This window comes from Trachurus trachurus (genome assembly GCF_905171665.1).
Source record: "Trachurus trachurus genome assembly, chromosome: 23".
NCBI lineage: Eukaryota > Metazoa > Chordata > Actinopteri > Carangiformes > Carangidae > Trachurus > Trachurus trachurus.
The window spans coordinates 17,498,435-17,618,563 of NC_139912.1; the positions used below are offsets into that span (position 1 = coordinate 17,498,435).

The 120,129-nt window shown below is 43.6% G+C and overlaps 3 protein-coding genes across 7 annotated transcripts; 1 reads left to right on the top strand and 2 right to left on the bottom strand.

The window, feature by feature from the left end:
• Positions 1-27,611: 27,611 nt before the first annotated feature.
• On the top strand, positions 27,612-38,850 carry slc38a2 (solute carrier family 38 member 2). Its single transcript, XM_083999804.1, has 16 exons — positions 27,612-27,913; positions 29,130-29,255; positions 29,344-29,425; positions 29,524-29,639; positions 31,225-31,298; positions 31,389-31,481; positions 31,800-31,875; positions 33,568-33,650; positions 33,881-33,939; positions 34,527-34,691; positions 34,786-34,865; positions 35,012-35,112; positions 36,186-36,310; positions 36,404-36,548; positions 36,653-36,750; positions 36,844-38,850. Exons 2-16 carry the CDS (start codon positions 29,131-29,133, stop codon positions 36,961-36,963), a joined length of 1,542 nt encoding a protein of 513 aa, XP_083855930.1. The 5' UTR covers positions 27,612-27,913; position 29,130; the 3' UTR covers positions 36,964-38,850.
• Positions 38,851-45,422: 6,572 nt separating this feature from the next.
• scaf11 (SR-related CTD-associated factor 11) lies at positions 45,423-62,238 on the bottom strand. The gene is made up of 15 exons (XM_083999865.1): positions 62,073-62,238; positions 57,590-57,636; positions 57,361-57,506; positions 56,508-56,591; positions 55,719-55,798; positions 54,863-54,933; positions 54,552-54,589; positions 54,377-54,450; positions 53,557-53,682; positions 52,622-52,722; positions 49,203-51,476; positions 47,626-47,948; positions 47,356-47,526; positions 46,392-46,511; positions 45,423-46,267 (listed from the first exon to the last, which is right to left on the bottom strand). The coding sequence occupies exons 2-15, from the start codon at positions 57,606-57,608 to the stop codon at positions 46,172-46,174; spliced, it is 3,723 nt and encodes a 1,240-aa protein (XP_083855991.1). The 5' UTR covers positions 57,609-57,636; positions 62,073-62,238; the 3' UTR covers positions 45,423-46,171.
• A 1,969-nt stretch (positions 62,239-64,207) lies between these two features.
• Positions 64,208-109,820, bottom strand: arid2 (AT-rich interactive domain 2). Of its 5 annotated transcripts, none has more exons than XM_083999765.1 (21): positions 109,367-109,820; positions 109,150-109,243; positions 108,088-108,185; positions 96,293-96,426; positions 91,468-91,686; positions 90,620-90,687; positions 89,818-89,887; positions 88,560-88,810; positions 84,913-85,009; positions 84,592-84,801; positions 84,085-84,249; positions 80,292-80,370; positions 80,039-80,173; positions 78,057-78,274; positions 73,297-75,722; positions 69,676-69,830; positions 69,446-69,584; positions 69,262-69,344; positions 68,315-68,438; positions 67,265-67,356; positions 64,208-65,886 (listed from the first exon to the last, which is right to left on the bottom strand). In XM_083999765.1, the coding sequence occupies exons 1-21, from the start codon at positions 109,456-109,458 to the stop codon at positions 65,775-65,777; spliced, it is 5,061 nt and encodes a 1,686-aa protein (XP_083855891.1). In that variant the 5' UTR covers positions 109,459-109,820; the 3' UTR covers positions 64,208-65,774. The 5 variants fall into 5 exon arrangements, with proteins under 5 accessions (XP_083855891.1, XP_083855890.1, XP_083855892.1 ...); XM_083999764.1 differs by having other exon boundaries at positions 89,812-89,887; XM_083999766.1 differs by lacking the exons at positions 108,088-108,185; positions 109,367-109,820 and having other exon boundaries at positions 89,812-89,887; positions 109,150-109,173.
• Between the last annotated feature and the right edge of the window lie 10,309 nt (positions 109,821-120,129).

Consider the following 120,129-nt stretch of genomic DNA (forward strand, 5'->3'; position numbering starts at 1 on the left):
TTTGCAAGGCAATGCAGATTCACCTGTCACCAACAATTTGCACCAGGCCCTCCTCTGGGTTTGCCAAGGATTTCCAATGTCTTGTGCATGTGGTTCCATGGTGTAATGGTTAGCTCTCTGGACTTTGAATCCAGTGATCCGAGTTCGTGTCTCGGTGGAACCTAACATGATCTGGATTTGTGTATAAGGCATCCCCACAACTAAGGTCCACCTGACAAATGAGGGTATCTGATTGCTATTTGATAGACAAAATCAGGTGCTTTCAACACCACCCAACCATCCAATTCTAAGGACAAGCTTGAAGGGATGGAGCTCTCCTTTGCATGGCGGATTATGAGACAAGAAGACCACAGTCAGGATGAGTAACCATGTACCGGTTACAGTGGTGACCAGCACTGGGGCCTCACGTGAGAATGTTCTGGCTTAGTTTCTGTTTACCATCCTTATGGCAGTCTTTAAATACAACTCTAAATTAGAGCTGGGCATTAAGGCAAAAAATGTGATCACTTCATCCAAGGTTGTCACATAGACCAAGACTAACTGGGGAACAACTTGCTAATCAATAGTTGGGTTTCACACCACTGTATATAACTTGTAGGAAAATATACCTTGATAAAAAAGCATCTTGTGGAATTGTCTACCTTCCTATCATCTCCACAGTGTCAGGAACTTGTGTGCAGCTATTTCTCATGTAACTCACCTTGTGACTTGTTTGCAAAACTGACTTGTCAATAAGTAGCAAAACCCATTCCCTTTCTCTTTCTTCTTGTTATCCAGGAGCAGGCTTTGCAAGGCAATGCAGATTCACCTGTCACCAACAATTTGCACCAGGCCCTCCTCTGGGTTTGCCAAGGATTTCCAATGTCTTGTGCATGTGGTTCCATGGTGTAATGGTTAGCACTCTGGACTTTGAATCCAGTGATCCGAGTTCGAGTCTCGGTGGAACCTAACATGATCTGGATTTGTGTATAAGGCATCCCCACAACTAAGGTCCACCTGACAAATGAGGGTATCTGATTGCTATTTGATAGACAAAATCAGGTGCTTTCAACACCACCCAACCATCCAATTCTAAGGACAAGTTTGAAGGGATAGTGATGGAGCTCTCCTTTGCATGGCGGATAATGAGACAAGAAGACCACAGTCAGGATGAGTAACCATGTACCGGTTACAGTGGTGACCAGCACTGGGGCCTCACATGAGAATGTTCTGGCTTAGTTTCTGTTTACCATCCTTATGGCAGTCTTTAAATACAACTCTAAATTACAGCTGGGCGTTGAGGCAAAAAATGTGATCACTTCATCCAAGGTTGTCACATAGACCAAGACTAACTGGGGAACAACTTGCCAATCGATAGTTGGGTTTCACTCCACTGTATATAACTTGTAAGAAAATATACCTTGAACTTGTGTGCCGCTATTTCTTATGTAACTCACCTTGTGACTTGTTTGCAAAACTGACCTGTCAATAAGTAGCAAAACCCTTTCCCTTTCTTCTTGTTGTCCAGGAGCAGGCTTTGCAAGGCAATGCAGATTCACCTGTCACCAACAAGGCCCTCCTCTGGGTTTGCCAAGGATTTCCAATGTCTTGTACATGTGGTTCCATGGTGTAATGGTTAGCACTCTGGACTTTGAATCCAGTGATCCGAGTTCGAGTCTCGGTGGAACCTAACATAATGTGGATTTATGTATAGGGCATCCCCTCACCTAAGGTCAACCTGACAAAAGAGACTATCTGATTGGATAGACAAAATCAGGTGCATTTAACACCACCCAGCCCTCCCATTTTAAAGACAAGTTTGAAGGGATGGTGATGGAGCTCTCCTTTGCATGGCAGTTTGCGGATTATGTGACAAGAAGACCACAGTCAGGGTGAGTAACCATCTCTCGCTATAGTAGTGACAAGCACTGGGGCCTTGCATGAGAATCTTCTGCCTTAGTTTCTGTTTACCATCCTTATGGCAGTCTTTAAATACAACTCTAAATTAGAGCTGGGCATTAAGGCAAAAAATGTGATCACTTCATCCAAGGTTGTCACATAGACCAAGACTAACTGGGGAACAACTTGCTAATCAATAGTTGGGTTTCACACCACTGTATATAACTTGTAGGAAAATATACCTTGATAAAAAAGCATCCTGTGGAATTGTCTACCTTCCTATCATCTCCACAGTGTCAGGAACTTGTGTGCAGCTATTTCTCATGTAACTCACCTTGTGACTTGTTTGCAAAACTGACTTGTCAATAAGTATCAAAACCCATTCCCTTTCTCTTTCTTCTTGTTATCCAGGAGCAGGCTTTGCAAGGCAATGCAGATTCACCTGTCACCAACAATTTGCACAAGGCCCTCCTCTGGGTTTGACAAGGATTTCCAATCTCTTGTACTTGTGGTTCCATGGTGTAATGGTTAGCACTCTGGACTTTGAATCCAGTGATCCGAGTTCGAGTCTCGGTGGAACCTAACATGATCTGGATTTGTGTATAGGGCATCCCCACAACTAAGGTCCACCTGACAAAAGAGGGTATCTGATTGCTATTTGATAGACAAAATCAGGTGCTTTCAACACCACCCAACCATCCAATTCTAAGGACAAGCTTGAAGGGATAGTGATGGAGCTCTCCTTTGCATGGCGGATAATGAGACAAGAAGACCACAGTCAGGATGAGTAACCATGTACCTGTTACAGTGGTGACCAGCACTGGGGCCTCGCATGAGAATGTTCTGGCTTAGTTTCTGTTTACCATCCTTATGGCAGTCTTTAAAGCAGATATCAGCTTCACGGCCGTTTCGGCTAATGCTGCGTTCAAGGCAGGCTTTTGAAACCGTAAGTTACAGCTTCAAGTCACAACTACGACTTGGTAGCGTTCCAGGTAACCCGTAGCTCGTGTTTTTACCATCCTGTTGTCTGTGAAAGTTCCCTATAACGGCCACTCGTAACTTCCGACCCGTGAACTCGTACCAGATCGAACTGGTATGACTTCACAGGAAGGAAAAACACAAAGTACGAGTTTCTTTGAACGCACCATGAGTTAGCAGCCCCCGCCCTTGTCAGGCATCAATTGGTCCTCGTGCTACGTCACCACATTCACGCGCATCTCTTGGCTGCACACACAGCCCTTCATGCCGTTCTCTCTCCTCATTGGATAACACTTGTATCCCACAAGGAAAATTTTCTCCTCGGGTTACAGCAGAGCAGAGTGACGGAGAGACTCGTGTTTAGGCTGAAATACTTCATGTAAGTGATTGCTGACGGAAAATAGGACTATTTAGGACTTATATTAACAAAAACATTCCACTGATATCTGCTTTAAATACAACTCTAAATTACAGCTGGGCGTTGAGGCAAAAAATGTGATCACTTCATCCAAGGTTGTCACATAGACCAAGACTAACTGGGGAACAACTTGCCAATCGATAGTTGGGTTTCACTCCACTGTATATAACTTGTAAGAAAATATACCTTGAACTTGTGTGCCGCTATTTCTTATGTAACTCACCTTGTGACTTGTTTGCAAAACTGACTTGTCAATAAGTAGCAAAACCCTTTCCCTTTCTTCTTGTTGTCCAGGAGCAGGCTTTGCAAGGCAATGCAGATTCACCTGTCACCAACAAGGCCCTCCTCTGGGTTTGACAAGGATTTCCAATATCTTGTGCATGTGGTTCCATGGTGTAATGGTTAGCACTCTGGACTTTGAATCCAGTGATCCGAGTTCGAGTCTCGGTGGAACCTAACATGATCTGGATTTGTGTATAGGGCATCCCCACAACTAAGGTCCACCTGACAAAAGAGGGTATCTGATTGCTATTTGATAGACAAAATCAGGTGCTTTCAACACCACCCAACCATCCAATTCTAAGGACAAGCTTGAAGGGATAGTGATGGAGCTCTCCTTTGCATGGCGGATAATGAGACAAGAAGACCACAGTCAGGATGAGTAACCATGTACCTGTTACAGTGGTGACCAGCACTGGGGCCTCGCATGAGAATGTTCTGGCTTAGTTTCTGTTTACCATCCTTATGGCAGTCTTTAAATACAACTCTAAATTACAGCTGGGCGTTGAGGCAAAAAATGTGATCACTTCATCCAAGGTTGTCACATAGACCAAGACTAACTGGGGAACAACTTGCCAATCGATAGTTGGGTTTCACTCCACTGTATATTGATTGATTGATTGATTGATATCTTTATTTCGATCATGTAAACGACAGTGTAAAAAAAAAAAAAAAAAAAAAGATAAAATAATAATTTAATAAGTGAACAGAAAAATGTATACACAACATCTCATAAGCAACGCAGTTTACATGAGCGAAAAGGAGTAGGAAGAAGTATAAACTTATCTAATCCTACCCCTATAATTTTAACTATATGTTCTAATTAAACATTTTACACATTACACATTTTAATCCAAATAGTAAGTAATCAAACACCTTGTGTGAATTATTCAATGTACCTCTGGAGAATCATTTCTTTATGTCTCTTTTTAAACATGATTACACTCGAAATGTTTTTGATTTCAGTACTCATATTATTCCACAGTTTTACTCCACAAATGGTGATACAGAAACTTTTCTTTGTTGTGCGAGCTCTGCACAACAAAGAAAAGTTTCTGTATCACCATTTGTGGAGTAAATCCACAAACTTGTAAGAAAATATACCTTGAACTTGTGTGCCGCTATTTCTTATGTAACTCACCTTGTGACTTGTTTGCAAAACTGACTTGTCAATAAGTAGCAAAACCCTTTCCCTTTCTTCTTGTTGTCCAGGAGCAGGCTTTGCAAGGCAATGCAGATTCACCTGTCACCAACAAGGCCCTCCTCTGGGTTTGACAAGGATTTCCAATGTCTTGTACTTGTGGTTCCATGGTGTAATGGTTAGCACTCTGGACTTTGAATCCAGTGATCCGAGTTCGAGTCTCGGTGGAACCTACCATAATCTGGATTTATGTATAGGGCATCCCCACAACTGAAGTCCACCTAACAAAATAGGATATCTGATTGGTACTACATAGACAAAATTAGGTGCTTTTAACACCACCCAACCATCCAATTCTAAGGACAAGTTTGAAGGGATAGTGATGGAGCTCTCCTTTGCATGGCGGGTTGCGGATTATGTGACAAGAAGACCACAGTCAGGATGAGTAACCATGTCCCGGTTACAGTGGTGACCAGCACTGGGGCCTCACATGAGAATGTTCTAGCTTAGTTCCTGTTTACCATCCTTATGGCAGTCTTTAAATACAATCTAAATAAGAGCTGAGAGTTAAGGCAAAAAATGTGATCACTTCATCCAAGGTTGTCACATAGACCAAGACTAACTGGGGAACAACTTGCTAGTCGATAGTTGGGTTTCACTCCACTGTATATACCATGTAAGAAAATATACCTTGACAAAAAGCATCTTGTGGAATTGTCTACCTTCTTCTCATCTCCACAGTGTCAGGAACTTGTGTGCAGCTATTTCTCATGTAACTCACCTCATGACTTGTTTGCAAAACTGACTTGTCAATAAGTAGCAAAACCCATTCCCTTTCTACTCGGTGGAACCTGACATAACAAGGATTTCCAATTCCTTTTACATGTGGTTCCATGGTGTAATGGTTAGCACTCTGGACTTTGAATCCAGTGATCCGAGTTCAAGTCTCGGTGGAACCTAACATGATGTGGATTTATATATAGGCATCCTCTCAACTGAGGTCCACCTGACAAAAGAGGGTATCTGATTGCTATTTGGTGGACACACCCTCCAATTCTAAGGACAAGTTTGCAGGGATAGTGATGGAGCTCTCCTTTGCATGGCAGTTTGCGGATTATGAGACAAGAAGACCACAGTCAAGATGAGGACCTCTGCTGTTCCTCTCTCATTAGCCTAGTGTTGCACTTTGTATAAGAGAGTTCAACATGTGAAGATCTAACCTCCATCTGAGCGCCTATCAGATTAGCTGTATAGTTATGGCAGTGTGTGTGTTTTATAACAGCAAGAAAAGTAAAAAAAAAAAAAAAAAAAACATTGTCATCATCCTTTCAATCGTTAGAGGATTGCGTTGACGATCGGCACACGCCCAGTCATAGACACAGATCTTATCAGTTAACTGTTAGTTAACGAGTCTCGGATATCGGTCAGTAAAAAAATTCAAAATGTGCATCTCTATTCCCTGCACTCAGTATGGACCTGCGCCAGGTTCTGAAACGTGCTCCCATTAAGCTGGCCTGCTCTCCCTGCCTTTCCTCCCCCCTGAAGCTGCCTTCATCAACTCTTGTTAACATTTCCATGTTTTGCATATTCTATGCTATAAAACTGTTTTCTTGTCTGTATACAACATCTATTGCACGTCTGCCCGTCCCGGGTGAGGGATCCCTCCTCTGTTGCTCACCCTGAGGTTTCTCCAATTTTTCCCTGTTAAAAGGGTTTTCTATGGAGTTTTTCCTCAGTGGATGTGATGGTCTAAGGGCAGAGGGTGTTGTTATGATGCCATGTAAAGCCCTTTGAGACAAACTGTTTGTAAAAATGGGCTATGAGAATCTTCCAATTGACGTGTTTACATGACGCATTTTTATTCTGATCAGCCTTTATTCCGAATATCTCTGTCCATGTAAACATACCGAGTGTATTCTTGCTTGGATTAGCCAACTGCTCACGTGAGGACTATGTTTTCAGGTGAATTGAACACCATGCACCTCTCACATTCTTCAGGACATTTTTGAAAGGATTGGAAGGGAGCTCTCCTTCACGTGTTGGTTTGTGGATTATGTGACAAGATGATCACAGTCAGGCTGGTAAGCCAGAGGCCTATACTACAAAGCAGGATTTGAGTTTAGCGAGGTAACATCAGCGGTGACGTCTCTCAGTCCCAGTCCCAGTCCCAGTCCCAGAGCTGAACAGCCAGGTACCGGAGAGAGAGGTGAAGAGTGAAGCCGGGTAACTGGAAGATACCCTGGATATGTTGAACCTGCTTTGTAGTATAGGCCCCAGGTCTCAGGTGCAGTGGCAACATGGAGAAGAGGTCTACAGATATCCTGATTCCATCATGACCAAGACTGGCCGCAATGTCATTCAGCATTACATCACAGTTTTAAGTGGTTCCATGGTGTAATGCTTAGCACTCTAGGCTCTGAATCCAGTGATCCAAGTTCAAAACTTGGTGAGACCTGACTATGTCCTGATGTACAGGTATAAGAGCTGGTTGATTATGAAGATAGTGTTCATACAGTGCTTGTATGCAAAGTTTAGGCTACTTCTTAATAAGTATTAATTAATATCCATCCCATTTCCACCTCTTGTCCAGGGACAGCTTCTTGTGTGACCTGGCATTTACCTGTCACCAAGTCCTCCTAGGATTTTGTCAGTGGTCTTTATTGTGGTTCCATGGTGTAATGGTGAGCACTCTGGACTTTGAATCCAGCGATCCGAGTTCAAATCTCGGTGGAACCTATATCAAAGGTCTGCAAACAGGGGTCTAAAGGAAGATGAATCCAGAGATAACCAGACAAGTGTGGAAGGCAATTCTGAATTCATCTCAGTCAACCTTGTTTGATTGCACTGCTGTCTCAGCTGTTCTTTTCAATCTATGATCTGTTTTTTCAGACTTGTCTTGAGTTAACCCTTTGATGCACAACATGGGTCTAAAGTGACACGAGTGAGTTTTTTTGTGCTATATCTTTGCGAAAAATGTATTTCATCATATAGAATTCCAGGTATTCCTCAATTAACTTGTTTTTGATCATAATACATCCTTATTTTATTTTTTACTTTTTCACTTTTTTAATAAAAACACATTTTGTATCACTACCCCTCTAATGCGCAACATGGGTCTAAAATGACCCACATTCATTTCCAATGTGATTTCATGCTGAGTGATAGTTTCTTTGCTGTAACTTTTGAAATCTATCTATTTTATGATTGAATGTTCCAAGTATTATTTAATATATTGTTTTTTATTAGTGGGGTCATTATTTCCATTTTTCATTTCTTACTTGTGAACAAAAATGAACAAAAATGTCTCAGTGAGTGGACCAGTTGAAAAAACAAGTATAGCAAGAAAACTTTAATTTTAGCATTCCCTCACTATCTATACCAACAACAGACCATTGTTTCCTTGATTACAATAATGACTAGTCATTACTTGTCCTTTTTCCCCATTAATAGCTCTGTTGACATATTCTACTGTGGTCAACAGCTAGCCATAGTTTATTCTATCTGAGTAGGCTATTTCAATGTTATAGGCTATCTTTGAAATCACTGCACAGTATTTATCATTTTCTTCAGTAAATATTATTTTTTAAGCACATATAATCATATTTACTTGTTTTACAATTATTCCAATTTACCTAAAGAAACATTTGATGACTCATTAAAGATAACTGTGCATAATTGATAAGGTTTTAGTTACCTTGAATAAGTAGCTACATTACTTGTCATAAAGGGAAATACCTTAATATTAGCAAGTTAGCTAACTGTTAACATGATGACATGTTCTAGCTGGTGACAACAATAGAATAATATTCTATTGTAGACACCAGCTAGAACATGTCAACAGCTACCTAGCTAGCTAGCTGGTGACATGTTCTACTGTAGTTAACTAATACAGTAGAATGTAGAAATGTCAACTGCTAGCTAGCTAACTGGTCCACTCTCTGAGACTTTTTGTCTATTTGTTCATAAAATAAGAGAGTAAAAATGGAAATAACACCCTGTACTAATTAAAAACAAGATATTCAAATGATACTTGGAGGATTCAATCATAAAATATATTGATTTTAAAAGATACCACAAAGAAACACTCACCCAGCATGAATTCACATGGAAAATGAATGCGGGTCATTTTAGACCCATGTTGCGCATTAGAGGGGGTGTGCATATGGTGTGCATCAAAGGGTTAAAATCTTTATCTTGGTTCGCTCTTTTGCGATCTAATTATATAAGTGTCACAGCCATTTCTGACAAGTGCTGCTTGGGTTTCTTTGAATGAGGCTAGTTTCCTGTTGCAATTTGCAAGTTATTTGTCATCTGTTTTTAATGCTAAAATGTAAAATACAGTTAGTGCATGATGGTGCATTCTGCATTCCACAAGCAGCAGCAATTCCTGAAGACCAGAAGAGCTCAGAAGGGTTAAAATGCTTGACCAAAAGTTAATCTTTCATTAAAATACCATTCTCTTGAATCTGACTTATTCTGTAAATGCGGTTATGTATACAAAGGAATGCCTAAACCTGTGAGCTTCTGCGTATTGGCAGCATTTTTACCTAGAGGCCTGTTTGGGTGCAAACAGTGGAGTTCTGTGCACTTTTTAAAATGTGCAGAGTGGGTTATTATTCTCACAAAATCAAGTGATAAAAATGGTAAAATATCTTCTACTTATGCTGTTGTTTCAGCCCAGAGGCTGCAGGAGGGTAATTCCACTAAAATGAAGTGATTTATTCTAATCTTTCAGGAGACACCGACAACACCTAACAGCACCAAATTTGTTTCTCAGGGAAAAGTAGAGTCTGTTTTTATTCTGACTAACTTTATAAAATCGATTTATGTAATCATTTTCATCAAGGTCCCAAGCCCATGTTATGCAACAGCAAGGTAGTTTAAGTAATACAGTACAGATGAAGGTAACAGGGAGAATATTTAGAGTTGAGTTAAGATCATATCTCACACATGATTAAGACAAGCAAAGTAAATAATCTTTTGGTTCAGTCAATAAAGGGATACGTAAATCAATGGGGGACAAATTTGTCTCGTGTTACATCTCTCTGTATGACTGAAGATTACATAAAAATATACAGACCACAGGCTTTACAGTGAATGCAGCCACGTGACTGTTGGTGCTTTAGGCTCTTTGTCTACACACTGAGGGGAAGTTAACAACAGGTTGGATTGTTAAGCTGCAGAATGATGCATGTATGGATTTACATGCCCTTACTTATCACTATAAGGCAGGATGAAAGAAACATGCATTCTTTAAGGTCCAAGGTAAATGTCCATGTGTAGTGTGATTATAAAGCAGCTCTTGGTTCTATATCAGCCTCAGTCCACAGAGAAATACACACAGCCTATATTCAGAAACTACTAAAACCAGCTGTCAGGACTTCCTGTCACTTTGTGATGTCAGAACAAAGCAGTCACTGCAATAATCCACATCCAAGCCTGGACCCACCATCCAACTTTGCAGGATGTGTTTTCTCTGATACAAATTTTCCACCAAAATCAGTACATAGCTTGTTTCTTAAACAGGTCAGTTCTCTATTAAAAACCACTGCAACACAAGTTTACATTTCTGTTCTCACTGATGACATAACTGCAGGGAACAATGTCATTACACAAATTACATAGCACACATGTGAATTGCTTTGATTAATGATTCTGTCATTTTAAAACTTATCTCTGGCCATTTCAACAGGAAAAGTGACATTTAGTAAATTCACCCATGTGAAACCACATCAATACCAATCAGAGCTGGAGCCAGTAAATATCCGTGTCTACTGCAGAGTGATCTGTTAATGCCAATTGAACAATTTTCTCTTGCAGACAAAACGCCGATGTTGACAAATCTTATGGGTTTTTGTGGTTTGTGTGTTTTACCTAAAATCTTCTATATTTTTACTGGATCACACAGAAAACAGAGGCTTGGAGCCTCCTCTCCTCTGATTGGTTCACTGAACCTGAGAGAGGAGATGTAAAACTACACTGACATAGGTTGCTCTTAAAACCATAAATATATCTTCCTATGAATCAACTCATCAAGTAAAAACATGAAACATTAGTGAAACATTATTATGCAAATAAGTCCAGAGTCTGGATTACAAAAAAATTGACACAACATTAATAGAAATTGAAATGACTGTTTGATTTTCAATTACATTTATGGTGATTTATGGTTCATCCTACAACATAATATGACAATAGATCCTAAAAGTCACTAAAACAGAAATTAAAAACCCAATAATCACTTTGTCCCATAGTTTTCATAATAAATATCACTTATAATAAAACATTTGTGTCTATAAGATCTCAAATTAATGGGGTGGTGCGTGGCGCAATGGTTAAGGCAGCCGCCCCATGTAGAGGCTACAGTCCTCAATGCAGGCGTGCCCGGTTCGAATCCCGCGTCGGCCAGACAGATTCCCCCTCTTTGCCTCCCCCTTTCCTGTCTATCTCACTATGTGCTATCAAATATTTTTTTTAAAAAGGCAAAAACGCCAAAAGATATACTTAAAAAAAAAAAAAAGATCTCTAATTACAGTAATATGTCAATTGTATTTTTTTTGTTGGTGGAGTGGGGATCATGAGTCCTCTTTGTTTTCACCCACCTACCTAACGCGTTGCACTGCAGGATTTATAGCAGAAGGAAGTGGTGTATGAAAACTGAGTACACTTTACTATACACTATATATATAGTGTACACATTTTCCACTCAGGATTAGATATAGAAGATATTCAGCTCTTCTGATTGAAAACAATTGATTCAATGTAGGTCTTTCTCCTGCTTTGACAGTACAATCCCAAATATGACTGCTTCGGTCAACCTGGGGCATGGTGCATTTAGTCAAATCTGCATCAAAGAACAACATGTTTTGCGGGGTACCTCAAGTCAGCAGATAGACTTCAGTACTAAAAAAACAAACAATAAGAGATCTGATGTGCAACCAAACACAGAACCCTGATGAATAGTGAATCAGTCCGTGGTTCACAAAAACAAAGTTTTCACCCACTGGTTTGTATAGAGAGGTGAAGCAGGTACTTCAGGTTTTGATGGCCTTGTGTTAGATTCCCTGTCCTGTGTGTTACATAACTGTGCCACACTCTGCAGAGCTCCTCAGCAACACAGCTCTACTATCTCACTGAGGAACTGTCTCAGCAGTCTGGCCTACTGCCTCCCTTATACGCTCTTAAATGTTTCACGGCCAAACAAGAGAGAGCAAAACTATGAGGAAACCACCAACGGATCGGTGTATTATTTTCACACCATGCAGGTGCAAAAGATGTTATCCTCATTGTTCTGGTAACCGATATGTGATCTAACCTGGCATACAAGTCTGGTGAGATCTGTGTTGCTAGTGTTGGTAAAGGTGCAGTCTATTTAATTTCCCCCCATGCCATAACAAGGCAAGGCAAATCTATTTGTGTAGCCCATTTTTACAAATTTCTCTCGAAGGGTTTTACACAGCATCGTAACAACATCCTCTGCCCTTAGACCCTCACATCCACTGAGGAAAAACTGCAAGAAAACCCTTAACAGAGAAAAAAAACAGGAGAAACCTCACAGTGAGCGACAGTCATGATTTGACAGTATTCAGCTCTGCATTGTCACACTGAGACAGCATTTATATAAATCCCCTCCAGTGTGTAGTGAGACGAGTTTCCTATACTCCTAAGGGTTTTAAATACTATTAACAAATGTATTAGTAAATACCTTTTATTTATGTATCTATATTCTTAAACATATTTGGCAGTCATTTCACTTTGCATTTAAAACATTGCATTCTCCAATATTTCTGCTGCTGCGAAAAGATACAAATTTAATCAATACATTAGGCTTTATTGGCTTATTGCTTTTCTTTCTTTCTTTCTTTCTTTCTTTCTTTCTTTCTTTCTTTCTTTCTTTCTTTCTATAGTTATCTGTGATTGTGTAGAAATGCATCATGTGTTTTAATATTCAGAATGTTAACAATAAAGTTCCATTTCCTTAAAGAATAGTGGGTTATGTATGTGAATGTGTGTGTGCATGTAGCTGTGTGGCTGTGGGTGCGTCTGGCGTGGCCTCATTAGAGAAAGAGTCGCCGGTCGGTTTGAGGCTGCTCCGATCGGTCACATGGGTGTCAGATGAGGGTTACAGAGAGTCAGTGGCACTGAATGCAGAATCTCTGTGCGTTCACACCTGAATAAAACCAGGTCAGATCAGATGAGAAATGATGGATGAAAACTCAAGAGCATTGTGGTAACTGCACCACTCAGACTTATGTATCATAATTACTCGTGTTTTCTCAGAAATCAGCCACTAAGCCCCATTTGTCACAGTGTGATGTTACGGCTACATCTCCTTTTCTTTGTTATTAGCCATTAGCAATGCCATGCCAACTGTGTTTGTGTGGTTTTGTTCACTGTGGGAAGTCAAATAGCAGAAATGTGCATCAGAGCGACCAAGATGAAAAGAAAGTCACGGACAGCAACATTTAAGCCTTTGTTTGGTACCAGAGCCTGTAATTGCAGGTCATTATTTTATCTGTATGCTAATGACTTTACTCAGGCTTAGAAGTGTTTTAAGAAGCATCTGATGTGGTGGAAGTAGTATGATGTTTGTTGTGGGAATAGTTATGTGCATTCTCTTAATGAACTGGGCTTTAGAGAATCACTCCCACCTCCCAGACAGATTCTTTGTTTTTCACCCCCCAGTAGAAAGTGGGGAATTCCATCCATGGAGCCACAGCTCTGAGTGAACTTGTTCCAGACTCCGTCCTCAAATTCAGAACTGATCTTTAGCATCAAAAACATTACATAACACAACTTCAGTGACGGTTAAGTCAACATGGAGGAGCACTGGTTAGCGTCCACACTAGAAATCAATCAGTCATATGTACTGTCACACTGCACTGTTAAATACCTGCACTCATAGTAACTCACATCCACAACAAAGTGTGTTCACTCAGCACAGTTAGAAAGTCATTTCCAAGAATAGCTGTGCTGCACTGTTAGATCTGGGCCATGAAACACACACTGAAGATTCTGTTGCGTAAGCGCGGCTACGTGTCAAGACATCAATGATCTTTTTAAATCAAATCGAAATCACTTAATTTTTCCGTGAGGAACTTCGTTGCAGAGACGGTCCGTGCAGGTGCAGAGACACAACACAATGACAACAACTTCAACAGCACATCACATGACAGTCGCAACATAAACACTCATATGTTCACACAGCAGACAGGCGCAACAAGCACAGCACAACAAGTAAGTAACAACAAGTAAGCCTTCTAATGAATACTGCATAAAAAGTTAAAAACAAGTTAAAATTTAATAAAGTTTTGTAATCAGCTGTTAAGGACAAAGCGCGCTTATGTGAGTGATCTGTATTTGCATCCTGATGGTAAAAGACTGTAGTGACTGTGCAGTGTGTGCGTGTGTGTGTGGTGTCTGTTGCAGACTCAGTGCTTTTCCTCTTGACTTGTGTATTGTTGATGTTGATAAGTTATTCTTGTATCTGGTCCACAACTTTATTGCGGATTTTGATTTTGTTCAGACTGTTAGAGTGGGAGATGCACACGCTTGTCATGTTTTTGCAGTTTTTGTCTCCTTTGGTGCTGAAACATTTCACAGTGTAACTTTGAAATAAGACTTGATACACAAGCTGAAGCTGGGATGGGAGGTGGCTAGCTTATGTCAGGATCATGATAATAAACGACTTTTCATGCAACCTTTATGAAAGTTTATCTAGAGTTGTTGCATGCCTATGTCGTTTCCCTGGGTCAGTGTAATACTACTGTCTTCATCTTGACCTCAGATAAAAATATAAATAACATATTTGATTTATAATGGGTTTTTAGACTGAGCTCATGTGAAAATAAAACTGTCAAAACTGTCTTTTTAAAGACATATTATGACAATTACAGTGTTGAGCCACTAACTGTATACAATAATACTAATGATCATAGAAAAGTAGAAGTTCAAAAAGCAAAAAAGCTACTAAACAATTATGTTCCATGAGCATGATGGGAAATAATCTAAAAGGAATCTAGTCTTGTAAATAATGACCCGGAGAGATCCACACTCTACACAATTCTATAGTGTGATCATAAAATAACTGAGACTTATGACATAATTGACTTTAGATGTGAGAGAATGTCACAAAATAATTATTAGACTAATAATAAATACAATTTTAAAGAGAACAGTGTCACCAAAGCTCCACCGGTAACATCGCAAGTGTCATTTCCTCCATTTCTGAATCTTATCGCTGGTGCAACACCTTCTGTCAAGTTATTTTAGGCGTTTGTTTTTTTCTCACCATGCTCAATTCTTACACCAAGATGTCATCTTGAAACCTCTTCCCTCTAACTCAGACACTTGACTGTTTTGATGTGAAACTGTTCAGTGAGCGTTTTCAAATGTGGCCTTTCACTTCGACATCTCAGCTCTTCATTTCATCAGATACTTTTCATTATTGCATCAGTTTTCTTTCCAGGGCTCTGGTGTTTATGTTATTTATCATGAGTGGACTCTGTGATACATTCATTGTGCTCGTAGTGATAGGAGGTCGCTCATACAGGCCAGCAGAATTTAAGAATGACATAAATGGACAACATGTAGTCACATGGAGATTCTTGATGTAACAACAACACTGACTTACGGTAGATGACACTTGCGTCTCAAAGCTACACCCCTTCCTGGCATCAGGACCCTGTGTACGTCCTCACTTTCTGCTGCAGACAGGAAACTGTCAGCGCGAAAGTATTTCATTCAGCTTCCTGTGTTGTTGGCACACTCAAACCCGATCAGGAACTCAGAGGTTATCGTGAAAGGACTGGGCTTTGTTTTTTATCTATCTAGAGTAGGGGAATAACTTCAAAATCAGGTTCCTTTTTCTTTTTTGTCTCTCCTACAATGATCTATGTGAACCAACATTTATGAAGTTCTCATTACCCCCGCTTTATCTGTAAAGACCCCCCCCCCCCCCCCAGCTCATACGGCACAATCGTGTTTTCACAAAACACACATGCATGACCATTCAGGTACACAGTGAATGCATGAGCTGGTGTAACCAGGAAGTAGAATGTCTAATCTTGTCTACCCTGCACAGGATGAAATGCAAAAGACACTTTGAATGAGGATTAGAGCAGTTGCAGTATTGACATGTTGAATTAAACTGAGCAGTCAGTAACACATGTAATTCATTATCCATGGTGAGTCCCAGCCGAGAAGTTGTATGCCACATCGTTCTCTCTGTTTTTATACAGATACGCATCATTTTAATGATAATTATCATTATTATATTATTATTATTTTATAATAGCTGTACATAAAACAGTAAAGGTTTTTGTTTTGTTTTATTACTACATTACTGTTAGAGTAAACCTTACATGAATTTTAACTTTTACAGTTTATGAGTGGGGAGCAGCGACCTATTATGTGATTAGACATTTTGCAGCAGGCCTTCCACTTCCCCATGGGCTGTCCTGACAGCTTTGGTGTGAATCAGCTTCTCTAGCGATGCTGGCATATTGGCTTCCCTGTCACTGCCTATCTATCAACCAGATGTGAGTCAAATTAAATAACTATAATTATTAATACATGCTATATCAGCCTGCTGGCGAACAACAAACTGTGAAAGAGCTCCCTGAGTGACACCTCTGAAGCCTCTCCTTCCTCTGTGGCTGTCTGAGTCCTGACCCAGGCTGTTTAACCTCAGTGATTCCTCTGTGACTAATGGAGACATTTCGTTGGGACATGTGCAGTTGGCTTTGTAGCCTATAAATGATCTCTCACGTTTTCCTGCCATTTGTGTTGATTTCCCCGTTCTTTTCCATACTTCTGCGATTGTTTTTTTTTTCTTATTTGCCCCCGAACTTGTCTGGGTAGCGCCAAGAGATCCGCATTCTCGTAGCAACAGCAACACAGCAACATAACGGTGTCTCATTGGTCAATGAGAAGCTCATTTCACACAGGCAGAGTCAGCAACGGCAGTCAAAACTGCACTGTTTTTATTCAAATAAAAATTGTGTCCCTTATCAGTTCAATAAGGGACACGTCTTTTAGTTTTGAAATACGGGACGATTTTGTATTTTAAGGCACGGTTGGCAACCCAAGTGGTGGTCCAAGTAAGTGGGGCTTGATGACTGCTCTGTTGTGACATCACAAAGTCACAGAAATCCTGACGGCTCATTTCAAGGCTCAGTTTCTGAATACAGTCTGTATGCATTTATCTGTGGACTGAGGCTTTGATACTTTCACATTATTACTATAGAACCTAGAGCTGCCACCTATATGGACTTTTAATATTCAACCACTGACTTTGTTTTTGCTGTATTGTTTATATTTACCATAAGTAGTATGCCTGAAAACGACTATACTACATATTTAATCTACACTATAAGCATTCATATTACTATTGTATTATTCATTTCATACAAAAACATAAGCGACATCAGACAGAGATGTAGGTTACATCCTGACATGAATGTGAGCAGTCAGCTAAAACATTAGTAATGATAAGGCCTGCAGGCTAAATGAAAGCTAATGACAGTCACGAGTCCGTCAGTGGGACAGTGAGTGTGTGTGTCTGGCTTTGTGTCTACTGCTGCTGAATAAACTAATGTCAGTGCAACAGATTCTTTTCAGTAACGAGTCTCATTCTGGAGAGAAGTTGTATATTGTGTGTTTCATTGTGTGAGTGTGTGTATGTGTGTGTAGATATCCTCCTAATCCTCTCAGTCGCTGCAGCCCCACTAATACCAGTGCCCTAACTTTACCCTGCGCTGTGAACTGATTTACCTCTACATGCCCTTTTCTCATTTTTTTTCTCTCTCTCCCTGCTGTTAGTGTGAGGCGTTCGGGCTCGAATCATGTTTGAAGAGCTACACTATCACACACAAATACACAAACACACATGTCTTGGCCCACAAAGCTAAACAGCTGGAGCTTTGTGAGTAGTGAAATTGAGATAAGCAACTTCACAGTTTAACCTCATTGTCAGGTCAGAAGCACTCATAAGATGCTGAAGTAGAAAGCCAAGTCCCAGTTATGAGCTAAACTCAAAAAACACTAATGTATTGTGTTGCATTACCTACAAAGCAATAAAAATGCAGCATCACTTGAAACACATTAAAGAAGGGAAACAGCAAAAAAGTTTTCACAATTTGCCTGTGAGCTAAAAGCAAAAGAATGCTAAATGCAACATAGCAGAATGGAAATAACTGAAGCATGTAACTTCAAAATGCACACTGGTGACATAAAAGTAGGGCATTTTGCATGTTTTCTAGAGGGTTATTGCAAGTCAAGAAATCCAGTGTGACCTCTAACACATTTCTCTATCTGTGTGTTTCATTCTTTGCCTCTCGTTGTGAGATAGCGACCATCCCACAGCAGCCCGGGCCAGGCAGCCGAGGTGGACGGGGAGTCAGTGGGTTCACAGGGCTGACCGAGGTCCATCCCGGGTGGAAAGTTTTTGGAGTGGGAGACGAGCGGCCTGCCCTCCCCTCCGGGGCCCCTAAGGCTAACGTGATCCCCCCATTTGTGCTCCTGTCATAAAGAATGCGCCCGCTAAACCACTTTCCCACCACTAAGAGGATTACAAAGGTAATGCTGCCGAATCAAGAGATGCTCCGGCACATCTAGACATTGGAAAGCTGAATTTAATAACTCATGTAGAAAGCTGGGGTGAGATTTTATCCTGTGGATAAAAACTGGGAACCCTATTCGGATGTTTGGCGTGGAGCTGCGGGCTACAGATGTATCCTGGAGTTAATTTAAAGGAAGTGAGGGAAACGTTTTTCCTGAAATTTCCGGGTTTTTGAGATTGGTCTTTGCTTTCTTAACCTTTAGTAGAAGAGAAAAGATGTGATCCCTCACTGGCCTCCCACTCTGAATGTTAGCATCAGTTGCTGTCCACTCACCAGAGGAAATGTTGTGAGTGCAGCACCAAACAGCATGCTAACCAGCTAGCCCCGGTGAATCTTCTCACTTTCTGCTAGCGACTACTTGTAGCCTCCAATCTGCCACGAAGATGTAGCGCTGATCAGAAACAACATCCAGGTTTTGTAGTTTCTATTCTCTTAAACCTATGTCCGTTACTTTCAATTTTTGTCCATTTATCATTTCTCTCGTTCTGTGGTGCATTTTTTGATTAAGCAGAAACATTTTTCATTGACCAGCAAATGGCCCGTTTTAGCATTCCAGAAATCTGTCCACGAATCTTTCTTGGTACTCGGAGTTTCAGAGGCGGCAATCTCTAATTTTAGTCTGTTGGGTTGTGATTTCCACTAAGTACAGCCCAGGAACCATCAGGGTGGAGTTGTCACGGAGTATATCATTGGGCAATGTCCTTTAAGTTCTTCTTCATTGCTTTCTGTTGATAGAAATTGAAAATAATATTCTTAATTATGTTTTAAAACAAAAAAAACGGTGTGTTTTTATTAGTTTAGAATAACCCTTTCATATCTACAGCAGGGGCAGGTTCTCGTCATGGCCTCAGGGTGCTGGGCTCCAGGTTCCAGTCCTGAATGGACAAACTAAACACTGGCTTTTGACAGAACCAGGTCCACTGTGGTTCCCCTACGTGTTTAGAAACGGAGGGTGAGGGGACAGGCTTTCACTTGTTTACAACCTGTAGCCTCACCGCTGGATGTCAATAATAACATACTGGTCCTTTAAAACACATAAAATACACACTAAAAGGTTTGTGATTTGATTGTACACAATTTGAATGTTTGGTAAGTTATTTAGGAAAAAAAAAAAAACTAACGTGAAGCACCAGTTTTATTAAATTAAGTTACATACAACCAGAGATAAAAGATATGGTGATAAAAGTTTTGGTATGTTGTATAATGACTGAAGATACAGACTTTTCTTTCTCTCTAATGTGCTTCACACTTTAATTTGATATTGAAGCTAGCATCGGGATGGGTTTGGCATGGGAACCTCTACAGACAATTAAACAGTCATTTAAGGCCAATAACCAAGCTGTGAAGAGACCCCAGTGATGGTTGTTGGGTCCTCTGAGTTTTCCCACTGTGTTAGGAGGTCGTGTTTAGCTAAGGAGTGTTTACGTAGTGACCTTGATCCCGTCACAGGCCTCACGTCCGATCAGGATCAACTATGCCTCTGTGTGTGTGCGTGTGTGCATGTGTGTGTGTGTGTGTGTGTGTGTGTGTGTGTGTGTGTGTGTGTGAGCGACATGACAAGGTTTCCAAAAGATAACTCATTTCCTCTTTGGCGACATGTTTGCTTTTCAGTCTGATGGCCACTAGCCTCCTTTGTATCGCCAAAGTCAAATGGCGGCTGCATTCACGCACCCACTGCCCATTTAAAAAGAGTACAACTGCACATGAGTATGTGCAAACACATGAACACAAAGCTGCTTCTGTTTTATTTAGAGTGAATTCTAAGGTATTAATCCTCATTTCTTTTCCTAGTTGCACATCCTGACTATAACAAATTCTCCCTCTAACTTTACCCCATACTTTTCTCTCATAGTGGAAACAAAGCAGTTACCTCTGACACATTTGACCCCTGCAGATCTTTGCATTAACTTTTTGTTCACACCTGGAGCCAGTGGAGAGAAACCCGACGACCTCTGTTTTCCTAATAAAGCATGTACAATCATGAGATCCCCCTCCAGGGAAAGAAAAGACAAAGCTGTCCGTCTATATTGTAATAAAGATCCTCCTAAGAGGTCAACTGTTCCAAGAACGCGCACAGTGGGGACCGGGTGAGTAAGTTTGAGGAGCAAGAAAATCCCTGGTCTAAAGTCATGGAAAATGAAAAGTTAATAGGTGTGTGGGCTGGGGAAGGGGAAGGGGAGGGTGTGGTGTTAGTGATCTGGCCTGGATGGACACAGGAGGGGAGCAGGGGTTTGGTGGGAGACTGGCACAGTTACATATGATGTACTGAGAGCTTTTCATTCAGTCCGTGGGCAGTGGGTTTACATAAGAGATGGACAGGTTACGATGAGGTACGGCAAACGCTTGCAGTCCAATCATCTCCCAACTCTGGCTCCTTATTCACTGTGCAGATGTAAGAGCATTCTCAGATTGCATTTATAGAAACCCATTTCAACCTGGAAGAAAAACTTGTGAAAACCTAAATTTGGTATTTTGAGTCAAGACTTGTTGACGTCATACACACAGAAATATGGCAGGCATGTTTGATTAATGATGATAAACTTTTGATTAATGGTGCAAATTCACTGATTGCATCATTGTTTGTTTCAGTCTGCAGGGAACACAAACACTGGAAACAGCAACAAAGTGTTGTTTTAAAATGAATACAGCACGTCTTCTGTTATAGCATCCACAAGCTGACCTAGAAACATGAGCACACAAGAGGCCATGAAGTCAGAGGAACTCCTTCAGACGAGAAATGAAAGCGTCAGAGTTGCATGTGAATGCAGCATTGTTCTTACCAGGAAGTAAATCAATTTTCTTTCTTTCCTCCTTTAAAATCTAACAAAACAGATCATCATGTGTCACTGAGACTTAATCAGATCAGATTAAATAAATACTCTTGAAATAAATACTCTTGTCTCTTTCCACTGAATAGCTGGCATGTCTTATTGGCTCCAGTCATGAGGAACCTCCAACAATGACACCAGGCATCTGACTTTCATTATGAATTTACTGCTTGTTTCCTGGAGGGTGGTTTATTGCTTCATTTCACAAGGTGCTGTATTATTATTATTAACATTAAATCAAATGACACAAACTATATATTTTTCAGTATGTCATAGCTGATTGGCTCTCAGTGGACGACCAGTAGGCCAATGTGTGCACTTCAAGCGTCCATCACACTCACTCTGTTAATGACAGGTGTTTTAAAGTTACTGAGCCACAGGGCAGAACAGCCCAGGTCACTGAGGAGTTCATGTTGAGTTGCTTCATATAAATGACTCAAATCCTTCGTTTAATTACACAACACAATTACACACATTTACACTCAAAGCTGCATCTGGTGTCAGCAGTTTGCATGTTTGTGCCCAGATCTACAATATATCTAATGTTGTTGTGGTTGAGACCGGTTGATCAAGCTTGGTGTGGACCTGACCTTCTTTGAGGAGGAAATCAACTTGTATTTTTTGTTATGTCTAAAATTTGGGTCCAGACTCCAGATTACTCTCACCTAAACTCCTCCAAACAACCTGTGGATAATATGTGATATGTCCATAATATATCAAACATATAAATGACCCAGTTATAATAATAATGATAACTGTTCATGATCAATAACAAATAATAAGTCCATTCGCTGCATGTGGCTGCGGTATTAGGATTGTATGAGACGTTGCAGTTTATATAAAGCGCTCACATAGTTTTGGAACCCACTGTATATGACACATACATACAAACAGGCTTTGGACATACTTAACATGCATGTAACATGTGTCTACCATATAACCCACATAACATATTTGTATTGGCTGGACATATGTCAGTAAATTAAATTGGCCCCACCTATATTTTTTAAAAACGTGTTTTTATTTTATAGCTAAATTTGTGTATAGAAATTCAACGAAGACACGTTTTTATGCATGTTGCTGGTATTTGTCTTTCTAAACTTCCTGTTTCTCTTGAAAACTCTCAGATGTCCTTCATGATCATTTGACAGGAAGTCTGTTATTTATGGTAGTTCCCCTGTAGATGACAACCATCCACCACTACAACATCCTGACATCTACTCTTCAAAGTATTCCCTGCATCGTGTGTGTACAAACAAAGTCCACACAAACACACACCCGTGCACTGCACACACACACCTATAAAAGTTTGCTGAGTGGCATTGTTGTGGGTTTGCGGCTCAATTCTGCATCATAAAGCACAGAGGCCGTGTGCAATCACTCAGATCCAGACTCTGTTACAGTGGGAGCCTTGTTTCGGAGAATTGGCTCTCAGTGTACTTGTGAGCCGCCACACAACAAAGTCAGCATTATTCACAACAGCAGCAGCAGCTGGAGTTGTGTTAGCAGTATTAGTAGCAGGGGTCGCTCTAATAGAAACAGCACAGTTGTAATAATGGAAAGACTTAAAGGACTGTAATTATAGTTGGCCTGCGTGGTGGGAGGAGTAGTTTCTGTGTGAGCTAGCTGTGTTTAGCTTTCATTCACTTCACTCTCTTCACCTCTGGACCTGCTCCTGTTGACCCGTCTGACCACACCCTCTGGTCTAGCCACGGACTGCTCCATCCACCCCCTCACACCAGTGCACACACAGATCCACACCAGCACATGTCCAGTACCTCTGTGTGTGCATGGGGGGGTGTTGGGGCACCAGTGGCCAGACCGCGTCCTCTCCCGCACCTCTTGCCCCCGCTCCAGTTTCCTGATCCGTCTTAGATCTGCCGGTTCGAGCGTAAGCCCCAAACAAAGGCTTGTACACAGAAACACACACACACACAAATGTACTGGTGTGTGACTGCAGGCAGCAGAATGCACAAAGTGTGTATATGTGACACAGACACTATGAGGAACAGCGAGAGAGAAAATCAACACAAGTGGCCTTCACTCATGAGGGTGTCGCCTGCTGAATTATTCATTTCTTCAAATCCAGTGTGTGGATCTCTGTGTGTGGATCTGAGTGTGTGGATCAGTGTGTGTGGATCAGAGTGTGTGGATCAGAGTGTGTGGATCAGTGTGTGTGGATCTGAGTGTGTGGATCTCTGTGTCTGGATCTGTTTTTGTGTCTGTGAATATAAAGTGTTTCTTTGTTTTCAGCAGCTGAATCCTAAGACTTTAAATGTAAAAAATCTTATCAGGGTCTGAAACCTTGCCCAATCAGATCAAGTTATTTCATCTAGTTTAAAGTTTTGTTGCATCTTTACAGAACAGAGAAAAGCAAAGTGTTCCCTGCGTCACAACTCAGTGATTAATTAACTCTTGCAATAAGAGAAAAGCAGATTGCCCTGCTGTTTTCTATGTCTTCCTCAGTTCAAGGGGAGAAATACACTGCCAACTAAAAACAAAGGCTGCTAATGATAATGCATCTGTATTGGTCTGTTTATATTTCCAAACTTCCCCTCATCGAGGCCAAAACAACTGCGGGTCAGTTCAGGTAGTGAGGACACACTGTTGCATAACAAAGAGGAAAGAATCTGAAGAAGCGTCATATATTCCTAATAGGACATCATGAGCTACATTACATTTACCACTCTGCTGAGTCAGCGTTGATCATCCTTGTTCTCCATCTGACCCCTGACCCCCACTGATTTCTCCATATAGATGAGTGCAGCCGGCATAGATCAGCAAATACTGGCAGTAATAGTACTGAGTAATAGTGGGAGTAGCATTAGTAATAGTCCTAGTGTTAGTAATGTGGAGAATGTAATAGTTGTGGTGGGTTTACTACTTATACACAGCCTATAGTAGAAGCAGTTGTCATACAAGCAGTAGTAGAACATGTACACACATGATAATAGTGGGTACAATTAATAGTAGTGCAGGGAGTTGTGGTACCTCACCTGTAAGTAATACTTGCAGGTGAGGTACTGGTAGTGAGATACGCAGTGGTAAAATGCAAGTGGCAGAATTATTTAAGTGTGAGTGTTTTATCGTCATAGTGAAAGTACTAGCTCTAAAATAAAATAAAATGAAGCACTAGGCAAGGCGAGGCAATTTTATTTATATAGCCCATTTTTACAACAGTTTGTCTCAAAGGGCTTTACATATCTGCCCTTAGACCCTCACATCCACTGAGGAAAAACACCTAAAAAAAACAGGAGAAACCTCAGGTGAGCAACAGAGGAGGGATCCCTCACCCAGGATGGGCAGACGGGACATAGATGTTGCAGACAAGAAAACAGTTTATAACACAGAATATGCAAAACATGGAAACATTAACAAGAGCTGATAAAGGCAGCTTCTGGTGGGAGGAAAGGCAGGGAGAGCAGGCCAGTTTAATGGGAGGACTGAATGGCACACTGGTTCACTGGTTCATGGGAAGGGAGGGCAGATCGGTTTAACAACAGTGGAAAGGGGGGAAGAGGGCGATGCAGGTGTCGGTTGGTGCAGAGAGATGGAGCTCCGGTGGAGTGCGAGACACCAAGGCCAAACTACAAAGTGCACTAGTAGAATATGTACATACACAGCAACTAGCAGTAGAACTGGTAGTACATAGAGTAGTAGTTAATTGATAGTTATAGTACAAGTACCAGAACTGTTTTTAGTGGTAGGAGGAGTTATAGATAGATAGATAGATAGATAGATAGATAGATAGATAGATAGATAGATAGATAGATAGATAGATAGATAGATAGATAGATAGATAGATAGATAGATAGATAGATAGATAGATAGATAGATAGATAGATAGATAGATAGATGGATAGATAGATAAATAGAGTTGTAGTTGCAACAACTGTAGTAACTGCAGTATGTACTTGTACTACTTGCTGTAGTGTTAATGGTTTAAGTATAAATGGCATTAGGAGGAGGAGGAGGAGTATTAGAACAAGTGGCATCTGTGGTATTACCAGCATTAGCAATATAGCATTAGAGTAGTAGTAGCAATGTAAAGCTGGTAGATGTGTAGTATTATCAATAGTAGTGTAGTAACACTGAGTGCAGGTGTGGTAATGTTAATCATTGGTGAGTAGTAGTACTAATAGTAATGAGTTGTACCAGTCGGGTGTGTTCTGTCTCTCAGGTGTGTGACGTCACAGCTCCTAGTTAACACGCCGCTCAGCTCTCAGTACAACAGCTATTAATAATAAACCAGTGAGCAGAGCTGTGGAGGGTTTTACTCCCCCCCCCACACACACACACATACACACACTGAAACACACCTGACCCACAGAGATGAGCCAACAGTGTGAATGAGGATCAGGACGTCCACTGTCACATGAGGGCGTTTGTGTGTAATCTCCTTCAGACAGGGAGGTCTGCTTTGAAGCTGCTCTCACAGCCTGATCTGGACTGACAGGCGTCCAGGCCACTCTGAGTCCACTTTCTCAGGCAGACCTACATCTTCTGTTTAAAAGACACAGAAATGCTTCTGGGAAAATGGAAACAAATACACATGACTGAAAGATGTGGAACGCAGCCACAGAGGATATTCCAGAAGCCGCTCTGCAGCAGCAGCCACAAGGCCGAGAAATATAATCAATAGCCTATGTATATTCACACACTGAGTCAGCTGCTAACACCTCTACACCTACAACAGCTCAGGGTGGAGGAAGAATGGATGTTAAGCTCTTTAATAAAAGAAAAACTGGGCAAGACATTCTCACGTATTTCAAAGATGAAGTCGTGAACAAAGACATTACTTTTCATGTCTGTTTATTTGATTAACGGGAAATTCCACATTCTCAAGAAGACATGGGCACACTCCAAACTAAACCAAACGGTCACTTTCAGCAGGAAGTGAAACACTGTGGTACTACTAAAAAAGGACATGAGAAGAAGAAGACAAATGATCACTTTCAATTATTTGTTTTGAATCAACAATGCTTTATCTTTTTTGTATTCTTTTACTTTAATTTCTACTTTATTTATGCCCCTGCAGAGCACAGTTGTTATAGTTCAATAAAGTAACAAGAAAAATAATATAAATAGAAATAACATACTGGTAAAAGTAATAAAGTAAATAAATAAATGGTTAAAAAGTTCAAAATAATTAGAAATATTGAACTTGTGCTGCTCCCTGTGGTTTGCTCGTAAACACTGACTCTTCAGTTCAACTCTGTGCAATTTATTGTGTTTAATAAATAAATCAAATACGTCTAGTGATTCACTGTCTGGGTGATGTGACTTGAGCTGAATTACATGGACTGTAATGGTATATGTCCCTACACATGTAATTTAAAGGAATAACTTAATTCTAACAAATATGTAAAAAAAAATCATATTCAATATACAAGGGGTCATGGAGGTATTGATTTAGAACATCTTCTAATTTTAGGAGTTAAGGGTGTATGATGAGTTACTGTTATGATCTCATAGAGTATAGGCTATAGCAGTATTTATTTTCATTACATCATTTACTGTGATTGATGAGGGAAAATGATGATACAGTCACATAATTGCACATTTAGCTGCTTCATGGTGGGAAACCGAATTTACCAACAACCTTGCAATCAAAGATTTCCAGTTCAACTGAAAATGTCTCCAAATAAGACATTTATTTAATTTATTTAATGTATTTGTTTAATGATGCAAACGTGGAAATCATCTTTTGTGATATTACTACCACAATAAAATATAGCCTATACAGTATCTATGACTCATATTTTGAAAACGCACATCACATCCGCTATTCCAGTGGAAAATAACCACAACAGTCGAGTGAAATGAAGTGGACCTCCACAGCCAGTCAAAACACTCAGAGCTGGTGGGGATTAACCAGACCGCGCATGCGCAACTATCCCAAAAATGCCGCTCCCTCCCCGGCGTGGCGCTCCAACCCCCTGTCAACACAGCACAGCCGCCGAAAAGAGCAAGAAATAAATGACTGATAAATAATAATAGAAAACGACCGGCTGCTTTTCAGACACTGGTCCGCTCAGACAGTGACCTGCCGCGGCCACAAGTAGGCACCACCACCCACCGCGGCTCCGCTCCGAGGCGAGCGGTGCCCCGAGGTGTGAGGAGCGGCTGCACCCGCATCCGCCGCGCTGTCACTCGGCTTCACACCTCCGAGCCTCAGCCGCTCATAGACGGAGCACAACGGGCGCTCTGACTGCACACGACCCCCCTGTGACCGAGCCCCTCCGGTACGATGTTCCGCTGGGTTCCCGTGGTTCTCCCGTCTCTGGGTCAACGCTGTGTTTGTACACAAACCCACGTCTCCGCTGTGCGTAAAGGAGAAAAAAAGAGAAAAGAAAAGTGAGGCCACTCCCTTTCCTCCCCCCCCCCGCTCCATCGCTGAGCGGGCTGATGCAATGCTCATCTTTATAAAGGCAGAGTCCCTCCCCTCCTCCAGCAGAACAGCTTCTTGTTTGCGAGCGCGCCGCATCTCTGGGAATTTTTCTGTAATCACTGACTAAATCTAAATTGTTCGCTTTTACGCGTCGGACGGTTTCATTCTAACACCGTCTGTGTTTATTGTTCCAACTGTGTTGTGACTCAACCTTGTCTGTTGCCAGGCGTTTTCCTCTTCTCCTCTCATTTTTATTCATCTTCTTCTACCTACAAACGTTCTCAAGGATCAGAAGGTTTTTGTGAGGAAATCGTCCGGACTTTTCCTGTGTCTTTTTTCTCCACCGATCGGATTTTACAGGCCTCCTGCCACAGCCAGGTAAGACTGCCGGCATCTTCATCATAAAGCTACTGTCAGACAGTCACACTCCCGGATGAAGGCGGCGCGGCCTCTGAAAAGAGCAGCCAGCTTCCTTATTGTAGATGTTGAGACACGTTTTCATTTTCTGGGTTATTGGTTCTCTTTGGAATCTCCTCAGACAGAGAGGGTCTGTGTCTGGTCTGGTTTCTTGTCTGAATCTCACCTCTTTAAGAGAAGATGTGTCACCGGGTCATTTGGGCTAATTAGTGTGTATTAAACACGTTTCCTGCCATGTCAGGAGCTAGAATCTGTGTAGAAAAGCTGGAGATGTTGTGTGTGAGAGGCCTGAGGCGGCATCTTTACCAGGTCAGTCCCGGTCCAGATAAATAAATAATGAAGCTGGTGACAGTGATGCTGCAGTGCTGGACTCAGGTCTGGAGCTGGCACAGGACTGTCACCGCCTCACTCATCATCACACACTAATTGGAGGAATAGGGAGGAATGTTAAAGTGTTTATTACATGTGTGTGTGTGCTTTTGTGTGCCAGTGTTGAAATCCTGTAATCATAGGGAGTATGAATCAGAGCGCTCCCAAGGAGCCTCTGCGCAAAATGGAGAGCCATGCCCATAAAGGAACAGCACGTGCCATTGTTTCCATCGGAGCCGGTCATGGAAATAATGTCATTAACCGGATCCAGCGCTGCGTCCTTCTGTTTCACTGTTTATCCACATGCGCGCACTTCACTGCCAGGACATTATTATTATTATTTAAGTATTAAACTGTCATATTTATCAGATCTAATGAAGTTGTGTCTTCATGTCATGCTGCTTCATTGAAAAAGCTGAAAGGTGTTGAAACAGCGGGGAAAAGACGCTGTCACTGCGCCTTTTTATTCCGCTTTGTTTTAATGAGTTGTTGGGAGAAATGTGCGCAAAATGTGCTGCGGCTTTTTTGTCATACAGCGGGGCTGAGGAGATGTCGGGTGGACGCGGTTTCTGGTATTTTTCCACTGCCGGTGCGTCACCCCCCACACTCCCCCCTCCTCCTTCCGAAGTAGTCACATGACCGGCGGAGGCGCGCCTGCTCACTATAATATTGATTATTCTAAGGGGACGTGAACGCGCGCAGCTAGAAAAGAATAGAGCTGGGCGGGTGGACGTGGCGCAGGGAGCAGGAATGCTTTAAATGAAGTATTAAATAAATGATGATTATTTTCTGCTTTTGAAATTTACAGTATGAAACAACCTGCTGCCAAAACTGAGATGCACAACTTGAGTGTGTCTCATGAAGAGGACAACAGCAGCTCCAACAGCACTGAGTACACTTTCCAGGATTTTACGAAGAAGGTCCCACTGGACAGGTGAATACACAGTACTGATATGCTAAAAAAAAAAAAAAATCCCTCTTTGCTTTAGTGTTTCTAAACCCTCTCCTCTCTCCTCCTGAAGCCAATGCTCTGACATTGACGCAGAGAGTCAGAAGTTCCTCCCAGAGCACAACCTGGGGAAGAAGAAGTATGAGACTGAATATGTAAGAGCTGCTCTCCTCCTACACTGTTTCCTCTTTTAAACACTCTGTCATTTTGCTCACTTTCCTCAACTCTTTCTTTTTTTTTATTCCCTCCACAGCACCAGGGCAATGCTTCCTTTGGCATGTCCGTCTTCAACCTGGGCAACGCCATCATGGGCAGTGGCATCCTGGGTCTGTCCTACGCTATGGCCAACACTGGCATTGCCCTCTTTGTGTAAGTTGTCATTATATATTTCTAAATTATGCAGGACCTGAGAGGTGGGGGGTTATTACTGGGTAGAAAAACATTACATTCATTTCCATTATCAAAAAAAGGAAGGTGTTGAATGATAATGCAACTGCAGTGGGTTTATAGCGCAGGACTTGCTGCTGTTTCATAATCCAGCTCCTGCACAGGCAGGTGTGGTTTTGTCTGTTGCATCAAGGTCGCGGGTCATGATGTACCGTCGCTTCGCAGGGCAGATTTTCCCGCCAACACTGTGTGTGTGTGTGAGTTCTGCAGCCGTGCAACCCTGAGCTTTAGATTAGACGCTGGGGTCGAAAGTTTATAATTGGTCGTCAGCACAGTTGAAGTACTCTCTATCATGTTTACTGAAGATAAAACAGCAGAGAGTGGGAAAAAAGGAAAGTTTACTTCAGGGCAAATGATGAGTTTTCTTTCACCCTGTCAATACTTAGGCTGTTTGCTTGGTCACAAACAGGAAGCACTAGTAACGTGAAGATGCCAAGTGTTAACCACCATACAGGAAGCACCTCACAACACTGATCCCCAAACAGCTTAGTGTTAGTCTGACGTCTAACCTGCAGCAGCCAGGAAAGCCCCTTTCTTAAAGGAAAAGCAGTATTTGTCTTGCAAGAGATTGCAGAACAGGAGTGTCTGTACTCTGTTACAAGCTCTATGACGCTCCAAGTGCCACCAAAAGGCACATTCGCACACAGTCGCATGTCAGTTTGCAAACACGGGGAGCGGCCGGAGGAGCAGCTTAGCCCAGTTAATCCTGCTGCATTTGGGCCAGAGTTACGTAAACAGAGAGCCAGCGTACGCTCGCAGGAGATCATGAATGGAGGGGAGCTCACGGCTTCACTGTCAGCCAGCAGCCAACCAATCAGAGCCCTACATCAGCAGGAAGCGGGGGATTACAAGAAAAAAAAAAGCAAATAGCTACTACACTGCTGAAGTAGCTGGAAGCGTTCCTAGCTGCTCTTATCGCCGATTAATGGATGATAGCTGTGTGTTTGCATTTAGAAACACTGTCTGCCGTTTAGATAACAGCACACACCCCTTTCTCCTAAAAGGTCGTCCAAAGCACATATTTACTGAGTTGCGGCGTATAAGGTGATAAGATGGGAACAATGATGATGTCAGTGGCAGGTTGAAGCAGCTGGAGGGTCACGTGCAGAAAAGAATCGCTGCGTCGGGTCTCAAATAGCCAAGGGATTAATTTTCACCTGGACTATTAATATCCCGGGGGCGCACAGTGCTGGCTCTGCAGCCTCCCAAGGGTGCTAAGAGGATCCCACATAGGGAAACCTTTTGTCCTCTGGGACCATGCTGATGCTGCTCATGACTAACATGACCTGTAGTCTGATGCTGCCTTCAGGGCCCTTGTAGATCAGGCTGTCAAAGTAAGAGAGAAGGAAGCAGACACAAGGAACTTCACATGATTGTTTAGTATACAGGCAGGACAATATGTTTGTGTTTGAATTGTTTAACGGGAGCGCAGCAGCAAAACCTGTTTGTCAATGATTTTTATTTCCTCATAGATTCACAAAAATGTCTTCCTCTCCTCTGTTTACAGGATTCTCCTCGTGTCCGTCGCCATCTTCTCCTTGTACTCTGTCCACTTGCTGCTCAAGACGGCCAATGAAGGAGGTGAGTCTGTCAGACAGACCTCAGTGGCTTCGTCTTTGATGTTTTGTTATTTTTTTCTCCCATGCTAATTCTTCATTTCCTCTTCAAAAGGCGCCCTGGTGTACGAGCAGCTGGGTTACAAAGCCTTCGGTTTGCCAGGAAAACTCGCCGCTTCCTTCTCCATCACCATGCAGAACATTGGAGGTGAGATCACAGTGTTGTGTAACTATAAGTGAACTACTTCTCTATATTTATCTGCACTATGTATTAAAACCCAGAGGAGAAGGGGGAAGAAAACAGAAAAATAGACTTCTTGGCCGACAAAACCAACTTGCGTTTCAGGAATGTCGAGTAACTTCCCGTACAAACTTGAGTCATTCCATCAGCATGTGCCAAATCTTTTTTTCTTTCCATGGAATCAAGACATCACTGTGTTTGTTGTGGAGTTCCTTACATGGACACGACTTGGCCTCTTTCACAGGAAAATGTACTGACTGCAGTTTTTTTTTTTTATCTTCACAGCCATGTCAAGCTACCTCTATATTGTCAAGTACGAGCTTCCCATCGTCATCCGGGCTTTTCTGGGAACCAGCAATGGGTGAGTATCCACATACTATATGATGACCCTCATCTGAAAGTCAATATTAAAGTTTATTTCCTGTGATTTATTTGAAGAATATATAGATAGAAGATAGAATCTCCTGTCTGATTGGTTGGATTTTTTCTGAGCAATACAGTGAAAATAGGATTAAGGTTTCAGATAAAACCAAATCCTGTAAGGTTTGATGGTGGCTCCAGGTGGGAGGGGCTTGGTGACTACTTTGTTGTGACATCACAATGTTACAGAAGTCCTGATGGCTGGTTTTAAGCCTCGGTTTCTGGATACAGTCTGTGTGTATTTATCTGTAGACCGAGGTTGTGATACTTTCACAGTATTAATATAGAACCTAGAGCTGCTTTATAGTCAGAGAACACATGGACATCTAACTGTATACCGTATGAGACTTTTAACTTTACTTTTAGTGCTGCAGCATCAATGCAGAAAATATACATTAAAAAACACACACGTCGCTGTCACTGAAAAACCGACCTGCTCAGCACTGATGTCTCATCATCTTTTCCCCACACGGCTGAACACTGACTGAAATATCGGAACCAAATTAAAATGTATGATCCTGCAGTCAGAGTTCAGAACTCTCCAGCCACTCAAAGCTAATTTCCAAGAAAGTGAAGGGCAGATCTGCCAGATCGGCCTCCAGCCAAAGAGCAATTGATTCAGTTTTGGTGGTGATTCAGCTTCTGACCATTAAAGCATTTCGTTAAGCAGCTTTGCAGCACTAACTGTTCACCCAAAGTCAACACAGATGGGTTTACATATCCCAAAAAAGACCTGTTTGCAGAGTCAGGACCCCAAATATTTCCTAACCGTGTGAAAAGGAGATGTTGACTCTTCTGGTACAAAAAAAGATTTTGCAACAAGAATTTTTAGACGAGGTGTGAAAGTAGCGTGAACACACAGGCAAGGCAGAGGCACTCGAGCTGAAGTGGCACATTGAGCAAAATGGCTGCCGGTTGTTATTCAAGTGCCGTGTGTCAGGGAAGGGGACGCGGCGTCTTTGTCCTTCTGATGTATCAGAGGAGCGATGAAGGGCGGGGAGGGGAGGGGAGTCTGGGTGCTTCAGAGGGACGGACAGTGCTCAGTCTCTTCACGTGGCCTTTCAAAGAGCCCTTTTAGAGGAGGCAACCGGTGCCGCATCGAGATAGAGCGCGCGGGGATGAGCTCACCGCGGCCCTGGCTTCAAGTTTCAAAAATTGATGGGGTTCTCGCAGTCAGAGCCGCTTTGTTGCGTCTATTTTTGTGAGATGTGCATTCATCCTGCGCAGGGCCGGCGTATGTCAGCTGACATGCAGATGGAGCAGCGGCTGAGAGCTTTGATCAGCCGCAGGGAGCCAGCAACCGTCTTGACAGGGGAGGGGATAAAACGCACAGAGATGCCAGTTTTAGAGCCAATTACTTTACCGTTGGTCATAAATGATGCACATCTGGAAAAGACAGATGAATCAGCTGCAGTATAAGGTTGTAAATACTGTCAGTGAAGGTCTGTTCAAACAGTCACATCCGTGTGATGTTCCCAAGAGATGAAGAAATTATATAACAGCATTTTTCTGACACATAAACTGAACTTGACGTCATTACACTGTAGACGGGTTGAGATGCGTTCAGGTGCGCAGAAGCTTGGCTAAATAATGAATGACTCACAGTAACATGTTGTGTTTTCCTGTGTTGCAGGGAGTGGTATACTAACGGTGACTACCTGGTGCTGATGGTGACGCTCGCCATCATCCTGCCCCTCTCCCTTCTCAGGAACCTGGGTAAGCAGTGTGTGTGTGTGTGCGTGTGTGTGTGTGTGTGTGTGTGTGCGCGCTGTGAAGTCACATGCCTTTCTAAACCGGGTCAGTGACGTGTGATCATGTGTGCCACACTTCAAAAAAGGTCTAAAAATGTTCACAGCTGGAAGTGAAGTGATAAAAGACAAAATACCACAGCTTCAAGTGGAAGACCCGGCTCATGTTTGTGTTTTGCCTCCCCCCTCCCTCTACAGGTTACCTTGGTTACACCAGTGGTCTTTCCCTTCTCTGCATGGTGTTTTTTCTGATTGTGGTGAGTAAAACCCAGCAGTTAGACACACACACATACACACACACACACACACACATAGACGTGTCCTCTTTGAAGCAGCCACATGAGTCTGAGTCAGACGGAACATTTCAGGTTTTCCATAACATCAACACGCAAAAGAAAGATCCAAGTGTGTGGGAATACAATGAGCTATTGTCATTAAACACAGACATGCAACAAAATAGGAACAGTGTTACTGAAATTTGGCTGCAACTTTGGCTTTGGTATCTTTTAAAGGAGCTATTTGTAAGGTTGCCACAGCTTCTCAGCTAACGTTTGTATTAACAGCTATTGGTCAGAGGTGATAGGAATAGAGGCAAATGAAGTGTTAACACTGTTGGTGCCTTCCTCTTCTGGTCGATAAAAGAAGGTTTGCAACTTTTGCACAAAAAAAAGCTCCTTTAAAAATTGAATTTGAGATCCTGACAGTTTTTCACCTGATGTCTGCCAGCGGTCCGGCTTCAGTGGGGGGTTTTCATCATCAGACAGATTTACAGAGCTTCTAAATTTAAGCTCACAATGTTTTGCTAATAAAATCTCACTTAAAAACCCGTCTGCCTGTCCTCCAGGTGATCATCAAGAAGTTTGAGATCGGTTGCCCTCTGCCTGAAGAGCTCACTGGTCTGAATGAAAGCCTGAAGGTGCTGAACATGAGTCTGTCCCACCCCAACACCACCGCCGTGGACTACAGCGAGGACGCCTGCACGCCCAAATACTTTGTCTACAACTCACAGGTGAAGTTCTTTGTATGCGAGCACCTAGAGGATTTACGTTTATTATGCTGCTTCTGTTTATTAATGTTTGGCTGTTGATGTTTCCTCCCTCCAGACGGTCTACGCTGTTCCCATCCTGACCTTCGCCTTCGTGTGCCACCCGGCCATCCTGCCCATGTACGAGGAGCTTAAAGAGTGAGTGCTTTTGTTTCATCGTGTTCACCCAAACCACCGAGCACCAGCTGCTTCCTTATCAGCATTTTAAAAACTCAGCATGTCCTCTCTGAGGTTACAGCGTCCTTGTGTCTAAATGAAACATACCTTTACTCTCTCCAAAACAGCCGCTCCCGCAAAAAGATGCAGGGTGTTGCCAACGTGTCCTTCCTGGCCATGTTCATCATGTATCTGATGGCAGCTCTCTTCGGATACCTGACCTTCAACAGTAAGTTTGGAGAGGAAAAACACATTTTATCTATGTAGGGCAATATGTGAAGAGAGGTAGAATTAGTTATAGATGACTAGAAAGCAATAAGGGGTTAATCCTCCCCAGCATTATGTGGGTTCATAAGCAGTCAATGCCCCTGTGTAATGTTCCTAAATACAGATCAATCACCCAGGAAGTCTCCAGGTCCAAATTAAATACAGAGAAACCCCTCTAGGACAAAATGCTGAGGCCTGTTATGTAAGGCCTGTGAAAAAACCCACCTGTCGCAGTGGACCAGTCCGCAGCATGTTTGTGTTCCTGTTTATTGGCAGGGACATCAGAGCAAGACAGTGTAAAGTTCCAGGAACAGCAAACCAGTTATACAAGAGCACGATAGCGAGCAGGGAACTTCCTCAAACAGGAGTGACAGGGCAAAACCTGATGATGGTGCCTAAATACGGAGGTTGGGAAATCAATGTGAAAGTTGTGGCAGTGTAGTTGGGAGGTGTTTTCGCCTGTAGGACAACACAGATTGTACCAGCCGGGTTGAGCCGGTCCTAGGAGAGCGTGGATGTGGAAAATATTGTGATGTTAAATGGAGAAAATAGATGTGCACGTGGCATGGTTACTTCACATGTCAATCAGCAGTGAAAAACACATATCAATACACTGTAGATAGCCACAGCGAAGCTAAAGCTAATGCTATAGCATGCTGATGTTTACAGTAACATGTAACATGTTTGCATGCTAATTCTGATTATTTTATGTTTTGAAAACAGACAGTAAAAAAAAGCGTCTTGGATCATTTTTTCAATGATCTTTGCTTAAAGGCTAATTTTTGTGACATCACAACGTTACATAAGTCCTAACAGCTGGTTTTAAGACTCAGTATCTGAATACAGGTTGTGTGTGTTTCTCTGTGGACTGAGGCTTTGATACTATATACAGTATAATATAGAACCTAGAGCTGCTTTATAATCACATTATACATCTACTTCTACCTTTATACTATGGGACCTTTAATGTGTTTCTTCTGTACTGTTTGTGTACGTATGTCGGCTCTAACATGTCTCTTTTGTTGTTAAACCCAGTTCACGTGGAGCCTGAGCTGCTGCACACCTACTCCAAGATCTACCAGTTCGATGTGCTCCTGCTGATCGTCCGTCTGGCTGTGCTGACCGCCGTCACACTCACCGTCCCCGTGGTGCTCTTCCCTGTGAGTGTCAAAGACGTTGATCTCACACCTCAGAAGATCAGTTGATTAAGTGACTCGGGTCTGACCTGACAACCTCCTTTTCTGTCTTTGTAGATCCGTACCTCCATCAACCAGCACTTGTCCTCCTCCAAGGAATTCAGCTGGATCCGCCACACCGCCATCACCGTGGTGCTGCTGGCTAGTACCAACGCCCTGGTCATCTTTGTCCCCACCATTAGGGACATCTTTGGCTTCATCGGTGAGTGCCTATGTCTGTAAATGAGCATGATGAGGCCTTCAAAATTAAAGCAATACAAAAATACAAAATGTTGTACTAAATGAGGAATTTCTTTCTGCTCCCAGGTGCCTCTGCTGCTGCCATGCTCATCTTCATCCTGCCCTCGGCTTTCTACCTTAAACTGGTCAAGAAGGAGTCCATGAAGTCTGTGCAGAAGATCGGGGTAAGGACTCAGTTCTTAGAACCACCTGTAGGACTAGTAGTTGCTCTGGTTGAACATGTTAGCTAATCGCAAACCTGTTTCCCCCCCCCCCAGGCCACCGCCTTCCTCCTGTGCGGCCTCGTGGTCATGATCGGCAGCATGACGCTCATCATCATGGACTGGGTCCACAGGGCAACAGCCGTTTCAGTCGCACCGAACAACAACGGACACTAAAGCTCGGCCTCTCCCGCTGCAGCCGGAGGAGGGAGAGCAGACGCTTCCAGCACTGGACTGCTAACGACCACGCAAACCAACCAAGATCGAAAAACCTATTGTAAAAGAAGAAAAACACAAGAACTCACTTGATGCTCGGCTTTGACTTTCTGAGCAACAGACCATTGCCATTCCAAGAGAATGTATTCAAACTTTGTACAGTTTGCTGTTATAGGCCACAAAGATGGTGTTTTACTTGCTTTCTTCTCTTTTTATTGTAGTTTTTTTTTTCATTGTCGATTTTTGCTCGTTTTTACTCTTTAATGTTTTGTTTTTTTTGCGTGTAATTATTGGTACAGCTGAAAACAAATATTTGAAGGTGCCTCATAACAGAGATGACATAGTCTTAGAGTTCAAAATGCAGCTTACACTCAGGTTGCGTTGTCGTTGTTGCGTGCGTGAGTGTGGCTGTGACCTCAGAAAGGTTTTGCGAAATCTCACCCAAAAGGTCGACACGAGGCAACAGACTTGAACGTTTCTCCTCCTCAAGGACATTTAAGTTCCTTCCAACATTTGTTTTATTTTGTTTTATTTTTTCCTTTTTTACTTTGCCAAAAATGTATTTGTAAAGCATCTTTGTATATTGAAAGCACTTACTGTTTAGCACACTTGTGGAAAAAAAAACAAAAACAAAAACAGATTTGTCAGTTTTGACAGGCGAGGCCAACCACACCGCCTACTCAGTATTCCTACCAAGGCTTTGTGACCTTGCTTATAGTGTCAGCTTTCCTTGTAAAACATAGTGTAAGTGAACAGAACCTGCCTTCTCCAACCTGACACTGGGAGCTGCGGAGTACCTCGAAGGAGAGACTCTAATGAAACTGTATTAATTCTTTAAAAACCTGCTGAAGATCTTGTTGGAAAAGCGTGCGCGGCGATACAACACTACTGCTTTGAGACCTGGAGGCCGCTGAGCCTTCGGTTCCACCTCCCCATTCAGGGACGGGGGGAAACTGAAAATTTTTTTCTTTATGGGAGAATACTTTGAATTTGACCACATGCAGTGGTTGTAATGTTAAACCTGTTAAACTTGCAAAAAAAGAAAAACAAACAAAAAAAAACGACTAAAAACCTTAGAAGCCGGGTGTGCTCTTGAACGCCACCGCCGAAGCGAACATGTCAGCTAGCTGAGGGACGCCTCCGTCAGAACAGTACGAGTGTTTTTAGGTACGGCTGCACAGTTTCCTGCTTTTACGAAACGTTTCACAACAAAGAACTTGAAAGATCGACGTGGACTCGTGTGTCCCGTCGAGCCGTGAGCCTGTCATCCGACGGTGCACTGTGCTTCCAACACTAACGTAACATGTCACCAAACTGTTATTGTCCAACATCTATTTATGGAAAAAAAACGTGAAATCAATGTAATTTAATCTATTTTACTATATTTATATAATATTGTATGTATATATATGTATATATATCTACTGAGTTCAACTGTATATACGCTTTGTTTTGTTTTAACTTTTTTTTTTCTTTCTTTTTTTAAAACAATATTGAATTGAAACTGTAAAACAACAATGAAAAAGCCCTAAGCTGGTGAATCTGTGATACTGAATTTCCTCTGATACGCCACAGCCTCTCCGTTAAGACTGACTGAATTACCCTGAACTGTCCTCCTGTGTTGATTCTGTGAAAACTGTTACATGTGGAAGCTGCAGAGAAAGCGGCAGCAGCCTCACTTCCCTGGTTTTGGCCCCGTGATCGGCAAAATGTTATTCATGCACGTCTTGGTTAGAGAGTATGTCAGCCATCTCTGGACCTCAGGAGCAAAGAGGGCTTTGCCCACCAGTGTTACACTCTTGTTTCAATGAAACACCATGTATATCCTGTAATTAATGTCTGATTAAAATCAAAGATAATCTACAGCCTGGTCTGTCGTTGTTCTGTGTGTCCTGTGTCAGACTCTCCCTGTCTGTGTAGGTGGTTCCTGGGGACAGTCTGAGAACCACATAGGGGAGACCGGGGATGGTTGTAACACTTTTTGTCTCAGCTCCTATAACTTGCAGAGTGTTCATGGTAAGGCTCTCAAATTTTGACACAGAGTACCCTCATTTGTCCTCTACAAATAGCAGTGCCTTAAACTTCTCAAAATATATCACAGAATTCACTATTTGATGTCAAATGCAAGGAGTGCCACTGTTACAACCTACACCACTACCGGGGTCGGTTGCAAAACAACCTGGGGGGTAAACTGTAACAGAGAGATTGAAAACTAAAAACTTAGACCACACCACATGCATGCATCTCTGGAAGTTGATTGTGCATGTTCCAATACTAAAACATCTTCCTATGGTTCAGTATGAATAAAAAGAACTCATCACTGACGGTTAAATGAAGAACAATGTCAGTGGTGTGGATCCTAACATTAGAAAGCTTCTTAAAGAACATCTTCTGATAATACCGATGAATGGTGAACATGTATGAATGGAAACCTTCAGCAGGAGGTTGGAAACAGTTCGTGAAATTCCAGGGAAGATGGTTGACACTTACGGTAATAAAACAACAAAGATAAAAGGTGTTACAACCATCCCCACCCCTGTCACTCACAGTTTGACTACCTGTAGCAGCATGGTGGTTTGAAATAAACATCAATGAAATCAATGACTCATATTTTACCTGAGAACCTGCTCTTTCATACAAGTTACCTCATTTAAACTTGAACAGTATCGATACTAATCAAAATATAGACTTGGTCCAAAATATTAGTTTCTGACCTTCACATGCAATGTCAGGGAGTGAGTGGGTACACATGATACTTACATAACTCTATGTTATCCTTTATTGCTGTTACAACCATCCCAGGTCTCCCCTGGATTTCGACCAGGTTCTGATGTCTGGTCAGGTGTTGTCAGGGTCCTCGTCATACGGGAGAGGAATATTAGGCTACTGTAGATTTGTAGATTTTAATTAAGATTTAAAGAACATGAACTTAAGTTTTTGAAAGAAAATGCTTTTCAGTTTCAATAGAAGAAAGAAAAAGCTTATTTCTTTTGCTCTTATTTCTTTTGATCAGGTTTAACAGCTTCACATTCAACATTCTCTCTCTCTCTTTCTCTGTGTATTACCATAATTAAACGTATACATTAGTGCAATAACCCATGGAAGACACAGCAGCCGCAGCAGCTGATGGGAGCCCCTCTACGTCTGTGTTAGTGAGGAGAAAGTGTGTGTCTCTCCCCAGTGGACACACAGGAGACTCACACACACACTGGGGAGAGTGGTTTTGTCCAAAGGGAAAATGATAACAATGTCCTGAATAAAGCTCCACCTCAATTAAAAACCCATGATTAGAGGGAGAAGAGGGAGAAAGGGATGGGGGTCAGGCTGCGGCCCATTATATTCTATTGTTCTTATGTTAATATGATGTGATGGCTATTATTATGATACTGATACTGCCTATGGCTACACAAAACTTTTCTTTATTATCATGTTATTAGACACTCATCTTCTTATTGTCATTAATATCATTATCACCATTACTGTATATGACACAGAGTACCCTCATTTGTCCTCTACAAATAGCAATGCCTTAAACTTCTCAAAGTATATCACAGAATTCACTATTTGATGTCAAATGCAAGGAGTGCCACTGTTACAACCTACCCCACTACCGGGGTAGGTTGTAACACAATCTGGGGTAAATTGTAACAGAGAGATTGAAAACTAAAAACTGAGACCACACCAAAAAAACATGCATCTATGTAAGTTTATTGTGCATGTTCCAATACTAAAACATCTTCCTATGGTTCAGTATGAACAAAAAGAACTCATCACTGACGGTTAAATGAAGAACAATGTCAGTGGTGTGGATCCTAACATTAGAAAGCTTCTTAAAGAACATCTTCTGATAAGACCGATGAATGGTGAACATGTATGAATGGAAACCTTCAGCAGGAGGTTGGAAACAGTTCGTGAAATTCCAGGGAAGATGGTTGACACTTACGGTAATAAAACAACAAAGATAAAAGGTGTTACAACCATCCCCACCCCTGTCACTCACAGTTTGACTACCTGTAGCAGCATGGTGGTTTGAAATAAACATCAATGAAATCAATGACTCATATTTTACCTGAGAACCTGCTCTTTCATACAAGTTACCTCATTTAAACTTGAACAGTATCGATACTAATCAAAATATAGACTTGGTCCAAAATATTAGTTTCTGACCTTCACATGCAATGTCAGGGAGTGAGTGGGTACACATGATACTTACATAAGTCTATGTTCTCCTTTATTGCTGTTACAACCATCCCGGGTCTCCCCTGGACTTCGACCAGGTTCTGATGTCTGGTCAGGTGTTGTCAGGGTCCTCGTCATACGGGAGAAGAATATTACTGTAGATTTTAAATAAGATTTAAAGAACATGAACTTAAGTTTTTGAAAGAAAATGCTTTTCAGTTTCAATAGAAGAAAGAAAAACATTTTTTGCTCTTATTTGTTTTGATCAGGTTTAACAGCTTCTCTCTCTCTTTCTCTGTGTATTACCATAATTAAACGTATACATTAGTGCAATAACCCATGGGAGACACAGCAGCCACAGCAGCTGATGGGAGCCCCTCTACGTCGGTGTTAGTGTTAGTGAGGAGAAAGTGTGTGTCTCTCCCCAGTGGACACACAGGAGAGTCACACACACACTGGGGAGAGTGGAGAGTGGTTTTGTCCAAAGAAAAAATGATAACAATGTCCTGAATAAAGATCCACCTCAATTAAAAACCCATGATTAGAGGGAGAAGAGGGAGAAAGGGAGGCCTGGGAGGTCAGGCTGGGGCCCAATATATTCTATTGTTCTGATGTTAATATGATGTGATGGCTATTATTATGATACTGATAGTGCCTATGGCTACACAAAACTTTTGTTTATTATCATGTTATTAGACACTCATCTTCTTATTGCCATTAATATCATTATCACCATTACTGTATATGACTCACTCTCATTAGAATATCCTATCATGTACAAACACACACTCACATAGACACTCAACATAATTCAATCTACCCTCCTTAACACTTCTTCTGTTTTGTCACATCAAGTGCAACTTAAAGTTCAATGTCTCCTGTCATTTTGCAGCATTAGTACAGATATATGATATCACAATCATAAAGATGAACCAAAACCTGATGCTGATGTGTCTTTGTCTGTTGTCAGCTTCTGTTTGTGTAAATGTGGTTTTTCAGACATGACTTTCAAACGACTCACACAGACTAAGCGTCCGTTGAGGTGGATTCAGATTCATATTCTCACACGCTCCTCCCTGTGTGTGTGTGTGTGTGTGTGTGTGTGTGTGTGTGTGTGTGTGTGTGTGTGTGTGTGTGTGTGTAGTCAAGATTTATGCCACAACTACATAACCACACTGTCAGATGTGTGGGGCTGTAATTACAGTCAACCAGGCCTGACTGGAGCGCCTCCATCTGGGATGAGTCACTTCTCTCTTGACAACACTGCCCCCCAGTGGTCCCCAGAGGACACAACAAGGCTGGGACAGGCTGGCATGTCCTCTGCCCAGAGTACAAGCTCTCTGGCCATCATGGAGGAGATACAGAGTGCCCGGGCACTGACTTATCATTTTTACCACTCATTTGTGCCATCGTCCATCAGCTCTAACCCAGTATTCAACCTCCTGCTTTTGATTAACCTTTTATTTGTTGTTTTTTTCTGGACTGTCATATGTATTGATTCAGTTTTGTTTTTATTACTGCTTATCATTTCTGTCTGTTTTGTCCTTAGTTTCTACTGACCCTTTGATTAATGCTCATATGTTTTTATTTATTTATTGTAGAGACAATGTATGCAGCTCCAATGAGCCCCAGACAAAATCCCCCTACAAGGACAATACAAGTATATTTAATCTAATCTAAAAGATGATCATATGATGTTGGTATGGCTGCAGAAAATAGTGACAGCTGTGATTTCCCAGAATCCAGTGTGATTCATTCCTATGACTCATTTCGGCTGAGTGTGAGGATGGACTGATTGGATTTTGGGGCTCAGAGATTAGGGTGGTATGACCTAAAAGAAAATGTGGAAATGCCATATAAAACTGAAGGATGTTTTTTTGTTTTCACTTGGATTTGAGGATGCACTGATTTGTTTTTGGTGGTGGAAGGTCAAAGGTCTGTGTGACCTTACAAAACACATCTTTTGCCATCACTTCAGACTTCACACAGCAACTGCCACAAAACCTCTCATAAAGATAAACAGGGATGTGGTGCCCGAGCAAGTCCCATGTTGGCACGTGCCTCAAGTGCTGATCGCCGGTTCGACTACTGACTTTCCTGTCTCTTTACACCAGGGGTGTCAAACATACGGCCCGCAGGCCAAAACCGGCCCACCAGAGGGTCCACTCCGGCCCGTGGGATTAATTTGCCAAGTGTGAAAATTACATAGAAGAGGCATAATATTTTGGAATTGCACATATTCTTCTTGAGAAATTGCAGGTTGTTTAAAATGTTTTGTAAAAGGACCGTTCATTAAATGTAAACATCTTAATAATGTACTTCTTTGCACTAAAACAAAGGGAAGGTTTAGAGTTCTTGTTATGCTATCATTTTACTGGCTCGGCCCACTGGAGATCAAATTATGATGTATGTGGCCCATGAACTAAAATGAGTTTGACACACCTGCTTTACACGGTCCTATCAAATAAGAGTAAATGACGCCCAAAAAATACCCAGCGATGTGGTGTGAGACGAGTGTGAGCGGAGGAGACGGACCACCACCAGGAGGAGGTGATGTCGTCTTTTCACTTGGACAGTCCCAGTGAGAGGGAGAGGGGACAGACATGCAGACATGAACCTGGACCAGGTGTTGCTGTGGTCCACCAGGTGAGACACAGGCTGTCCCCGCACCGAGGACGGCAAGAACAACATGGCTGTGTTCTATTTGTGGGTTCACCTTCGCAGCTTACTGACGTCAACAGAAATTAGCTTCTATAAAGAAAATGTCACACAACACAACCCTCCTGCAGCTGCAGCCGTTCACCTGTGTGTTGAAGTTGTGTTTGTACTGGGTGACCTGTAGAGGACCTGCTGTTTTGGGATTAATACACCTGTCTGGAGCTGAATCTGGAACCACTGTGAGACCTGTTCTTTCACTTACGGCTAAAACACAGCAGATACTGTGATGCAAGTAATCAAAAAAGTTACTGTTTCCCCTGTTATAACACTGTTATCCTTACAGACAATAAAATGCACAGTTACCCGACTCAAAAAGTCCCATCACAAAATAATACACCCATTAAAGTGTGCGTTATTTTTTCCCCCCAGTCCATCTACTAGTTGGAAAAAAATCTGTTTATCTGGAACTAACTGACTCACTCAGTATCCCTCCACACAGGCAGGCTCAACGAGTTGGTTAGTTCCAGATAAACAGGAGGTTAGGGTTATGGTCAGAGGGTTAGGGGGATGATGATGTGATTACTGTTCCTGGTATTTAGTTACTTTTTGGGAAAAGTAGTAACTATAACATTACTTTTTTTAAAGGGATAGTTCAACATTTTGGCAAATAGGCCTATCACCTACCTACCTACCTAATGGTTCATTACCTTTAATTATTGGTGCAAGCTGCTCAAAGACCACAATGGAGGTGAACGGTACAGGACAGGTCGCCTATCCTCATCAAATACACAATCCAACTCCAAAACACTCTGGTGGACAGGTTGTGACCTGCACATTCACCACGCTATGAAATAATTATGCAAATACATAGCCGGAACTACATTCCAGACACGGCTGCTGAGTGGAGTGAGTTCAAAAGCTCAAGTAGTTCCGTATTTGCTTCATGTGTCGTAATGTTACATAATTATACTTTATTATTTCATAGCGTGGTGAATGTGCAGGTCACAACTTGTCCACCAGAGTGTTTTGGAGTTGGATTGTGTATTTGATGAAGGACAGGGGACCTGTACCATTTACCTCCATTGGGTTCACTGAGCAGCTCACATCTCTGCCCCGCAGATCTCAAAAGATGATGCACCGATAATTAACGGTAATGAACCTACTCCTTTCACTATAGGGATTATGGAAATAGCACAAATGTTAGACTACCCCTTTAAAGTAACTTGCCCAACACTGCTGTGATGCAACTCAGATATGTCATTTGGAATCTGTTGGGTCTTGTACCAAACAAACATGTTCCTTCATGTCTGGAGAACATGATTGGTTGGCTGCTGTGTGATGTGAGGACTGTACTTGACCATACTGTGATTTCAACAGTGCAGCTCTGTTCACCCTCCTGGTAGCTGGTTCCTGGGACGGTGTCAGGACTGGACCTGATGGGACAGCAGGCAGAGAGACAGACAGAGCTTGGACACACACAGACTCGAGACCAGAGCACGATGGAGACGGCGAGGAGGAGGGCGAGCGTCTCCAGCCGTCCTCTCCTGGGACAAACACACCGAGGAACATCAGGAAGCAGCTAATTTATTTCACTACTCTCTGGATTCTTTGCACAGTTCATGTTCACGCGTTGACATTTATTACACATTCAGGCAGGGTGTGAGGTCAGTGTCACCTGATCAGCTCCCCTCCCCCTCCCCCCAGGGACGTGCATCTTACATTACACACTCACTGCTGATTGGCTGTCCCACTTTAGCATCTCTTAAGCCAATCAGGGCCCTGATAACAATCACACTCATCAGATTCCAGCAAGTCACTGGGCCACAGATTAATAAAGGCAATGCACTGTATCTTTAAACTAAGCTTTCCTCTGAAACGTCGGGAGAATATTTTAAAAAGGAACATTGACAATATTCAGTTAATAAGCGATACGGTCAGGATGCCAGGGAGGAGAAGTCCGTCGTACCAGCCGGCACCCGGGGAGGGGGCGCTCCGCTGAGGTCGTTCACTGTGTCGACCATCGACCGCCCCCACCCCCGACCCCCACGCTACCCTGCGCTGCTTACAGTAGTTCCCAAGCCTCGTGAGCTATGCAAAATAAAGGGCTCTTGCATTACAATTTCTGATTGGGTCATTCTTTTTCTAACAAAATATGAAAATCTATAGAAAAAAATCTTCATCGTTCAATAAAAGGTACAGATATCAAAAAAAAGAAAAGTGTCGGCTCTCCGTCGTCTCTGTTGGGAGGCCAAGATTCCAGCTTGAGGAAATTGCACTTGAGCAGCTGAATGGGTCAGCGAGGGCGTTGCCACGCCAGCAGCAGGGCAGAGGTTCATTTCTTGCGGGCGTGCTTGTATTTGTCCACGTAGGCCTTCACCAGGTTGGCCACCTTGCTGGAGTTCACCTCGCCGCTCTTGCTGTGACACACCTGAGGACAAACACAACAGGTTTAACACACACTGACAGAATCATACAGGACGTATCAGAACGACCAGAGGCCTGTTCTACAGAGCCAGTTCAGCTCCCGCTGCCTCCACGTGACGTGTGTTTACCTTCTCTACTGCTTTGCGGACGATCTCCTTGTACTCCTCCTTGGTGATTTCCTTCTTTTGGTAAAAAGGTTTGATGGCTGTCTTCACTTCATTTACAGCTTTTTCTTGGATTTGTTGTTTCTGCAGCAGGACAAGGGGGACATGTTAAAAAAACACACACACTGAACAGTCTTGAATGAATGAATGTTCATTGCGAACAATCTTGTCTACAATAAAATAATACAAATAAAAGTATCATAAAATCATAGTATACACCCAAGTTCGAAAAAGGACTAGGAAGAAGTATACACTTAAATTCCTACCCCTATTTAAAGGTTATTGTTACAACTTTTTTATTAAAACAATTCATAAAAGAAAAAAAAAACATCCACAGATCGTCTAGGGGTGCAGAATTAAAGTATTTATTTTACTGAAAAAAAAGTATAGTGTAGAAATAATTGTTTTATAAATTTTGACGGGTCCGAAATATGTAAATATTTACATTGGCAATGATCTCTGCACCAACAGCATTAGTACGATGATGTCACGTGACTCGGAGCTCAGGGCTGGCAGATCGTGCTGTCATTAGCATTGCTAACTAACGGTCAGCTGGTACTGTCAACACCGGAGCTGCTGCTCGTTAAATACGGTTAGCGTTAGCTTAGCTTAGCATTAGCTACTAGCCACTCCCTATAGGCATACCTGGCAACCAGTGCAATTGAAGGTTGGAGCGAGAGCAGGCGAGTGCGAGTGAGACACCTATTGGCATTATTGGGAGGAATTAAAGTTGTAGCTAACACCTTTAACCCATCATGGTTTATACATTATATATACACAAAACTAGTATATAAAAAATAAATAAACAATACAAATCATTTATTATAAATTATATAAGGTGTAATGTGTTTCAATATATATGCACAAATATCCATATGTAAGTTTATAGTCTGACTGAAGTCTACCCACAACTGCAGCTCAGACTCACCTTCTCCTTCTTGGAGCTGTCAGGTTGTGCCTTGTTGTAACTGGGCTGAGTTGTGGAGGATGGCAGCACCTGGCTGGGCGCTGGCTGTCCCTGGGTCGCCATGGCAACACCAGCTTTGGTAGGTGTGGGGAGCAGGCCGGGTTTCCCGTAACCCACCAGGGTACTCGCCATCTAGGTCAGAGCAGGAAGTGAGAGTGTTGTTGATGCAGAGAGACACAAGAGGACGCGGAGCAGACGCCCGGTCCCGTCCACGTTCCTGTTTCACCGTACCTGACTCATGTGACCGTCGGGCTGAGCTGCCGCCGTCTGGCTGCCTTGCTGCATGGGCGGGGGCGGCGGGGGAGGCGGGGGGAGGCCCTGCGCGCCGACAGCGGGCACCTGAAGCAGCGGCACGGCAGGGTGGAGGTGCACGGGGACCTGAGGGGGCATGGCGTAGGGAGCGGCGGGCTGCAGGCTGACGGGCAGAGCGCCGCGCGGGCCCTGCAGCGGGTAGTGATGGTGAAGAACGTTCAGCTGAGGAGGAATCGCGTTCATCACGGGCACTGGAGCGTTGCCCGGCACCGCCTGGGGGGCAGGCTCACTTTTCAAGGGATCTGGAGAGGAAAGAAAACTAAATCAAGACACCATCAGGAAGAATGTGTCCTACTGTATGAGACCGAAAACTACTGGACATTTATATTTTACATCAACATACAGATACTTAATGATTTTTTAGGGTGTAAAGAGTCAAGTCAAACCACCTCTATTAAAACAACCGAGACTTTCAAAGCAACAAATGAACGTCAGAGAGAATGAACTTTTCTATTTCCATCTTACATAACACTTAAAGGTTCATTCCTCCTTAGCTGAGGGACCTGCTCACAGGTGATGCACAGACTCTGTTCAAAGAGGAGACATCTACAGCAGTGGGAGGTAATACTAGAATATAATATAAATACAATATAAATACAGCATAAAACTGAAGAGTGATCGTTGATTAAGGACCTGGAAGAGTCCAGCTTCAAAGAGCAGAGACAGATGAAACACCAACTGACAGCTGATATACAGTGGCTCTGTTGATGTTTGTGCGCATGCGTGAGATTTTCTGCGAGATGTTATTTCGTGTTTACATCCATGGTTTACAACGATGAACAAACATCTTGCGGCAACAGAACCACTGGGAGCTACTACTACAACAAAGCTAAAAACGGAGATCAAATGAATTTTTTCCGAACAACTTTTTCATGTGGCGGCTTCAGGACAGACGAGCAGTACGGAGGTATTTGGAAGTTTCGTAGTGTGTGTGTTTTGGACGATTCAAAAGTGAACTCTATCCGCCGCCATTATATGATAATCTGTTGCCAGCCGGACCCCCACTGAAACTCCAAAAATGTTTTGATGACTGAAGTTCTCTCAACACTTCCTTGGTGAAATTATTGATTTTGGGTGAAGTGTCCCTTTAACAGGTTAGAGTGGACACAGTGACACCACAATTTAATGTGTCACCTGTGTTCCACAAATACAGAGAAAAGATCTTTGCCATCACAGCAACAACATCATATACACATTCCACTGGATTTGTCTGAAAGAATATAGATTTTTTTTTTTTTATTGTAGCAGCTGCATCAGGAGACAGGGATGTCTTCTGTCAAAAATAATTAAAAATTAATGAATGAAGAACTGACACAAGCTGGACAAATGCAAACTCTATGCAGACAGACAGTGCTGCAGCAGAGATGCTGCTGGTGTGACTGTCCACAGCTGCAGCCACAAGGCGTGCACCACTTTAAATGATTTAAGCTTTCCTGTGAGTATGACTCAGATAAAAAGAAAAGTGAGGAGACGTTAAGGAGAAGAGCAGCACTGACCTGCTGCTGCTGCTGCCGCCGGCTGCTCCTCCTCCTGTCGGTTCCAGCCTCCTGGTCCTCTCTCCCTCTTGGAGTAGTAGTCCTGAACGTCGGCGGGCAGCGTCCTCCTGACGGCCCAGCTGGATGCCGACGACCATCCCGACCGGTCCAGCATGGAGTCGCCGGAGTCCGACTCTTTCCTGCGCCCGCCGCCCCGGTTCTCGTTGAAGCGGCTGTACGCGTCGTTCCCTGAATTGTTGCCTGTACCTGAGAAGTTGTTTCTGGGCTGCCAGCGGCTCTCGCCCGTTTCCTCCTGTTGATTGTAAAAGCTGCGGTTGCTGCCGCCGCCCCGGCCCGCCCCCCTGCCGCGGTCGAACCCTCCCCGGCCCCCGCGGCCCCGCGCCTCCCCCCAGCGAGAGCCGCCGGCGTAGCTGAACTCCCGGGTCTTGCTCTCGGTGTCGCTGCGAGTCTTTTCCGTGACCCAGTCCGGGTTCTCCGACCAGGCCTGGCGCTCGGGGGAGCCTTCGGTGGGCACGCCGTTTTCAGAGCGGCCGCTGCCTCCAAACCTCCGTCCCTCTCCACCGGAGGCGCTGCCCTGCCCCGACTTCCACCCTCCCCTGCGCTCCTTCCTTTGAGGAGACTGCTCTCTGGACGCCGACCAGTCGGGGCTGGCCCCCCGCCGGTGGGACCGCGTTCTGGATCGAGACCTGGACCGAGAGCGGGACCTAGACCTGGAGCGACTCCTCGATCGCCGTCTCCTCCTCTCGCGACTGCGGTCCCTCCTAGAATAGTCTCTCTCGCCGTCCCGGTCGCGGTCTCGATCTCCGCGGTCTCGCTCTCTGCTGCGGGCTCTGGTGGAATGGCTGGAGGGCGGGCTGCCGTCACGATCTCTGGAGCGGGAGCGCGAGCGCCGGGACGACTCCCTCTTGGACGCCTCCCTCTTGGGGGACCAGGTGGAGGTTGGGGAGTGGAAGCGGGAGCGCCGCTGCCTGCTGTTCTTCCTCTCCTGGCTCTTCTCCCTCTCCCGTTGGTCGTTGCAGCTCTCGTCCTTGGCGCCTTCGGAGGGAGCGGCTTCGTCGGCGGGCGGGTCATCGTTCTCCTTCGGTAGGTCCAGGATGGGGTCGTCGCCGTGCTCGCTCATGGGCGAGCTGCAGTCCATGGGGACCACGCTGATGTCGTCCTTGGATGGAGCGTCGTCCTTGGTTGCTTCTCCAGGACTGTCCCCTGCTGAAGGTTCCTCTGACCCTGCTGGTTCTCCATCAGTGTCCTCGGAAGCTTTCGTCTCCAGCTCGGCTCCGTTGTCCTGTGTCTCTGCGGCAGAGGGGGAACCGGGGAGCGTGGGGCTCTCGTACGACTCGGCCTTGGCTTCTTCACTGTTGGCTTCGTTTGAATCGGGGCAGAGCTCCATTTCATCGTCTTGATCTTTTTGCTCGTCACAGTTTGGAGACATCAGGTCTTCCAGCAGAGCATTGTGGGAGTCGGAGGGCGATGGATAAGAACATCTTTCGCTTCCAGAGTTCTTGTCTTCAGGGGACGGGGGGCTGGCCGGCTCCCCCTCCTCCTCTTCCTCCTCCTCCTCCTCGTCCTCCTCTCTTTTGCTCTGGTCCTCCTCAGAGCAAGAACCAGGACTGTTGGGAGCATGGTCTGAGGGGCAGGACATGTCCTCGTCTCCCTCCTCTGGTTTCTCTTCCAGTTGCTCTTCATTGGTTTGTTCCTGAGCCTCATCGCTGTCCCGGTCCGCATCGTTGCTAGGAGACCCTGCACCTCCGTGCTCATCTTCAGAGTTGAACCCGTCCCGGTCGTGGTCTGCACCGAGGCTGTCTTCAGCGTCGGACTGCTGCTGCTCCGACATGTTTGCTTCCTGCTCTTTCTCACTTTTCTCCTCTTCCTCTTCCTTCTCCGTGTTGTCCCCTGCTTCGCCGTCTTCCTCCTCCTCCTCGCTGGCTGCCGGGCTGCTGACGAACTCGGGGGAGCGTTTCTTTCTTGTCGCGGCTTTCCGTTTGCCGCTGGCCTTGCGGTTCGTTACCTGCTTGCCCTTCCTCTTGGCTGGTGCCTGAGAACCCTTGGCCGGTTTGGCGGACTGGTTGGTGGACGAGTCGGAGTCCGACGAGCTGGACTGGGGCAGTGACGGGGGATCCGACGCAGGAGTCTCTTCCTGGGTTTTGCTGTTGCGTCCCGAGCGTCTGGTCGGTAGAGACTCCGCCTCTTTGGTGGGAGCTTTGGAGGTGGAGGCTCGGCTGTTTCTCTTCTCACCTCCTTTGGGACATGTGATGGCGCAGACGACGCCCTCGAACACTGTTGGAGCAAGAACCCAACGTCTTTACTGACAGAGTCAATTACTGGTTTAAAATCAACATATTAGCAGCACTTTCTGACCATTTTGGACACTTTGACATCTACATCTGAAAGATCTGCTCAGCTCTGACCTTACTCTCTCTCTCATTGGGTGGCATTATACAGTATAAACATTCAGCTCCAGAACTTCCACAGGTCTATAGTTTCAGTCATTTTTGTGGTCAGGCAGTTGAAAACCAATTAAACTCCTCAAATACCAAAAGCAGAACCAATAAGGTTGGATCTCATTTATGTATAATCACCCTAGTCTGTGAATACTTATGGGGTGAACAGTGAGGTGGTGTTAAACTATAAATATCTAGGCCGGTGCATATTCTCATTTGCCCAGGTCATAGTATTTCAAAGGAGGTTAAATCGAAAGCAACTGGACTTAGTTATTTGTCTAGGAAGACGTTTCACCTCTCATCCAAGAGGCTTCATAAAGATATAAATATCTAGGTGTATACACAGACACACTCTACAAAAAAGGTTTCTTAAGGAAGCTGCAGATGTTTGATCAGTCTGTGGTGACAAGTGTGTTGTTCTATGCTGCAGTCCGCTGGGGAGGCAGCACCAGACACATGGATGCAAGGCAACTGGACAAACTAGTTAGAACAGCTGGCTCTGTGATTGGAGCCAGAGGCCGTTCTGAACAACTGAGATCATCCACTTGTTAACACCTTGATGGACCAAGAACATCAGCAGTGGTGGACGACTGCTCTCTATTCTCTTCGCTGCAGGACGGAGAGATATAAAAGATCCTCCTTTCCTGCAGCCATCAGGCTTTTTAATTCTTCCACAAATGGTAGATGAGCTGCCAGACGAGTGAATTTCCCTTTGGGGATTAATAAAGTCATTCTTATCTTATTAATAATGTTGACCAGTGTTCTGCAGATTTTCCTCCTGTGGTGCAGACCTATAGCAACATGTCTATTGAGACTATTTAAACCTCTGCTTTGCTCAAACACATTTGTCAGGTGTGAAAGCCCTTTAGCAATCTGAATATGACCATAACTACCAAATCTTTCCAATGATATCTACCTAAGAAAGTTAACTTTCATGTGATCTAATGATCCACAACGATATGTAATCGTCGTGTGACTCACCAAAATGTCCGGAGCCAAACAGTGGACTGGAGGTGAAGGGGGATGAGCGGAGGTCGAAGGGAAACGGGCTGTGGTTCCAACTGGCAGGATGGAAACTCTGCCTGTTCAACAGAGGGAGAGAGGCTTCACATCAGAGACTGGACTGGTAATACAAACCTACTGCTGCTTTCCTTTCCACTATTGTATCCTCATCACTGCACGGCTGTAGCTGTCCTGTGTGACCCAAATTGAAAACTGGACCACTGACCCAAACATGTGCATCTAGGAGATTTTAAATCACGGCGATGTGTAAATTGGTACAATCCCATAGTCTGGGGTTGTGACCTCTGGAGACAGTGACACAGACACCCCATGGTGAGCAGTGGTGAATACAACATGGATAATTAGCATTACTGACCTTCGACAGCAGCTGTTGTTCACTTCTATTCTACATTTTAAGCAGCCAATCAGTTGCTTCCTGTTTCCACCAGCACGCCCAGTGTCTGAACGGATAGTGTGGACGGAGATTATTTCTTGTAGTGAACTAAAAAAGGTGTGTCTGTACAGAGGGCATCGCCATTTTAACATGAAAGCGTATGAGTGTGTACCTCTCTGTGATTTCAGTTCACCCCAGCTCCTGTGCACTGGCATAATTTAATCGGTCATAGACTACTTCAGTTAGTGCATTTAAATCTGGTCAGTTGACTACTCAAAATCTATATCCCTAGCCTGCATTGGTGCAACTCAGATTAGATGGGAATTTAAAAAAAAAAAGACACAAAAGAGAGAAGAGGAAAAGAAAAATGTCAACGGCTTGAGATGCATGAGATTCAGCTTCAGAGGGAGCATGAGTCACAAACTGAGGGTGAGGAGTTTAAAGACGTGGGCATTCAGGTGCAGCGAGGGTCTAATGAGAGATGCTATCACACTGAGCTAATGAGATGGGATTTCATTACCTTGAGGTGCCATCAGCGGGGATGGGAGCAGCAGGAGAAAGCCACGGACAGTGTTGAGCCTGCGGTTTACACTGTTTGAAACCAGTGTCGTATGGTATGTCCTCTGTCGCCCAGACCGGCTCTGCACTGCAACAAGACCGCAACAATACAACAGTTAGGATAGAGCGCTGTTCTAGTCACTAAGACCCATTAACACACACGCATTCATTCAGCGCTAGTAGCTGGCTTGCTCGGTGTGTAGGTGTTCACACCTAGAGGATATCAGGGTTCGGTAGCTTTTAGGAGCTGGGGATCGAACCACCGACCTTCTGGATACTGGACAACCCACAGCCATACACAGGATAATGAAAGAACCTTCCAGACTTCCACCCAGCATCACTTTAGTTAAAAAAAAATACTGTCCAATGGTAAAACAGGATCTACAAAAACACACATGGCCGGTGTAGGGATAGTTAAAGAAATTATGTGTGATGATGCAGCTTTTAACACTGTGGCCTCTCTGCAAGAAGGTTCTGGGTTCGATTCCTGGGTGGAGTTTACATGAGGGACGTTTCCACTAAGGAAGTTGCTGGTAAAAATGTAGGAGACAGGAACTTCACAGGAGCGTCCTCTAACTGTCTCTGTATATCTACAGACTGTGTACAGCCATCCTCGCCCTATGCAAGGCCTGGCTTCACTGCCCTGCATGGATAAGTAGTATATAGACAATGGATGGATGTGTAATGAACAGACCACTGGAAACAAAGTGGTATTCTTGGCAGAAAAGCTCAACAGTGTACTTTACATCATGGGATAAGTGAGTGAGGGCAGTGTGACTTACATGTCCTGTGTTGATGTGGTTGTTAATGAGACACAGGGGGACAGTGACCAGGTGCAGCACTCTGTTCCTCTCACCTGGATGAAACACATCAAACATCAACAACTCAACAACGCTCAAGAACTTTACGTCACGAGCATGAGAGGATAAAAAAACAACAGGTGGAAAGAGTACACACCTTTTTCCTGCTCAGAGAGGAGGGGTCCTCATCGTTACCTGGAAGACATTCACACACCCTTAGATCTCATGGACAACATGTGAGAGTTCACTCCAAGGCTAAAGTAACTGACTCAGACAATATTATGCCATTATAAATACATAATTCCTCTTTTTTTTTGAAAATCATACATAACTAAATTGGTCAAGATGCTTCACTTTCATAAAAAAGAAAATACATCATGTAATGGTAATAAAAGATAACGAAACAGTCAAAATGACAGACAGTGATGGAGTGTAACACGGTTCTGGAAGGTAAAGAGGAGAACGTACATTTCCTCACGAGTCCTTTTGTTTTGGCGTCTGGCGTTCTCTCCACCTTCTGCCGTCTCAGTCTTTTATTTCTGAAAAGAAAATCAATAAATATATATGGTGCTGGTTTCATTTCAAAATAAACCTATCATTCTAAATTTAACTGGATTTTTAAGACTTTAATACTGGATTGCTTCAGTATCATTGTGGTTGACTACATTTTCCTTCAGTATCTGTTCCATTTGAGCGTCTTGTCAGACTTCTGTCCTTGTCCCAGTTTACATGCAACAGGGAAAATCAAACAACTGACGGTGTCCTACTCAAGCGACGATATGCATCGTTTCAGCGGGTTAATACGGCCCCCTGTCCTGTTGACTTTTCTGTCACCAAGTAAAAAACTGAATATAAACAACTTAATGAGCTTAATAAATTCTCAACTACAGTCCCCAACCAGACCTGCCAGTCTGGGCCGAGTTCAGGCTGAGAACAGGATACAAATGACGATCCACAGGCTTCCTTTCTCTCTCTCTCTTTTTTAATAATAAAACACATCCTCTCGCTGGTCACATTGTGTGAAATGCACTGAATCGGCGCCGGCTTCTCTGCTCCACTCTGTGCCGTCTCTACTGTTGTGGAGCATGCGCACATGCATTGTCCAGTTTCGTATACATGCTGAAGAAAACTGATTTCCAATCGCATTGTCTGGGTGTCTTAATCGGAGTTGGAGGACTCTGATATTAGTTATAGTTAGTTATAGTAGTTATTATATTAGTCAGACTAACGGGTTTACATGCACTTCATTTGTCCAGTTATAGTCGGATTAAGGCAATAATATGGGTTTTTCAAGTGTCATGTAAACGTACTGACTGACACTCACTTGAGACAGCTCTTTTGTCCAGGCGTTCTACAGCAGCAGCTCTCAGCTTCAGGTTGACTCACTTGCTTCCTCACCGGAACCTTTAAAACAACAATGACACAAACATGTTATTAATGTAAAGCTGGCACTAGTTAGTGATCAGTGATCAGCAGCGTGTGCTCAGCTGGCAGCTGACCTGACCACGGCACACGGACACAATGTAAACAAACACTGGAGTTCCAAAGTCAAGAACAGACTGTGATGTAACTCATGTGTACTGCACCCTATCCACAGCAGGTAACATTAAATTGACAGTGTTCAACGTTGTTCTCTGTGTTAGTTAATGACTCTGCATGAAGATGAATAATTCTGTTGGATTCACATTCATTCATTCTGTGTGAATTTGTTCTGCTGGTTAGAGTTGTCTGCAGGTGACAGACCACAGCGCCAACAGAACACTTACAACATACCATCTCCATTGTACTGCGACCACAGATAATGAGTTGGCCATTGAAGTTCAAAGGGACACTTTTTCTTCTAATCCGCACCTGCTCTCTCACCATCTGTTGCGACTGAGTTGTATCTGACCTCTCTCTGGTTTCCATGTTTTTTTGGAAAAGAAGTTTCTGTGTCTCTGTGACTCGTTTGCTAAATGGATCGCAGGGAGTTGCCTGCCTGCGACTGAGGCGGTGAAGGAAACACAGACTCTGAAAACAAACAGCCTGCAGACCGGTCCGTGCCGTGGGAACACACAAGAACATTTTTCCTGCTTTACAGAGCAGCTTATTTCAGAGGAGTTGGATGACTGACCTGCACACAGCTCAGATTCCCATCCCATCTGTAAACATTAGTGAAAGGTCTTCTGTCCACTGGGCAGGAAGGAGCCATCTGTAACTTCAAAGTAAAGTACAGACATTGTCGTCATTATCATATATTAAACATATATTATATCAAAAGGTGAGGATTTAAAAACAAAACACCAACAACAATTACATTTATGATTTTGGGCTGTAAAGAAATTAAATTAACTTGACTCAATGAGCTGATACCTGCCTTTGTTTAATACAGATGCTGACTCATTCAGTTACATTTAAGACCTTTTTAATACCACTTTAAACTAAATTTAAGACCAAAGCTGCGATGGAGATACAGAGCAAGAGTCAAAATATACTCTTTGCATTGAAAGGCATTGATGTCAGTTCAAAATGAACAGAAAGGTAAAATGATAATAATCCCTTGAGTTCAAGAACATTTTTCAAATTTGTTTACCGATGTGAAAAAAGAACAAAAATATCATTGTCAGAATTCAGAAAATATCAGTCAGGTAATGAACCTACTGCTATGACTATAGGGATTGTGGTGCCAAAAATGTTGAACTATCCCTTTAAGACCAAACTAATCTAATTTAATGTAATACCCTTTAAAGGTCTTTTTTATTAGTAAATTTAGACTTTTTAAGGACCTGCAGTCACCCTGCCATTGTTAGAGGAATAACAATGTGAGAGTCATGTGTTCATACTGACAGTGTATTCCACTGTAGTTAAAACAAAATCAAACCATTTCAATCTCTGTTGTTCCATTCAACGACACCACACCAACTCACTGCTGCTGTGCGGCTACTTAAATAGGAGTGAACAGTTAATGCAGCGACCCTGAGCGTTACCTCTGCCCATGTCAGGAGGCATCTGAGGCAGAAGACGTGACAGCAGCTGTCGGGCATGGCGAGCTCGTCAGTGGCCAGGACGCCCAGACAGATAGGACACCTCTCCGCCTCCTCAGAGTCCGCCCCATCAGGTGGGCCCTGGCCGCCTAAAGACACGGGAGAGGACACGGTGAGTGGTCACGATCACAGAGATTTTCGGGGTTCAGCATCCGACTACAACTCTACTCACCACTTCCAGCTCCAGTCATGTCCGGCCCTGGCCTGTCCCGATCACCTCTACAACACACAGAGAGGAAACTCAGTTTGTTGACAGACAGCGTGCAGCTGATGAGGCAGAGCAGGTTATGTATTTTCTTTCAGGTTGGGTTTCCAGTGGTTGGCAACATTTACACATCCCCACTACTGATGTGCAATGTGGCTGTCCAGGTTGGGTGAGGTAAGATTATCCAATCAGAAACAAGGTGTCTCTGTTAATAATGTGCGTGTTTATCTCATCCATGGCTCAGATGGTCAGCCACTCCCTCCTCAAAAAGCCTCCACTAATTATTTAACTAGAAATATCGCATCACGTTTGCATGCAGGTTGCATGTCTGGTACAGCCTACACACACACTTCAAAGACTGAGTCACAAAACTAATTAATTTCATGACTGTTAAAAGTTCAAGTATAAAACTTCCAAGACACAGCAAAATAAAAAACACATATCAAATGCAGACAAATAGTCACTGTGAAGACTGGGATCTAGTTTCCATGATAGAATTCAGTGTTTCCCATACATTCATTTATTTGTGGCGGCCCGCTACAAATACATTTTTCGGCTTTTGGCTCCACCAACGCAATATCATTCTGTTCATTCATCTCCGCATAGCGCTCTTTCTCCATTATTGCCGTTCACACACATACACAGAGAAGCGTGCATGCATGACAGCAGTGCGCGGTAAAAGCAGAACTCATACGGTCTGATCGTACAACTTCCAGTATAAGTGGACACGGTCATAGCTACTAAAGATGACAAGGCACATTGTGAATCTGTGTCTGACTTTTTTATTTTGCTAGATTAACATCTAAACACCCCACAAACTGGATGGTATCAGTCTACCACTGTTTCCCTCCAAAATCAGCTACATGACAATAGTATTACTATAATCAACCAACCAATAGAGCGCCGAAGCGGAAGCAGGAAGTGACGTCGCCATGGGACCTCAATTCAAAAAAGTCTCCATGTGAAGTGTTTTATTTCGTGATCCGATTGAATTGTGTCATGAGAAAAATATATGACCATAAAACATCACGTTTCATGCCAAAAAATCAGCAGTTTATCGTAAAACGGCAACGGAAGAATGTATTTTGTGTGAAGACTGCTCTACGGACTACAGACCTGGTGTCCCACAAAAAATACGTCACCAACTGACACGGGAAAGGGCGGCATGTGGTGTGTGACGTCACCTACGCGACCTGTAGTCTTTCTGGTTACGGATTCTTCGGAATTTTATTTTACAATAGTTTTACAACAAACTGCTGATTTCTCGGCATGAAACGCGATGTTTTAAACAGGCAGAGGTCATATTTTTTTCTCATGGCACAATTCAATCGGATCACGAAATAAAAATTTGACTCCCGTTCACTTACATGGACACTTTTTCCGAATTGAGGACCCATGGAGACGTTACTTCCTGCTTCCGCTTCGGCACAGGATACAGTTGATGTACGCACTCTCTTACTATCCTCATGCAAATGAATGAGACGTGCAATGACACAACATTTTATCGCTATACGCCGACTTGTATCACTATGATTCGGTTGTTTCTCCATACATCAACCTTGATGTACCCGGGTGTATTAGATCCATGTTGCATAGTGAGACCTGTATTAACTCACATGACTGATGAAATCTCCGACTGAGGAAGCTGTGACTGGACAGTGTGGCAGAGGAGAAGGAGAGGTGATTGGACTGGCTGCCAACAGTCAATAGATGTCTGGATGATACTGATGAACTGTCCAACTCCCACATCCACAGTTTCCAGTACAAATAACTTTCAGCCTCATAAAAAAGCAGTGGAGTCTTTGTGCTACTGCCCCACCTGTATGTCTGCTGTGAGCTGGCCAGCACAGACAGCCCCTGGCCTGGCTCTATTTCACAAAGACTCAGATTTCAGATAGCAGCCGAGTCCTTGACTAAACTTAAGACATACTGTGCTACATTGGATTCTGGGTAAATTATGGCTTTTTTCCCAAATTGGCTCAGCAAAGAACGTTCATCTGTTCATCTGGTTTTACCCAAGTTGGAAATGTTCTTTTATCAGTCACAAGAGTGTAACAAGAAGAAAGATGTAATTTAGAAAAATAAATCTCTGCCGTCTTAAAGACTCTTTCCTATCTCATTGCTCTCTCTACAATAATGTTTGTTTTTTTCTTTTCTTCTGCTTTTTGCTTTGAAGTAATTCATCTTTATTTTTTTTGCATTACTAATCTATTCATAAAATGATGATTGGACAAACAGTGCAGATACAGATCTCCACCATATCTTTATGAAACCAGCTCCCTGTGTGTCGGTCGGTCTGTGTGGGTGGGACACGTCTCAGCTCACATCAATCTGAAGAGTGGTACACAGAGAGCATAGGACAACGATCAAGATGACTGAAGTCAGCCAACATAACAGGCTGCCCTGGTAGCTCCTCCCGCTAAGTCCTTTCTGCAGTGTCACAGGTTCCAATCCACCCCCACGCTCTTCCTGTCACTCTTAGCTATCAAACAAACTCCCGCATTGAACACCTACAAGAGCAGAAGGCTGAAACAGTCTCTGTTCACGTGTGCTGAGGTTCAAGTCCTGTGTCAACAACCTACACATCCTGGAAAATATAGTGCTGACAAAGACACCAAGTAGACACCAGAAAAACGACGATTGTTCAGCATGTTACACACATTAATTACCTGCTCACAATGACAACTGCTCTGTGTTGGGGAATGAATGAATGAATGAATGAATGAATGAATGAATGAATGTGAACAATCACACAGCAGTCTTCTCCATTTCAGAACAGAAACCAGGTGAATTGTCTGGATAATAGCTGCCAGTCCTTCATCATCATCATCACTCTCACAAAGTGAATCAGAATGAGCCAAAAAAAAAAAAAGTTGTGAATTGAATGCCTCCTATTAACCCTGTAATCATCACCATGATTTTTCTATGCCTTCTTGCATTAATAGTAAGTAAACAGCATCAGGCTGACTTCAGGTTGGTGGTGACTGTTTTATTGATGTAATAAGACTGTATGAGCTGAGTCACTGTTTGACATAAAAACAAACATGTTTTTAAATGTAGTGGTATAACAGTGTAGTAATCACAGATTAACAACTACACTGTTTTCTACCGTGAATGATGCAGTGCCTCTTCTCATTATAGAAGCAGTGAGGAATCTGATTTTACTTCCAAGATGAAAACCTGAAGAAAACTACAGCATCACTTAAATTAGACGAAGCTGCAGTTCAGAAATACCAAACACTGATTTCTCATGATTGATTCTCTTTCATACTATAACAATATGACTGTTCACAGGCTATTTGGCCTCATCAAAGTATGGGCCTGTTGTGAGGAGGAGCCCACACCATTTGATCATAGCTAATAAATGATTAAGCTGAAAAATCAGAAAGAGATCACGTCAGCTGTAATGTAAATTATTGTTAACTGCAGTTCATTTCTAACGTCAAATGTACTTGTAGTCTGACTCAAATCATAAGGACATCAGTGGCCTAAAAACCAATACATTGATAACAGTCCTGATCAGGTGAAGTCGGAGGACTGGTCTGTGATCAGCTGTGATTTTTAGGCTTTAAGCTGAGTGTGGACAGTTGTGATTGACCCTGAGTCACGGTGAACAAACAGAGCTCCAGCAGGCCATCACACCTCTCCAGCTGGCTGACAATGAGCAGGAATCCTTGGCCCGGGGGCTGAGACTTAAATCCCCTTGCTGGCTGATCCAGAGCCAGCGTTCGCTTCGTCCGCACACTTTAGATTATGATCATCTTAAAATTAGTCAAAGTGAAACCTACTCGACAGACTCAGACCACAGCCTCCGGGAAGTGGGGGCTCCTGGGTCTCATTTCTGAACACTTAAAATAAACCAAGTCAACACGGGCCGATAGTCTGCAGCCTAGTTCGCCAACTGTCAGTTTAACTGTGTTATTCGCTGCCTGTTTAACTCCGCCGGCTAACTTGTTAGCTTCAAAATCCCAATCAAACTACAGCACAGCCTTCGACTGAATCCTCCTTATGTTAACTTATAACGAACCAGACTGTTGTTGTCAGCAGAGAGCAGCTGAGTTGGCAGCTTCATACTTGCTGCTGTTTTGGGCAAGCACGGCCTGGTTCCTGGAGACACTAAATTAGCAACTTGATCACCCATTGCCAACGCGACGGCGACACCATGGTTGTTGTTGGTTAGCCACACGGCTACCGCTAGCTAAAAACACAGCTACCTGAGAGCTAGCTGGCTGTTGTTAGCACAGCCGCAAACAAGGCTAAATTCTATCTAATATTAGCCACGATGATTGCACTGAAGGTCACAAGTTAGCTAGCTAGCTTGCCAGCTAGCAGCGGCGAGTTTAGCTGGGAGCTAGCAGGCTAGCTGCTCCGAACAACAGCACCTGCCTACGTCGCTTTTACTGTGCTAGCAGTTAGCTCCGGTTAGCTAGCTTCGAGTGTCGTTACTTACCTTCAAGCGCGGCTGCGGCTCGTTTGCACCTCTCGGAGCGTGTGTACGGTTCGGACGCCTGCTATGAAACGCTGATAAGTGTGTGTGTGTGGGCAGTGTTTTTGGCTAGGAGCGGAGCGGAGCGTTCACAAAGTCTCAGCCACATGTCTGTCGCTCTGACTGAGAGCGGCTGCAGGTGGCGACACCCACCGGCGCCGCCGAGCACCGCAGCAGGCACTACGGATTTCTCCATCTGCTGCGGCTTCCACTCAGGGAACAGCAACAGGTGGTGGAGCAGTCACACACCTCCACTAGTAGTCCCGTGGATGTAACTGACACGCTTTGCTTGTTGTTTCCTGTATTCGTTTGATTTATTTGCCAGATAATGCAAACAGTTTATAGTGGGTAAACAAGAAGTGCACATTCCTGTTTGTTTTGATTGGCTGCTGTAGCACCACATTGACCACTGAGCTAGAGAGGAGAGAAACAAGCTAACACCAGAGACAAATCAGATTATTCCCTGAGCAGAGGTCCAATATTAAAGAGTTTTCTGAAATTAGTTCTTTTCTGAATGTGTTTCAAGTCCTACATACTAACTATCAAAATAGATAGATAGATAGATAGATAGATAGATAGATAGATAGATAGATAGATAGATAGATAGATAGATAGATAGATAGATAGATAGATAGATAGATAGATAGATAATTGTCATTCACACCCTGAAACATGAACGAGATGCAGGACTCAGGTAGGCTACTATAGTAGTAGCCTACCTTCTTCTCTGGAGGAGGGTCTGGCGAGCCAGACTAGTACTATAGTAACAAAATAAGCAATAAATAATAACTAACATACTAAAATAGAATAAGTCTATATAAGTAATTTGTGAATAAAAATATATTAGATTCATCTGTGCTAAGTGTAAGTTGAGTAGTGTGGCAGTGTGGAGCAGTTCAACAGTGTCACCTTTGCCTGGATGCAGCGTGGCCTCCTGCCAAAGGGAAGAAGGACTGTGTATTGAATATTAAACACACTGACATCTGTTCACAGGTCTCCTTTAGCAGAGAATGCAGGAGCCATCATGAGTCCAATACAACCAGGATCTTCTGCTGGTGGTCCCCAGTCTTCAGGGCCAGATGTAGCTCAACAGCTGCTGGATGAATTGAAGCCCCAAATGATAAAGATGGAATCTTATTTAAGTCTCTTATATCTATATCAATGTATTAATGAATTTCCCTTTGATGACCAATAAACTAATTCTTATTCCTATACCAAAGTGCATGTTGTTTCTCCATTAGTTTTAGCTTCTGATCCTCTACTGTAGCTAGCTGTACAATCCAACTATACATCCATTCATTTTAGCCATTCTAAAAATGTGCATTAGGCTTCGTTGAGGAATCTATTTCAACCATTTAACATTAGCTGCTAACTATTTATCCATTTGCCTAGCAATTTATCTATAGCAGTAACTTTTCCTTTTAGTAACGTACAGTTGTTTCAGCTCTTTATCCCTGATGTGAACCAGTGCTGTAGCCTGATTCTCCAGTAGGGTACTACTAGCTATTGGTTATTTGTCTATTTCTTTGGAGTTATGTTTTAACTGTTTCTGTATCATTTCCAGTCAGCACAAAGAGGAGCCATTTATTTTCACTGTGAATTCCATCCATAAGCAACACAAGGACAGAGTGTGAGTGTTGTATGTGTGATCCAGACTCTGACCTGTTGAACAGATGACAGGCTTTGGTTAGTCTGAATAACTCTACATCAGAAAAAGTTTCAATAGAATGAATAAATCAAATTGAAATAAAGTTGTTTTTAATGTATGAAATGCGTTTCAGCAATAAGCTTCTAACACTTTCAGTGGTAAACCATCTGAAAGTAAAAACCTTAGACAGGTTTGTGGTCTAATTTGTCTCAGTTCTCCACTGTGTTCTCTTGTTACTACATGCTGTGGGCTCTCAATCACACCACAAGTAGCTCAGCATGTTCATTTACTTCACTCAAATCCTATGTATGTTATGTCAGACACATAGGGGTTTTGATTAGGTGTTAAAGGTGCAGAGTGTCAGGGACATGGGAGAAATAAAAAAAGAAACAAGCGTAGAACCAAAGCAAAATGTTCAGTGTTTTATTTAAAAACTATAAACAGTCACCAAAGTAAATAAAGCCAATCTCTAACAGACTGTTAGGTCTATGTATAGTCACACATCCTACTGACACCGCAGAAATGAGGATGGTTGGGTCGCCCCGGTCAGATGCTAATACGACAGGCAGTCATAAATGTTACACAACACACGGTAGAGAGGACAGTCTGAGGACGTGAGCCGGAATGTGGCATGGTATTAAGAATGAAAAAATAGTACAATAAAACTCCACACTATATTAAGATAGAAAAAAGTAGTGAAGAAAATATCATACCTGCACGTAAAGCAAAGAACACAGGAGAAAACCTGTATAAAAACTCCATGTATTTAAACCAATTTACAAATACAAAAGAATTTTGGTACGCGCACTGTGCCCGTACAATGACAAAACGCTTACAGTGGATATATGTTACTTGTGTGTGTGCGTGTTGAGGGGAGGGTGTGTGAGGGAAGAGGAAGGAGAGAGAATACCTTCAATATTTTTTTTTTCTTCTACAAAATGACATGAGATATATTATTCCATACTCTTTCAGCCAGCAAAATGAGTTCTACAAGGTATTATAATACAAAAAATGTCACAGTTCCACAAAAAACTGTTTTCCCCTCCCTAAGCTTTACAGCATCAGTACCTTTGCAGAATTATTTACAGGTTTTTAAGTACATTCATCCACTGCTGAGTATAGAATCACATTAGATACAAGTGACCAGGGATCATAAAAAAGCCAAAAAGAAAAAAAAAACAAACAAAACAAAAAAAAACATACTACTTTATTCAATCCTACCAAAGTAATGCTTCTATTACTCCACAGAGCAAGTTCTCCAGTGGCTGCATCGGCATGAAAGAGGATCTTCTTTATATATATTCACAACATATTTACAAGATTCTTTTTCATTAATTGTAATGGTATTCATTTCAATAATAAATAAGTGAAAATATATTGACTCAAGTAAGAAAACCAAGCTACCAAGTTTCTAAAGAAAAAAAAAAAAAAAAAATTCTCTGCGCCAGTTGCCAGCTGAGTCCCCCCCCACCCCACCCTCCACCTGACCCCTGTGGGGCTGCCTCCAGGAGCCCCGCCCCCCCCCCTCCCGTACTCTTCAGTCGACGGCCGCCCGCTCCGACGCACACGTCAGTTCATGGGACGAACAGAGAAATAAAAATAACAAAAGAACTGAAACTAAATGTGCTCGTGTTTGGGGTTTCGTCGGTGGAGTCCCTCGGGGAAGCAGTCGTAAAGAGCTCCCCCTGGTGGGCAGCTGGTGGAAGACCCCATGGCAGTTTTTTTTTGTGTGTGTGTGAGAAGAGTGTGTGTGTAGATGGAGGGGGGTGGGGGCATTTTGGAACACAGGTTGGCAAGGAAGGAGGTGAGGGATGAGAGAGTCGGGGGAGTGGCAGGCGCGGCGGAAGGAGGGCCTCCGTTGCGGTGGTTTCCCGCCCTCTGCTCCTCCGTCCGTCCCCCCTCCGTGGACCCGCTACGGCTCACTGGTGGCTTCTTCCTCTCCCCCCCAGGAGAGGGATGGGAGGCGGGGTGGGGGCCGTGAGTGAGGGGGGGGGTTTGTAGAGGTTGTCCTTTTGGCGTTAAGCCTGGAGCGAGCGCGTCAGTTCATAAAGGCATTTGGCGAGCGTGGTGGAGACCTCCATGTTACTTAGCGCGAGAACAGAGAGGTGCGTCTCATGCCTCTTTACCAACCTGAGACGAAAGCAGACACACAGCTGAGTCAGACCAACACTGTAACACAACTAACTCATTACTCATCACATTAACAGTTCACAATCAGATGAACACAGTAGGGATGTCACCATTACAGATTCTCTTGGTACGATTATTGTCAGAGAAATAATCACCATATTACAATTATCATGATTATTATGTATTGTGGATGTGCACGGTTACCCGGGTACTGAATTATTACCCGGTTAACCTAGGACTCTGTCTGACGGACTGACGGACAGAGCGCATTTATGAGTGATTCTATTTTTATTAAAGTAATCGGTTACTCGAGTAAGATCAGGTTAAGTTACTCAGTTAGAAAATTACTCTTAATGTCCATCCCTATTATGCATTAATTCATTTCACAACACTATGAATGTGTGAAATCGAATACAGTCAAAATATACCTATTTTACTAATTATATAGACAAAATATTTGAAGTACTATTGATATAGGACCAAATGTTAATCCCCCAGGGGAAATGTTTGAAACATTTAAGTCAGTTATTGTCATCTAAACCAAATGACTAAAGAAGTTTATGACTACATTATCTATCTGCAGCCATTGCATACTGACACTGACACAGTGTGAGGTTGATCACTTTTCTGTTTCAAAACTCTTATGGTCCCCCTACCTGTGGAATGTGTTTGTCAATATGTTCTTCATTGTCATAGTTGCCTTTTTGTGTTTGTCTACATTATTATGTGTAATGTGTACTGTTATTGAACTGTTTTTATGTTTATGGGACTCCGGACGGAAATGAGCATCTTGCTATAATCCAGTACATTTACATGTTTTGTCCATAAATGTGCACTGTCCCATTCAAATAAACAAATAAAAGTAAAAGTAAAGTTTCTCAAACTGCCAAACTAATCATCAAAAAGGCTTTTGAGACATGTTCATTTTTTCCGCATCCGTATACTGTTTAACTTTTCAACTTTAACTTGTTGTACTGAAGGCCGAAACCGGTCAGACCACTACACAATTAAATTTGATACTTGATACTTTTTGCAGCATGTTTTACAGGCTGACGAGCCCTCGTCCATTTCATACGTTTGTTTGGAGGGAATCAGTTTCCTCTGCCAAACTTAACCACTCAGACATGTCTCTGTTCTGCAACTCGCAACGGAACGAAAACAAAGTTACACACGCGGTTGTTGTGTAACTTTGTTTTCGTTCCGTGCAGGTTGCCTGTATGGTTCTGACATCATCTTTTTTGGAAACTGACAGTATTGAGGAATCTTTACAATTAGTTAATGGTGGTGTTTAATAGCGCAGTTAGTTGTGAAAACCAGTAATGGTGACATCCCAACAACACAGTTTTTCATGTGTCGATCCTCTCAGCAGGACACTTACGTGCGACCACAGTCAGAGTGCTTGGCGATGTTCTTTAACGTTAAGGCAGCAGTTAGTCGTATGTGTTTAGTCACTGGTCCCTCTTTCTCATCCTGGACAGGGAACAGACACATTGAAGGGTTCAGTGTTGGTTCAGCAGGTTTGAACAGACACACACACACACACACACAAACACAAACAAGACAAACACTTCTCTAATGGTTTTCTAGCTGTCATTTAAACTTCACACCCTTTTCTCCTACAAGTGTTAGTATCCATCATGTACAATGACATAGAAAATAACAGGTGAAACACTGCATATTACGTGTGTTTTCCCACATTTATTTCCGATGGTTTTCAGAACAGATGAGGAGGTCAGAGTGAGAGCGAGGTGCTGTCGGCTGAGATTGTAACCGCAGCCCGGCTGGGGGGCAGAAGTTGCTCTCTCAGTTGCTTTGCTATAGGAGGTGGGTATCGGTGAGAACCACATGGTCTTAACTGGTCTCACCTTCTTAACCTCCAAACACAGACTCACCACACTGGTCATGGAAGCCCATTTCCATCATTTGATGAAAAGAAAAAGATATTATAACAGAAATGGATTTGCCTCTTTATTCTCATAAGCAGTTTTTAAAGACGCCTTGGTGGGGAGGGACTTTTTGCAGATATTGATTGACATCTGTCAATCATGTGGGGACTGTAAATGAGATCTTATTTAAATTGGATGTAGAAATTCATATGAAAATATTCAATGTTTATATTCAGATACATGAACATATAACATGTGGATACAGGGTTAAAGGTGGGAAAATACATTTCTCATTTGATGGGGTTTCCAATTATCTAATGCAGATTCCAACATAATGAAGCTGGATGTCTCCTGCTACATTCCCAGCCGGTCCTGACCTGTGACTGAACCAGAGCTGGAGGAAACTGTGGGATTTACAAGATTCAGAGCAGCTTATGTTCACCTCAACCAACCAAGAGCTTAGTAAGTCACACAGACACGTGTGTGTGTGAGTTTTGAGGGAGTGGAGGTAGAAGCGTGGCCTGGGGCTCTGTCCTACTCACAGTGAAGTCCCTGAAGACCAGGTTTCGAGAGCCTCTTCGTAGAGCCATGAGAGCTGCGCTCGGATGATTGACGATTGCTTTCGGTGCTCGTGGTGCCGGAGTGCTGCCAGCCACTGGCGGAGTCCTTTACAACACACACACACACATTTAGTGTCATTTATCTCAAACATAACTACCACAATAACACAGTAAACCTGAAACTCAGTTGCTGGAGTTACTAAAAAGGGAAATTTCCTTTTACCTAACCTAAGTACATGTGTTCCACACCGACTCACTGCAGCGTCATCAGTCAGAGCTGAGGTCACCACAACAAAAGACAGATGAATCATGGGAAGCTCAGCCATGAGACTGTGACTAGGGCATGTGAAAGTTCTGCAGTCTTGTTTTTTAATCATCGGAGAAATAAAACTGAGGTCAAGTCTTTTATTTCAGGTCTGGTGAAGCTCAGCCATACTCTGATGTCCTCCCACCTCCCTGTGCCCCCGTCTCAGTCAGAAATCAATCCACCTCCCACAGTCCTGTTCAGATGCTGCAGCCTCTAGTCTCCACCCCGGCTGCCTGTTTATCTTGGAAAACATTCTAACATTCTTCCACTGACTGTTATACCAGGCCGTGACCCCTCCTTCCCTCTGTCTGTGAGCTTTGACCCCCCCCGCCCCCACCACGAGCCAGAATGCAGTCTGACATCCTCATCCTGACACACGCCTGCAACCACCTGAGATCAGACTCATTTACATTTAAATTGTCATTTGGATGTTTTATGTTTGGTGCATAAATAAGGCGTTAATATCATTATTCAAGTCTTATGTGCAGGAAAGTCACTTCGAAAACCTTCAGGGAAATTATCATTTAGTTTCAAGTGCAGAGGCAGGTGTGAGGAACAGTTTCAAGCATCAATCATGAATCAAAAAGAGCTGCACTGTGGTTAATTAGAGAGGAGTACGTACTGGGAAGAAGTCTGATTGGGACTTTGTGCCTGCTCCTCTAATTTGAGTCCAGCCAGCAAAGCCTCTCGAGAACAGTGCTTATCCTGGGGAAACAGAGGGTGGAGGTTTGACAGGTGAGTGAAGGCAGCGGTAAACTGGTAGGATGAATGAATGTTGCGGTGACGGTTGGGGGCGGGGGCCTCACCTGTAGATGCGTGATGAAGGACAGTCTCTGCCGGGGGAAGGGTTCACAGCCCTCCCACTGACACTGGCCTGTGTACGCGTCCTTCCCGCCGTGCTTCGTCGCTGCGTGGTAGAACACCTGCGACGGCGTTTCGAACCACCTGAGGAACAAAAACAGGGAACAAATGAGAAGAGGAAAAATCTCCACGGCGAGTTTCGTTACGAACGAGAGGCGGCGCCGCGCCAACGCACCGCTTGCAGGACTGCCACAGACACTTGAAGTTCTGCCCCGCTTTCCTGCTCTGCTCCGGCGGCGCGGCCGAGGTCTGCTGTGCTGGGAGGTGAGGGTTGTGGTGTCCCGCTGGGGCAGGCTGGGGCGCGGGGGGCGGGGACGGGGTTACGGTCGGCTAGATAGACAGAAAGGCAAATGTTAATAAACACTGCATATTACTCAGAGACGGAGGTACGAGGTGTTTTCCCACATTTATTTCCGATGGTTTCCAGAACACATGAGGAGGTCAGAGTGAGAGCGAGGTGCTGTCGGCTGAGATCGTAACCGCAGCCCGGCTGGGGGGCAGAAGTTGCTCTCTCAGTTGCTTTGCTATAGGAGGTGGGTATCGGTGAGAACCACATGGTCTTAACTGGTCTCACCTTCTTAACCTCCAAACACAGACTCACCACACTGGTTATGGAAGCCCATTTCCATCATTGGATGAAAAGAAAAAGATATTATAACTCAAAATTTTGAGATACTAACTCAAAATAATGAGATAAATTAAAATTACGATACAGTATCTCATCATTCATCTCATAATTCTGGCTTAGAATAATGAAATAATAATTATGAGATACTGACTTAGTATTTGAGTTCTTTTGATTTGATTTTCCATCAAGTGGTAGAAATGGGCTTCCATAGTACGTCTGTTAGTGTGGTTGTGTATTGTTTTAACTGAAGTTCTTTGCGGCTCCTCCTGGCTCTCAGAAGTGAAGGGGTGGGGGGGGGGTTTACAGGGGAAATGAGACTCTTCACATCCAGCAGCTGATTTTAAGTTGTGAAAAATGTCAACTCATCCCCAGAGACAGTTTGTTTCCCCCCCAAGGCCGTTAGCACACTAAACGCAAATAAGCACTTGACTACAGTTCTAGTGCTGCACACAACTAAAATTCCCCCATATCACATTTCCCAAATCAAAGTGCTGTTCACCTCACACCGAGATATGCTAATATGCAAGCCAATACCAATGTGTTACTGTACGATACAGTTACACAACTTCATATTCTAGTGTTCGGTACAGGTTTGAGATCATTTATCTGATTTTATTAAAAGAGTCTGTTTTGCAGCCATGAGGCAGAGTTGCTCACATTGTTGTCAACAGCTCACACACTGATAGTAGAAACTTTCCAGCTCACTTTCTGTTACACAACAGACTTTGCATTACGATACAGAATCATCTGGATCCTTTCCCACATTCACATCACACGCTGTTTGTCACATGTGTTATCAGCTACGTGGTTCACATAGAGTGTGTCAGAACATGCATGTTGTGTAGCATCACCAGCCTCACTAGTGACAATAACAGTCACAGCTTCAACAAGCTATTTCAGATTAATACATGTTTCTACCCATCCTGCTCACACTGCAATAAATACACTGTTTATCTTCACACACTCTCTCACACACACACACTAACTGCTAGGCTTGGGCGGTATCCAAATTTTGATACCGTCAAACTTCCTCCACATTTTACCACGGTATACGGTATTACCGTGACTAATTAAAAATTATGACATTGGCTTGTGTCTTCACCAATCAGAAACTGAATACTAGGGCTAAGCAGACCAAAATCACATTGGTCGATTGGTCCAGGAAAAAAAAAAACATTTGGAGCCCTGTCTTGTCAAAATTAAGTCAAAATCAATATGACCGAACTGTATATGAAAGGCTATAGGGCTTTTATTTTGAAGGGCCAGATACAGGAAGTCATGACACGCACTCGCTGTCAGTTTTTTTTTTTTTTTTTTTTTACACGGCACGGCAGGTCCGGTCCCTTTTTTTTTTTTTTTTCTTGTCAAGAGCGACTTTTTCCGATGTTGTTCCTGATGTCTCTGTTCTGGAGAAGTATCACTGGTGTTTTCAACGATTAGCGGGACCCGTCCCACAGGCCCACCGGCGGTCTGTCTCACAGTGTCACGGAGCAGAGACATGATAGTCCCCGCTGCAGTCAGAGTCCCGCACCGCTCCACGCCGCGGACCCCCCACCCCACCCGCCGCAGCTCAGTCACTCACGCTCATCTACTGTGTTTATTGGTGAAATAACAGGCATAACGGTAAAACCTGACCGACTTTTTGAAACTAATCAAGTTAATAAACTGTGTGCAGAGCGATCTGGCTGTGTGATGTGTGTGAGTGAGAGTGACTATGAGGAACGTGTCCGACGGGGGAGCGGACAGTGGAGGGGGGGGGGGGGGGGTTTAAAAGTAGGCTAAAACATATTAAACTAACTTAAAATTCAACCACACATAAGTGCTACTGGACATATAATAAAGTTTAGACATTAAATTACTTTTATTTAATCCTTATCTCCTGTATAAGTGCATTGCATTTTTTCATGACGGTATTGAAACTGATACCGTTGCTATTTTTAAATACCTGCAGTATACGGTATTACCGTAATACCGCCCAAGCCTACTAACTGCACAATAGCTGTCACAGTGACACTTAAAGACTGAGCCTGTGGTCTGACAGTGATTTTGCTTATATGAGGCACATTACGTCCCAGACTTGTAATACTTGACTGTTTATTGTGTAATCAAACACAGGAACACCATTAGAAGTGTCTGACCACCAGTGACAGTGCAGAGTGATGTTCTGATGAGTTCTACCAGCAGGTACACAGGACATGCATACATCCCATAAACATGGGCTGTGCTGCTCTGGTGTGCTCTTATGTATTACAGTGTCCTGTGGAGAATGAGTGGTTGTCAATGTGAAGACAGAGTGAGACGCTTTAATGATGAAGCCAGGAGCTGTTTCTGCTCTCCGAGTCTAAAGGGGAAAACCAGCTAGATGATCTTTGTGTGTGGCAGGCTTTACAGCTTCAACATCAATGTTTAATTTTATTAGAACAGCTTAATTTCTCTGAGTTTAGATGTGTTACGTAGCACTCAAACTAGTAACCACATGTTTTGCTGTCAGTGCTCCCAGCATGTGTAGCAGACTGAAGGGTTTCCACTGCAGGAACCGCCCCCTGAAGGACCCTCTCCTCTGGGTGGGGCTTGAGGTTTACTCTGTGCTGATTGGTCATACTCAAAGCAGAATGTGAAACCAAGAGAAAGCCCCAAAATGAGCGGCATTTTTAAAACTCAGTGTTATTTAAAAAGTGTCCACAGAAAAAGGGAATAAGTCAGTAAAAGATGTTCAGTGGACAGACAACTACGCAAACGCGCGGTTATGCGACCAGTATTATTAGACCAGTATTAGAAAGCATCTATACTGCATGGAAAACAACGAGCGAGAAAAACAAACGATTGTGCAATGATAGAAACTGTTGCAACGGTCACATCGCCTCAAGAGTCCTGTGTGTCCTGCTCTGCAGTGGAGACAACGGCCAAGTGAGAGGACGTGTCCTGTGAAGTTCCATTCCCCCTCTCTTCACCGTGACCTCCTGCAGTGGAAACGCAGCTATAATGTGTTCTGGTGGAAATCAAGCTGTGTGTGAAACTGGGAGCCCAGGTAGTAAGTGACAAATGAGACACACATGACATGGCAATACTAATCCCCACCCTCTGCTGAACGTGTGACAGACATGCAGCACATACTTGGTGACAGACCTGACATCAGACCTGACATCAGGCCTCACCACGGCAACTCACCGTAGAGCCAGCTGCCTCTGTGGGGGAGCAGTTCCTCTGCTGAGTGGCGTTCTCTATTGCTACTTTGGCTACTGTGCTTGGGTCAGTTCCTGCCGGCACCGCCACCATGGTGGCGCTGCTGCCGGCGTTGTTGGGGTCGCTGATGGTGATGATCCGCACCCCCACTTTGTTGGGGATCCCCGAGGGCGCCGCCGCCGTGCCGCGCTCCTCGCTCTCGGCCGGCCTCTTGAGGCCTCGAGCCTCGGAGGCCACCCCGTTGGCCGGGGAGGCGGCCAGACTCTGGGAGGTAACAGTGACGGTGGGGGGGAGGGAGGAGTTGGGGAGCAGTTGCTGCCGTAGCGCAGCGTGGCCGTGGCCCGGCCCCAAAGGTCCATTAGTTAATTCCGAGGGAAGCCTGTTGCCTGCTGCCTGGGGTCCGTTGGCCAGCCGCTCGGCCTGCTGGGCTTTGGCAGTGTCCTGCTGGGGGGGAGGGGGGCTGGGGAGAGGGGGGTCTGAGCTGCGGCTCTTTTCAGAGGGGCCCACCTCCCCGTTTCCCAAGTACTGTTTGGAAGCAATGTGATTTGGAATGTTTTTGTTAAAGTTGCCACCACCGTCACCCCGGTCAAAGTCACACACTCCGTTGACCAAAGTCTTTTTGGGGTCGGGGTTTCCCTCCAGGGGGGGGTTCAGGCCCGGGGAGAGGGCCTGCTTCCCATTAGCAGGGTGGCTCTCCGTGGCCGGGCCGTTGAGCGCCCCCTGGCTGTTCCCTGAGTGGTATGGAGGTAGATTAGACTCCATGCACTTCCGACCGTTGAGCAGCTTGGCGCCCGCCGCCACGTCGCCGTTACTGGTTTTGCCGTTGGAGGAGTCTCCTTCCGCCAGAGACGAGTTCTCCATCACCTCGATCTTCCTCTCGTGGATGTGCAGCCCTGTGGCGTCCTTAGCCTCCTCCTCCTTTTGACAAATGATCTTGTCTCCTCTGAGGGGAGCTGGCAGTGGTGGTGGCGGCGGCGGCGGTGGTGGAGGGGCCGCTGGGGCGTGGTGGGGCACCGTCCCGGTAGAGAATGGCGGAGGGGGAGCGACCGGAGCCACGGCGCCCTGGCTCACGGCGGCCACGGCGGCGGAGGTGGTGAAGCCGGTGTTGGGCACCACGGTGAACGTGACCTGACCGGCCGCCGTGGGGCCCTGGATGATGGTGGCCGCCCCGGCGCCGCTCGTAGAGATGAGCTGACCCGGCAGCAGCTGCACCGTCTGCAGGCCCGGAGCCCCCGCGGCGGGGAGCTGGCCCGGGACCAGCTGGACATTGAGCTGCTGAGGCTGAGGAGAGGGGTTCTGTGTGCTGTAGCCCGCCTGGTAGATGACCTGTGGACTCGGGGCTATCGTGCTGTTGGGAGGGGGCACCTGCGGGGCGGGGAGGATGAGCTTGCCCCCCGGCGTAGAAGGCCCTCGCTTTGGAAGCAGTAGCTGTTTGATCAAGCTGGACTCGGTGGAGGTAGGCTGAGGTGGGGGGGTCTGGGAGATAATTTGGAGCGGCGGCTGATGCTGCTGCTGATGTTGGTGCCGTTTGATGGACAGTGCATGGCTGACAGTTTGATTGGGCTGGAGCTGGGTGTTGGAGTGGGAGGCGGGGGGCGGGCAGGGGCTGGAAGCGGCGGCGGGCTGCCCGGCTATCTGGATAGTCTGGGCGCCCGAGAGGGCCGAGGGGTTGGCGAGAACGATCTGGTGGATGGCGGGGGAATAGGCGGGGTTCTGCTGGGGGTTGGGGCTGACTATTACTACGCTCTGCTGCTGAGGCTGCTGGTTGGGGGGGGCTATCGTGGCTGCTGGTCCACCTGACTGGTTTGGCGCTGGTTTGGGGGCGATGTTCTGAAACGCCACGCGCGAGCCCGTCACGCCCGTGATGCTCAACGCCTGGCCGCCTCCCACTTGGATGGAGGAGGATGGCGCCGATGTCACGGCGACACAGTGAGACTCCTGGGGGGCTCCACCCTGAGGTCCGGGCAGGGGAGGGGTCTGAGGCAGGGGAGGGTGCTGTGTGATGGGGGGGCACACGCCCTGCACCCTGGCGGTGAGGATGTGGCCCTGCGGTACCTGCTGGAATAGCGTCACCGGCGTCCCAGTGGGGAGCATGGGGGAGTGCTGCTGCTGCTGGGGCGCGGGTGCAGCAGTGGGGTTCTGGGGGCTGTGGTTCTGGGTGACCGACGCCGACGTGGGGATCTGGACCACCAGACCGGGTCGGATCGGCTGCTGCTGCACGGCTGCCAGAGGGTTGGGTAACTGCAGAGGCACCTGTGGGGGCACCGGGTGACGAGAAACAGTCGGGTAGTTTGCATGGGGAGGTTCCTGTGCAGTCAAGGCCATGGATGGGGCGACACCACCGGTGCTGAGGCTGGGGCCAGTGGCCCGGACAAACTGGGGTCCATGAATGGGATGCCCGGGAGGTAAGCCTGGTCAAACACAGACACATACAGAAAACTGTTTAATTATGGGAAGCTTACTGACTTGCTTTTATTATGGATCCCAATTAGCACTTGACCAATGGCGTGGCTATTCTCACTGGGGTCCAGTACACACCCCTCACACAATATGAAATGGGCACAATAGGCAAGGCAAGGCAATTTTATTTGTATAGCCCGTTTTTACAAACAGTTTGTCGTTTACCTACAAAGTTCTAAGATACATCACACAGGAAAATATTAAGAAAACACAATTTTCATTTCATAAAGAAAAATAAAAAGGGTGTTTCATATCATTCTTATATGATTTGTCATACACAAACCAATCCCAGTTCATTAAATATTACAAAATACTGTTTTAACAGCTTTTTAAACTGGCTTGAATAATATAACCTGGTTATGCATTCCACCTTTCAATTGCTCTCTCTCTCTCACATACATAGAGTTTATGTAGTTTTCCCTTTAGGTAGTGAAAACCTTCCCTCTATTGCATGTCTTGTGTGATACTCAGGGTGAGCAACAGAAGTAAATAATCTTTCATGTGTATATCTTAATAGCTACCAACACACTGGGATGATGTAATGTTATAGTTCCAATTTCTAATCGCAGGTTTGCAGGTGTCGCAAACATCAGTTAATGTGTGACTTGTAAGAACGAACGACCAAAGCTGCTTCCTGTTCATTGTGATGATGTAAATGGGTGGTTGTGTGTCAATAGAGCTTGAAGATTAACAGAAGAAGCCAACAGCATGCAGCAGTCTTCACTAGTGATACAGCCTGTATAATAGGGGATCATCCCATATGGAATACAATGTGTCATTTTATTAATAGACCACGTCTAGGTGCAATACAAGTAGATTAGACACTTTATCCGTCAGTATGTTTACATGACTGTTGAAAAAAACGAATTATGACCTAAATCCGACTTTAACTGGACAACTGAAGTGCATGTAAACGCGTTGGTCGGACTGACACTGGACAATGCATGTGCGCATGCTTCACAACAGTAGAGACGGCACAAAATGTAACATAGAAACCGTCCGGGGAAAAAAAGTGCCTTGGCTGATGCATCAGTGCATTTCCCACAGTGCAACCAGTGAGAATATGTGTTTTATAACAAAACAAAAGGGCTGACCCCCCAAAAAATCGAAGCTTCGATCATGAAGTCTGTGATCGTTTTTTGTTTTTTTTTCCCTTTTTGACACCGGTTCTCATCAGCAATTGTTACATTGAAATGAGTAGGCTATTGGCATCCTGGAAACCTGCCTGATAAGTTTTGGAGACATGCAGTGTCTGTTTGCCATCATTCATTATGTCTGACTTTGCCACGACCCGGCTGCTGTTCACACAGAGCCCTTCTCCACTTCGGCCTTCAAAGTTACACCCAACTTCATCTGCGCTCTGTCATTGGCTGGAGAAAACACACCGACTCCGCCCAAAAACATCCCAACTACAACAAAACATTTAAATACAAATAAATAATTACATAAATAAATATATGAATTCATCTATATATTTTAGTTTTTTACCTTTAAATCAGCATTATGCTTCTTTTTTGTTCTCAGAATGTGGCAGCTGTCGTTGACGTCACACACACACTGTACCGATGGAATTAGGCTGAAGATTTCCTCCTGCACCACTGACTCTTAATTAAGGAGGTCCTTTCTGTTTAATTCAGACCCCCCCTCCCTCTTCATGAGGCCTAACCAGGTCAAACATGATCAACTCTGCTGCTCTGCTCCAAACAACCAATGTAGTTTTTGAAAAACACTGTCTAAATCACAGTTTCTCCAAAACAACAGAACACACACAGAGTCGTGGACAGCCTGGCTCCTGCTCAGAGTTAGTAAATATAACATAACACAGCCGAGTGTCCTCTGTGCTCACTTTCATGATAAGTGATACTGCTTAGCTGTTTCCCTTTCAACTCCTCTAGTAAGCTTCTCCAACTAACTTGAGCGCCTTTGATCATTTTCTCAATGTGTTTGCCTTTGTAATTAGTTCAGCCATCTTGGTCTCAGCGGCACCAGCTCTGCTCTGTCAGCCTGCCAGCATCCTTCTCCACAGTATCGCTTTCCTCAAATGCCTTTTTCTTTTCCACGGCGCTGCAGCTCCTGACGTTTGGCCCATGTCTGTCTGATTAACTAAATGCATCGTGTGTCGAGTGTTGGAAACGGAGCCAGCAGAGACCAGGAGTCAGCATCTTGTGACTGAACAAAGCGCGGTGCGTGATGCAGCTCCCGTTTATTTTTAGTCCCGTGTGTGTGTGTGTGACTTTTTAACAGTGCTGAGGATGAAGAACAGAGGCTTGAGTGATCAGCTCTACCTGGAGGCGGGGCCTGAGGGTCTCCAGGTGCTTCATGCCGCGCTGCTGGAGGTGGAGGAGCTGCTGCTGCCGGGCTGCTCTGCTGCTGCTGCTGCTGGTAGTACAGCTGGATGGGCAGGGGGATCGACCGTCGCTTCAGTCCCACCAGAAAGATCTGCGCCTGGCCGTTGGCCTTGTGCTCCTCTTGCCGCCGCATCGTGTGGTTGGGGAACACAGTCCTGTGGTGACAAGGGGGGGGGGGGGGGGGGACTGGTGAGTGCTGCAACATTTACTGATCTGCTGTCAGTTTGTAATGTTCCTCAAATATGTACAATGATAAGACATGCAATGACCACCTATAGTCCAAAAGCCATGTGAAAAACAAGGACATTATTTTTTTAACTAATATTATTTATTTTACTGGAAACAGTTTAAAGCTCATAAGCATTAATATTTTGTTGTCACCTGAAGTATAGTGCAGTGTTATGTTGCATCATGCAGTATTTGTTCTAACGGTATGAATTTCATTTGTGTACATTTTAGTCATTAAAATTAAAAACACACTCTTTTTGGTAGTAAAAGAAGAGTAAAAGGTAAAAAGACAAAAAAATTATCAAAAATTAAAACGGAATTGACGGAATTTGGGAATAAATAAAACAGATCTTATAGAGTCCTACTGCAGATCCCTGTGAGGGACCTGTGAATATGTGCAGGATGTGGTAGAGCATCATCGGGCTTTTTATTAGTTCCTGTAGGAAGCAGGGTTGTGCTGATGGACCATCACATCAGCGATGATCAATCTCTGATGTCTTTACAGATATGAAGACAACACTTGACTTCTTCAGCCGTTAACACAGTAAGTTACTATCTGTAGTGAAAATTTGATATTAAATTCTATTTGCCTGCCACAGTATTACATAGAACTATGACTGCAACACGCATGTTTACACACTCCTATCAGCTGACTGTAACGAGGCGCTGTGTTGTGTGTAATGTAACGTACTGCGCCACCGGAGCACAGTAACAACTCAACACGATTTAACACCTACTGTTCATATGGTTTAGAAAAACAAGATTTTTTCCGATTCACATCGATCTTCATTTGAATATATAGATATCAATGCATAAAATCCTTAGATCGAATATACGCCATTTCCTGGTGGTTAGTCAGGCGCGTAACAGGACCAGATCACAGAAAAGAACTCACGCTGTAGTTTACATTTTGTTGTGTCCAATCACTGATGAAATGTACACATTGATTGCAGTCCTTCAATTATTACTTCTGGAGTGGGTCATGATGAATACATGCATTAATGTAACACCATTTGGGTCCATTTTTAATGTAAACATTAATACTTTCCATAATGAAGCAGGTGAGAGTTTGCAGAAAAATCTTTTTCCTAACCAAGTAAAACTACTGTAGTATTAAAACTGGAATCTCTCTAAATGAATCAATGTCAAATGGAATCAGATCCAGCCCTTATTATAAACACTTGAAGACCTGAACATCACTGGGATGTAAACTCCATCCTTCAGGTGTGGAATGGGAGAGACACACACACAGATAAACAAGAGGGAAATTGAGCTGCTAGCTGCCTGCAGTGCATGCTGGGAAATCACATCTGTAGTGTTTTCGAAACAGTGTAGCTGCTGTGTTTCTAATCTAGAGGCCCGGTGCTGGGCAGGTGGCAGGTCACAGCAGGAAGCGGGGCTGATGAGTAGCAGGTTCACATCACGGCCAATCAGAGCCAGAGATGGTAAATACCCAATGTCTCCTAGGACCAATTTGACCTAAGTGTGAACATTGATTGGACCATCTTCCTTTGAGGACCACAGTCAGGTGTTAGTGGGTCTTCACAGGTGTAACACTTGTCTTGCTCAAGGATCAGTCATTATTGAAACTCTACACAGCTACGTTGTGTTAGATGGAGGTTGACGGCTGGAGAGCAAACTGAGAAATAGCTTCGGTTTGTTCTGTGTGCGGGTGAGGAGAGGGGACTGACCGCAGACATTTGAGGAAGCCGGTAGAGTTCAAGATGTTGCTGCGTCCCATTTTGCTGCAGGTGGCCAGGTACTCAGAGTACATCTCCGATCGAGACACCGAGCCCTCGGCGTTGGTCTCAAAGTGTGCGTTTAACCTGTTGGAGAAGCCGAGCGCACAGAGGTTATTAAAAACAAGAAGAGATGGAAAATGCTAAACCTGCTCTCTCACAAAGACATCTCCACTAGAGATGTCTGGGAGTTCATTCATCTTACCACTGCAGCGTGAATTTCTCCCCATCGAGTTCAACGATACCAGGCGGCGGTTGAGCGGGTTGAACTGGAACCCTCGTTACTACGGAGACAAAGAGGGAAAGAAATGCTTGAGTTTTGTTAAGTGAGCTCCTCTGTGCCACTGATTCCATGTTGACGGATCACGCTGCTGGTGTATTGATTGAATAGGTGTCAGCTCTGCAGTGCTCCCCAGGCCGTCCACTAGATGTCACAACACTAATAAGTTTGCATTAGTGGCCACAGACAGCACTGGGAGGACACTTCCAAGTTTAGGTAGGGGGGGGGGTTATGTCCCACCAGGGGTCGGCTGCTCATTCTCACACACTTAAGGTGCTGTGGGAAATGTGGGGATTTGTTTTGTTTTCTTATTCACAGGTAGAGGACACACACAAGAGCCCAGACACTGCAACACACGACAGGTGTGAGTCTATTTTGTGGTCTCACCCTCAGCTGCTGCTGCTGATGTAACTTGTTCATGTTTTTATTTTACTTTAACATGATATTGTGTTTCAAAAAACTAAAGATTTAAAGCAGATATCAGCTTCACGGCCGTTTCGGCTAATGCTGCGTTCAAGGCAGGCTTTTGAAACCGTAAGTTACAGCTTCAAGTCACAACTACGACTTGGTAGCGTTCCAGGTAACCCGTAGCTCGTGTTTTTACCATCCAGTTGTCTGTGAAAGTTCCCTATAACGGCCACTCGTAACTTCCGACCCGTGAACTCGTACCAGATCGAACTGGTATGACTTCACAGGAAGGAAAAACACAAAGTACGAGTTTCTTTGAACGCACCATGAGTTAGCAGCCCCCGCCCTTGTCAGGCATCAATTGGTCCTCGTGCTACGTCACCACATTCACGCGCATCCCTTGGCTGCACACACAGCCCTTCATGCCGTTCTCTCTCCTCATTGGATAACACTTGTATCCCACAAGGAAAATTTTCTCCTCGGGTTACAGCAGAGCAGAGTGACGGAGAGACTCGTGTTTAGGCTGAAATACTTCATGTAAGTGATTGCTGACGGAAAATAGGACTATTTAGGACTTATATTAACAAAAACATTCCACTGATATCTGCTTTAAATTAAAATTCATGTTCTATCACATACAGGACTAGGGATGTCACAATTACTTGTTTTCACAATTAATCGCGGTATTAAACGCCACAATAAATTAATTGTAAAGATTCCTAAATACCACCACTTTCCAAAAAAGATTATGTCTGAGCCATATTGGCAGATGTGCACCAAAGTAAAGGTAAATGCACAGATACTGGTCCATTTATGTAACATTGAATTGGGTTGGGGGGAATTTAAATGCTAGAGTGTCATTTGTAATTGAAAAAAAAAAATTACTTATAGAAGACAATGACTTTAATATTTTAAAAACTTCCCCTGGGGGATTAATAATTGGTCATATTTTAATAGATACATAAAATATTTTTGTAAATATTGAGCAATGTCATTATATTTTGACTATATTTGATTTTACACATTAATAGTGCATTAATGCAATAATGCATAATAACTGTGATAATCGTAATACCGTGATTATTTCTCTGACAACAATCGTACCAAGAAAATCTATAATCGTGACATCCCTATACAGGACTGAAGCGTGTGTGTTACTGAGCCATGCAGCTGCTTCAGACCAGGTGGTAAAAAGTCAAAATGAATTACCGACGGTTGCAAAAACAAAAAGGGTGAAAATATTAAATCCAGTCAAACACAACAGGCCTGTGAATGGGTTTTAGTGTGGGAGACAGTGCAGCCATGCTGGACCATCATGTGGTTCAACTACCAGTGAAGTGATACAGTCCTTGGTCTATTGTCACTTTGTCAGCAGCAGCAGCAAAAAAATAAATAAACTACAGCTAGTTCAAAACAGAGCAGCCAGACTGGCCCTTAAATGCCACACACACACACACACACACACACACACACACACACACACACACACACACACACACACACACACACACACACACACACACACACACACACACACACACACACACACACACACACACACACACACACACACACACACACACACACACACACACACACACACACACACACACACACACACACACACACACACACTAAACCATCCTGTTTCTCAGGAAGGGCTCAACTAATGAGGATCCATAAAACAATAAACTACAGGTGAGTTTATCAGTTGTAAGCTACAATACAGAGACAGAGACCAAAACAGAGCGTTTGTTGCTGTGTGTTGCGCTGATTTGAGATCAGCCAGGAGAAAGGGCAGCTGGGTTGACTGGGGTGAAGCTGCTTGGTGATGTGTTCACTTGACACTGTTAAAAGGCTGGTGTGTCTAACGACTTACAGTGGATGGCAGTGTTGATACCATGATTCACAGCAGCCTCAGTGGATTCACTGATGCGTGCTGCCTTGTTTATACCCACTGCATTTCATTTAGATAGAAACACCATGGAAACAAGGTTTGATTCATGCATGTTTTAAAATATAGTATGTAGAGATGCTGTTTAAACCCCTTTGACCTCCAGGTTACATGTGTGCTCCTGTCAAAGTGTACAGTATGTTCAACACATACAGTAGATAGTTCAGCAGGTTTTTCCTGGTTACTTTACAGAAACTTTCCTGTCAATGTTTGTGCCATACAGTCTTCATGACAAGTCTGCTTTTGTGTGATATTCTGTTTTGCTGCTCTGTGTGTATGTGTAGACTTTGTTTATTGGTTTCTTCAATGTAGAGCAATGCACCAACACTTCTGTAGTAAACAAAGAGAATCAGAAGTTGTCAGGTGCCATCGCGGCAATTTAAGGTGTACGACGTGCAGGATGAGTCAAAGCTGACACGTGTGTCATGTAAACACTGATTCTGATCTGATTCGGCTCAATCGAAAACAAATTCTGATTAAGCGGGGTGGTTTTTGCCGATCTTTATTCTCAACCGCGTCCATGTAAACACTAATTCCGAAAATGACTTTCGGCTCAGCTGCAGGTGAGTGAAAGATTTTTTTTTTTTTTTTTTTTTAAAGCAGCAGACGTCCGTCATGGGGACTGAGCTGCATAACTGGCTCATACTGTGAGTCCTCCAGTAACTTTATGCTGTGAAATGTGACTGAAAGCAGAGTGGAAGTCTGCAGGTGTCGACACGCCTCCATGAGGTGACCACATGAGGAATAACTAACCGATAGTATTAAATCAGTAAAAGTTATTGTTATAAGTTATTTTTATAAGTTATTGTTATTGGTCAAACAGTTGGGAAACGGATGGGAAAAATTGAGCCACTTCCATGTTTGTTGATTTGTTTACAGCACAGGAGGAAGTATACAGCTTCTCTTCCTGCGGTTGTTTTAGGGAAATTAGACAACTCTGCACATGTCAAAATGCTGCTATTCTGAATAAAGCTTGGTGCATGTATAGTATACGCACGTCATGATTGGATTATTTGGATTTTGAACCCATATAAACAGTGGATTCAGATTTTCCAATCCCTCAAGTTTCTGATGAAGACATTTTGCTCATGTAAACACAGCTAGTGACACTGAACATCTGATCTTTGTTTTCACGTCTAAACTAGAGCTACAGGGCAAGAGAGACAGGAGAGATGTGCAGCAGAGGGTCGACAGGTTGGAATCGAACATGGGCCTTATTGGCATGTGCTACAAGGTGAGCCAGCTTCATTCTTGTGAGGGCAGAACAAAAAAAATCAAGGAGCAGAGGTTGGACAGATGCAGTGGGTGGACACTGGACACACACACACGCACACAAACACACTCTCACACACTCACCAGGTGCTGGTGTTCCCTGCACAGCTGCAGGAACCTGCTCCACCAGCTGCGGTCGAACCTCGGCCGCCTGGTCGGCGCTGGCCTGATGCTCGATCAACCGCACCGCCGTCAGGGCGTCGGGTCCAAATGTGTGAAGGTCGACTGATACTAATCGCACTAACAGGTCTGAGCAGAGAGAGGAGGAAACACACACAGGAATCAGCACACACACAAACACACACACAGGGATATTTCATCCATTCAGCAGGGAATTCAAACCAGAGGAAACTATCATTAAAGATTTCAAGGTTGAAGGAAATACACTGTCATCTGAGGCAGTTACTCATGAATGGAAAGACTAGCGTGATACAAGTTGGCAGATGGACAAGTTACCAAACTCCACTGAGTCCATGTGACATCAGGTTTCAAGCTCTGGATTCACTTATCAGTCAAAACGAAGGGGAATGAATCAAGATAAAAGGAAAAGTCAATTCCCATGATCCTTAGTGGTTCTGAAGGCGCTGGTACCTATGCTGTGGTCCACAGAGGAGATCTTGGTGCAGGGGATCTCTCCCAGCTGGGCCAGCAGGTAGAGCACCTCCAAGGAGGCCATGAGGAGCATGAGGTCCGGCAGGGTGAGGAGCATCATCACCTCCCTGTACGAGTCCTGATCCACGTACTCGCAGATCAGCACGCCGTTGTCCTCCACCTTACTGAGGTTGCCCAGGATCTCCATGGCTGAAGACACACACACACACACACATTCATCATGAGACGCTTCGTACACAACCAAACCCATCAGATATTCATCGCCCTCGCTCCAGAGTTGGTCTCCGCGGCAACACTCACCTCTCATTTTGAGGAACCTGTCCCTGGACATCAAGCATTTGGTGATGGTGTGAAAGATCAGATGAGTCGTCCGAAAGTCCACGGGATCCAGCTGGAGCTGCAACGAGACACAACATCCATCAGACCCACTGACACAGCAGACAAGTCCACCTAATCCATTACATCCACAAGAAGAATTCGTTGACGTGAAATTTTAGCACCGACACGTCGTATTTATAAAACTCTGCTGTATGATCTCAGTCTACTGTTAAATAATTCAACACTATGTCGTTCTTTCGACCTTAAAATAATGTTTCCCATTGAAGTGGTAGAAAAAGGGTTAATAGGATGAATGGTGCTGACCACTGCCCGAAATCGTCCCCAAATATATTCTGAACCGTGCCGAAGTGACTGTATGTCATCCCAAAAAAATGTTATGTCCCAATAATTTACTTTGGCTTTGTCATCTATAATTATTGCCATAAAAACACTCAAATAAACAATTATATTTTTATTTAATACAATTCGTTCAAAAAAATTAAAAAAAAAATTGAACATTGTGAGAGTGAGTGTGCCATTTCACTACTACTCGGATATTTGCCTACATTATGTTTGTTTAATCACAACTTGCACTTTAATATTGTATTTAATTAATTTATGTTTCATAACATTAACAATTTAAAAACAGTTATGTTTCATGGGTTTTTAATTAGCTGAGAATATGAAGTAAAACCAAAGTCCAAACCGACGCTGCATTGCTGCCAGACTAATCGAAAAAATAATCAATAAATTAGTCGACAACCAAAATAATGTCCTCCTCTGTCTTACAGCATTATAACCACAACAAAGCCTGGCTTGTCCCTACATCTCCAAACAGCAGGCTGAGGTCTGATGTCCACGTCCTAATGACTTGTGCCACAACACATAAGCAACCAAACAAGTGGCCTAATAGGATTCCTATTCTTTACATTAACACGCCACACACACAAGGCTTTGCCAGATCATATCTGTAGCATGTGTAAATGTGAGAGGGGCCTTAAACCCAGCCATCCAATTAATCACATCAAAGGCTCAACTGATGGTATCAGGGACTCTATGCACAGGGGGTCTAAAAATAGACGCAGCCTCATTTACATGCATCTCATAGCAATAAATGTTACTCTGCGAAATGAAACCAATGTCTTGATTTGCACATTCAAAAGTAAAACACAGACTGAGTGACACGGCTGTGGTCTGCAGCTCCAGCTCCACATGATTGAGTTTCTAAACATACCACCTCTGCCCCAAATAAACCCATCAGCTCTGGTTCTGAGCACTAACTCATCACTTCACCCGTTGGTTCATCTGGCTTGTTAATTAGCTAATTAATTAAGACGGTGTTTGCTCCATATACTGGTTCTTTTGGGGAGGAACTGCAATCCCACAAACTAATGTGCTGCAGTGAGCCTGTATGACAAAGATAATGGGCTCATTAATAACCAACAACTGCTAAAAACACAACAACAAAAACACACGCTGCCAAGGGCTCATCAGCTCTACACCTGGAACACACCTGCTGTGACTGACAGGATCATCAGATCAAGTCAATGAGTAATACAACACAGTTACACTCAAATCACACATGAGCTCACTCATTTCAGGTGTCACGGTAACCTCCAGCAGGCAGCTCACTTTTACTGTATGACTGGAACCAAATCAGATTTTTTTTTTAGATATTTTTTGCCTTCACTTGATAGGACAGTGTAGAGGCAGGACAGCAGGGAGCGAGACTGAGGGAATGGTCGTCTCAGTTGGAGTTGAACCGGTAACCATATGCCAGCATGGGACGAGCTCTAACCACACGACCACTGAGCAGCCTCACATCATCATTTCTTAAACCAACACTAAGTAACTTTTCAACCTTCATAGAATATTTTCAGAACTTTTGTGATGGTACATCGACTTATAACAGGTTGAATGACACCTCTGTCCTGACCTAAAGGGGTCTGTATCGCCTTCACTGGCACTAAACAGCTTCCAGGTGGATGGTAGGTAGGAACCCCAAACCACAATGTGCTGACTGCTTTACGGCATAAGTCACTTCCCCCTTTCCCCATTCATGTGGGTTACCGCTATCATGACAGAAGCAGCAAGAAAACTAAAGAAATTAAAAGTTTTGTCTGAGGAGACTAAAAAACCAAAGAGGGAGAGTTATGGTATGTGGAACGGCTGCGGAGCCGATACGTTTGTATTGTAGTCAGTTTCCACCGGCTGCTGCTCCGCTGAGTCACGGCCCCTGCACCCGGCAGCCCTCCGCAACACGCAGAGTTTTTATATTTTTGCCAGCGGAGCACGGTGCATAAATTCAGCACAGAGCAGCTCGTGCGGGACAGGAAATCGTCCTGACCGACCTGAAGTCAACAGGTCAGAGGTTTTCAGACACCGTTTCACCCCGTTGACACTATGAACGAGGAGATACTGATTGTAAAATCACTAAATAGGCAGATCAACAGGTCAGCACCGAGTTGTTGCACGCGACCGGGAGATCAGGATGTTTACGACGCTACACGCTGGTGCTCATGGGAAATGGGGTCTTCCTTCAGGAAAAACACTACCGCTTTGGGCCACTGGCGCCACCAAACTCAACCAAAACTGAAAGTTCTTAAGTATTGCTTTAAGTCACTGATCAACAATTAATGACTCCGTCCTGACGGAGGACTTGTCCACATCTAAGGGCCGTCTCCACTGCAGGAACTCCGGGGTAATTTTACGGGGCCAGGGCCGTTGGTGCGCGTCTCCACTGCAGGAACTTCCCCTGAAGGGCCGTCTACGGGAACTTTTACGGGGGCCAAACGAGTCCCAGCCTCGGGGTAAGTACTCAGATCGGCCCCGAAAACTTGACTAGGCTTGAAGTTTACTCTGTGCTGATTGGTCAAACCTAAAGCGGAATGTTACGCCAAGAGGAAGCACCAGAATAAGTGTCATTTTTAAAACCCAGTGTTATTGAAAAACTGTCTACACGGCCGGAAAAAAAGAGAATAAGTCAGTAAAACATGTATGGTAAGTGGACAAACAACTACGCGATTCTGCGACACTCGGAACGACATTTTTAAAACCCAGTATTATTAGAAAGTGTCTATACTGTCGGAAAAACAACACCGACAAGAGCAGAAAAAAAACTGCAGCACAACAATCGCTTGATGATCGAAACTGTTGCACGTCGCATCAAGAGTCTGGAGGTTCTGCTCTGCAGTGGAGACATGGCGGCTGAGTGAGAGGACAGTTCCCTTCACCAGGACGTCCTGCAGTGGAAACACAGCTATAGACGGGTTTAGGAGTATCTACAGAAGTAGCCCGAGCGTTTTCATGTAGACAACCAAAACACTGATGATGTCATAGCCCCGCCCCACCCGTAACCTGAGCCACACCGCTAAACGGAACAACAACTGCGGACTACGTAACTGTCAGATGTCTCGGACGCTGCGCCTAAAACGTGTCCGTTATATTGTCCTATTAGGACCGACACCACTCCCAGTCAACCTAGAATGTTAGGAGATGAAGCTTTACAGCGCCACACACAGGCCTGTCGTATGTATTACAGCGTCTCCAGTCGTATTCAGTGGTTCTTGTGTACACGGACGTGTTTGGGGGACAGCTCTGTTTGCGTGTGGGCGAGGCCTGGGACTCACCTCAGCGGCCACGTTGCCCAACGTGTCCAGTCCGAGCTGTCGGAGTGAGATGAGGTTACAGTGGGCACAGAGCAAAAGGAAGCGCAGGCACGTTCGGTTGGCCGCCAGCAGCTTGACGTTGGCCTCCTCGAAGGACAGGTTTCGCAGGATGACGGCGATCTGCAGCACCCGCTGGGCCTCCATGTCACTGATCCCAGAGTTCCGCGGCGGGTGGAAGAGGCTCGGCCAGCGCCCCTCTAACGACGTACCATCTGCGGAGGAGGAAGAAGAGGAGGAGGAGGGCGGTTTAGAGTTCCACATGTGAGGAGGGCGTGAGCGTGTAATGTTCAACAGGGATAAAGGCTTGGACTTCATGGATCTGTTCCACTTTCCATAAATTGTACTGTACTGGAAGTTATCTTCCTCTTCTGTCTATCATAAAGCACTGGTAACAGTTCTCCACATGCTGCATCAATTAATAATTCTGACTCAACTTTCATCCTTTGTTAGAAAATGTTAAAGGGATAGTTCAACATTTTGGCAAATTCTCCTATCACCCTAATCCCTGTAGTCATAGCAGTAGGTCCATTACCTTTAATTATCGGTGCATGTTGTTTTGAGATCGGCGGGGCAGAGATGTGAGCTGCTCAGCTAATGCAATGAAGGTGAATGGTACAGGTCCCCTGTCGCTCATCAAACTCATCAAATACACAATCCAACAACTCCAAAACACTCTGGTGGACAAGTTGTGACCTGCACATTCACCACGCTATGAAATGACGTATAATTATGTAACATTACGACACACAAAGCAAATACTCACAACTACTTGCGCTTTTGAAATCACTCCACCTAGCAGCCGTGTCTAGAATGTAGTTCCGGCTATGCATTTGCCTCAAAAACACCTCTGTCTCGTAATGTTACATTATTATTTCATAGCGTGGTGAATGTGCAGGTCACAACTTGTCCACTAGAGCGTTTTGCAGTTGTTGGATTGTGTATTTGACGAGTTTGATGAGGGACAGCTCGTGTCTCTGCCCCATAGATCTCAAAACAACATGCACCAATAATTAAAGGGAATGAACCTACTCCTATACCTATAGGGATTATGGCAATAGGTGAATTTGCCAAAATGTTGAACTATCCCTTTAAATATTGGAGTGCTGGAGTGGAAGACAACGCTCTGCCCACGTCTCCCTCACTCTCAGCTGCAGGTCTCTGCCTCTCAGAACTGAACTTTATATTGCATTTAGAAGCTTTAAGCACAACTCACATTTACCTTGTGCTGGGCTGTTCTTGTCCCAGATCAGCTCCCTGACTTCAGTGTCCTCCACCACCTCCTTCCAGAACTGCAGAGACACAGGACACAGGAGCCGTTAGACATTTCAGTTAATTTTTATGAATCAATTCCAGCCAAAAGAGGCGACTGGACAAATGACAGCGATATGATGTACCGCTGCAGGACAGTCAGCTCACTGCCAGTGACCACTTGTCTTATATAACTTTACTATGGCAGAAGTGTCAATATCTCTATCTAATATATATATAAGACGGCTGCAACTAAAAAATCATTTGCTGAATAATCTGCCTGTTTTTTGGTTTTTTTGGTCCATAGAACATCCAGAACTTCCCACTATATTTCCCATGAGGCCTCTTTCTCCAGACAACAGTCCACACATCACATCAAGATATTCAATTTACCATCACAGCAGACAAAGAGAATATGAAAATATTCTCATGGAATTTTTGCTTAAACATAAATTTAAACTGTTGATATCTAATTCTGTCACTGAGTTTCTTTCCCCCATAATGATGACAGCCACATCTTTAGGACAGTAGAGGCAGAGGGGCATCAGGTTCCCTGTGATAATGCACATTAAAGCTGCATTAGAAGTGTCCTTGAGCTCCTGGCAGCAGCTCTCACTGAGGGAGACCTCCAGAGGATAAAACAGTGATGACATGCAACAATAACAGCGCACTGTTGTCCAGTCATGCTTTGACTGTACACGCAGCGGTACGGTGCCTGGAACCAGACAAAAACAACTTGCACAACATTTTTTTTTTTTTAAAGTTCACTTTACCCTGACAAAGTCCCGGGACGTTTTCTCCTTCCAGTCTGTCCCGAATACCCCGGAGAAGCTGCCTAGCGCTGCAGAGGCACAGAGAGGGAGGGGGTGAGAGTTCAACTCAGTGGTGCTTTTTCTTATTCTATCCCTTTGTTTCTGTTGACAGATTATAGTTACTGTTTTCTTTGTACAGAAAACTAAAAACAATGACCTTGTAAAAAAAATCCATTTGCACTGCAAAATAACTGTCCTTCTTTATGTTTTGGAAATATCGATTAACTTTACTGCACTATGGACATGTTAAATCTAAGAACTGAGTTTTGCAGCTTTACCAACATATACAGGTGCTTGCTATGTCTGCTGTGTCCCTGTGTTTAAGGTGCAGTTTCCTGAGGAATGATTGAGAGCAGCTGCATGAAGCTGTGGGCTCCGTCTCGACCTCGCTCTCTCTCAACTCCCTGGCAGATCCCAGCCTTTGTTTGTGTTCTTGCTTTGCCTGTCTTTTTGTCTTTGGTGTAATAAATATTTTTTCCTTTTTGCACCAAACCTAGTAATGTGTCCCTCAATGTGTTGCTGCAATAGAGCTGGTTGTGACATCATTGGGTTACAATAGTGAACTTTTTCACTATCTTCTAATCTTTTGAGATACTGAATTTGGGGTTTTCATTAAAGTAAGCCATAATCATTACAATTAAAAGAAATAAAGTCATGAAATAGTTGGGTCTGTGTGTAATGAATCTATATAATATGAGTTTAACTCTTTGAATTGAACGACTGATATAAATTACACCTGTACACTGACTAAATGCACCAAATCAGACATTAATATTACAAAGTTTCTCTGACTGAGCTTGGGTACGTACAGTCGTCGAAGACGCCGGCGTGGGCCAGCAGCAACGTGACGAGTTTGGGGTCTTTGTCCAGCTGCATGGCGTGCTTGCTCTCGTTGGAAAGCAGAGTGCAAACGTTAACAGCAAAGTCCACTTCGTTGGGTAGGCCCGAGAGGAGAGACAGCACCAGTTTGTTGTAGTCGCACGGTGGAACGAAATCCGTAGACAGTCCATAGCTTTGGCGGAGATAGTCTGTGGAGAGAGAGAGAGAGAAAGAAAAAGAGATTCTCAGGGATATTGCACAATAAAATATGCGTTTAAGTATCAGTGAGGTGAGTGTGGTGTCAGACGCCAACTTCAACCTTTCATTTGTTGCCAAAACGCGGAGAAACTCTGACACAGTTTCAATGAGTGCCTCATAAATCCAACTATGGTTATATAAAATATGTCAACACTACTGCAGAACAAGCCTTCAACATCTGTCTTTACAGGGATCAATGTAAACAGCACCGCTGAACTTCAAGCTAACAATAGAAGCATTACAATGACTCAGAGTGTGGAGTTGTAAATGAAGCAGTGGAACATGTGGATTAGCTGCAGCGCCGCAGAGCAGGAGCTCCTCCGTCGCCTCCTTTTACAAACTTCAGCCTCTTACACTTTTGCTTCAGCTGGGTCTGGGCCTTAAAGCTGCCGAGTGAAAGCTGTCTTTGCTTCAGATTAGTTTCATAAGCCGAGCCTCGTCGCCTAACTTTTAATTGTGTTTGTCTCGGACTCAGTCGAGCTCTGCGATTGGCTTTTTATAATTAAGACGTCTCATCCAAAAACAGTGGAGGGGCCCGGGCGGGGGGAGCGTCAGGACTTGGATGTTATTATTCAGCGGCTCTCAGTGACAGATGATCCGGTCTGGGAAAGTTGTGCAGCGCTGTGATTCTGTGCCGTGGTGGTTCATTCTCTGTGTGTATGGGTGTCATTTTTCCAGACAGTGGATGTTTCAATTCAGTGCAGGATTTCTTTTTTTTTGTCGACCGCTGCCTCTGGAAACCAATCACGCTGCAGAGGGGAGTCCCGCTGAGCGAATTTGATTTCCATGTTGAAAAGGTTTGTGCAGGCAAATGTAATTTAGCCGAGCCGCTATTATAGCAGCGACGGCTCCATTCAGAAGCTGCCAGTCCTGTGCTTGTTCTCCAGCACCTGCAGCGAGACGGAGCGGCGGGGGCCCGCGGGCGACAGGTGCACAACACGCCACATGACACGCAGGAATGTAGGAGGATGAATTAAAAGTTCAGCCCGGGTCTACGGCTAAAACATGACGACAGGGCAGAGCTCGCTTTAACCGCTCCACTGTTAATCAGCACAGAACACACAACATGTTCAGTGTCCTGATGTGTTACACTGACTAACTTACTTCAAAGCGCAGGGTATAAACGTCTGTATGAGAGGCAGAGCACTACGCCACATATACGTATATACACTGACTGGTATCAACTTAATGCAGATGTTTCAGCATCAGTGTCAATGTCATAAATAAGAATATGCAGTAGAGGAATGGTTTGAAGGAGGTAGAAAAGGTGAAGTGACCATTTCTCCCTTAGATCTGAATCAGTCTTTATTCTTTTCTAGAGCTGTCAATCTTCCCCCCAAATCAGATTCACATTTCTAATGCTTCTTATGTTAAATATTCTAATTATTATGGGTTTTTTAGCTCATCATAGACACCTATACCAGCCTATTATTATGTCATGCGTCCACTAAAGGGCATTCCAACCAAATCTGTTATGTAACATTTGCAACACACTTATACCAACTCAATATAAAACCTCAAGAGAAATCGAAATATTATAAGAAGTGGTGCAACGGATCACAGTTGATCAGTTCCGTGTGTGTGTGTGTGTGTAGTGTGGGAACACGTAGGCCACCGCTGCAGCCAAATAAACGGGCAATAAAAAAAACTATGGTTGTAAATTTGGAGCTGCAGCTCTACGTCACGTGCAACAAAAACAAAATAGTTTGTTTTATCAACATGTTTACTACCCCAGACATCACAATGCACAGCGTTAATTTGCATTGTTCTGGAAGGAACACGTTGGAACGTCAGTTTCCACCTTCCAATGTTCTCATTTTGAAAAGAATTCAAATTCTGTTCAAATAGCAAAGTTCATTCTGACGGCCCTGTTCTGTTCCCTCTGACTTTATTGTGAAAATCCTCACCGGAAGTTCTGACTTGTGTCTCTGCTGTTTGAACTCTTTTTTTCCTGGTGTTTCTTCTTTTTTGTGTCACATCCAACCTCACATTTAGCCTTTTACATATTCACATGAGCAGTGCTGTAACTTATTTATCTATGGAGGTGCTCTGAGGCTGGACTAGCTGCTGGTTTAACTGCCTTCATCTGGAAGTGGTCTGATCAGCATCTAATTATATTAAACCCAAACATAAATACTGCAATACAGAGACTGACTCTGAATCTGAAAGGTTGTGCTGTGCCACAATAAGAGCATCTGAGACAGCGCTGTCAGACTGCTCCCCTTGTTCTGGAAGCTCTAATCTAAAGTCAGGTGGAGGGGAAGCCAACAAGTGTTTCCTCCTTCCCTTCATCAATAACTGCTGTCAGGACAGTCAATTACCTCCAGCCGGAGCTGGCCGCTCGGCTCTCTGACGCTGTGAGGCTAATGGACGGCTAGAAATCTCTGTGTGTGAGCCGGGGGTCGGACAGAACAGACAAGAGGTCGGCCTTGGACGGCTGCACAAAACATTTAGTTAAAAAAAATGAATGATGCGGTTACTCAGAGGCTGCTCTTTCATGGTGAGCGGCAGCGGCAGTGATGTGTTTGGGTTTTAATACAAAAAAATGTTCAGTGCGGTGGAGTGTGTAGGCAACTTCTAAGAAGGGAGAAAAAAAAAGGCACTGACAATTACTGCAGTCTTCATCGCCTTCATTCAGACAGAGCTGAGCAAGGTGAGAAGTGACTAAGAGGATTCACTGCCTGATAAAAAGTGAGGAATTTTAAATACAGTGAGACTGGCGAGGAGGAAACACAACAAAGAGCTGGGTAAAACAAAACCCGCACGTTCACTGTGTGTTTTCTTAGTGTGAAAAGCAGCCGTTTCCATGCAGAGGGAATCAAACTGTTCGAGTGTAACTGCGTCAGGGGGTTATGGAGACGGATCACCATGGAGATTATGTGCCAAAAACACCAGGTGAGACAAATAACCAAGGACGTGAAGAGAAATAGCAGAACAGAACAACCTGACCAACAACAACAACACAATAACTCAGTCATTCCAGGGCTGAGGCTTCTCATCAGCCTGTAACTCCTACAACTGTTACTCTGACATCCTGAGCTATAGGCTGATTGGCTCAGAGTGAGATGAGGAGATTGATGCCACTGTCACGTCTGTGTAAACATGCAGCAGCAGCAGTCTGTTAGCTCAGCTCTGTTCAAAGGGGAAACAACAGGAAGAAAGAAAGAAAGAAAGAAAGAAAGAAAGAAAGAAAGAAAGAAAGAAAGAAAGAAAGAAAGAAAGAAAGAAAGAAAGAAAGAAAGAAAGAAAGAAAGAAAGAAAGAAAGAAAGAAAGAAAGAAAGAAAAAACCTACAACCTTTAAAGCTCACTGATTAACACAAAGCTCCGGAGATGAAAAACAACAATGTGCTGGACCGGTTCTTGGCCGGACGCAGAAACTTCCTAGAATCAACTCCTCTGGGCCAAGAAATAGTCTGGAACAATCCTCGTTTCACACCATTTTTTTTTATTATTAAACACAAATGAAAGGGGATGTGTTAATTATAGAGCTGGTAGGTGGATGAGGTCTGGTTGCTACTAGAGCCAGCCTGGCTGCTGCCCTGGCTGGACTGTCTTTTATTACATGTATCATGTGTGAAGCGCTCCAGCGGTAACGGTAACCACGGTGCTGCTGCTGCCAAGTTTTCTGTTTGACAGACACACTAACACACAGGATGCACGTCTGTGTTACTGCATTAGTTAGCCACTTAGCTCGCTAGTGCTGCGGCTCAAGGCAGCATTATAATTGTCCACACATGGGGACACTGAAGTTATCTGGACTTATTACTCTAAACGTCCCATCTGGTGTTCTAGTGAAAGTCATTCCTAGCAGATAGAAAGTCCTTAAACAAGCAGCTGTCATTGAGGCACATTTCTACGTGTACCGTATTTCCTCAATTATAAGCCGGGATTCGATTAAGAACCGGGTCTGTTATAACGGCAGAGGGGGAAACAGACGGACTGTGGAAATGCTCTGATTTTCTTGAATGGGACTCAATTGTCTCTGCGTGTGCAACGGAGACAGAGTGTGTGGAAACTGGGGGGTGACCCAGCTCCGACAGCGCAGCGAGGAGAACAGGTGCCGAGCAGCACCAGAGGAAGATGAAGATGAGCTACTGTTGCATATGGTCCCTTTTCCTAATGTGTAAAAATTAACAGAGCAAAAGGATCAAATCAGAAAATAAGGAGGTTTCATTTTAAAATGGGAGTAAATATACGTACTTATGAAACAAAGAAATAAAGGTCTCTCTCTAATAAAAGCCTGCCTCCAATAAGGGCTGGTACCCTGGACACTGGAGGTCTCTATTTGAGGAAATGCAGTATGCTGGACTGGTGTGTTCACCCGTTTCCCATGATTCTCTTACTCAGCTCTGATGCAGCCATGCTCTGCTGGAAGCGAGTGTTTGGGTTAACCAAGAGACAGGGAGTGTGAGAGAGGGATGAAGCTCAAGAGAGACACTGAGTGAGACAGAAAACAAGAAGCAGAGACAGAGTCCATGGCCCTGACGTGAGCCGGACCCAGATGAAGGTGAAGCAGGCTGGTTCCTGTGAATACTGAGTGTGTTCTCTCTGCCTACCTGATACAATGTGTTGCTGGTAGTTATAGGAGTTGGGAATTGCACCGATTGGGAGAGAGGCTTTGGGATTCCCCGGCTGCGCTTCTTCGTCGTCCTCGCCGAAGTGGTGGACTTTCTCATACTTCTCCAAGTATCTGCAGAGGGAGGAGAGAAAACACATGAGCTCAGAGCTGCGGGTGTGAAGTTCACAGACAGTGTGTGTTCCGCTGCTGAGTGACTGATCACAATGTGTCTCTTTAATGTATGAGGACACAGTCTCTGATGAGCAGGGACGGCGTGAGGCCGTGTGGCCGACCACTGACAGCTCCATCAATGTCCCCGTTACACATTGCTTTGATTCACTCTAACTTGACTAACTTAACTGCCCTTCTCACAGGAAACATTAAATACTACACAACTGCAGGGTGGGGGGATTTAGAAGGAGAAATATAAGTAGAGTCATATCCAAAAGGTGACTTGAACCTTATGCTGCGTTTCTCCTTTTAACACCTGATGCAGCAATAGTTAGGGATGCAAAATTCCAGAAGTTTTCAAAGTTGCAAACTCTCGACTGGAACTAAAGAGAATGTATGGGAATAAACCCTGACTTTTTGATGGGGGGGGGGGGGGTTGTTGTTCAATAAAATAATTGCTTGTTCAGTACAAGAATTCAAGTTTTCAGTGCTACAAATAAACCTGCTGAAATGTGGTTTTTAATTGGGTTACTCTGCATGGATGCCTGCTTATGACAAAACAACACATTTATATTTATGTTTGCATGTGATAATGAATATTTTCAAAACTCCCCAGCTAACACACCAGGTTGACTAATCTCCTTGTATTGGAGCTTGGCTTGGCATGATCTAGGAGTAGTGGTGCTACCCTTTGTCTCTCTGGATTTTATTTATTCATTTATCTTTTTTATCATTTATTTTTTCCCACTTTCTATTGTCCTGTCATTGTGAGTTCATTTTTCCTCTACCACCTTGTGGATATTGAGTTTTCCCTTGATTTGATTTTGTCTTGTCAGTTTGTAACTATAACTTTCTTCTTGAAAAAAAACAACATTTTTTAAAATATATATTTTTTTATTTCCCATTGAAATTTACCTGAAATTTTCCTCAAATAAAATAATGAGTAGCATTATTTAAAAGTGTAAATGTGTTAATGAAGAAAACATTCTTAAACAAAGCATTCTTTGTTAGGCCACTGCCTTTTGATTGACAGCAGATACAGTACTGTGCATCACTCCATCTATCTGTGTTTTGCCTCTTAACTAAATAAAGGCAACAGAACAGTGCCATGAAAACTATTTATCATCAACACATCACACGCTTGTTTTAAATCTATAGCACTGCTCACAGCTCTTGGTGGCCTGTATTAACCACAGCTGACTGGTCACCAGGAGCATCAACTCCAACAATCAATCAATTCTTAATGAATATCACTGGTCCATCGATTTATTCTTTATACAACATCTCTTTGCCAACCGTATTGTATATAATAGTGTGATCAGGAGTAAAACAACATTACTGCTGTTGTCTTCACCAGGAGGACACACCCTTCCTGTGACATGCTGCATCACCAAGACCCCACACATGTTGCCAAGTAACCACAGGCTGAAACAGCCACACTCACACTGTGATTACAATACGACAGCTCAAGTTAGCTCTGTGACCGTCTCTTTAACAACCTGTGACCCACAAAAATACTGACAATAATCATCTGTGGAGCCAGAAGCAAACATCCTACTGTAACTCAGTCAGAATAGAGATGATAGTAAGAGTGAGTCCAGCTGATCAGTCCACCAGCACACAGACACAGAGCAGCGACAGGAGGAGCAGAAGCACCACCGCGACAAACACTTGGACTCAAGGAGGAGACGTTGTTGGATTACTTTAAGATGAATCTACACCGGAGTGGAAGTGGAGGACTGAGATCTGCTGCTTCACAAGTTCCTGCTCCGACTCTGTGACCAGCACCGAGGTCAGCACCAGCAGTATCAGTCATGTCAAACACCAGAGGACTACAGGATTCATCCGTCCTCGCTAGGAGACGTGTACATACATTTATACATTTTAAAATACCACATTTTCCAATGCTCTACCTGGTTATTAATACTGATTATTACACAGCATTCTGTTATTTCTGTAAAACAGACCGTTGATAAGTGTAACACACCGTTGCTAGAGACGCTGCTCTGATCAGAGGAGCAGAGAGGAAAAGAGATTAAAGAGGAACTATGCAGCATATTTGCCTTATGGTTCATTTGTCCCTAACTTCCAGCTCCAGAGTCCTAGTGCTGGTTAAATCAATGACTTGTAACTTGTTCCAGGGAGAACGGAGGCTCTCTGTCTTCCACCTAGCGTCTCTTGGCTGAAAACCAACCTTGCAGAGTCTCCGACCCGGTGTCCCAGCTCTCGTCTCTGCGGCACCGCCACACAAACACACCCCTTAATCTCTTGTTTATGACAGATAAGACTACACAATGCACACATCATAATGTGTGTATGATAATCCACCGCTCCACGGATTGATTTCTCAACAAGAAACAAATGCACACAGCCGGGAGGAGGGTTAGCAGAACAGAGGAATGTGACTGGATATATAAGATGGACAGATTTATGCGCTAAATGACACAATTTATAAATCGATAAAAGTCGTAGTTTGATCAGCATTGTGTTTCAAATTGTTTATTTCACTCGTAAGCTGTGTAATAAGTGGGATAATGTAGAGTGAGCTTCAGGATGAATGGAAACCTGACGTGGGGTTCCATTCATCCTGAAGGAGTTTGACCAGCTCACTTTACATCATCCCTTTACTTATTCCTGTGTGTGAGACGACACAACACATTCAGATCAGGTTAGGTCCAAACTTCTTTTCCTGTTGGAGCAACACATCTCCTCAGCTGAGCAGCACAACAGCTGAAAGTAGGAACAAGCGACAGCTGCATTCCAGCTTGAAGCCAACCATTCTCCTCTTACTGTAACTGTCATCCTCACTTGTCTGACTTCTCTCAGTTTTCTCCGGCAACTAACCAAAGCCAGGCGTTCCTCCGAGTTGATAAGACGGCTAATAACCATGCAGGGAAATCTGTCAGACAAACAACAACAACAACAACACACACGCAGCAGAAATACCTCAGCAGTGAGAGTGTGGTGAACCCTGCCTGTGTGGCCGTGAGTCACCGAGCGAGCGGCTGTTTCTGAATGAGGCCCCGTTTGTTCATCGCGGCCAAGGTAATCCCCCGTCCGCTGGCTGCCGGGTGACACACTGGACTATAAATACACTCAGCCTTCATTTGTAGAGGGAGAGAGTGAGAGTGAGGAGTGCACGAGGAGGAGAGAGAGAGAGCGGGAGAGATAGGCCGCGGCCCCGACTGCAGCGTCATCAACTGCTGTCTGGGCACAGGCGAGGAAAAAAAAAAGAAAAGGGTAAAGACGGGTGGGGGCATGGAAGGGGGGGGGGGGGGGGGGGGGGGTTGGGCTGACTGCAGCTGCTTGTGTCTGCACTTCCCCTTTTTTTTCATACATGCACGAGGAGAAGAGCATCAGCCCCCTCCTACTTCAGTGGCATGCAGCGAGCAGCCAGCAGGAAGCAGCGCGCTTTCATCATGTTACAACAAACCGTTTAGGGAAATGCAATCGCCGCCTGATACTGAGAGGTTTTCCCTCCAAAAAAGAAAAAAAATCTACAAGTGCACAGGGTGGGGAAGCCAGCAGCGCTCCAGACATGACGGATTGAGCGAGGGAAGGAGCTGCATCAGCCACCAATCTCTGGTCACTACAGATACAGATCTGCTCTGGCTTCAGTCGCTCAGCTGCCCAAATGCCCCTCTGTCTGTGTGTGTGTGTGTGTGGGTGTGTGTGTGTGTCGGTGTGTGGGAGTGGATTGCCCCCTGCTGGACGTGGCCTCGGTCGTGCAAACACACCACGGCTCTCTGGGCAGAAAAATGTTTTGCTGGGATTTAATGAAGCCAGCTAATCACAGGAACGTTTACCTCCACTGTAACGTAGTGTAAGAGCCGGATCTGCCGCCGTTTGTTTGTCTGAGGGCAAAATGTAAGCATTAAAAAGAAACATGACTGCCCCTCGCATGCCGGACGTTAAAGCTGAGTGACTCACAACAATGCAAATACAATAACAGCAGTTAGATTACAATACTGACCGCTGCACACAGCAAAGTGTTTATTAACCCAGGGCCGTCAAACATGCGGCCCTCGGGCCAAAACCAAACGGGCCCCCCAGAGGATCTAATACGGCCCGCGGGATGGATTTGTAGCGTGTGAAAATTACATAGAAGACAGACGAGGCGTTAGATTGTTGAAATGTCTCATTTTCTTAAGAAATTTCAGGTTGTTCATAATGTTTTATAAAAGGATAGTTCAATATTCTGATGTACTTATTTAAATTAAACAAAAAGGGAAACATTTAGAGTTATTGTTATTTATTTATAGGTTATTATGCCATTATTTTTCGTGTCTGGCCCACTTAAGATCCAGTTGCACTGTATGTGGTCCCTGTACTAAAGTGAGTAGGACAGCCCTGGTTGAACTGATGGGATATAACTACCATGATTCCTTTATGATTGCAAACATCCACCTTGATAGTTCACACATGCAGGTTCCCTCCCTCCACACCGATAGCTGTGGAGTAAACCAGCTCTACGTCTTTCTGGACACTTTCCTCTGACTATACTGGACTCTGTGTGCTTGCTTTTCAGAGAGGTGGTAACACCATCACCTTGGAAATAATCCTAATGAGCACTCACACGCTCTACCGTGGACTATGTGTTTTGTGTTATTGAATTCTTATTATTTTTGGCTGTCGGGGTCCATTTGCTTCCTTTTCACCCAGAACCTTTAAATCCTGGCTTCCTCCGCCTCGTCATCTCTGGTATGAGAGGCTGATCCTGTCCACCTGCAGCTGCTGTTTATTCTGTGGGTTTCACCACTTCCCTCATAAACAGCTTTGAGGCTTGATGAATCCAGTGGGGTTACACATTGCTGATACATCTCAATATTTCTGCTTTGGCCATATCTGTAGATATGAGAACTGAGCTGAACATCCACCAACAGTTAACATGGTTGAACGTCCTGAGATGAGAGCTGGCTACTTTAACCACTGTGCTGTGAGTAGTTGGAGTTTACTGGAACTACAGGTGGCTACTATCATTATCCAGATGAACGGTTCAGCTCCACGTGTGTGGAGGGGTACAAACAGGAAACATGGCGTCTTTGATCGGCAGCAGAAAATACGGTAGAGTAGACAATAGTGAATTTTACAGAACAGCAGCTGCCAGCAGAAGCATCAAGGTCGGCAACACTTGGACTCGATTAGAAATGCTTTTACAGCTGGTGGTGGAGGCAGATGAGAGCCACCGTCAGTGTGCACGTCGTCGTTTCCAAAGCTCTCAGTTCACGCTACAACACAATAACACAGGTCCAGTTGTGCTTCCAGTATTTTGAGCAGCTTGAAAACTCTGTGTGTTGTGGATGTCAGGAGTGAACGTAACAAAGACACATACTTCGAAATTTAATGGGTTTCTTCTTTTTCTATCTGTTACAGGAAGCAACCAAATTATCTATAGTCTTAAAATAACATAGTCACACTTCTAGGCAGACTACCAGTCTATTGCTTAATGTACATCTGTAATGTACAGGGCCATCACAATGGAACATGTTACCTGGTATGATCACTAACGAACCCCGCAGGGCAAGTTTAAGAAACTGCTGAAAGAGATTGTTAATAACAATGTTATTGAAAATGTAATGAGCAACTGCATTTACTATAAGGGAAGGAGATACATTTTAGTGGACTTTGTTATGTAAATGTTTGTAATTTGACTTGTTGGATCAGGTGTCTGACATCTATTCTATGCGATTCATCTTGTTTTTGTCATGAAATCAAAATCTAATCATGTGAATATAGTCTTGCCGGGACACTGACAAGTGAGTGCGTGTTGGTAAGATGGTATGGCGGTTGCAGGTATAGAAAAGGGGCGGGGCATACAGAGACTATAGACAGGTCTCCACAGCTGTGTGTTTATAGACGGTGCAGGTAGTCTTCACCTATATGGAGCTTCTCTAGTCTTAACGCCCACTCAAATCACTTTACACTACCAGTCACATTCACACACTCACACGGCCCATATGGTGCTTTCCTACTACACACATGCTCACACACTGATGGTACATGAGGGGAAACTTAAGAGTTCAGCATCTCTCACAGACACAGGGATGGATCAGCAGCCAACCCAGGGTGAGTCTGGTCTTTTATTTATTAGGCTATGCTCAACACATTTTTAATATTCTTGCATTTATCTTTAAGATTGAATGGTTCAAACCTTTTAAAATATTCAAAGAGAAATAAAGAGAGACAACGGGAACGAAATGTGTAAGAGGCACTTTGGTAAATCAAGTGATTCTGCTCCGACTGCAGAGCTGCAGGCAAGAAAACACTTTGGAACCATATCATACGTCTAATTAAATGGCCAAGCTAGATTTTAGCGCCGCTGTCAAGTACCAGGCAGATCTGTCCAGCTTCTTGTCTGCAAGGACATGGAGCGGAGGTGACCCCCCGCTGCTGGAGGACAGGTCCGATTACGGACCGACCAAAACACACAACATCTCCCCTGAACCCTCCAGGTCTCTTCTCTGGAGCTGTTTCCCCATAGAAACCTCTCAAACCTTCAACACATGCAGCACAGCAGGAGATGTGTCTGACGCCTTCTCACCCACTAAAAACCCTCCTCCTCCTTTTGCGTTTGGTTTCCGGCGAGTGGTGGCACGCGCAGGACATGATGCAGAATGTGCACCTGTGGAAACGTTTAGTTTTCACTCGCTGCAGCTTCTCCGGACAATGACCTGCTCTACTCACACACGTCCTCAACCCCACACTACACGGACTTTGCACAGGCAGAGTGAAGTCACTTCAATGCCTGGTCCAACTAGGCTTGTCACGATACCAGAATTTCAGTAGTCGATACCAACACCGTGATTTCCACGATTCTCGATACCACGATAAAAATTAAAACCAAAAACAGAACGTGCGTACTTCTAAATTCACTACTTTATTTAAAAAACAACCTCTCAAACTGCACAGAATTTAACGTGCAAGGGTAAAGTTCATACATCGTTTCATTTCTCAGCCCGTTCATTCGCGTTCACAGACTTTTGTTGTCACTCTGGTCCAAACCCCGCACCACTGACAGAGCGTTGCGTTTCCATGACGACTGACCGGAGAAAGTGTTACGTCATGTTTACATGAGCCCAAACTTGTGGCGTACACCGGGCAGTCGGAGCGGATCGAGGTCCGGACGTGTTCACGCAACAAACGGACCGCGAGTTCGACTGTAGCCGCACACCAAGATCACACCAGAGGAATCCAGGTACTGAAAAAAAGCTGGACGTATTTTTTACACGTTGGCATCGTGAGTCCTGGGTACAGGTGTGGGAGCGGTTGTGATCCCGTTTGCTCTGACTTAGTGCAGTCTCTGCCTGTGCTGTGTGGAGAAGCAGAAACACGTCTCCATGACTGGCTGTCATCTGAGCATCTCTTAAAGTTGGAGCGGCGGCTCGGTGGAGGGGGGGGGGGGGGGGGGATAAATAAAAAAAACGCCGGCTAATACGAGCCAGATCAAAGGCCACTGTGTCCAGATGTTCCAGATGAGCAGGAGAATCTATGAGGAACCAGAGAGCATGATGGGAACTGCAATGTCATATGCAGGTGTGAAAGGTAGCACTTGCCAAGAAGGGGGAGATGGTGAGGTGTGTGTGTGTGTGTGGTACGATCCTGGACATGAAGTCAATGTTGTTGTTGGGGTTTTTGTTCTCCGTTTCCACAGAAACTTGTGAAATCACATATTTTTATATAATGGCAAACCAGGGTCAAAGTATGTTAATGGAAAAATTAAGACTCCACATGAATAGATGACTGGATATTGTGGCCTCCAAAGCCTGCAATGCAATTTCACTGACACGACCTTTGTGTATTTCTCCGTGTCTTCTCTACACATTTGCTGAGCCATTTGAGCTGTTTCCTTCAGAAACCCACTTGCCATTGTTTGAGACTCAGAAAGAGGGTCACAAGAGATTTAGAAGGCTGAGATAAGTGCGTTTATTTCACAGTTTTCAAAACTGAATTCAATAAATTGGAAACCGCGTCGACTTTAATCCAGCTACAGCTCCTTTCATGTGTGAAAAGAAGGAGTGTACGTCATGCTCAGACTCACATGACACCTACAAGGCTGTGTAATTGTCGGGGTCAGGAGAAGTTTGTCGGGTCACACGAGTCAAAAACTGGTGGACAAACACAGCATTTATTAGTCTGGGAGGGAGTTGTTATTGAAATATTTACTGGAATGAGTAAATCTCTGTATGATGATCCGCCCACGTCTCCACACCGCAGACAGTTAAACGTGTAGTAGCTGTTAAGGAAGCAGCATGTTCAACTCTGAAGAAGAGAGATTAGTTGGCAGCGGTTGATTCAGCAGAACGAGGTGTAGAGAGGAGCTGCTTTTCTTTCCCTCTCAGCGCTGTGGACAGTAAGAACCGTCCTTGGCTGCAGAGCTTTAACTCACACTCCCTCATAACTTCATACATCAAAAAGGTGAAACGTCCAACAGTCCTTTAATAGAGCGCTGCCATGTGCAGCTGATTCCTCTCCATCTCAGAGTAACAACCGCCCTGTTTAATATGCGAGGACTTCTTGCTTTACATATTTCCAAACCTCACCGTTGTTGAAAAAAAAAAAACTAAACCAAAACAAAAGAACACTTGAAGCTAACAGAGGCTTAAGTGAGCCGTTCCTAGATGCCGCTGCCTCCTGGGGCCCTTCTCCTCCCAAAGGGGATGCAGAGGAGAGGGCAAACAAAGGTTGAAGCAGGGTATCTGTCTCCTGACTTGGCTTCTGTGTGAAACACGCTGCACTTTGGGAGAGAAGTCAAAGACTGTGGCATAACCAGAGGCCTCATTTCAAAACAAAAGCATCCCATCATTCACTCTTGGGTTATAGTGAGTGCCTGGATGAACTGGAAGGTTTGAGCTGAAGAAAGGGAGGGAAAAAAAAAAAAAAAACTAGAATCTGAACTGTGTTGCCCCGTGAGGGTTGAGAGCTCAGAGCACACCGCTTTCAAATCATATGAAAACTGAGGGGAAAGCACAGAGATGTGGAATAGTATTGATTGAGAATCATCCAAATCAGTGCAGCCACAGGGAGAGAACAAAAAGGGAAGCAGCCTGTAGTGACTTTAACTCAGTCCAGAGAAAGAGTGCAGAGAGCACACATGTACAACATACATGCATGTAAATCCATGGATTCATTTTCAGCTTCAGATGCACAGCAGGAATACCGTTACTCACATGATGCTCCACATACAACCTGGTTCTCTCAAACTGATCCTGCCTCAGCGCCTCTCATTCAAATGCATCTCCTCTGTTTCAAGCCGACCGCAGATGCTTTAATTTCTGCTGTCGGTATGATTCCATGCAAACACTTTGATCCAGAGTGTGAATCCTTCCGCCGCGACGTGTGAAATGAAATCAGCGGTGTTGGTGGGGCTGATGTCAGAGAGGCATTTCAACAAGTTGAAAATGAGCTCGAAAAAAAATGTTTCTGGCAAGCGCGGGTCACTTATTACCGAGTGACATTCAGATATCAAATAGACGGCAGCAGGAGCTGGCACCGAACCTCCGTGCTGCTTATTACTCTGCTGAGTGGGAAGTGCTGACCGGAGAGAGACGCATCATGATCTCCCTATTCATTCAAGGCTGGGAAACTTGGTCAACACTCGCCCATCCTGTGACGGAGTCAGAAGTTTGATCCCTGCAGTCTATCTCATTTTAAAATCAGCCGGGGGTAAACTTTAGTTCACAACATCAAGTTTGGCTTGTTGAGATACCGAAAAGTGAACCAAATATGGGCTCAAGATGTTTCTTAGTCTGCAGAAGACAAACATAGCTATGATCTAAATTGTTACCACAAGCAGCAGTTTTAAGATGACCAAGCAGCACATGGTCGTGCAGGCCATTACACTGGATGAGCAAGATTAACACCTGATATTAGCAAAATATCCATCCAGCTTAAGTGTCCTTGAGCGAGAGGCTGAATCTGAAGCTGCTCCAGTGAGCGCATATCTACTGTGTAACTGGCTGTGACCTCTGAACTTCCTGGATGAGGGCAAAGTGAAAATCTCACACCGATTACGCTGCTCGGACAAAAGTGGTCAGGAGGTTGAGAGAAAAAAGGGGGGAAAAATGAATTCTCCATCATACTCAGCAGAATATCAGCACAAGGGGAGAGCGGGAGTGTCTATTATCAGCCTCTGTTTCAGTGCAGGACCAGTCCAGCTGCCTGCTGCCTCTGACATCTACTGCACTGAGCCGCCTTAGATAAACTTTACAGAGTCGCTCCAAAGGGCTGTCGCGACACCACTGTGACATGCAGCTTGACCGTGGCCTCCCCTTATTCAAACACTTCGCCAAAATAACACACAGGTGAGCATTTCCATTCAGAAAAAACAAAATTCTTAAGAAACAGCCATGATATTAATAGCTCCATGTAATTTTCTGCAGAATGCTGTCATTTGCAGGACAAGGTATCAGCCTACTGGTATTTATAAACTACTCGACATACACACATCACTTTAGCATTATGTGGCCCAGTTGTGTTCCTCCTGAACAAAAAATCTTCTAGCTCAATGCATCAGATTATCAACTTACTGTACATCACCCACACTCAAACACTTGGTCTGTTACACAGCAGATAAAGCTTCCTGAGCGTTGTGAGTCACTATGAAGAACATGAATCAGGTCACAATAACCCAAGACCTGTGCACAACAGGTGCTTCCACCGGTTGTCTTGTCAACTGTTGGAGCTCCTGCTTTGCTAAGGAAATGCTTCTTACAGCGAGGTCATTTACATTACATATACACCAGCAGGATGATAGTGATTCCCTCCACTACGATCATTATAACGCTGCACTGCAAAGCCCTGCATGTGCCCGAGGTGTTCCCTCCCCTGCAGCCCACACTGATGGTTGTTTGTGAACTATTGAGGAGCCACAGGTCCCATCAGCCTGTGCATTTTAAGACTCATATTGACCGCCATCCATGCAACCTGCAGCAGCTTCCATCCGAGGTAAACTTAGATAGAAAATGCACAGAAAAAAAATCACTCAATGCTCTGTTTATGATATTAACTGGTGACCTGCAGATGCCCCCTAAATATCCATGACTAGGCTACAAGAATTCCCTCTGCTGCAGAGGTGTAATCCCCCGCAGGCAGGTGCTACTGATGGGAACAATCGTTGTATGAGGTCGAGTGGGAAGAAAAAAGGAGTACAGTTGGGGGGGTGAAGCAGCAACACCAAAACCACAAGTGCCAGCTGTTGAGGAGAGCTGCATTTACAAGACTCCCATCACAGGCAGCTGACTACATTTAGATTTGGAATCTGAACGCAATACACACTACAAGCACCCACAATCCATCAATCATCAGAGCCATATCAAACCAACCAAACGCCCTGGGGCCACACCGTCTCCAGAGAGGAGGAACCATGATGTGTTTGTAGTTTAAGGCCATTACTGACAATACTTCTCAAAAAACTGTGTCCGATAATGACCAAAGTAGGAGGAGATCATCCACCATGCTATGTAGAGTAGACCTTGCTTTGCCTGTCACAATATTGCACATGTGCTCCCTCTCCCAGCAGAAGGGGAGCGAGAGGCTGGAACCTGCTGACTGCATCTTTACCATTTGTAAACACTTCCCACATGCTACCTGAGAGGGTGAGAGCTGCATGGCCGTGCTACTTACCGAAGGTAGTACTGTTTTAAAGCAAACGCAGCGTTGGAACAACTCCTGGGAAAGTTAAACTCTTCTCCGAGCTCGATCCATTGGTTTTTGTCAGAGACCTGAAAGGAGGGGAGATGAGTTGGTTAGGAGATAAAAACCCACCGTCCACAGCAACAACAACAAAAAAAGAGCGGTTAAACTGCAACCATCTGTTCTGCTACAGGTTCCCCCCACCAATGAGGCAATATCACAATCACTAATCAATAACTTTCTCAAACTGCTCAAAACTGATAAAATTACAGAGCGGCGATAAAATATCTGAAAAGGTGTCCGGCACATTCAGGTTTAATTAGCCACCGGTGTGTTTATTAACCCAAAATATTTACATTTGACACATCAGTTAACTCCAACTGCCTGACTCCCTCAAAGATACTATCGTTACTGTTGAGGCTAGTTAGCACCGAGCTAACAGGCTAACTTGACTTTCCCCCGTTTTTTTGTGCCGATAAATGCTAACCATGCTAAACTGCAACAAAGTGTCTCCGGCAGAAAACAAACGCTTCAGCCTGCGGCGACGCGTTTGATTTCGGAGCAGCTTTCGGTAACCGTGTACTGTATTCACTACACGGGCCTGTGAGGCCTACATTTTGAGATCAGCCATGAAGCCGAAGAAAGATGGCTATGGCGAGAAAGAAAAATCAAGCTTCCCCCCTCCCTGTGGGTGCAAACTACCGGTAAAAAACCCGGGCGAAGCGCCGTGTCCCTCCGCGGTGTTTTCCGAGGCCGGGCTCCGTGCCGATAATCGATGTTAAACGTGCCCGCTAATTTTGAGTCGCTCCAACTGCACTCTGACTCCGAGCGGCTGGACTCTCAATTCAAACCACACAACAACACAAGCCACCACATTGCATTGAGATACATGGCAAAACTAGCACAAGGCCAACACCGACCCGTTAACGGTTTTTTCTTTCCTGGATTGTTACACTTGTCCCGGGTTACCCACACGGAGTTGTGGAGCGGTCCACCGGAGGAGTCCACGGACGGCAGAGTGTGGAGATAAATCCACTTTTAGTTCCCACTCACCTTTGCAAATCCACCTAAAGAGACGACTCTGATATAGAGAGCATTCAGATCCAGCTCTTTCCCACCCACGATAGGAATCTTCTTGAACGCCGATCTGAGGGGATAACACAAGAAATACAAGCACACATGTTTAAATAACTGTTTTGGTTAACTCCCAGTCGCGGGCAATGACGATTTAAAGTTATATTTCTTGGGAATAAAGACGCCCCAATCTCACCCTCTGCTTTGGTGGAATTGCCGCAGCTCGTCCAGGAAAGCCTGTCCTTTCCTTCGCTGATCTAGTAGATTTTTCCCCGTCGAATTTGCCATTGTTTTTGCATGCAAAAACGGTTAAACCCCACTTCAGTCGCTTCTTAAGACACCAAGGATCCCATACTCCGCCGGCGCTCAGTCATTCGCGAAGCTGAGTGTTTAAAAAGTTAAAGAAATAGCTGATAGCAAGAAGAGCGGCAGCTCGCTAATAAAGACTGATGCACACAGAAAGCAAGCCCGATTCAAGCCCGGGACTAAGTTCCAACGAACAGTCACAAATACGACCGATTTACCGACAGATTAGAAACGCCATGGTCGAAGGTGTTGAATTAATGCTTTTGGTCGCGGTTGTATTCGTTTGGAGTGGTTTGACAGTGTGTTACGGACGCAGCTCCGAGGCTATCGCACACACTGTAGAGCGGCAGAGGGATCCAGTTCTCAGACAAAAAGATGTGGAGGCCGCGGAGCCCGGCCTGCCATGCGTGCAGCGCCCTCTGTGGCCACAGGTGGCACTGCACCGTCCAGAGCAGAGCGGGTGTTGGAACAATAGAGACTGTTTTCTTTTTAAGGGACCGTCTGACAACTAGTCTCTCTGTTTGGAAAAACGGGTCAGGAGGTAGGCTACTTGGAAATGTCCCGTGGGGGAGGGGATAACACTAATTAACATAGCCCTTGTTATCCCAAAAAAGGCGTTGGAGGGCAACCCCACTATTGATTTCTAAAATATCATTTTTCTGAGCTGATACGAGCTCCTCGTATTTTTGTAACTGACACAAAATGAGTATGTTGCCGCACTGACATCAGTTAACTATCATACTTTTTAAACTATAGTAAACCTGTTACAATTTTATAACTACACAAACACTACAGGGATATTTTAAAATACCATGCAGACCCTTACAATAAAGCCATGCAGTTTACTGATATGACAAGATTAAAAAAAAAAAAAAAAAATCCAAGATCAATAGTTATATGACTTCAATTAATTATTGTTTAGCAGTAGGTTATGTCTTAACACTAATGTACCACAAGGTGCATCACTCTATCAAGTTCTAAATTTGTCATTCTTGCATATTTCTCCCATTAATGGTCATACACTATGTATATTTAATGTGATTTACAACTATTTTTATCTGTGTCTCTTTATTACCCCCATTCGAGTGCAACTATAATTTAATAAATTACCTATTGGTGTGTTTGATTTGGTTTTATTTACATATAATGTCACTTGTAGAGTGATTGTAGTTTTTTTTTTCTTTGTGGAATTTCAAAAATGCAACATGATTTCATTTCAATGCATAATTTCACACAGATGCAACTTTGTATTTGTTTATGTTGCTAGTTGTCATATTGTCACCACTGTGTTGAATGATTTTTTGTCACAGAGCAGTTTGTTTGTGGAGACTTGCTGCGTCTATCCTCCCCTGACCACTTCAAAACCACTTTTATCTCAGCGGATGGTTGAAAATTACTCCTGATCCCTTTTCCCTCTAACTGCCAAGCGGATATCTTCTTGATGGGGTTACATTCAACCATTACACGTACCCCTTTGCTCAATGAAAAACCTGTCACAAAATGGCGGAGACGTACGTTAGCAGACCCCATTTTGAGGAATTGACACTAGACAGCGGGAAAGTGCGTGTCCTTGCTCGTGGTTTTTCAAAAATAGTGTTGTTTGTGCAAACAGACTGCAGCACGGTGGAGCTCACCTCTCGCCTGTTTGGACTCCCCACCCGTCAACCCAATTCTGGGCTAACGAGTCGAGTCGTGCGCTAGCTAGCGTATTAGCATAGCTAACGTTAGCTAACTTATTTTAGCCTAAACTAACGAGCCTGTTCGATGCAGTTAGTTAATCCAATTACCCGACGGCATATCACGTTAACGGGAAACTTATCTTGTGTTTTTTTTGTCGTTATCTACATTATCAGTCGGCCCATATCAAACAAGTAATGGACCTGGGTTCATGAGTTTGGGCGCTAGCTGTATCAGCGACATACATTAGCGTGTCAGATTTCAATCCCTTATTAACGCGGCTAATATGGCTAACTAGGTTACCTCTGGATACCAGCAGCTCATCCAGAAGCTCCCCGATTAAACAAAATGTATCGGTTGTCATCGTTTAACTGTACACAGCATTACACACGCAGTTAATAACCGCAGGAGACCAAACTAATTTAGACAGCTTTGAGACTCAGTTATGGGGAACTGGCGTTGTAGCGAACGGGCTAGTTAGCCTCCTATGAGCATGGCTTCGCTCTGTTTTCCCCAGACATCTGAGTTATTCAGTATCAATAGTCCACATTATTGATAATTATACGAATTATAGCTTGTCGAAACCAATTACTTGCGGTCATCGCCTTGTTTAGTACAGGATAAAAAGAGATGTGCTGCTCTGAGAAACGGAGAGTCCAACGTTATCATTGTCAGAAGAATAAAACTCAATTTTATAAATGATTTATATGTAGTCTCTCAGTTTGTTTTTAGTGAAAGTTGTATTCTTACTAACATATTATTGTGGATAAACCACCTCTGACATTTACTATTCACACTCAAAATTATAGGTAGGGTGTATTTATTAAGAGGTAGAGCTATTTATATTGATTAAAATAGCAGAATAATAAAAGGTTCAACATTTAATAGGCAGTCGAGAAAACTCCAGCATCATGCATGCCTTGCCGGTTAAGTGGCCTCCTTATGCTTTTTAAGGACATTTCCTATAGCATAACAGGCATTTGGATGGTATCACATTGTTTATATGCAATATTTCAGTTTTGCATCAAAACTATGATAGCTACATTTTGACAATTTGATCATTATAGGCCTACAACAATAATATGCATGCAAAAGCATGCAAAAAGTCACGAGGTCTCCAGCAATGAGTTGAATAGTATTATATCATTTAATGAGTCACTACACGTGGAATTGACTGCGATTGCCTGGAGTGCCCTGAAATCAATCATTTTAATATGTATGGAATTGTAAATGAAAAGGTGAATCAGCTGACCTTCAGTGGATTATCATAACTAGTAGCCTACCAACATACCAAATAGGCATCCTCATTGATTTTAGAGACTGACATTTATGCATTTATCCATAAGAGATGATATGCATCATGACCTGTCTATTATTTTATGAATCAAGGCCATAAAGATACATGTGAGGTTAAAATCTATGAGTAAAAAGCAGGATGCATTTCTTCATCCTCTGTGTCTTTGCTGCCACTTAAATAAGCTGCATTTAAAGAGTGGTGAATGGGGTGCAGGGGCTGTGAACATGCATATGAACACTACATGGTCAGTTATGCCATCACATAGGGGTCCTCATCTGATGTGACAGCAAGGCCTCTGGTGGCATATGGCGTAAATGAGGCCAGTGAGCCCAAGCTGCCTCCAAGCACCCAGACAAAAGATCCCAGTGGGACACTAACTGCATGTAACGTCCTTACACCTCCCTGCAGCTTCCTCGTTGGAGGTTTGACTTCCCTCAAGTAACAGGGGTTGTGTGTTATTTGGTGGAAAATGGCTCCACCCTGTGGCAGTTGGGTGTCAGGTCTAAATGATGGGATGGAGTCACCTCATTTCATTAGGAACATATTGTACTTAGAGGATCAGTTGAGAGATTTTCAACTGTATTCAGTCACAGTTGGACTAAGATCCATGTTAGAGATTAGGGGAGGGAGCAGTGGGTGGTGGAGAGTGATCCTAATACAGCCGGAAGTTATGCAGTACAGTCACACTCAGCACTGTGCTTCCAAAAGGGTTTTAACCTTCTTGGTATTTTACAGTCAGCATAGTATTAATTGTGCCAAAGAGGGTCACAGATTACGTAGTGGGCCTACCACATATGGTGAATTAAATGCATTTTGCTCTATTTAATGTTAACATTAGACAGATATGACCATTAGCAGTGATAATGCAACAGCGTTTACAGCCTTAGCTTTTTGTATTTTACACATAGAATCCAGTCAATAAGAAAAAATACAAATCAGTTGAAACACACACTAATTCACCAAAGCTTAAAAAATGAGTAGCTATAGCCACCAGTGATTCTGAATATTTTTTTTTATTTCATCACATGAAAAGACAAAGATAAAACATACAAGAAACATAAAATGGAGTGGATTCCTCAATGAATATAAAAGGTTTCAACATATTGCATAGAAAGCATAAATGAGAACAATGCGTTAAATCACATTTAAAAGAAGAGAGAAGGGAAGACTTGCAGAGGTAACTCAAGACTGCGGTGAAAAGACAGTTTCTTTTAAAAAGCTTAGTTGTGTCTTCTTTTTTTCTGATATCTAGTGGTGTGTTGTTCCACAGCTTTGGACTGTAGTTGACAAAGGCTGCATTTGCATATTTTGGTCAGGTAAATGCTCTGTTATGTTGTAGGTCAGATTTACCTAAAGGATCATGTATTAACTCAAGAGGCAGACACAGAGCCTTTAATAGTCTGTGAAATGTTTACCAGGTTTGCTGTTAGGTCACTGAAATGAATCATGAAGTGGTTTAAAAACTTGTTGGTCTTCCACAGCCTTTTAGCTGTTCATCCAGCTAATAATACCAGTCTGGTGTGAGAGGCTCCTGTCTGTCAGGATGAACCATCCAAGTTAAACAGATTGAGGGATTTCCACATAAACATAATAATAGTAGTAAAAATCACCACTCTAACACATAATGTAGGCTACATTTTAGGACAAACATATGGGAGTTCTTCAAGGATTTAGATTTGATGACATGAGTGACTGATTTCTGCTGACACTGCTGGTATTTTATATATCTGTAAAAAGGTGCAGTCTTCTTTTTTTCTGTCTTTTTTGTCAATGCATAGGCCTATACAATTATACAGCGAGTGTAAAAGGTCATAACTCCATGGTGTTAAAACTTTAAACAGATGGGAAATTGATTTAGAATTTAAAAAAACAAACAAAAAAACATTCACATTAATGGTGTGTAGATTTTGTTTCATTTGCTATTTTGAGGCTTAATATTGGTGTATGCTAACAGTGTTAGAGACCCACTTCACATAAAATGTATTTGTAATGTCTTATGTTTGCAGATGCATATGAATGTGTGTGAATGTGTGTGGTGTAGGTTGGAGGGGCCGTTTGGCGCACACAGTCTGCCCCAGGGCAACTGTGGCTACAGGCATAGATTACCACCAGTGTGAATGTGGTGAATGAATAATGGTTTGTGTCTGTCTGTCTATCTATCTATCTATCTATCTATCTATCTATCTATCTATCTATCTATCTATCTATCTATCTATCTATCTATCTATCTATCTATCTATCTATCTATCTATCTATCTATCTATCTATCTATCTATCTATCTATCTATCGCTATCAGAATTAAGGCACAAAAAAAACCAACTTAAAAACAAAATAGTGATGAACCGCGTCTATGAGTCACATCTGGAAACACCTGTTGTGTCAATTTATAGATAATGTGTTGACAAATTGATGAAGATGTTTTCTGAATGAGCAGAATCTTGTCAGCCTTGGGAACATAATGATTACAGCGGCCTGTCCTGGCTCTGCTGTGATGATGGTGCTCAATCTGATATCCTTTGTGGAAACTGTATAGTCTTCCCATTTATTGTCAAGGAGGCCATGGTCCTATTCAGAGGACAACTCCCAATCTGGATCATTAGCCACTTTGACATCTGCATCTGAATGTGTCTCTGTCTCTGTTTCAGCATCCAGTGCTGTCAAAAGGAGCCAGAGTGTTTCAGGTGCACCACTCCATCACTGGGTGGCACTTGTGTGTAAAGAATGGGTGCTAGTCTGGAACAGGGCTGTGAATTCCCCATTCACTCTATAGAAAGTACTGTCTTATTACTTTTTATTAACTCTATAGTTGTTGTACTGTGATAAAGGCCCCTGCATCCTGCGGATGTGAGGATTCTTTCAGATGTTTCGTTTATTTGCACAGGAGTCACAATCAAATCTTACACAGTAAAAAGTAATGTTAATTGTCAAATAAAAAAAATGTTTTGCTTGTGATGGGTGAATTTCAACTTACACAAGAAGCGTATACTGAGATGAATGAGAAGTGTAGTTACCTACACAGTGTTTTGTTGTTCATTGTGTGTCTGACATCCAGTGATTTCTAGGTATTAACAGTTTCATCCAGCAGGGGTCGAACTTGGCACACTTGACTTAAACCTATGGAATTCAGCATTCATTAATGCTTGTGATTAATTCTACAATATGTCAGGAGCCCCTATAATGTGTTATGCTTATTGTTATAAAGTCTTATGTGATTTATGAGTGTTTATAATGATAGTTATACACGTTTATAAGCCAATTATAACACATTATAACTATATTTATAATGCATTATAAATGTGGGAATTGTCAGCCAGTTACTAACAATTATAACGTATTATAATACCTGACCCTATAAGTCATGATAGAATGCTTTATAGTGTGTTATGATTATTGTTAGAAAGCATTATGATCATTTATGAGTGTTTATAAGTTATAGAGTGCTATAACTGCATTATAACTCATTATAAGTATGTTAGTGTTATAGAGATAGGCGTCAAGTAAAGTGTTACCAGTAATAGTAATTCATATTCATATTTTCAGAAAGTATGGCATCGATTCATCAGTTATATGAAGGGCAATGATCAGTCGCGCCTGATGGACGGGCCTGGAACGGTAAAGTGCACCTTCTGCATGGCCCAGTTTCTTCTTCCCCATGTTCCCTGGACTGTATGATGATGTATCTTCTGTGGACTTATGATTATGTGCCTTCATTGAGGCCCTCCGACCGCCATGTTTTTGTTTTGTTTTTGTTGTTTGTTTTGTTGGTACTGTTATGGACCAAGTGTGTATTGTATGGAAATGATTTGGCCCTGATGCTGTATGTTTTGTGTTATTTTGGGCACTTTTTTGTTGTTATCCGTCTTGTATGTCTTTTTATTTTATTAAAAATGTAATAAAGATAGGCTATTGTTTAAAAAAAGAACCCAAAACCTGTCACTTCTACTCCACTCCTTCAACATTACAGTTTTCCTTCTTTTGCATGCACACAATCTCTACTCTGGTCCAACATCTTCATTGCTTCTGGATAGGACAGGACCACGTGTGGCTCTGGATGCACTGGATACAAAAGTTAGAGTAGCAGCTTTTCAGCTACATCTGTACAGTACAACCTCTGCCTCATCAGACGCTGACATCTGTAATGAAGCCACAGGTCAAGTTTCCCTTGGATAACTGCAGAATCAGTGGGTGTTTTGCAGTCTCTCAGATCCCATCTTGATTTCAATCCTTCTTAACTCTTAATGACATTTCAGTTTGATATCTTTTTTATAGCCTAACCTTCTTTGTAGTATCAGAGTCAGCTGCTCAGTGTTGCTCATGTTGTTGAGTTTCACTACAACAGAGTTTATCATCAGCTGACTGCTCCTGCTGACAAAACCTTACAAGGTCTAATGAGTTAATGAAGTTGTGAGACTTTAAACTTTCAAATCTTTTGCACATGACATTTCGTTTTTTTAAGTTCACAACGTAAGAAGAGAAACAAAACATTAACATTTGAAAAAAGGCTCCTTTTAGTGTCTGTTTGCCGCAAGGGGTTGTTTTTTCTTCTTCTTTTCACTAATCAGCAAAATCTGTAATTAGCCTTAAAATTCCCAAACCTTTGAACACAATCAAACCTTAATAGAAGACACAGTGAGTTTCATTTTATTCCGGTGTTGCCTGATCTTATCTGCACAGTGCAGAGACTGAAAAGACTGAGGGACACTGGAAGGAAGACGAATCCCTGCAAAGCTGTTATAGTAAATTCTGTCCATTTAATTGGAGATATATTTGAATTTAGAACAACTTCCAAAGCCCTTTTCTACATGGAAAACTGTTCTTTCTACCATTGCACTAAATATCAAATACTGTACTGTATTTATTGGATGTATTTATGGTATTTAATTTATTGGTTTTTATTGTTGATTTTTTTTTTGTCCCTTAATGTTTGCTTTACTGATTGTTGTCCGTGGGAAGCTGCAAAAATGAATTGCCCATGTGGGATAGATAAAAATGAAAATAAATGAGCCTGAACCTGAACATGAAATAATCAATTTATTGTTCAGATTCAAAAACGTCTTTGTGTATACAAATAGAAAACAAAGAAACAGAGACAATAGCTCTTGGAATCAAAAGAAGTGACATTTAGCAAATATTAATATCATTAAATCATAATGTGATGTACTATGAAAACTATCAACTGGATATATCTGGAAGGAGAGTTTGAAAAATTGAATGTCACCCCATTATAGTTTTTTGCTGACATCAATCTGAGCTAAAATGAAATAATCTCTCTCAGTACTGTTTGTTTGTAACAATTCATAACATCTTTTTGTTACACTGTCTGCCCCATTTAATGAGCTGTTCAGACAGTGTCATGGGGTCTGGCAGCTGCTTGGGGCGACTCAAACTGTTTTCATGTGTTGTCAATATTCAATCTGTTATTTTGTTTCTTACAAAATCAGTTGTTCTATTTATCTACCACCATGTTACTGATTAGCAGCTCATTAGGTCAGTGAGGACGTGGTTGCTACCCTGTATTTGGCTCACAGGGCAAATGTTTATTATGCATTCCAACACTAATCCAACATTTAAAGCAGAAGTAAGCGATCCGGTCGTTTTGGCTAAATGCTGCGTTCCAGGCAGGCTTTTGAAACCGTAAATTACAGCTTCAAGTCACAATTTACGACTTTGTAGCGTTCCAGGCAACCCACTCGTGTTTTTCCGACCTGTTTTACCTGTGAAAGTCACTTTAACGGCCACTCGTAACTTCTGACCCGTGAACTCGTACCAGATCGAACTGGTATGACTTCACAGGTCGGAAAAACACGAGTTACGGGCTGCCTTGAATGCACCATAACAGTCCTCGTCCCTACGTCACCGCATTCACGGCATCCCTTGGCTGCACACACAGCCCTGCATGCCGTTCTCTCTCCTCATTGGATAAAAACTGTAGGATACGATGAATGTTTTCTCCTCGGCTCAGAGCAGAGCAGAGTGACTGACAGACCCGTGTTTCGGTCCAAACACTCTATGTAAGTGATTGCTGTCGGAAGATATAACTATTTAAGACTTATATTAACACAAATATATCACTTACTTCTGCTTTAAAAAAAACTAAAATGTGTTGCATTTTAGTCAACTGTCTCTTCTGTGTGCACTTTCTTGTGTTTTCTAGTCAACAACAGAACAATATCCAGTTTCAGGGTCAGCTGGCAGGGAGGCCGGGTCGGCAGCTGGAGGACTGGCTGTTTCCTCTAGTATTTATAAGGAAACAAGGTTGCAGCCACGGATGCCATGGTTTCACTTCACAATGACAAGGGTGTGGTTGAAACTCAACACAAACCTGACCCCCCCACCACCTCCTTTATGAGGTAAAGCTGCCCTGAAAAGCCCCTGAGGAAAGCTGTGTAGAGTGTGGAGGGACTCATCCTCATCCTGTTTGGTGACCATGAAGTAGGCCACTGTTGTTTTTGCGCATTTGATGGGTCAGTGATGTTTGTGGGGGTCATCTGTGGCAGACATTTTCACTATCCACTGCATAATTGCTGTCATGATATCCACCAGTAATTACCTGAGACCTGAAAAGGATAATAGCCTAATATGCTTTAACAACCAATGCTGCACCTTTCCTCTATGTGTTGCACATGCACATTAAACCTGTTCTTTTGTTGACATTGGCTTTACTTTCTCTGTGTCTGGTTCTACTGCATTGTGCACAAATAATAACAATCAATGTTTTTCATTGAGTTATGTTTCTTTTCTTTTGTTATTAAAATGCCACATGTTGCCTAGTAAAGTGGTAACTCTTCCTGTTACCATAATCTCAGCTTTCACATTTGATAAGCATGACACAATATTTGTTATATTCATTCAATTCAGAGCTCCCTCTTAGAGCGAACATTATCTGGAGCATATAAAAACCAAATGTGTTCAACCATGGTTTACAGCTGAGTCCTCTGAGTGTGTCATTTTGTGAGGTGAATTCTTGTATACATAAAAAAAAGAAAGAAATAAAAGTATGATGTTTATTGAACTGTTCACTGAGTGCCCACATCTACATTCATCTACTTAATTGCAACTTTTAGATACTTATAATTTTGGTACATCTACTTTCACTTGATATTTTTTCTCCACCATGTCATGTTCCTGCAGAAAAATATTTTTTTTTATCTATAATTTATTTTTCAAATTAAGATTTCATATCCAAAACAGGTGGAAGTGGAAACACATGATGACTTGTTCAAGGTCAAACTCGCCAATGAAAATACTGTGAAGTTATTCTTTCAACAACAGTAGAGTTGCACTTGGAAAGATGTGCAGCAAAAATGCACTGTCATTTGAGAACACAGAATAACACAGGCAGTAAAACACATTCCTCTGCACTGAGTAGGTTTTGGTAGCATTTTCAAAGCATTACTTTTTTTTTTTTTTTTTTTTTTTACCTGTAATGGAGGCTAATTACTAATTTCATGCTTCCACCACAACTGTATTGGATAATGGATGTACAGAGGACACAATACTAGGCCACTACTATTACTACTACTACAACTAATTATAATGAGAGAATGTATTTGACCTTTCATGCACAAACTAAGTGTGGGTCAAAGTGCTTTACACTTGAAGCAATAAGACAGATACATAGAAACAAATGTAGTAGAACAGTTGTGAAGATAGAATTTTATAAAGGTTTAAGGGACAA

Coding starts and splice junctions, on each gene's coding strand:
- scaf11 (XM_083999865.1), bottom strand. Junction 54,590..54,862: donor AAAAGGACTCGTGAGGAAAT/GTACGTTCTCCT, acceptor AATGTCTTCCAG/GTAACGATGAGGACCCCTCC. Junction 47,527..47,625: donor CCGACGGTCACATGAGTCAG/GTACGGTGAAAC, acceptor GCTCTGACCTAG/ATGGCGAGTACCCTGGTGGG.
- arid2 (XM_083999764.1), bottom strand. CDS start 109,458: ATGGCAAATTCGACGGGGAAAAATCTACTAGATCAGCGAAGGAAAGGA. Junction 84,250..84,591: donor CTCTGTGGACCACAGCATAG/GTACCAGCGCCT, acceptor CTCTCTGCTCAG/ACCTGTTAGTGCGATTAGTA. Junction 65,887..67,264: donor CACTCTGACTGTGGTCGCAC/GTAAGTGTCCTG, acceptor CTTTCGTCTCAG/GTTGGTAAAGAGGCATGAGA.
- slc38a2 (XM_083999804.1), top strand. CDS start 29,131: ATGAAACAACCTGCTGCCAAAACTGAGATGCACAACTTGAGTGTGTCT. Junction 34,692..34,785: donor ACTTTGTCTACAACTCACAG/GTGAAGTTCTTT, acceptor TCCTCCCTCCAG/ACGGTCTACGCTGTTCCCAT. Junction 36,311..36,403: donor TCCCCGTGGTGCTCTTCCCT/GTGAGTGTCAAA, acceptor CTGTCTTTGTAG/ATCCGTACCTCCATCAACCA.